General features: G+C 39.0%; 6 protein-coding genes and 9 non-coding genes across 24 annotated transcripts; 13 read left to right on the top strand and 2 right to left on the bottom strand.

Moving 5' to 3' along the window:
- Positions 1-30,705: 30,705 nt before the first annotated feature.
- Positions 30,706-33,608, bottom strand: LOC142379389 (fibroblast growth factor 9-like). The gene is made up of 3 exons (XM_075464539.1): positions 33,012-33,608; positions 32,051-32,154; positions 30,706-31,893 (listed from the first exon to the last, which is right to left on the bottom strand). Exons 1-3 carry the CDS (start codon positions 33,343-33,345, stop codon positions 31,648-31,650), a joined length of 684 nt encoding a protein of 227 aa, XP_075320654.1. The 5' UTR covers positions 33,346-33,608; the 3' UTR covers positions 30,706-31,647.
- Positions 33,609-37,844: 4,236 nt separating this feature from the next.
- On the top strand, positions 37,845-71,910 carry micu3a (mitochondrial calcium uptake family, member 3a). Of its 7 annotated transcripts, XM_075463856.1 has the most exons (15): positions 37,845-38,170; positions 43,299-43,446; positions 45,214-45,245; positions 48,354-48,432; positions 54,734-54,781; positions 56,303-56,385; positions 57,683-57,754; positions 58,856-58,897; positions 61,542-61,637; positions 67,556-67,650; positions 67,750-67,921; positions 69,101-69,209; positions 69,297-69,454; positions 70,327-70,391; positions 70,685-70,776. In XM_075463856.1, exons 1-15 carry the CDS (start codon positions 37,907-37,909, stop codon positions 70,689-70,691), a joined length of 1,470 nt encoding a protein of 489 aa, XP_075319971.1. In that variant the 5' UTR covers positions 37,845-37,906; the 3' UTR covers positions 70,692-70,776. The 7 variants fall into 7 exon arrangements, with proteins under 7 accessions (XP_075319971.1, XP_075319970.1, XP_075319972.1 ...); XM_075463855.1 differs by lacking the exon at positions 70,327-70,391 and having other exon boundaries at positions 70,688-71,910; XM_075463857.1 differs by having other exon boundaries at positions 70,327-70,776.
- A 1,239-nt stretch (positions 71,911-73,149) lies between these two features.
- On the top strand, positions 73,150-73,365 carry LOC142379504 (small nucleolar RNA U3). The gene has a single exon (XR_012769726.1). It is a non-coding gene; the product is annotated as a small nucleolar RNA U3 (small nucleolar RNA).
- A 1,167-nt stretch (positions 73,366-74,532) lies between these two features.
- LOC142379519 (small nucleolar RNA U3) lies at positions 74,533-74,748 on the top strand. The gene has a single exon (XR_012769740.1). It is a non-coding gene; the product is annotated as a small nucleolar RNA U3 (small nucleolar RNA).
- Positions 74,749-75,915: 1,167 nt separating this feature from the next.
- On the top strand, positions 75,916-76,131 carry LOC142379520 (small nucleolar RNA U3). Its single transcript, XR_012769741.1, has one exon. It is a non-coding gene; the product is annotated as a small nucleolar RNA U3 (small nucleolar RNA).
- Positions 76,132-78,293: 2,162 nt separating this feature from the next.
- LOC142379518 (small nucleolar RNA U3) lies at positions 78,294-78,509 on the top strand. Its single transcript, XR_012769739.1, has one exon. It is a non-coding gene; the product is annotated as a small nucleolar RNA U3 (small nucleolar RNA).
- A 2,173-nt stretch (positions 78,510-80,682) lies between these two features.
- On the top strand, positions 80,683-80,898 carry LOC142379516 (small nucleolar RNA U3). The gene has a single exon (XR_012769737.1). It is a non-coding gene; the product is annotated as a small nucleolar RNA U3 (small nucleolar RNA).
- Positions 80,899-83,060: 2,162 nt separating this feature from the next.
- Positions 83,061-83,276, top strand: LOC142379492 (small nucleolar RNA U3). The gene has a single exon (XR_012769714.1). It is a non-coding gene; the product is annotated as a small nucleolar RNA U3 (small nucleolar RNA).
- A 1,204-nt stretch (positions 83,277-84,480) lies between these two features.
- On the top strand, positions 84,481-84,696 carry LOC142379481 (small nucleolar RNA U3). Its single transcript, XR_012769703.1, has one exon. It is a non-coding gene; the product is annotated as a small nucleolar RNA U3 (small nucleolar RNA).
- A 407-nt stretch (positions 84,697-85,103) lies between these two features.
- Positions 85,104-85,320, top strand: LOC142379521 (small nucleolar RNA U3). The gene has a single exon (XR_012769742.1). It is a non-coding gene; the product is annotated as a small nucleolar RNA U3 (small nucleolar RNA).
- A 773-nt stretch (positions 85,321-86,093) lies between these two features.
- On the top strand, positions 86,094-86,302 carry LOC142379522 (small nucleolar RNA U3). Its single transcript, XR_012769743.1, has one exon. It is a non-coding gene; the product is annotated as a small nucleolar RNA U3 (small nucleolar RNA).
- Positions 86,303-86,694: 392 nt separating this feature from the next.
- On the top strand, positions 86,695-98,376 carry vps37a (VPS37A subunit of ESCRT-I). 2 transcript variants are annotated; one of them, XM_075463852.1, is made up of 12 exons: positions 86,695-87,176; positions 89,014-89,088; positions 91,218-91,335; positions 93,011-93,114; positions 93,364-93,592; positions 95,146-95,216; positions 95,384-95,511; positions 95,601-95,659; positions 95,766-95,834; positions 96,563-96,706; positions 96,812-96,900; positions 97,011-98,376. In XM_075463852.1, exons 1-11 carry the CDS (start codon positions 87,067-87,069, stop codon positions 96,890-96,892), a joined length of 1,188 nt encoding a protein of 395 aa, XP_075319967.1. In that variant the 5' UTR covers positions 86,695-87,066; the 3' UTR covers positions 96,893-96,900; positions 97,011-98,376. The 2 variants fall into 2 exon arrangements, with proteins under 2 accessions (XP_075319967.1, XP_075319969.1); XM_075463854.1 differs by having other exon boundaries at positions 86,696-87,176; positions 93,367-93,592.
- Positions 98,377-99,051: 675 nt separating this feature from the next.
- On the top strand, positions 99,052-102,437 carry nsmce1 (NSE1 component of SMC5/6 complex). 2 transcript variants are annotated; one of them, XM_075464537.1, is made up of 8 exons: positions 99,052-99,221; positions 99,739-99,860; positions 100,360-100,481; positions 100,588-100,665; positions 100,841-100,987; positions 101,418-101,534; positions 101,894-102,020; positions 102,288-102,437. In XM_075464537.1, exons 1-8 carry the CDS (start codon positions 99,067-99,069, stop codon positions 102,320-102,322), a joined length of 903 nt encoding a protein of 300 aa, XP_075320652.1. In that variant the 5' UTR covers positions 99,052-99,066; the 3' UTR covers positions 102,323-102,437. The 2 variants fall into 2 exon arrangements, with proteins under 2 accessions (XP_075320652.1, XP_075320653.1); XM_075464538.1 differs by lacking the exon at positions 99,052-99,221 and adding an exon at positions 99,290-99,448.
- A 2,141-nt stretch (positions 102,438-104,578) lies between these two features.
- Positions 104,579-105,571, bottom strand: LOC142379387 (trace amine-associated receptor 13c-like). Its single transcript, XM_075464536.1, has one exon. The coding sequence runs from the start codon at positions 105,569-105,571 to the stop codon at positions 104,579-104,581; it is 993 nt and encodes a 330-aa protein (XP_075320651.1).
- A 9,416-nt stretch (positions 105,572-114,987) lies between these two features.
- On the top strand, positions 114,988-126,310 carry caly (calcyon neuron-specific vesicular protein). Of its 2 annotated transcripts, none has more exons than XM_075464534.1 (5): positions 114,988-115,235; positions 117,928-118,166; positions 118,816-118,935; positions 121,100-121,213; positions 124,552-126,310. In XM_075464534.1, the coding sequence occupies exons 2-5, from the start codon at positions 118,038-118,040 to the stop codon at positions 124,789-124,791; spliced, it is 603 nt and encodes a 200-aa protein (XP_075320649.1). In that variant the 5' UTR covers positions 114,988-115,235; positions 117,928-118,037; the 3' UTR covers positions 124,792-126,310. The 2 variants fall into 2 exon arrangements, with proteins under 2 accessions (XP_075320649.1, XP_075320648.1); XM_075464533.1 differs by having other exon boundaries at positions 115,031-115,235; positions 124,549-126,310.
- The last annotated feature ends 5,336 nt before the right edge of the window (positions 126,311-131,646 follow it).

The raw sequence follows: 131,646 nt of genomic DNA, 5'->3' as shown, positions 1-131,646 counted from the left end.
TGAACTAGTTTGAATTATAGAAGGAAAATTCAAAATAAAGTCTGATGGAGTCACATTTTTGGTATTTCAACACTCCGTGTTCTTTTCGCTTAATAACAATATCCAAATAGCTTGAATAAGATTAACAGAATGATGTCGCATCTTCAAAAGAAAAGTAACAGCCTAAATGCCCTTTGATGCTCAGTCTTACATTGTAAATGTTGCTTTGTGTGATCGTTTTGGACAACAGATGGCAGTACAACATAGGATGAATTCAGGTAATTCTCGGATGGGTTTAACTTCTTCCCCTCATTGTAATGTGTGTCCAACTTACTCGAACACATTAGACCTGTCAGATATTCCGGATATGTTTTCAAAAATCTAACACACATACAGACGAATAAATATGTACATACACGCATATGTGTCTGTGTGTGTTGGTGTGTATGTGAATGAGCAGATCCCTAAACCTTCTTGTGACATCAGCCCCATGAAGTCATGCATTTTCAGTCACATGGCATCCATACTAAACCCATAAACCTTCAGGTAATTTCAGTACTTTAGATGAGCAAGAGCTTAGGTGTCCCATTTCCTAAATGAACCCTTCCTGATCTCATAGTATGTGTCAAAGTGTGTCAATTTCTCTAAGTTGATGCAATTGTGATTCTAATAAAATCTTTGTGAAATCAAAGGACGATATAAAGGAGGTTCTGGAAGTTATTTTTCTGTGCCTCTGCCTAACAAGGGAAGAGGTACCTCGCTCAAGTGTAAATTGTAAAGTTTTGGTGTTAATATGAGCTACATCACTGGAAATTAATGCTGATATCAAAACAGGAAAACAGATTGAAATAAGATAGATCAAACTAGATTTAAGAAAAAAAGAAGAAGTTTCAAGTGAAAAAGTGGCAGAGAGAAATTGTGATGTGATGGATTCTCGTCTTCCTCTGTAATAACCAGGAAGGGCCGAACAATAGCAGCTGAAGCGGAGGTTTCCCCCCTGACCAAATGATAATCACTTCCTCTTGATAACATTCATATAGCGAACACACATGTGACTGTGAGCGCTCAGGCTTTACAACATTACTGTACAAACACATTTGTCCTCTCTGTAGCCTCACCACAGGGAGCCAGAGTGGAGGTTACAACCCTCATCGTGGTGGTCTTCTCTAATGCTCCAACTTGAGCTTTCTCACTCACACCTATAGTAGCCGTCTCTCACACATTCTCGTGCCATATCCACACAAATGTGGATGCATAGAAAAACACATCTGTTTCTGTACTTATATCCATTTTAAGTGTGCTTTTACACCTTAAATCAGCTAATTAAAATGAAAACGGGAGAAATAAACCTGTTGAGACGAATAATTAATGCTACGACTTTTTTCAGCTCGTGGTTATAGTATTGCTGCTCTTCCATACTTTATATATGGCATTAAAAATTTGAAGAGAAGGAATCATTTCACTTGTTTGATCACTCGCTCTGACTGTTTCTGTACCTCTACTGTGTTCTTCTCCTTCCTTTACTACTGGTGACTTCCCTCTGTCAGGCACAGGAAACCAGGGAGGATTAATGGAGATGGATGATATAATTTGTCCTGATGCACCCTAGCTTCTTCTCCTATTATTAGTTCCATAGAGGTCAGAATATTCTTGTTGAACAACCAAAAAGCTAAGCCTTTACCAAATCTGTTTATACTGTGCTTGTCAGTGCTGCTTTATTTATAAAAACAAACAAAAAAGGCTCAGTCTTCACTCTGTATGTTATGACTTGTTCATGATCTCTATAATTTCTAGATAACTTTGTAGGTTGGACGACCTGTTGAAATAGAGTTTTCTGCTCTGTTTGTGAGTTGTGTGCTAGCCTTTTGACCTGGAAGTGCTTACAGTTCCTTAGAGACATCCTGAGGGGTGCGGAGTATTTCTCTCCTGCCACATCGGCTTTGACTCGTTAGACTGAACAATGTAAAGCGATGGGAGGAAATTCCATTGTGCAGGTTCATTGCTTCTCAAACACTCACACATACATGTAAAACCCACATGATCGAGTTTATAAAGCCTGCAACTACCAGTTGAATTTTTTATTTCTTTCAGAAATCCTTCAAAAATGCAAAGCAAACATTTCTGTTACACTGGTGTGCCACCCTCTGCTTTAATGCCAGTGTGCTCTTGAGCTGCATGGATTCCAAAAGTGAGTTCAAAACCATGAGCACCAAAGAGCTTCTTGTGATGTAGAATGTTTGGTTTTTATCTTAGTCCTCGAGTGCCCACATGCATGTTCAGTGGGGATAAGGTCATATGACCGTTGTGGAGAATCATTGGTAGTCAGCTCTCGTTGGTCTTGTCCTGAAGTCATTGTTGCAAAGCTTTGAAGTGTGTTTCGACTCAGTATCCTACTGCAAAATCAATCCTTCTTTGTTCAGATGCAAACCAGAGAATGCTATATGTTTTAGAAGAATCAAGTGCTGCTTTTCTTTCGTTTAGTTTGTGTCCAATCGCTGCAGCAAAGCACCACCAGCCTTGAAGGATCTCACCACCATGATTTACTCTAGATTGGATACATCTTAGATTAGTCACCTTTTATACACACCTTTACTGCTACAGGGTTCCCATCCATCCAGTCAATATACCTGCTTAATCCAACTCAGGGTCGTGGAGCCACAACACCACGTTCATCACAGTGAAATGCTGTCATGTCTTAGCTGAGCTCAGACTCATGGCCTTGTTTTCCTTCCTGAACAGTAGTTTGAATAAGCTACTTATCCTCAGAGACCTTGAATTGATAACTCTCTTTTGTAGCTCAGTCTCACCAGAAAACACCCTGTATGATAGGTATGTTCAAATGTCCAAAATGTTATTATCCATGGTTGTAATTTGTGAGAACACAACGTATTCCTAGGTTGTTGTTTTTAATCAGACAGCATGACATGACATGATGAGAATCTCAGCCTGTATATAGTGGAATATGTAGACTGTAAGGTTGTAGATTTCATTGTCTAACCATGTCTTGTAACACCAAATACATTAATTCATACCATAGCGATTTACTTTTAGCTCTGATCCCAAACATTTGTGTGAGAGCACAGTAGAAAGAAAAGGAAGCAGAAGTGGGAGGGAGGTGGAAAAGTGGAATGACCAGCACCTTTTCCCATCCCCTCCTTTATCCTCATTAGTTTTGGGACACAATGAACATTAGTGTGACATGGAAAGTGGATGTTATTACAAAGGAGCATGTATGAAGACACGGGGTGTTTACATGCTGACGAATCAAAATTTAAGCTACATCTGCGTCAGGAACCGAGTGAGAAAAACTGTGTAACCTTACAATTTTTTAGCCTATACATTTTATTTTTTTCTTTTAGCAAACTATCTATGTTGAAGTTGCTTTTCTATCTCTTAACGAATAATACTTCATGTATTGATCATCCAATGGTCTGGCCACTCTTGGTCAGTTTTGGGTATAACTAAAGAGGTGTTTTTAGAATTTCTTCACAATCTATTACTTATATTTGACTGTTGACCAAACTCCCTTCCATGGCATAACTAGCTGTGAATCTTAATTACTCAGACTTTGTGATTAGTTTCAAGTTAGCATGAGATCATTTCATTATTATTGAGATTTCAAACCAGAAAAATAATGTTCACTTTTTAAGCTGAATGCCAGAAAAGTGCAAAGAAATGTTGACATCAGTACAAAACATGTGCACAGACCAGTTCCCGAGCTCTACTATACAGAGCGGTATCTGAAAACTCTTCTTTTGACACATTAATTTAGCTACATAATTATCTGTATTTGCATGGTTTTGAGAATTTTTGCTATGTCAAGAAGCCACAGCTGTAAGTCAAAACCCACCAACATTGCCAGACTTATTGTTGTTACTTATGAATTAAGTTGATAATAATCAGTGAGTTGTTTGTCAAATTAAAAGGCTTTTTGGCCTACTACGATATGTCATTTTTATTTCTGCATTAGAGTTGTTTAGCTGTAGAGCATCATGATCACAATGTTTACATCTGTTAATATTCCAGCTTTTATCAAAACTGAAACATTTATACCTACATAGACTATTGCTTATGACAGTGTGAGGATTAGTATTTCGATATTGATTTCACTAATTTGACCCATTTACAAAAGAGCAATTAATACTGGTTTGTAACTCATCAATAAAGTATTAATAAGTGATTCATTAACCATACATTATGCAAAACTTTCTTTCCTTTAATCTCTGCATTTGTTTAGTTTCCCTCCCTCCCATCTTCCCCAGTTCTTAGATCAACTTGAGGTGTCTACAGGAAATCATTAGTATAGATTGTTCTGCAGTGCTGCGTCAATACACACACATACAGCCACACTCCCACCACACACACAAAACATGCCCTCTCTGCATCTAATCTAAGCAGAGATGTGCTTCAAACTTCTTTTTTGTTGAAGATGCATTGTTGAGGAAAAGATTCTTGGCAAGGAGTTACTGGGTGTAGGTTAGTGTGTTAGAACGATCCCGGACACAGTCAAACACACATTGATTTAGAAAAAATTTTTTTATGACAAACACTCATGCAGTGTGGAAAAGACAAAGGTGAGCCTTGTCTGTCCACAAAAGTCAGCAGTTCTCAGGTATCAAAGCGGAGGAGAGAACAGAGAACAAGAACCACAACAGGATGTGGGTTGGAGTGACAGAAAGAGAAAGAGGGAGAGATTTTAATGTGAGTGTGTGTGTGATTCTTTGTGAATCAAAGCTGGTGGGAATTTCCATTTAGAAGAGAAAAACTATCAGTCAAAAGATATCAGACATATTTCAGATTCACAGACGTGTATGTGAACGCTTATTTCTAATTTTTTTCTTATCATTTCGATTTTGACCACTTACATTTCAAACATCCCTCTTTTTGTCCTCTTTCTCCTTCTCGCTCTCTGTCAGAGCAGCACTTAGCTCCAGTCTATTAATATTTCATGCTGCCACTCCAATACCTGCCTATCAATAACCGAGACAAGACACACCTCAGGTCCAATCCATCATACTCACCACTGACGAGGCCGCCGAATTGTGTGTGCCTGTGTGTGTTGATGGATCATTTGTTTCTGCTGACAAAGCCATAGTGGTTTAGATAAACGGGCTCAACAGCTGGGAGATCGAAACAACCCATTCATCATTTCCTTTAGAAAAACACATTCACATATTTAGATGTGCACAAAAACTCTGGGACATTCACACAGAGGCACAAACACAGAGACATATACGACACCTTAGGATTAAAAAATCTTTTCATATTATTTGTTATGATTGATAAAAAAAAAAAGCTCAATGAATGCAAGAGTAAAGAAGTTACCGTTGCAATACAATTCATTTATTCGTTGTACTTATTATAATTTAAATGTGCATAGATTTTGGTAAAGCTTTCTATTTGAGCTAAACATGCAATTGTTTTAGTTACCCGAGTGATGAGTCCGAGTGGTGGTAAAGCTTGGGTAACCAGCTCTTCCAGAAATGCATGAAAAAAGCACCAACTCTTGGCAACATGGTGACAATGCCAATAGATTCCTGATTTTTGTCCTGGTGGCCACACAGATTCTCAGTTTGTTGTGGGCACACAGGTTCCCCTGGTCCAGGGAGATTGTAAAAAGATCCACTAGATCCATCTTTTAAGAGAAAAAGATTGTTATAGAGCCAAAGAAAAAGAGAAAAGCAGGACTTTTAATCAGGAAGACTCTGGTTCACTTCAGACTTGATCATTCAGATCATTGTTCTATTTCCCCATTTTTTGGGCTGTTTAGTTAGGTTTAGGGACCAAAATAATATTGCCTAAACTTAAACTAGTGTTTGTAAAATATACCTAAATTTTAACGCATTTCCTGCCTCAACATAAGGCCAGGTTAAGAAGTTGTGCTTGTTTCATGTATTCCTGTGAAACCCGGCAGGAGGTTTGAAATGACTCAAAAGATAAATCTACCAGCACTGTGCATTGTCGTCAGTCAGATCATGACTCAGTGTTGTAAATGTTATAGCCATGTTTCTTAGACCATATCAAACAGCAAATAATCCCCTCAACCACAAAAACTGCCGTTGTCAGTTGGTAGCTTTGTGAAAGCAGACACATGAGGCTCCTGCAGGTGAGGCTGTATAAAGCCTGAAAGGGATGATTTAACAGACAGCTGCAGATCAGTGGTGATGGCACATTTCATACAGTAATCAAGTTACTTGTGACCAAATTTCTAGATCAGCATATCTATCTATCTATATCTATATCTATATCTATAAGCTACCCCTTACAAGCATGTGTGCATGTGGTGGACACATTATAATGGATTACACACAGTGACTTCTTGTTGTTAGTTGTCACAACAATTGTAATTGTGGAGTTTGAGTGCGCATTTTGACCTTGTAAATTACATTTTATGTGTGTTTATGTGTGAGAAAGTACAGGTATTAACAGTGGGATGTCACTGTTAGATTTTAGATTTTCCCCAGGTTAAGGTGTTGCACATGAAAAGTTGGCTTTGTTATCAAATTCTCTCACTGGTAAAGGTGTGTTGTACTGTGCTGTGACCCATTCAAAACCTGATATCAATAAAACAACATTTTAAATATGAATATTTACAAAATATTACAAAACATCTTTGTTTGAATCTGAATAATTCCTCACATATTCTCAGCAACTCATTAGAGGCCCTGCTACTGTGGTGTTAGCTGAGCATTTCCATAAATCCAGGCTTAGAATTACAGCTAAAATGCTTTTCAGGGTTAAGAATAAACTTTAACATTTTGAGCTAAAGTTGACAGGAAATTACTGAAGGAAACAGAAAAGTAAAAAATAAGCCAACATACACTTCCGTGTCAGCTTAATAAAATCCCATCTGCTGGGTAGACTGTGATATGATCCAAGTTTCCCGTGACTGAATAGTGAGATTATGTTGTTAACTGTATCAATACACTTGTAAATGTTTTTCTAATTTTTCAAGTGGCGGTGTCAAAGTCACTTATTTTTTTTTGTATTAATATTCACAAAGGATAAAACTATGAACAAGAATATTCTTGTAAAGTAAAACAGGGGATTGATAAAACAATGTTTTACTCTAAAAAGAAAGATAGCCCACCATCTAGCACTGATGTGTGGTTGTTAACTGCTTTGATGGCTACAGCTGTTTGTGAATGCAGTAAAAGAAAATTAAAAAGGATTCCGTGTAATCCCACTCAGTCAGTCCAGTCAAACTCTCATCAGCATGCAAACGTGAGGCTTGTTTTAATCCACCTGTGTCACCTCAAAGCAACTGTGCTATTTCAGCACATTGGTGACATGCAGTAAAACATGGGAGCAGTTTGTGGAGAAAACAAGCCTCTATTCCCCTGCAAACAAAGCAACTGGGATAATTATTGTCCATCCATCTTCTTCACCCTCGCACATGGCCGTGTTACCACATATTCGTACATTTAAATGTTTGGTGACAAAACTTTGATCACGCTAGATTGATATGGCTCTGTACCTGAACATATATGTTTCTTTTCTCCAGTAATTTTTCCAGTAATATTTAGGCTCGAAGAGACTGAGTGGCATTATCTGTGGATCAGCCAACTCCCTGTAACAAGAAAGGAAATCAAAGCGGTGGGAGAGACAGGGAGGGGTAGCGGGACTGCGGAGATGCATGGTAGAGAACTTCAAAGGTGAACACAGAGTTCACACAGATATGAGGCTCAGACAACAGGCCAGAGCCCTCATAGACTCTACAAAAGAGAGTTGGAGGGCAGAACTGAGAACATACATATAGTATACACACAGTCAACAAAAACATCCTTCATTCTTGTTGTGTGTCTGTCTGTAGAAGCACCAGCTGGCAGGCAGACAATCAGAGTAGGGGACTTCAGGGGTCCAGTTTGGACTTTAGAGGGTGGGTGGATGTTAGTGTGGGGGTGTGAGTTAGGTATCAGGTGTATCTGGGCTGAGAGGCCCCTCGTATGGGCATACTATTCACCTGCCGCCCGGGCCAGGACAAAGACCAGGGCTCTGGGGCTCTGTTGGGCCACAGACAGGCCAGGTAATACTAGAAGGCCTTAATGGCTCCAAGATGAAGGGAAGATGGTTAAAAGAAGATTACAACATGGGAAAATGTTGGGTTAAAATACACAGCTTTCTGCTGGTCTGAGCTGCTGCCATCAATGAGGGGGCTTTTTTCCCACGCAGCCATTCGAACGCCGATTCCCAGAAATCATCTTTACCGCAAAAAACTTATCTGGGGTTTATTTTATCGTTATTCTCAATTTGGCTATCAACCAAGGAGCCAATGACATTATTTACATCCCATCAATGTACAAAATGAAATCAATATTTTCATTATTTTCAGTTACTTTAATTCAAATTTGCAATGGTAATTTACTTTTAAGCACTTCTATTTTTTTAATTATTGCAGTTATCTTGCAAATCACCCAATGTCTTCTAAACCAGTCATCTTTATGTAGACTATATTTATGATATGATATAAAAGTTATACAAAAATGGAATACTACAATGTGTTAATAACATGCATATGATAATATTAGACATAACTCAGCAGTTACTACCTAGTTGACACTCCAACATAGAATGGATAAATAGCAAAAACGTGCTTTTCATCGGATGAAGCTACACACATGACTATCAAACCAAATAACCGATCTTGACTCCCAACGACTGACTTTTTAAGAAAACTTTTGCTTTAAAATGTCCTTTTAGGATTCTTTAGCTGCTTCCTTGTGCTTTCAGTATTTGCAATACAAACTTCTTGGTAAAGGTTTGGTATTAAAAACTGCTTGAGTAAGTTAAGTAAGGTAAGGAGAACATAGCTTGCATTAAAGAAGACACTGTAATAACATGTCCCTGTGGCATCCCTTCAGCTAACACACAATATAATGGTCACATTAACCAGACATCAGACTCAAATATCATGTGTTCATACGCAATACAAACTTTTCTGTTGTCTCCTGATACTGAGCTGCACAAGTAGTCTCTATGTGCTCAGAAAGCTTTGCTCCTCGCAGCCTCCGAGAGAGGTTGCCAAACATTTGAAAGATCAACAGTCAATGTAAAAACAACAATAGTCTCATTTGGCTGATCTTTTTTTTGAGTTGTGCCAGCTAAGATATATTTGCATGCATTTATGTCGGGCACTACACAGAAGAAATGCCAATAGTGTGTTGCATTCATGTCATGTCATGGTTTTCCAGATATCAAAGTCCTAAAATTACATTTTGGCTGATTTTTTTTATTTTTGTTTTGGTTGTTAACATGCAGAAAAATTCTAAGCATTATAGTGAAAAAGAAAATGCAATGACAAATTGTGTCTCAAGGCTGTAAATCAACAAGGTTAGTCGAATTTTACTCTGCAGTAGCCTTGTTTAAATACTTCAAATTCTCACTGATCTTACAATGTCGAGGGGTGGAGGGGTTATGAACATACCAGTAGTTCTACTAATCGCTGTGTGTGTTCTTGTCAGAGATAAGAGAATGTGTTTGAAACTGATCCATAGCGCCAGAGTGTCCTTGTGCCACATCAGCAGTAACATTTCTGAAAGAAAAGACATTTTGATTTCTGCATTGTTCTGAACATTTTGCTGTGGACTCCCCTCTTCTAAGCTGAATCTAAACAGTAATTACCATACCTGCCTGACATATAAACCGGCAGATGTGTGTGTTGTGACTGTGTGCTGATGCTTGCTTTAACTCTTAAACACATTTTTCATCCTTTCTCCTCCTCATCCTGTTCAGGGTCTTGGGGGGCCTGGAGGTGGGAGACGGTGTTCATCACAGCTACAACACACAGAAACCAACAAACATGCATGCACACATGCATTTCAAATCACCAAATAATGGGTTTGTTTTTAGAGTGAAAAAAAATAAAATAATTGAGAAAACTTGAAGAAAGTTTGCACAGACACAGGGCAGAAATGCAAACTCAACCCAGAAAAGCCCAAACAGATGTTCAAACTAGAAAATTTCATGCTGTTAGGCAACAGTGCAAACCACTGTGCCATTATGCCACCCGAGACATTTTCGTTTTTTTCTTTCATTGTTAATTTTACTGTTCATTGAAAGGAAACTAAAAAAATTTCAGGGTTGTTTTACTTGTTAGTTGGCGCTTACATTGTGCATCGTATTTCATCACAGTGTAGAACAAAATCACAATCCACACTGCTTGCGTTGACACTTAATAGAAGGCAGCCATTCATGTTCTGTGTTGAAACATTTTTACTTTTTAGTCTTCACATGAAGAATATATACATTGTTATCAATTAACTCACCCATGAGTTGAGAGTTTTTTTTCTTTTTTTGTCACTTAAAATCAAAGGTAAGGGACTGTAGTACAAAAACCCCAATTTTCATGAGCCAAAGCTGACATTAGATTTTTTTGTAATGTTTTTAAAAGTTGTGACTATGGGAGATGAAATGATGATATAGAAAGGACACCGACTATGGATGGTACTAGAATGGAAAAAGTAGGGACATCAAAGAGCACTGGAAAAGAGAAACAGCTGGTCAGTGCATGTGTGTGTCTGTCTGTGTACATGATCACACCTTCAAAGGAGACCCTGGATGTGCTGGCCCACCTGACTTCAAGCATCAGTGTAGGAACACATGCACTCATGCAACACCCTCACACACACACTACATGCACACTCCACCTGTCATTGACTCTTTGCGTGTGCCTGCATGTGTGTGTTTCAGTGATTAAAACACACACAGTCACACAGAGATAAATCACTGGCTCTGTGGATGTTCAGGGGGCGCACATGTGCTGACATGTCCAGGCTCGATGCACCAGATCGGCCTGGATTTCAGCCTCTCTGAGGCAGATATGGGACATAGAAGGAGAAGCGAACTGATGAAGAATATTTTTCAGTGCATGGATGTTGGTGGATCGTCCTGCACAAACATCACGTGTTTCTGTAAACATCCGTGACATCTTGCATTTGACAAACTTGCATTTGTTCAACCCATTGGTGATTTTACTTAAAAAGTCCAAAACAAATCAGAAGTCTCTCAGTTCAAATGTAAAATCCCGCCAACTACTGGTCAAGATGCACATATAAGATATTTTAGGTACATGTCTTTATATTTCAGTGGAATTGTGTACAGTGCCAAAATGTATCCTCCCGCTGCGGCATGCCTTTGGTGCTGCAGCCCCACAACAATGACTAGTTTGCAACTTGGCTGAATCAGCCAGTCTGAGGGAAATAAATGAACATGTTGCTGGTTATGACTCTACCGACAACCAGAGAGACACCATCTTTCCTTAAGACTGCTACTGAAACCCCTAAAACTTTTTAAGCTTTGTGCGTTAAGCCCTATCCGCTTGGCTTTATGTTTATTTTAACATTTACTTTCACAGATGTAATAGTTAATAAAGCACTTTAAAGGAAATATTGGGTCTGCCATTCCTGTGATTACAGACTATAGAATAGGCTGTGTGAAAAGGCACAAGGGTCGATATTGTCGACTTTATAACCAAAGTGCATGAAATTGCAAAATGTTTATATTTATTAACAGGTTTAATTTTACAGAAAGTAGTCCACTAACATAACTAATTACTTTTTGAAGGCTGTCAGCTGCCAGCTAATCGGTTGCTTTTTTAAAAAGGTTTTTCTGGTGCAAGAGGCCTTTATCTGAAAGTGGGATCACAGGAAAGAGAGGAGAGAGAGTGAGAAAACATGCAGAAAACCTTGACATGCAGTCAAAGTTGCAACAGACAGCAGTCAGTGAGCACTTCTTTTAGAGAATCAGACTGACAACTGAGCAAAAACCAAACTCTGTACAGAGCTGGGCTTGTAAAACAACTCAAATCTAAGAAAAAATTCAAAGTGGTTCAAACGGTTGTTTATTCTTCCTCCAAAGCAGAACATTCATGTTGCAGCATTGCCTGGGATGCGTTCAAGAACAGTCCTTTGATTCTAAATTGACCTTAGGAGTGAGTGAGAGTGTGCATGGTTGTTGCCTTTCGTCAAATGACAGCTGGGATATGTTCCAGCACTGCTGTGACACTGAAAAGGATTAAGCACATATAGAAAATGGAGGGATGATAGGAAGGGAAACAGTAAAAGTGCCCTGTTGTGGTGATAATATTTGAATACCAGAGTTACCTTTAACTGCGATTGTTGTTGTAAGAACAACATCTAAAAAGGTCCTCAGTTATCACGTAAATCTTCATTTTCGCATCAAATTTTTTTTTCTTGTTGACTGATGTAAACACAGGAGATCATTAATTCAATTCAAGTAAAAAAAATGTTGTTTCAGAGAACTCAAGATGAAATCTCTCTGACGTGGCTTGAAAAGAAAAAACGACAACTTTTTTTATTTCAATTAAACTTGCATTAAGAAACTCATATTTGAGATGTTCACGACCTGAAGCACAAAATTGTATTTAAACACCTGAGGTTTTTACATTCAGGTAGGTTAAAGTTCTTTGGTTGTGGTAAGGTATACACACACACACATTCATATACTACTTTAATAGAGATGCAGGCAGGAAAGGAAACTCCCTGGCTTTGAAAGGCAGTGATCACTCATATCCTGATCTTCTGATAACAACATGTGTGTGCGTGTGTTTGCATGTTTAATTCTTACAGTGCAAAGTGCTCTCTATTGCCATAGTTACTGTCTGTATTCATATACTGCTGCAACAGTGTGTATAACACATGCATGTGTTACACACACGGCCATTCGTTCTGCAAGCACACACTTTTTCACACAAACAGATGCTTTTCAAAAATATTGTGTGTCACCTCCACATGTTGTAACTCCTCAGGTATGGATACTGTCATCACATGCAAAAATCTTTCTCTGTCTTTCCCTGCTTCACAACAAAGAAGGAGAGAAAGATGGCCCAACCACAACAAGACTTGATCAAATGCCTCACTCTATTTGTATGTGTGAGGGTGTGCATTTGCACAACAGCTCAACCTGTGAGGCAGCAACATTCCAGTAAGCTTTGCAGGGTCACATGAGAACCATCTTCTCAGGCTCTGTGGTACCAGTTTGTGCCCAAAAAGCAGAAGTTCAGACCAATTTGCATCCTAAACTGATTGTTTTTAGGTGTGACAGGAGTTAGAAATGGCAGCTTCTATTACTCATTGGCCCCACTAGCAGGGCTTTGTTGATCTGATTGGTTGAAGACAGATACTTGCTTGCCATTTTACAAATAGTTCCTACAGAGAACGTCCCATTTGATTCTATGTAAAAAACCATCTGATCTGTCAGGTTACTCAGCAGCAGATACTGCTAAGGAAAAGCCAAGTGAATATTATCATAATCATCTTAATCCATATGAGCACTCGGTGACTTTTTTTTTTTTTTGTCTAATTCCTGTTATAGTTCAATCTGTTGCTGTTGAGTTTACCTATCACTTATACACAAGTCCAGTGTCTCTGTATTTAGGGGGTGATCCTGATGTCTGACTTCTTATGGATGCACCTCAGATGAGTGGCACAACTAATGCAGAATAGAGGACACAATGTCACAGAACCCAAAAAAATCTTAAATTCAAATCTACAAACAAATACCTGCTCCAGCTTTCTGGACATGGCATGCAAAGTTTGGAAATATTTACTAGAACTTTTTATAACAACATATGTCAAAAGTATGACATAAGATAAAATCATTCCACTCTTATGACTCAGAACAGTTTTATTATTCATTTTCAGCATGTCTGTTATTGTATCAGCATGTAATGTAAAGTATTGTTGATTCTGCACGTGTGTAAGAATCAATCCTTCGTGTTTAAACGTACATGTTTATTTTTCAGGAAAGAGAAGCAGACTGGTGACCGAGGAAGGCTGCTGATGTTGTGAAGTCATGTTTTGCTCTGAGAAGCTGGCAAGTCATCAGTCCGACTGCTGTCTACACCTCTCTAAGCTGAGAACACTATCACACACACAAAAACACAGGTACACACGCACACATGCGCTTCACACTTGCTTTGAGGACAGGTTTAATAAAACTTCCCTGTATGTCTTTCATGTGTGAGGCTTAAGAGCTGTCACACTAACAGCAGGAAACCACAGTGCTTTGATAGGCCTTCCACACTGAGCAGAAACCTGCACACGGCATGTTCAAACGTGTCCCTGTGTGTGCATGTGTCTGTGCCTCTGTGTACAGGTCAGGTGCTATTGCCCATTAAGGTTACCTTCCCAGGCAGCTGGATTCTTGTGAGATGCGGGAGGCCATGATCAGCAGAGATCAGCAGACTGCAAGCTATGTGTTTGTGGTTAAGGTACAGTGACTTGGACCAACTGATGTCAGCTTAAGGTGGGTTTTAGTTTGACAGTAGCTACTGAAGAGGTTAGTGTAATGGTTTATAGCATCAGCTATACCACAGTTGAAGATGGCATTTTCATTGAAGAAGAGTAGACGAAGATGACCCTGACTGCTTTTCATGACAGAAAAAATGCTTTTGCTTGAGTTCTGATTAGCTGCAGTGAGAGTTTGATTCCGACTGGCTGGAAGAATACCTGGCTGCAGCCTGCAGAATTGGGGCAATTTTCAGTGTAAAATGTAATCGCACCATCTGCACCTTGACTGGTTTCATTGTCGAATTTGGGTGGGGTTAAATGTGGGTTAGATTTGCTTGGACTCGCGTTTTGCAGAGTTTGAATAAGACGAGGTTATGAAATTAAAGGGACATCATACTTTTCTTGGCAAACAGCGTTGCTACTTTTCTTAAAAAATATTGATATTGATGGGGTGCAACTATCATATATTTACTCAGATAGTGTTTTTAAGTGTCTGCAGAATCCTGCTTGTTTATCTACCAGACAAAATGCCTCTGGTACTTTGAGAGGGCTTGACAACCAATAATTAGTTGAGACCCACATGCAAAAAAATACATCAGCCCATCAAAGTCATGAGTTATGTCAATCAAATCATGTTGGCTGTGAAGTAAGAATTTCAACTCTAAGTAATGACCCGTTCTATAGGCTGTCAGTGATAGACCGTGAAGCAGATTCCACACAGACAACTTCCCACAAAGCTGCCATCCTCTGCATCAGGTGCTAATGAGGTATTTTAACATCTAGTTATTAGATCTTAATATCTGAACTTAGGGGGAACACATGCCATCATAACAGCAATTCACCTCAACTCAGCTCAATACACTTTCTACAACTAAGCTAGAGGAACACTATTCTTCTGAAAGAGATTCCCCAATAAGATCATTTTCATATTTTCACACATTTGTCACGTTCCACCTGAAGTTAGTTATACAAATGTCTGCTGCAAGCCCTGCTATGTTGTCAGAAATGTGTTTTCTTTAGTATCTAATCACTTTGCTTAAAAATTCTTCTTTGAAGATCTGAGGTCAAACATGTAACAACAATAAACCTGGTGTGGCTTTTTTCAGATGGAACTCACTTGTTTTTTTTTTTGTCTTCCACATGTAATATAGGTTCCTGATATAGATGCAGTTTGTTGAACAATTTGTTAGATAGTGGTTCAACAGCATCATAGATGGTTGCTATCTCCAATTTCACCGCTAGATGTCACTAACTGTTACACTTGATAGGAAGTGTACTGGGAATGTATCAACAAAAGGCTGCCAGCGGGTGTAAACACTCATATGATGATTTCAGATTATTTAGAGAGAAAGTTTGAGCGAGAGATTTAAAAAATGTAAGGGCCTGCAAGGTAAATATAACATATTCACAAGAGAAATCAATTCTCAAGACTGGGCTTTGAGACAACTAGTTTTATTTATATACAATTGAATGCAAACACTTGAACAAACATAGGCAAAATAAAACATGTGGAAGTAATGATGAAATTATAAATACAGACCACCACAGAGTCCCCTGATTTTAACATCAGTGAAAATCAATTGATAACTCTTAAAGATACATGTCATATCAAATAAAATTAAGAAATCCACTTTTACAGAGGGAGATGGGTGGGGAGAGGTGGCCAACAGAGAAAGTGGGGGTGAGAGCGCTATATTAGAGCAGAGGCACAGTCCCACAGTGGAAGGCAAATGCATGTAAACCCACTTACAATTGATCACAAATAGGAGATAATCAATTCATCTTCAACTGAATTCTCATCAAGCAGAGGGGACTAAAGACACAGGGGAAATGCATTTCAAAGCACAGCAGAGGCATTCTTCTCCTCCACCATCGATGGTGCGTTTGACACACATTTGTCATGTCAAAACCCTAAAGAAAATTTCTACTGATTATTCAGTAAAAATCCATGGCTTCTACTACCCTGCTGTTAGTGGAAAATCTCAGCTGTCACATTTTTTTTCTCAGGGCTTTGTCCTCTGTGTCATTAATAGTCACCTGGGTTATTGGATTATTATGATGACCATACAGTCCGTGTGGATTGGGCAAACACGTGGAGGCCTCTCCCCACCAACAGACACACAAATGCTGTTCCATTGATCCGCTGATCTAGTAGGGTGGGCAAGTGCAAGACTTTCATTTTCTTAAAACCATTGCTCCTTCTTCAAGATAGAATGATAAAGGGATTTGTAGAGAGAGGACAACACAAAGATTTGAAAAAAACAGAGGGAATAGCACATTAGGTGGCAGAAAAAAGGAGAAAAAAATAATAAATGATTGATGAGGCAGGAGAGAAACGAAACGAAAAGAAAAGCATATATGCCACTTATAATAATGGTTTTCATTAATTCTGCTGCACAAAGTATCGTCTGTCTTTCTGTAACTCTATGCCTGTTTCTGCATATAATTTGCCTCTCTGCCTCTGTCCCACGTCCAGCATCTAACATACTCATGCTCACACTGCAGAGAGGAGGGTATGCAGGAAGAAGTCTTTGCAGCGGTCGATAGTTCTTGGCGAGTGATCTATCGACAGAGTGGGAGCGTGTGAGAGATGAGTTCAATATACTTCAATTTAGCTCCACTTGCTTTAATTACTTCCACCATTTGTGTGTGTGTGTGTGTGTGTGTACACCCCCAGAGACTGGTTGGTGTTACACTGATAATGAAAGTACAGCTTAGGACAATATTGAATTCAGGGTATACAGAATGTTTTGGAGCATCTTCAAAGTTGTGACACCTTATTGTGGGAAGGTGGGAAGCTATTAAAGTTGGTGGGATTTATGCAAATTGAATGTTTTTATTGATTCAAGATCTTTTTTGTTTAACCACAAGATTTCCTCCAATGATTTAGACCAAATATTTCAGTTTGAACTCATCTGCTTTCATGCTGCTGATGAGCACAGAAGGACATATAACAATGCAGAGCTAGACAAACTCAAAGTCTTTATCATAACCTATGACATCCTGCATTGCACTTAAGATTCAATGGGTTTGGTACAACACAATCTCACCCAATTTGTGAAGCTGTCATGAGATTTTATCTATTCATTTGTGTTCATAGACACAACTTGTGCTTTTTTTGTGGATAGAAAATATTTAAATGCAAGAGTCCCACCAGAAGAATTGGGGCGCAGTGTAATTTTGGTAAAACTTATCTAATTAAATTTTTTTTAAAAAGTTGCCTCGCTAAGGAAACCAAGAGATTGCACCGAAGCATCGATCCAATCGCCCATCCTGAGCATGCACGAGGCGACGGTGGTAAGAAAGAAATGCCTTGAAACCTCTGGCAGAGCCAGACTCAGGAGGGCGGCCATCTGCCTCGATCAGCTGGGAGTTGAGAGGACAGGAAACAGGGGACAACAAGTTCCATAACACCAGACTAGAGATACCTGCCTAGAAACATGTTAATGATAACAATAACGTCACGTGTACATGGAGAGTAAAGGGAGCAGAGTGAGGAGAGGTGCATCACGGGTGGTGTCCCAGCAGTCTAAGCCTTATAGGAACGTAACAATGGGATGTTTCAGGGTCACCTGAGCCATACCCAACAATAAGCTTCATCAAAAAGGAAAGTTTTAAGTCAGAGACGGTGTCTGCTTCCCGGACTTATACTAGCAGCTGGTTCCACAAGAAAGAGGCCTGATAACTAAAGGCTCTGTCTCCCGTTCTACTTTAAGAAACACTAGGAACTAGAAGTACACCTGCAGCCAGAGAGCAAAGTGCTCTGTTTGGAAAATATCCAACTATGAGATCTTTAAGATATGATGGCACTTGGTCATTAAGAGCTTGATATGTGAGGAGCAGAAGTTTACATTCTATTCTGGATATAACAGGGAGCCAATTAAGTGAAGCTAAAACTGGAGAAGTATGATCTCTCTTGCTAGTTCTCATCACTCAACTCATCATCTCATCCTTTAACTGAACAAAAAGGAAAGGGCCTCCAGAAGAATACAGCGGTCATGTATTTGTCATTTAAATGACATAACAAGTCATTTAAACCCAAACTGATTTGAGTGAGAAGCTTCTCATTTATTAAACAACCATGTTGAAGACATAATCAATGGATCAAATTATTGGTTTGCATCAAGCAAAGACAACAATTGAAAAAAGATTGTTGAAACTACTGAAACTTGGTCAGGCACTGTTCAATGCATTATCAAAACCTGGGAAGAGTTATGAACCAACATTTTTGAGGGGGTGATGGTCGGAAGAAAATCTTGAATGATCGTGATCAGAGATCACTTAAACATTTGGTGATATCAAATTGAACAAAATTCCCAGTAGAACTAATGGCAATAAATGAGAGCCAAATTAAAAGCATTTCCAAACACATAATACAAATAAATCTTAAGGTATTGGGAGTTAACCGCTTTGTAACCTTAAGAAAACCACTTATTGGTGATTGGTAATTAAAAAGAAAGGCTTCAATTTGCTAAAAAGCATAAAGATTGGGCGCTGGAGCAATTGAAAAAGATCATGTGGTCTGACAAAGCCAGATTTACTCTTTTCCGGAGTGATAAGTGCATCAGGGTAAGAAGAGTGGCGGATGAAGTGGTGCACTCATCATACCTAGTATCTACTTTACAAGCCTGTGGGGCAGCATCATGAGCCAGGGTTGATTCTGTTGTTCAAGGTTCAGCAGTGTTATGTGTCAAAGCATGTGGTCAACAACTGAAAATACTGCATGACCAGGTATGTCTCTGATGGCACAGAAATATTCCAAGATTTCATTTGTGAAAGAGTGGTTCAGGAAACATGAGACATCATTTTCACATCATCACCTACAGACCTTAACCCCAATGAGAATCTTTTGGTTCCTGCGGTGGTCCGATTGTTCCATGAAGATCTTGGTGTCTTGGTGAAAAATGAATGCAGCTGAACAAAAAGTTTGTTTGTTGGCTGCAAAGTTTACCGAGTCTGTTCTACAGAAAAGCTCAAAAAAATTATCTGCTCTGTTAAAGGATCTAAAAGTGGAAACGAGATGTTCATTTACCCAACCACCCAGTTCCAGTTCATCCCTGAAGACTTTTGTCCTGTAATACTTTTCGAATCCCCTTCGAAGAATGACAAAGTGTTATCGTGTTACTTGGCAAATTGCTTTGAAATATGTAATGAGCTCACTGTTTCGCCATTTAGGATTGCAGTTTTCGGCCAGTCTTTAAATATCAGTGGGTGTTAACAGCTTAGTAATGATCCCATTATAGCTCCATGCACCACAGCAAAGTCAAGAAAATGCCACTATCAAAAACAGATTTGGGATCCTATAAAAGGAAAGAAGATGCAGTCCCACTGTTCTTCAAGGTTGCAAAGTGATGCTCAGTTTATACTTATACAGACCGAAAACTGGGATTTATTTAAATAAATATCTAGATACAAGGCTGAATGTAACAACAGCATCATTTTACATTTGTCACTGTCTTCCCTCTTTTATTGTTTTAAACTGCCGCCCTTGAGTGAAGTCATATTTTCACTGGATTGTTGATACTCATATAGCCTGCATTGTGACCACAATCAAGCAACAACGGGTGAGAGTAAGTTTTGATAAAAGTTCTTTCTTCTTTCTAATAATGCACATCATTATTGCAAGAGAAAAGAATCCAGGAATGAAGGCTAACTGCTCAGGCAAACTTTAATCTGGTCAGCAGAAAATTTAAAAGCGAAGCACATCCGCTACCTTAGATTTTCTTTGGGATCCTCCAGGATTGTCTCCCACACAGTCAATAAGTCAGTTCCAGACGGAGCACACAGGTTCAAACTGGCACATACAATTTACTGCTTCTTACCTCTGTTGTTTTTTTTTATATTTCTTTAACAGATCTTAGCTTAACCATGCAAATAAAGCCAAGATGCATTAACTTTTTATTACTTAGAATGGTTCTGTGGTCTTTTGCAGCTGTAATGAAAATTGATTTTCCATAAGAAGCAAATGTTTTTGCAGAATAAACTGAAAACCATCTGTGTGTACCTTTACAAAATACATCATGCGTGGGGCAGTGGGATGACAATACAATTTTTGTCAAATAAATGTTCTGACATATTTAAAATACAGAATAATAGATTCTACATATGCATTATTGTGGGCTGAACTCACAGTCACATTCTCTTCTTCATATCATTTGCGTGAATAATTATCTGCTGCATCTCATTCTCTCAAACGTCCCTTCTGTCTGGATTTTACCTTTTCCTCTTTCTTTCTTAAGCTCCCCTACCTCCCCACAGCCCTCATTGCCCAGTATGTTAATGGATGTTTCCACCCCAAAAGGGAATTTTCCATTAATCCATAGCATTGAGCAAACGTGTCAACCATAAGCTTCATAAATTATTTTAAACCACAAGGGTGGAGAATCATAGGGGAAAAAGTGTCTGCTGTCTTACTTCTAATCCTTTCTTTACTCTCCTGTTAATTTCCCAATAACCTACCCTTTTTTCTCTTTCTGAAGTTTACATTTTCAAAGCTTCACAATGTAATGCTTCAATGTAGAAACACTGATGGTTCAAATGTTGAGACAAACAACGAGTTGTTATTTTTAGTTTTCAGGAAGCGTACACAAATTCTAATCTCATGGGTTAATAACAAAAAGATTACTGGGGATTGTGCTAATACTGACTATCACTGTGTTTAAAAAAATGACAATGTCACACTAAATATTGAGTGTAGTATAAGTATAGAATTGTTTTAACTTGGCCTGACAGTTTTGATGGTTTGGCTGATCCCCTTCTTTGGTCCATGCTGAAAATGTATCAACAGCTAAGGGTAAAATTTGTTGCAAGGACCTGTGTTCCTCCCCAAGTTAATATAATAAGCTTGGCAATCCAAATGACTTTTCATCTCTGATCTTGCACCTTGAATTGAATGCCTGCCAAACTGACACTGCCATCAGGATCAGCTGTACTTTGTATGCTAGCTTAATAACACGCTAAACCAACACAGTGAATATGGTAAACTTTTTCTGAGTTAATACGCATGTTAAATCCTTTATTAACATGTAAGAACAGTCAGAACATTTTGTTTGGAGCACTGCTGTGCTTAAGTAAGGCTTCACAAGTCCAGCTGCAGGATGCACATAGAGAAACAAACATGTCGGTCAGGGATGTTTGTGTGTTTACTTTTATTAAGATGTATAACAGTGGTGCTAGAAAACTTGTTAACCTCTTAGAGTTTTGCTTTTTCTACAAACCTGACTAAAATATCACCAGATTCTCACAATACTCCTAAAAAAAAGCTAAGGAAAACAGATGATCAAATTAATGTTATATTTGGTCATTTACTGGGGTGGCACAGTGGTGCATTGTTTATTACTGTCACCTCATAGCAAAGATTCTTGGTCCCCACCTGTGCTGAGACCTCTCAGGCTATCTTCAGTGGTTCCAGCTTCTTACCATATTCTAAATATATTCATGTTGGGATCATTTCTGATTCTTAATTGACCGTGAGCAATTTATCAGTGCGTTTGTGTTAAATAATGGATTGTCATTTAATTATCATTCATGTTTTGGTTTTGGGTTAAAAATGGGAATTTGCAACATGTTGCAAAGCCATTCTTTTGTACGGGTCAGTGTTAATGCCACATGAGGGGAGCCACCTCCCATGGAAATGAAAGATTGTAACATGTTTTTCTGTTTCTTTTGTCAGACAGATAAGTGGGTCATAAATAGTAACTAAAAATCAGCACATTATGACAACCAGTAAACTCACGGTCACTTAAAGTATTTCCAGACTGTCTCTCTGCTCTGATAAAATCCTGATTTTAAAACCGCAGCTTCATCTGACAAAATCAACATTCAAGGGAAGGACGTCTTTTCACTGAAGTCAGCCATACTTAATGTACAATGAGCTCCAACAGAGAAAATTTGAAAAGCAGCAGGATGACTTCAACATTACCTCATAAAGTCCACATCAATGCAGCGTCGGACATACTTTGATCAATAATTTGATTCCCCTTCAGTGCATGTGTACTGGGACAGGGAGCAGCTGTTGTTTCAACTGCGCTTGAAACTCTACTCAGTGTATGTCACTGGCCATCCTGCAGTCCAAATTGCTTTTTAAAATGTATGGTGCTTTATGAGAAGGAAAATAAAACAACCACGATCTGTTCAGCAGCTGATTCTTGTATTCAGTAAGATTTCAAAACTGTGACAATCCGTATCCTCAACTCCCAAATGAACAGTAAGGGCAATTAAAGCAATACAATGTAACTTCTCAAAAAGCCCACTCTGGAGCTCCCCCTACAGGCTTGGAGGTAATGTACGGTTACACTGTCGTAAATACAACACCCTTTCGCTTTCACGTTTCACGTTTGTTGACGAACCGGCGAGGAGTCAGAAGGTGCAAGCTATGTCGACTGAGAAGGTAAGAGTAATCAAATGTACCTGGGAGCGTGAGAGGGGTCTATTTGTTTTTGCAGTAGGTGTGCCAGAAAGCAAGTCGAAGTACTTCCGCTCAGCTCCCGGGCCGCTACCGGGCCGCTACCGGGCCGGTCCAGCAAAGTTACATAGCGCAGTTTTTCCAACTCAGACCCCCGAAGGGCATAGGAGACAGGCCAATCGTAATATTAAAACTCATTCTAGCCGCACAATTTTTTTCGAGCTGTTATTTTAAGGTAGAAATGTTACATAGTATTACTTTAAGACCAATGTAACACAGTGCTTAACATGTCTTTCTTACAACTTTTTTTTTTCTAAATGTAAAGAAGTCGCTAATTAAAGACACTGAAGATCATTTCTGTCAGATCAAGTTTAAACCGATGAACAAATTACAGATTTAAGTTTTAATTGGATTTTATGAACATTTCCAACTTTCCAGAAATTTATATTTATAAATATAAATATAAAAACACCTAACCCTGTACATTGTTTATCACCATAAACATGTTCTTTTAACTCCCAACCGTGACCAGATACATAAAGTAAAGATTTGGGACTAATGGGAAGTAGAAAAGTGACATGACTGTGGAAAACATCGGGATGCAAGATAAGCATGAGGAGTAACACCACCAGGCGGGCTTCCTCATAAACTACGAAAATCAACAGTGTACAACTTTGTACTTTGTACTTTGTACACTTTGTACACTTTGTACACTTTGTACAACCATGAAGCATGACGTTGTAAGTGAAACACGTGGTCTGGTGAGCAGCTGAGCAAGAACCAAACTGAAAACAGTTTTTTATAGATTTCTTCTCCTATCTCCTTTGTTGATCTTTTTTACTTTAATGTTTCATCTACTATTTGAGGCTTGTCTATAAAACAGGTGTTATAGTTGTATATATATTGGCTGTGAATAGCAAACTGTTTACAAGACGATAAATTATTAAGTTACTTCCGAGGTTTTTAGATAGAGATTTGTGAAAGTAAAAAGAGCTGAATAGTTTTGCAAACTATTTTTCACTTGTTAGTTGTGAGTAGAAGTACTTATTAGTAATGTTGTATAGTCAAGTAAGCTGCATAGAAATTGATTCATTTTTATCCAATGAAATAATTAATTTAGCAGGGAGAATTACCATTAACAATTAACTTCTCATTAAAAGTTTTAGCACCCCTGTTCTGTTTCTAGTCACCCCTGATTACATGCCTGCAAAGAGGAAAATAAGTTAATTTCATAGAGAACATGTGTTTTGTGAAGCTTAAAGGTAATTATTCTGCTTGACCTATTTACCATGATGTGCATTTCATGAAACTTAAGATCAAAAACACTGCCCTTGTTATTTTGCTGTTCGCATGGTCACACATGCAGGTTCACCTGAGTTTGTTGTTCACTTAATGCCTCTTTGTGGTAAGGGTAAATCTACAAAAGACATAATTCAATCACTAATGAAAGTGGAAATTGTTTGCAGTAATAAATCAAGCACTGATTTCACAAACCCTCTCTATACCAATTATGTTGTGTTTATATAACTACATAACTTAATAGATCATTACTTTTTATAGCTGTATGTATTCTCTGACTTTGGAGATCCCAACAATCTTATACCACACACACCATGCTATAAATTAACAGAAATGTTCATGATTTTTGCAGTTTTTTATTTTTTCATTTTTTTATTTTGTAATCTTCAATCTTTCCTCCTTTGCCCAATTTCGTGCATGGCCCGTGTTTTGTGTAATTTGTGGTTTTTGGGTTTGTGGATTTGAGTTGCAGGCAGTGGTTAGATGGGTATTTGACATGAAATCTGCCTTCTGCTCGGCAACATGTTCACTGACTTCTTAAGAAATGTTTGTGATAACAGGGTTGAAAATATGCGCACCAGTGTGAATCTTTCATCTGCATATGTCAGGTAACACTCTTTCATTGAAACAGCGAAAAGAACTGCAGGGTGTGGAGATGCACATCCACACTTGGTTTTTATTTGCTATCCTGTGATGTGGTTTCACTCTGTACTGTGTCTTCTGAAATAATCTGACAATCTGTCCTTCACATTGTTGCCTTTAAAAGTAAAGTACGCAAACCATTTTAATTGAGTATAGATAACTTAAATATATCTGTTATCTTTCAATAAGTAACCTGTACTGACTGACCACATGGTCGAAGTGTAAACACTAAAATGATTCATTCTTATCTTATTGATAAAGATGGAGTGCTTGTTACAAACTCTATTTGTACGTCAGATATAAAGATCAATTTGTGTATTTGGCAATTTGTTCTCACAGAAATTTGTGAAATAAATAAATAAACACAAATTTTCTGCTCAATTTCGGACATGAAGCTTATGGGAAAAATATATATGGTTTGATCACACTCTGGTCAGCCATCAAACTTCATCTGAATCTCCAACCACTTCAGCTCATTGATGTCATCATCACCAACTTGGAGTGGATTGGGACAGATATGAAATGAGCATGACTTCTATAAATGATACAGCCATTGGTTGGGGTGCTTGCTTCTTTCCCTTGTATCAGCATTGTTTGCATCTACCTCATAATGTAGTGGTCTCTTTCTACCAACATCAGTCCAATATACATTCTCCATTTCACTTGCTCTCCACCCATGAGGAAATCATCTGGCTTTTTAGATGCTACATCCTCCACAAGAGGTAAATTCCCAGGGCGGGCTCTGACACCAGGTGCAAGCTTGTGCAAAAACAAGAAATTGAGTTAGTTACAGTTTAATGTAACATTGGATGCCATCTGGCCCTGTGATGGACCGGCAACCTGTCCAGTGTGTACCCTCTCTCTCGCCCGATGGTTGCTGGGATAGACCCTGAATTAGATTAAGCAGGTATAGAGAATAGATGGATGGATGGCATAAGCAATGTACGAGAAGACCTCTAGTGTTGCTGATTTTCACCTTTTTGTCACTGCATTTGTTTTTGTCATCACATCAGGGTCCCACCTGGCAGTTTTACACCTAAAAGTTTTTACCCAAGCGTAAGAACTTTTTCCTCCCTTGAAACCTAGCCTGAAAGTGGTCCTACAGTGTCCTGTGGTCAGTATACACTTCATCCCAAGCTGACCCGAATGTTATTGCAGTGGCAAAATGTTTTCTATCTATGCTCTCCATCTATAACGTTTTCTGCTGGTAGGAACAGTGCTAATGCTGTACATTCCTTTTTGAATCTGGTGAATTACTGTCCGCCTTGGCTGAAAATGGTAAGGAATTAGTGTTGAGTAGTAAAAGTATAATTAGTGTGACTTTAAATAGAAGTGTTAAGAAGAAGTACTGGTGAACAGTTTGGAAGGGGCCTGCGAATGAATATGCTGCTAACAAGAGACCCAAATCACCTTAAAAGGTGGCAATAGGTCAATGCTCTATTCACATCTAATGCTTTACTCCGAGTTTAAGCTGCTTTAGGTTGCACAATGCAAATTTATTGGTGAAGATTTATAAGATACACCCACAAGTGCACACGTCAGAGTTTCAGAGAATAATTAATTTGTTAGTCAAGAGCTGGATGATTTCATAGCTGTTTAATACGTCTAAGAATTTTGGAAGGATGTGTCACTTTTTTCTTTTATGTTTTTTGTCTGAATTCACCACAGCTGAGTCATTCACTGAACCATTAATCTCACACCCGGAGGAGTGATGACAGACAGTGTGCGTACGCCCTCAGAGTGTGTTGACGGCTGAAGGAAGAACACCTGCGTGGCTGCTAGTTGCACCAGCACACTCACTTTGAGATCCATAAAATCATGAAGGGATATGGTCTGAAAAGGGTCTTGAAGGTGCTCACTGCTCATTCCTTGTTTGACATTTTAAATTTTAATATGTTAGTGTTGTCTTCCCCGGAATGTCTTTAATAGGATATTTTTAATTGTTTCAGCAAATACAACCGTTTCTAAATGTTAACTTACTAATGTAAACAAGCTTATTTTTTCATTTGTGGAGTAGGAGACAGACGGAAAAGTTTTAAGGAGGAGGTGACCAAATTTCACCAACTTCTACCCATTTTTTAAACTTTTTTCTATCCCTGCATGGATCAATACCTGCTGGATCCAGCAAACTAACAAGTCAATGGAAAACCCCACAGAGGACAGACAGAGAGAAGGGGGGGGGGGGGGTGGGGGGGTGGAGGTATGGCACTACACACAAACACACACACAGGCCTTCACACATCAGTCAGACAGCCCTCTAGTCAGGAGAACCCCTGGCTCACCTTCACACAGATTCACAGATCACACACACACACACACACACACACACACACACACACACACACACAGAAGTTGTGCTGACATGAATCTATGCAGTCACTTTGACTCACATAAACATGCCTCCCCCTCTGAACAAACACACACACGCTCACACTTCAAAGGAAGATTGTAACCTGACGGGCTGCCAAACACCAAGAACCCACATGGGCTTTTTCAAAATTTTCTTTTCAGAAACCCACCTGTTTCTTACAAACTTTCAACTTATACCTCTGCCTGTCCTAGTTTTAAGATAAGTGTCTGACACACACTCTCAGTCAGTGTCCATATGCTGGTACTCAGGCACTGCTTGTCTGATGATCCCTCTCATCCTACACTGTATACCCCTATCAGAGGATTATACACACTGAAACATCCCCTAACCAGACACAATGTAGCCATGCCCCTTCCTGTGTAACTGGGCCAATATGAACTGAAATGCACTGTAATCTTATCTGCAACATGTTGCCAAACCTATGAGCCTGTATGCTGGCTCCGACCCATACGTGACAATGTCTCCTTCATTTGAAATACAGCTGTATGCACAAATCTCAGAGGTCTATTCTTTCAGGGGTCTCGTCAACTTTGGTCAAATGTTGACGGCTGACAGACAGCACAGAGCTCCCCCTCAGTAAGGTCAGGCTTTGTTGAGCCTTTTTTGTTCCCATCCCAAGTACACAGGGGTCCTTTGGGTGTCACAATGGGGGGTTCAAGCACTGAGTACTCAGATAACCCTACAGATCCTATAAGAGCACTTAGTCTGTGTAAAATAGATTAAAGGTTACCACAAATCCCCAAATCGCACTTCATCTTCAGGTAATTCTAATCCCGTGCGAAAAGGATTTAAGGTGTGCTAACATAATTCTAAAAAGTTACTGTGCTCTTATAACTTAATACTTACCCCAGTTTCACCCTACTTTCAATGTATTGCATTTACCAGATTTCTCATGAATTACTAAACAACCGCTCTGGAACAAACCAACCCGATCTCATGAAATACATCAACATTAGTCTACGGTGCAAATTATTGCAGATTCTTTGTTTTCTTCACTCTGTTCTGCACACAGATGCTGCTCAGGTTTTGATGTGTCAGTACTGTCTGTCAACATCTTACATCTCTATAAATGATCCTACTTGATCACGTCCACTCTCAAACATCAAGGGGTGGATCATCAGACTTTGCCCACGTTCACCTCGACTGGTTTGGGTGAGTGCTATGGGGTTAGTGGGTGTGGCCTCTAAAGTAAAATGATTTACAACTTGGATGTGGTCGGAGTTGGGTGGTCTAACTCCACCTACCTGTAGGTCACAGCGAGAAGCTTCTTAAGTGCATGATTAGGGTTAGAATTAATGTACATGGTTCGGTCTACATGATACAAATTACATGTTTAGGCAGTTACAATATTACATGAGTATGTTAATAAACTATGGAAATGTTGCCATCCCACAGTTTACAACCATGGATTGTCACACAATCATGTTTTTGACGTATGGACTGAAAATATTACAGTTGTGGTGAGACTGAACGGACACTGAAAATGACTTAGTCATAGCTGAAGGAAAAATAGCTGCTCTCCAACTTTTGATCAAAGTGTAAGGTCTTCATCGGTGTTGTTTATTTTGCTTTGCTGATCAAGTTCTCAGCTGCTGCACTGCACATATACATACGGTTTATGGCATTGCTTTATGTTTTAGCAGCATAATCCTATTTTCTCCGACTGGAATGGAAACTGTCACGAGCAAATTTCATTAAAACTAGCCATTATTGCTAATGGAAGCTACGGCAGATATTTGAATGATGGTGCTAGAAAATTCATGACTATATACAAAATAATGTGCAAAAACACTAAGGAAGAGCTATGGAGCAATAAGCAGCAACACCAGGAATGATACTGTTCTTGCTCTTTAAAGTGCCAACAGCTAGAGCCACAGGAGCTAGTTAGTTCCTACAAACAGTACAGAGTAATACACACCATCTGTTAAGCAGATGGTGTTCAAATGGCAACTGAAGATGTTTGCTTTTCAGTTTTTCATCTTCAGTGATCATCATATGATTAAAAGGTCTGGAACTGGTGTTATATGTTTTGACAACAGCCAACTTAAAAGTCACGATGGACAAGAAGAAATTTAATATCAACAGCGTCACAGTCACAGGGGGGGAAAAATGTTTAGGAATATGTGAATCGACTGAAAGCGCTGGAACATCAAGTGACAGGTGACATGCTTTGTTAGGTACTGTTTTTAAACTCAAGAATTAAATCAGCCCACAGTTTCTTTAAAATGTTCTATTACTGCGTCTTCAAATTTCAATTTTGCCCGCACAATTTTTTTTTATACCTGCTTTGTTTCATATTTGTCTGTCTCTGTCTTGCTCCCTTCTTTCAAATGACTTCCAATATATTATAGTGTTTAGGCTGGATTATTCTGCCTGGCTGGAAGCCCGACAAAGAAGCTGGTTGCATTAGCCATACCAGCATGCTTTTTGCCACATAGTATTCTAACCCCTGCACTCTCTTACACCTGTGACATCTGTCCACATTAGTATCAGGTAGTATAAGACCAAGGGATGACTCACACAACATAGGAGGTCAAAGAAGACATGAAGGGGAGGATGATAGAGTGCAGCAGAGCTCTGGATCTGCCAGTCACTTCTTTAATTGCAGTGTCTCTCAGAAGAAAACAAGGCTCCTCTAACAGATGATTTAATGTTATTTTTCTCCTCCTTTCCCATTATTCCCATAACTGTGTCTATATCTTTTAAAATGTTACCCAGTAAAATGTGTTATGGGTACATGTTTCCATATATCCAAAATATAGTGTCACAATCCATGGAAAGAAACTGTGTCTGCTATTTTCAGTCAGATGGCGACCTAACGAGAGCCTGAAACACACGAAGAGTAAAGTAAACCCTAACAATGTAGTTTTGGATTTTATTTCAAACACATAACCATTCACACTATCTTAAAGTCCTAACCCTAAACTTTTGTTTTTGAGAGTAAAGTAGAAAAAACAGAAAAGACCATGGATAACACTGAGTGATTCTCACACTAGAGTCTATTGTGTGCTATAGATTCTAGATACAGAGAGCACTAGTCAGACTGTATAAAATAGTTGTCTTATAGATGGCTTTGGGAGAAGACTTGTTAAGTCTGAAGAATAATACCTGAATGAGTGTGCAATAAATATCTGAGGTCAATTGTGTTGCATCATAAGAACATTTAGGATGCTGTGTTTGTGGCCCTCAAATTAAGATTCTGCTTGTTTCATGCAGAAACAACTTAAATACGCCTTTTCTTTCAAAAGAAAAGAATATACCTTGTCAAAGAAAAATTAAAAAATCATTTGGATGCTGGCTTTGAGGTTATGGGTGATTTTCTTTTCTGGTACAATATCTCTAAATAAGTTTTATGTCAGCAGAAAATAATTAAAATATCTTATCTAATTTTGTCCATGTGCAAATCCAGTCAACTAAGTCAAGCTCAAATAGGTGCAAGATAAACTGACAGAACAATAATTCAGAACTGTGGACTTGTGGTTGGAAAGTTTGCAGTTTCATCACAAACCCAGCTGACTTATTTTGCAAGTTAAATTCTAGAGTTGCAACGCCATTTAACGGTTTCATTCTGTGGATACATGGTCAGGTAAACCCATGAAAAAGCCTCTTTCCATCAGTCATGGGCACACAAAACAGCAGTTTAATAAAAACACAAAAAAATCCCATTGCTTGTTCTGGATATGTTTTTTATTTTATCTCATTCCTGTAAAAATATATTCTTAAAATAAATAAATATATGAAATAAATATATTGTTTGCCCTGGGAAAAAGAAAACATAAATAAGAATAAAATCTGTGAAAATGTTTGTAAAGGTGTCTTTGCAGGTCTCGTGCTCCTTGTTTGGGCTGCAGTCAGATGGACAGCAGCTGAATTCCTTCACTGGGTATCAGTACGAGTCTCTAGCATTTCAACAGAACACAAAGTAATCCACCACAGGAGACCACAATAGAAGTCATTAAGAAACTCCATTAGACCTGTCCTTCTCCTCTTCTTCCTTGAATACTTTGCAGAAGAGTCACAATCTCTGAGCAGCATCTGTTTTCCTATAAGAGCTGTTTCCTAAAACAAGCACGGCTGCTTTCCAGTGCATGAAACTACCTTTTTCTATGTAAACCAGCCACACGTTTTAGTGGAATATGCAGTTTAGTTAACTGTTTACTTAGCAGCCTCCATAATGTTTGAGTGAAATAAAAAGGCATACTAATACTGTAGCAATTTTACAGACAAGACTAAGCAGCCACAGCAGTAAAAAAGCTATAGCAGCCAGAGGTTAATCTCAGCTATCAAGTCCTTATGTTTCCCTTTGAACATGCAGTCTTGACCACCATGTATTTGGGTTTCTTTAGTTAAAACTTAAAGGAAATCCAGATCATCCATTTGGCCACCAGGGCCTTTGCATAGGCCACCAAGGGGGAAATATTTGAAGCCCAAAGTCTCTGTTTCTCTGATGGTCTCTTCATGTCTTCCACAAAAGATTCCTGGCACTGTTCAAACTCCCAGACCTGTCTGCTTTTCACTCCTTTCTCCTTTCCAGAGGTGCAGAGTGTTGACTTGCTTGGTGCAATTTCTATGATCCTGTTTTGTCCAAATAAACAAGATCTTCCACCTCCCTTGAAAAAAAAAAAGGGATGAGATTAGGTGCACTTGATTTGCCTTTTAGCTCAGACCAGCTTTGACAGAGTCAAAGTATTACTCCTTTGCTCTCAGCTCTGGCCCAGTATGTCTCTGTACAGGTCTGGGACTCTATCTGGGTCTACAGGCCTTGGTAGGAAGTGGGTGAACCTCTGATGCCGCCTTGATCTTGTTCCATCCCGGGACGTCCCATCTTTGTTCAGCGCCACAAAATAAAATGCCCCTTTCTCGCCATGCCGATAGATGTTTGAAGAATAGGTGTTATACCAATTTTCCTCAAATTGCTCCCTGAAAACACATTCTGCTGACAGCTTCTCCTGCAAAAAAGCAGATAAAGAAATGTTAGTTTTGTGGTGCACAAAGTGCCACCCACTGGTTGTGAGACTAAATCAGTCAGACTAAAAAGCTTACATCAGTTTCAAATTTATACAGTTAAAAATATGTATGTTGGATGTTCGTTCAGGGTATCCTTACCGATCCGTACAGTTCTCCCTTGCTGTTCATGGCAAGGTAAAGGCCACTGTCCACCCCTCTGATGCTGACCAGTCCCACAGCAAGACTGATGAACTCCAGAATACCTGTGCACACACATTTCATCATATTTAGATAAAAAATACTTTAAACACTTTAAATGATAGATTTAATACTGAATTTGTATTTTTTTAAATTACTTTCACTGCTAATTTCAAAGCAAAATGTATCAAAGTTGAATGTACTGCAGTCAATAACAGCAAAGTACAACTCTACATACTGACGAGAAGACTCTAACATTCAAGACTGGAATGCTCTGTAGCATAAAGTTGCCACCAACACCTTAAATGGATTGAATCGAGAACAAGAAGAGCTATAATGTTCAAGCTGCAGTACTATAAAGAATCTCTAGTCTACTTTTCTTGTGCCACAAGCTGGGGCTGTGTGCCTAGAGATAAATGAGATAAACTGGTAGAAGCTTCTAATCTAATTTTAACGAGGAAATGTAGATAGGTGCAAACATGAAATTTGCAATAATATCACTGAAATATTATATAAAAAATAACTCCATCTGGAGAGATTTAAATTTGAATAAATGACTTGTATGTTTTTGCGCTAAAGTGTTAATGCAGTAGCAGCCTTCATGGGAGCCTGTATGGCTTGAGTGGCTTTGATAGTCATCATGGTTGTATTGAGTGTACTCCAAGGGATGGGAGTGATGCAGATATTTACTGTGAGTTAGAATCCCACGACTTACTTTTTTTTCACTTTTTTGTCATGAATTACTTTGAAATAATCTATTGACCTCTAGATAACATTGATTTTTTTTCTCGTTTTGGGTTCACGTACGCGTATTTGCCAGTGCCTCTTCCTCCAAAAATATAAGTGCAACTATTACAGGACTAAAACATTTACACTAGTTATAACACTCATAATAATACCCTAATTGTGAATGGGTCTGTACCAAATCTGCTGTGGTCTTTCCTGGTGCCCTGCACGGTGCCGTCAGGATGGATCTCCAGGTGGAAGCCGGTCCTGCAGTAAAGCTGCCTCCGCCTCAGAATCCCTTTCAGATGGCTGAGGTCCGCCAGGCTTCTGGACAGCCTCTCTGCGGACACCAGGTGCTCCTGCTGCTGCCCCTGTCCTCCCATCATCAGCCCCGTCGCGGAGTTGTAGTCTACAGCCCCGGCTGGAGTGAGAACAAAATGTGAGCCTACGGGACCCGGAGCTGCACCCGCGGCACCAAAGCTGTCCAAAAATCCGTTGGCGAAGCTCCCAACCTCGGCCGCTGCCCCCATCACAGATTAGATACCCTGTCCTGTTTTACAGCACAGAAGATCCAAGTAGAGGTCCAAGTGATGAGCAAAGAGCCTCTGTATGAGCTTGCGAGGGTGAGCCCGTGAAGCGATCGAAAAGAAAAGTTGAATGTGCTAGCAGACAAAATCCCCAGTGAGTGAGTATGGCGCACCGTAATTAGATTGTCATAATTGCCATTAAACTCCTGCGTTATTATGATGCATGTGCGCTGTATCCCCGTGTGCAGCAGTCCGTCTCCCTTCCTCTCCTCTCCTCTCCTCTCCTCTTCTATTTATCCCTCTCTCTTCTCTCCCTGTCCGCTCCCTTTATCTCCTCCTCACCTCGGGATACTCCCCCTTTGCTCCGATCAGGGTTTGCTCTCGGCTAACTGCTGCTAAATTAACTTCAACCCTTTATTTCTGCTGAACTATCACCGCTCCAGCAGCAGCAGCAGAAGTGTAAAGACAACTGCACCTCACTCCACGAGCATATAACGCATTGCTTCATATTCACCCCGAGTTGGCTTTTTATGCAAATGCACCCCAATCCCCTCCTTTTATGGCTCAGTTCTGCTCCCCTTCATCCCTCCGCTCGTTGCTCTGCTGTCTCACCTTTGATGTTCAGTCTCAGCGCAGAGAGCGCGGGGACTTGGAAACGAAATTAAAAACTAGTAAAAATGAGACTTACAGGCTTATTTTCCCGCACTCCCCCATTAGCTACACAACTGCTACCCCGACGCTCAAATAGATTCAGAATCACAGCGCTCATGGGCACTTTAGCAATGCAAATAGATTAACAGTGCGCTCGTTTTAGGGTCGCGAGGGCAGTGCGCAACTCAACAACTTGTGTGTGGAATAAACAGACGTGGAGAGAAAGAAAATGTGTATATAGTCTGTGTCAAACAGCAGGAAAGTGGCATCGCCACCATCCTAAACACTTTACAACCCTATGGCCCAATTTCGAAATGACTCAGGTGCAGCGAGAAACAGAGGAAAGCCCCCATTTGCGTAATTTTCGCACCGGGCTGTTGATTTATTGCTCTCGTTTTATGTAACTACGCACGTTTTACAGCGCCCGCACAGACACAAACACTGGCTCTTGTCTACACACACAATCGTACACATGCACCCACACACACCTGTGCAAACGACATCACTTGACTGTCAATCCCCTCATTGATCTTTCCATGATGCTTTGAACAGCGCAGGAGCCCATATATCCTTAATTGTGGTCTTAAAAGACGAATCAAAGACACTGAGGCTTCAAAGCGCGGGGATCTTGTAAGGGGATCAGGTAATAACAACCAGAATATACCTGTTTGAACTGCAAACTTAGAAAATACCCCGACACATGACACTTGGAGGACTTCTGGAAAGAAAAGTGTATGTGGGGCTTTTTAATTTTTGTAAATAACTGACTTTGATACACATATCCATATTCTGATCTGACTACAATGCAGCCCTGGCAACTTACATGCAAATAAAGCAGTTTGAAGCAATTACAATTGACAGGGCTGCATGTGAAAATTGTGTGTTTGATTATCCGACTAATAAGAGACATTGCAAGATCGTAGGTCCGTAAAGGACTATGCATTATCATTCAAAATATCACGTCTCTCCAAATATAAAGACTTGTAGCATTCATGTTTTTTTTTTTTTTTTTTTTTTTTACTGTTCATTCATGCTTGACTGTGGGAATTAAGCCAAATTATAGGTGTGTGATTAAGGCTGTAGTTTTATCAAACCTTGAGCACGGGGTCCCTATATGGCATTGATTTTGCCAGCTATAGGCTACAGATACACTCTCGTGCACACAAGCACACGCGCCCACGCAGCTCCCCCACCATCCCTCTCCTGGGAGTACCGTTGATGAATGAGTTGCAAGCGCAGAGGTGTGAGTACGTGCGTCGATTTCTGTATTATGACAAAAAGACAATCTAATATGCCTCGACTTGTTTGTGCCCGCGGTCTGTGCACGCGTATGCTTGGCAAACAAACTGAACTGAACGGGCGTGAGGCCTTCTCCATCCCCCTCTGTTCATTTGTATTTGACCAACACACACAAATAACTTTTTTAAAAGAGACTGGATCGATCGGAATTGCCTCGGGCTGATCAGATGTATTGGGTATCGACCTGGCCTCAATGAAGACGTCAACGCCACATCCTCACACTCACTCACAAAGTGAGCTGCTCCCAGGATCACGTGATTTGCTTTAAATTATAGTTTCTGTTTTCTGCTCTCGTGGCTTCAGAGTGAAGTCAAGCATGTAGCGGCCACAGCATGAGGAGGAGGGCGATGATGATGATGAGGTGGGGACCCTCGGGGTTATACCCCCGCCCCCACCCATAAACACACACAAAGAAATCCCAGTTTATAATCGAATGCCTGGTAATGGAATAACTGGAAAAAGTAGCCTAGAGGTTATTAATGCAAGTGGTCTCCAAACTGGGGTCTGGGAAACTCCAGGGGTCCTCATCGGCAGAATTCAGAGGGCCCCTATTGAAATGAGACGTTAATTTAACCATTTAAATACATAAGCATCTGAGATTACATTCTAACATACCTTTTATTTTCCCTAAAATGTCCTAACACATTTAACTGTTATCAGATGAGAGTGTGCAACGATCTATCTTTTTTTTTTTAGATGTAGCCACTCAGCATCTTCCATAGATCCTAATTTCACATGAGCTTTTACTCTATTCAGAAAATGCTATTATTACAGCAACCATGCTGCTGTGATATACTTCAGGTTATGAGCAAAAGATACCAAAGTAACAAATGAAGGGTTTAATAGCCATACTCAACCTTTAAATAGTTTAATTCAACCAAGAGGTGTTGATAGTAATTGTTTGATCTGTTTTCAACTGAACAGTAAAGTGATCCACTTTGCTTCATGTGTGAACAGGTGACAGGCCCCTCCTTCAGACTTCTCCCCTTTATTCTATCAGCATCAAAGTCACCAGAAAAGCCCCATCAGGTTAGCATTAGTCCCACAAGTGAAGACTTAAATGAAGTGTTCATCTTTGATATTTGTTTGATATCTGCTCCCCATTGGCTGCTTTGAACCTCACTTACCAGGAAATCTCATACCACTGACCTTCAATGAAAAGTGAAGACTGACAAATGTTGAAGTCATTGACCGGTCATTTGACTAAATATATATATATATATTTTCATGTGTATTTCTGAAGGTCTTTTAAAGCTTTTCTTTCGTCATTGCACCTGACAGTCATTCATAGTAATGTGTTTTGTTTATTGTTAAGCCACTTATCACTGACCTAATCATTCAAACTTAAAAAAGGCCCCTAACTCAAGAGTGAGCCATTGTTGTGTCAGCACTTAACAAAGGGCCAAGCAGTCTGTCACAAAGACACAAAGTTTTTTCCCATTTCTTTAATTAGATCTACCAAAGATATCACTTTCACAGACATAAAATAGTATTTTTTGCTCCACCAAGGTGATTAACTAAGAGCTGTTAACCAAAAACTTGTTGTTTCAAAGGAGAAACTGAACAAGTGGAGAACAAAAGAAGCAGACTCATAAGAAATGATGTACAGCAGACAAACAGCATCTGTAAATAATGTATTTAGAAATTTTTAAAAAAAATCCAGCAAAGAACTGACACAGGACCATCTACTGATGACCGAAGCCTAATCAGAAAATAGAAATTCAACTGTCAAGTTTCTTAAGGATGGGAAACAGGCTGAGGTATACCAAAATACACAAGAACTGGGCTGAAAATCAGTGGCAACAGGTCTTGTGACCTGTGGATTTCAGCATTTTCAACAAGGTACACTGTGTAGATTATAAATGCAAAAAAAATGCAACAAATTTTAAATTATTTAGAAAATGTAATTAGTGGGCAATGGTATCAAGACTATAAATTAAATGTTAAATATTCTCATTTTGAATTTGATGGGAGGAACATGAGTCGGACAGTGGCATGTTTTATCACCGTGTTACACCACCTCTTCTTCTTCTAGTGATGTTAAGATTTGTAAAGGTTACCATGCAGGCAGATTAAGAAATGTCCAAATCAAGTCCACGTAGGCGAACATGACTCTTACATTTTTGATCTGTTAATCCACAGTGCCTTTCACAGAGAAACTCGAACCCCTTCAGTACTTCTGAAAGAGCTTTTAAAACTCTATCACTTTGCTGACCTGTTTCCATGTAAGTATGAGACATCTGAACTACACTAGCCTATGCAACTTTTACAGTCTTGTGTCTTCCCTGTTCTTGTCTTTTTAAAACTTGTTCTTGGCTTCAGTTTTAAACTGCTACATTTCTGTGTCTGTGTTGTATGTTTAACACAGTAGTTTTTGCTTAAAGTCCACATATTTTCCAAAAAAAACCCCAACAGGTCAGTCAGTTTAGCTGTGAGTCAGATGAATCACTTTCTCTTGGTAAAACAACACATCTTCCCTCTTAGGGACTTTGCTCTCACCACCAACATTGTGGCTGGCCGCACATCTCGCGATGAAATCGGTTAAAACGCGATAGTTTTGAGCTGCCCTTAAACTTACAATTACAGCAGCACAGCAGCAGCACCAACGGCAGCAATGGCCGCTTTCCGCAGAGTGGCAGCACTGGCCGGAAAGCTAAATCTGTGGTCGGCGACAAGAAGCGATCTGATCTGTGGTCAGACGGTGCATGGAGCAAGGAGACGGAGCTGCCTGGCAGTCGGGATGTGCGTTGCAGCGGGAGGGGCCGTGGCGCTTTACTTCTACAATGACACGACAAGCGGCGCAGGCAGGAAAAGGATGAAGAGGCACAGCATCAACGGCTTGCTTCCGTCCATCCCGACTGTTGAAGCCAAGGAGAAGGTGAGTGGCTAACATGAAAAGCTGCCTTGCTTTAGTGACACGTAAGGAGTGTATCGTTGGCCAAGAATGTTTCTTGTTGACATAGGGGCCTCTGGTGAGAAAACGACGGACACCTGAGGAAAAAAAGGCAGACAGCGTTGAGTTTTTGTCGCATTTCTTCACCAAAATCAGACCAACATAGGAGAGTCCACGTCTCTTCTGTAGCCAAGCTGTGGCTGGCATTTTTGTTTTTCTCCCGTGCGGAAAAACTGTGCCACTCGTTTCCAGCACGCCCTGTGGAAACAGTTTGCTCACTGTTTGGCTGCGGGACGGTGTGCGCGCGCAGATGCAGGGATGGCGCTTTCCGCTCGCGCTGGTGCTGAAAAGGACACACGCTGTCACTCAGACAGATGTGTGCAGGGACAGCTCAGACTGCACAGCTGCGCACATCTGTCCATGCAATGTTTAATAACTGAAATATAGGACTCGCATGCCTGTTTCTGTTTGTAAAACCATGTATTCATTGTTGTCTGTACACAGTAAATGATGCTGTCCATGTCATCTTATTTATCAAGTACAGTGTCAGTGATCACTATGACTTCAATAAGAAGAAGCGGCTCAACTGGTGAAAATGTTGATTTACGTTAACTCACTTTGCATCAGTTGGTAGATCAAAGTTATCCGACAGGCAGGTTTGCTGTTAACCATTAAAATCAACGATGAATGTCTATGTGAAACACACATTATGTGTTCTGTAAACTTTATTTATGGTCATTTTAAAAAAAACATCTGTGTGTGTTTGAATGCGCTTACAACAAGTCCAACGAGTGTCTCATGGCAAGCAGGTCACGAGAATGCATACACACCACACCAGACGTGTACTGACTGCAGTTGCTTCAATGTTTTGAAACATGCAAAGAAACGTCCTCTGTTCCAGTGACAAACAGGGATTTATTACATAGTACAGTTTATTTCCAGGCACACTCAACAACTCATTGGCTCCCTTCAAGTCACCAACACCTGAGTCAAGTAACCCCCTGATTATAATGGCTCTGACTGATAATTGATTTAAGCACTACTCCCTCAAGCAGTGGAATGCTTATCATTTAAAAATGGGCTCTCAAAGCTTGTAATGCTCGTTTATAAAGCAGACAGTGAAGTGTGGAAGCATTGGACCGAAATGCATAAAATGTGTAAAATGAGACAAAATGCAAGACTTTTCATACAAAGTAGACATGAGCACAGTGACATCACCTATTGGTTTGTGAAGTAATATTTGGTTGTTTGAATTCAGTTGGTTACCCTTCCTATTTTTTAGCCAAAATTGAGTGACAAAATTTAAATGAAATATTATTTTAAGCTTGGAATATTTTTCATCAGGCTCATCAGCACACTGATCTAAATGTCATGACTTGATATTTAATCAGTGAAGGTGATGCTTTTTTAATCAGGATATTCTGTATTTAATTGAATAATACTTTATTAAGCTTTAAAAGAAAATTATATTGTTGCCACACAAATTATTTAGGAAAAATAGATGAATAAAACAAAAAAAATGAATTGTTGGGAAGTTGAAAATGTAGCAGGTAGAGAGCTGTGGTTGAAATCTTTTAATTTGGGTGTTGTGTTTGTTGCTTAGTAACAACTCAGCTGATGATGTCACATGCAGGGCATGCAGGTAACTGCTGGTGAACTCTCAGTAGACAACATGGAGGGAAACTTACAGCCAACAGTTCAGTATCTGGGTTGCAGAGATGCTCCTTCACTGTCACACATCCAGGATTACACCATCAGTTCTTAACAAGCAGTACAATCCTTCCTCTTTTTCTCTTACCACCCTGTCTGCAGTCTCTGTCTGCCAGTAAAGTTGAGCAGACAGAGTAGAGAGGCGTTGGAGTCTGTAATATGTTCTCACAGCCATATTTGGTGAATCACATAATACTACGTTCCCAATATTCCCAGTGTTCTAAGCTTGTCCATCATCTGCTAACGATTTCACTCATCATGTTGATCGAGGTAAGAAATGGTTCAAACTTCTTCCTCATGTCGCTCCATTTTGTTCTTGCCCTACTTCCACACCATCTGTTTAGGTTAACTCTTCCTAACAGTTGTTAAAACATGCTAGATATAACAGAAATCTCTTAAGCACCACGGTATCCAAGCCAGTGTTGAACCTTTTAAAAATCAGTGTTCTCATGAAAATGGAATGGAAAGATACAAAGAAAGACACCATTTTACCAGGACTACTGCAAAAGACTGTCACTAGTGGCATATAAAGTCCATGCCAATGATATGTCCATAAGTCCCCCAAGCATGCTGGTAAACTTTTCATATCTGCAATGATGGCACTGAAAACCTTATTTTTTATGCTATATGCTACATCTGGACATTGTTGTGTGTTTTTCACATTTATGTTTGTGATTTTATTCTCATGTTCACAACTGTATATTAAGAATTATTATAGGATGTGCTCAGGAATGTCTTTTTTGCGTGGTAATGATAATCACTCAATAGGTTACCTTCTTTAGATCTTTCTGACCTTTTCAAAGTATATGTGTAGTATACTTCCAACTCAGTCAGATCTACCGATTGTTAGGGCTGGTACACATGGGAGCCTTTGCAGTCATAGCCCCTAAATTATGGAACCTATTGCCCCTGTTTTCAGTCACTGCTTATTTTTTAGTCCCCTCTATAAACACTTTTTTATTTCTTGGCTTTCAAGGAAGTTATTTGTGTATTTTTTCTTACCTTGTTGTTATTTTGTTGGTTTTATTTTAATTTTCTAAAGCTTTTACATTTTTTTTATATTGATTAATGGCGTTTGTTACTTTGAATCTACAACACTTTGACCAACAGCAGTTGAATGGTTATTTCATGAAACTAAGACAGCAAGTTGTTCTGAGTGCACTGCCAGTGCTTTCCTTGCTACAGAAAGCACAATGAAGCCCTTTTTGCCCTAATTTAGAATGCTTTCTTTCGCTTTCAACCACCAAAGCACCTGCACCAGGTCAGGAAAACATGTGCTGCAGTGTACTAATTCTTTGCTGGTCCTCCATGATAAAGAGCCACTTACATCAGGCACTCGGTTTGGGGACATGGTGACCAAGAAGACCAACTAATGTGTGACCACCATGTTTCAAAACCCGATGCAGTGTGTAATCTGCATAATTCAAGAGAGAACTAATAAAAACTGAGCTACGACATCAACATGGAGTGGAAGATTAGCGGAAGAAAATGAGCTCATTGCTCCTCTGGCTGTTCTCATCTTCCTTTGTGAATGATCTCCAATGTGTCCCATTGAGCGGCATTTGCTATTATCACGTTGAAACTGATTTTATAAACAGCATTTGCAACTACAATTACATCCATTGTTGGGTGTTTTAATAACACCAGCTAATGGTTGCAGATTCTGCTTAAATCAATGTGGAGAAATCATGTTAGTAGCAGTGTTCGTAAATACTGGTCTGCGTTTGGGAATGCCAGTTGGATTTTTCAAGAGCGTTCACAAACATGACTGTTGTTTACAACAGTGTATAGAAACTAGAATGGTGTTCGATTGGCAGGGGAAATGGGACAAACACTGTGATCTGTGTCGGTAAACTGTATCCCTGCTCTCTGGTCCTCTACAGAGATTCAGAATACAGTGGAAGGATGTTTAAACAATATATTGGAAAGTGTTTAAAGTGATGTAATGACATAGCGTTGTGGTGGTTGTCTCTGGCTGTGGAAAACTTGACCAGTTCTTTGGATGCTCTAAAGTATAACTAGCTCTAAAATGGCTCTTATGCCAGTCCAGCATCAGCAGCTGATTGAAGAGGGGTGACCGAAAACAAAAATGCTAATGTCTAGTTTTATGTTGCCCAGCAACCACGTAAATGAACTGCAATTTCTGAGTGCTCCGATTTAAGAACTGATTTACGATTGCTTGGATATTAGCCAGCTAGATCTATTAACTGAACTGAAATAGCTCAAGTTAAGTGGAGAGTTTAAAAAAGGCTAAAAAAGCTGCAGCTGCGAAGAGAAAACACCAGATTGTCTAAGGGGAAAACACCTGGAGCATCTGCTGCGCAGAGAACCAAGGCAAGGCAACAGAACCAGTCCAGTTAAGGATACATGACCACTACACAAGAACACAGTGTACTACACAGACTCTACTTGATACTCCCTGTCATTAAATTATTCTTTGTTTTATTCACCTCTCTTGTTCTAAGGGAATGAAATACTTTTTATATATTGTTGCGCTGTGTGGTATGGGAACCTTGCCGTCTTTGCAGAACTTTACAAACTTCATTCATTAGTGAGAGTCAAACCCATGGGTGTGACTGCTCTTCAGCTTGATTACAGCGCCTTCCCATGAAGCCTCAGCATTCATCTCCCATCCGTGCCTGCCAGAGCTCCCTTGGTAAAGGCAGCATCAAAGCTTTATCAATGAACTTGCATGCTCATTAGCATGTTCGCTGAGCTGAGCAGGAACCTCTGTGAGCTGGGGCCTGCAGCCAAACAGGTTTAAATTTGGAAACCTCTCTTGCTAATTACACAGCTTCATGCAGCACAATCTGTTGGTACAGCAGTACTCCTACACTGCAACTAATCAAGTTGAAATCCTAGCTCCTCACAGAGAGGGAGAGAGGAAGGCTAATCAAGTAGAAAGTAGTGTTGGTGTGTGTCATTGTGCATTTGTGTGTGCCCCTGTTCTTCTGTTTCCCTGTGCCAGAAGTGTTGACTCTATTTATAATCTCAGAGAGCTAAATGGAGAGAGTTGATGCCAAGAATAGATGGATATTCTCATTATTTAGGAGTTCAAAAGTAATGAGGAGGCGCATGCTGCTTGGATTCTGCAGTATGCACGAGACGCAGTAAAGCTGTGGAAATCACATTCAAAGCATGACCGCTGTGGGAAATAAATGTACTAAAACTGCATGAAAGTCAAATCTGATGGTTGGATAATAAAAGTTTTTGTTTACATATAGTCATAATCTGGGATACTTTTCACAGATCAGTGGTGTTAGAATATTTAAATAACCACCTTGTCAAAATTTGGTATGACTTTTGCTTACATTCTGACTGATGGCCTATTCATCACACTAATCACGCAGGGCACAGACTAACTGTCTGTTCTGTTTTTTTTGTTTTGGATTCTTGTCTGCAGGCACGTCCGTTTGACTTTGAGGACGGAGATGTGTACATGTCTTCTCATGAATATCGTTTCCGCATGTTCAGCTCTGTGGAGTATGATGGACAGCTGTACATGACGCCGCAGAACTTCATCGAGTCGGTTACCATGAGCGAACCAAGAAGTAAGTATCAGTCATAGAGGTAAGCCTCGGATACAAAGTTTGCCATATGTCAAACCTTTTTTTTTGTTTTTATACATTTTATTCATGTTTCGTATGGCCTATATTTGCTTTGAAATAAAAGAAAATTATTTTTCTTAACTAAGCTTTAATTCTATTTACAGTAAGCCCAACCTTTGTATTCATTTGTGTCATTTCAAGGTTTTCTGTGCAGCATCATCACAGAGATACTCATCCTGGTTTGTCTGTTAGAGCCATGCCTCAAAGCAGAGCTTTCAGTGCAGTAAACTGCATAAACTGACAAAAACAATGGCTGGAAATTGGAGGTGAAACATTTGGGGGTAATTGCATCCTTTTGTTAAGAACAGAAGAAGATTGTAAATCCACGCAGTTAAAAGACCAGATTCGGGTCCTCGTTTTTTTTAACGTACGCCTGTGCTCTTGTGGCTACATTGATCCAGGTGTTTGTTTCTCCTACAGTTCTGCCTAGTGTTTGAAGGTCACAAACATCCAACGAAAGTTTCTTTTCTGGGGCTCAACTTACTGAGATTTTTCCAGAGACCCTCACAATAGTTTGGAGAGTAGCAACATTTTTGAAAATATTTTTGAATCTCTGACAGTGTTGGCAGAAAGTGCTGAGTCACCCCACATCAATAGAGCTTGGAAAGAGTGAGCCTTTGACTCCTTTTATGCCCAATGCTGACACCCTTAGCTGTCTCCCAACTTTTTACAGTCTGTTTTGCTGACATCAAAATTGAAGTTTTTTCATATTTTCTCATGAGATTGGTCAATGAAGACATTGAACATTTCTTTAAACTTTTGTTTGAGTTATTTCATTACTTCGACAACACATTTTGAGCAACGATACAAATCTATTTACTGAAGGAGTTTATTGCAATCTTGTTTAAAATGGATGAATGGTGAAAGTTTGTTGAGCTTCATCTCTGATCTGCATTTGTTTTCTCTGTGTGGACGTTACTGTTTGTTATGAGAGATTTTTTATTTTACCACGTCTTGAAACACTTAAAAATGATGAATTTAAGCATATATCTGCAGTTTCTGTCAGCTTACTGCCAGTTGTAACAGATTAGCCCCAGCCAGCCAGCCAGCCTCAAAGCAGATGGCTTTACAGCTATTGTTTAGTCTGAGGTCAATGTTAGTCAGACACACACAGACTGACATTCCATTTGCTCTCATGTACCCTCTCTTATCCTGTAAATATCTAAACTGGGCAATAAACTGAAATTACTCCTGTATGACCACTGGTCTAAAAATGTCAGTACACATTGAGGTTACCACAAACAAAGAAAAGATGTTTCTCTTTTTCAGTGGGCATTTGATTGAATTGCGTGCAAACTGTGCACCTGTATGTGTGTGTGTTTACATCTACTCTTGGCTCGCTGTCATACGATACAGCCGCTCGTACCCTCTCGGCAGCCGACATACTCTAATGCCCCCTTTGAAGTTGAATTAGATGAACTTTGTTGTATAAAACAGAACAAAAGTAGTATGTGCTTTTACTGGGACATTCCACAAACTACAAAGGCAAGCACGGTACACTTTAGACAGTACAAATGGGCCTGTGATGATGAGTATATATAAAGTGAGTGTGCCTGTGTGTGTATGTTTGTGTGTGTGTATGTTGTGACTGTACTCTGCACATTAAGACCCATTTCTAGATCATACAGATGCTATCTGACCGAGCCCACCCAAACTCTCTTCTCCTCTTTCCCTTCTTTTTCTCTCCTCTTTTGTCTTGATCCCTGGCAGACAAGAAGCCCTGGAGGTCCCTGACCAAACAGGTGGGAGACACACTTTAAATCCTTCTTTCTACCGCTCCCTCCATGATGCAGTCAGACATCTGTTGCATGTTACATCTGCTACTTTTTATTCACTGCAGAGTCTAAATACAATTTTTGACTATGGTTTAGGTAAAGGTCTTTTATGTAGAATTATTTAAAATGTATTATAGGTATTGTTAGTGAATGTATAGAACAGACAAGGTGGGATATACAGTGCCTTGAGAAAGTATTCGGCCCCCTTGAACTTTTCAACCTTTTGCCACATTTCAGGCTTCAAACATAACTATATAAAATTTAAATTTTTTGTGAAGAATCAACAACAAGTGGGACACAATCGTGAAGTGGAATGAAATTTATTGGCTATGTCAAACTTTTTTAACAAATAAAAAACTGAAAAGTGGGGCGTGCAATATTATTCGGCCCCTTTACTTTCAGTGCAGCAAACAAAAAGATTTCCCAAGCTTTAAACATCACAAGGAGCACTGTGCAAGCAATCATATTGAAATGGAAGGAGTATCAGACCACTGCAAATCTACCAAGACCCGGCCGTCCCTCTAAACTTTCATCTCGAACAAGGAGAAGACTGATCAGAGATGCAGCCAAGAGGCCCATGATCACTCTGGATGAACTGCAGAGATCTACAGCTGAGTCTGTCCATAGGACAACAATCAGTCGTACACTGCACAAGTCTAGCCTTTATGGAAGAGTGGCAAGAAGAAAGCAATTTCTCAAAGATATCCATAAAAAGTCTTGTTTAAAGTTTGCCACAAGCCACCTGGGAGACACACCAAACATGTGGAAGAAGGTGTTCTGGTCAGATGAAACCAAAATCGAACTGTTTGGCCACAATGCAAAACGATATGTTTGGCGTAAAAGCAACACAGCTCATCACCCTGAACACACCATCCCCACACTGTCAAACATGGTGGTGGCAGCATCATGATTCGGGGCTGCTTTTCGTCAGCAGGGACAGCGAAGATGGTCAAAATTGATGGGAAGATGGATGGGGCCAAGTACAGGACCATTCTGGAAGAAAACCTGTTGGAGTCTGCAAGAGACCTGAGACTGGGACGGAGATTTATCTTCCAACAAGACAATGATCCAAAACATAAAGCCAAATCTACAATGGAATGGTTCACAAATAAACGTATCCAGGTGTTGGAATGGCCAAGTCAAAGTCCAGACCTGAATCCAATCGAATCTGTGGAAAGAGCTGAAGACTGCTGTTCACAAACGCTCTGCATCCAACCTCACTGAGCTCGAGCTGTTTTGCAAGGTGGAATGGGCAAGAATTTCAGTCTCTCGATGTGCAAAACTGATAAAGACATAGCGACTTGCAGCTGTAATTGCAGCAAAAGGCGGCGCTACAAAGTATTAACGCAAGGGGGCCGAATAATATTGCACGCCCCACTTTTCAGTTTTTTATTTGTTAAAGTTTGACACATCCAATAAATTTCATTCCACTTCACAATTGTGTCCCACTTATTGTTGATTCTTCACAAAAAATTCAAATTATGTATCTTTATGATTGAAGCCTGAAATGTGGCAAAAGGTTGAAAAGTTCAAGGGGGCCGAATACTTTCGCAAGGCACTGTACTTGTGGTCTGCTGTTGAGATGTAACACTCTACTGCCAGGCCTGAAATCCTCTAGGAAACAAGAAAGTGGTACCATGCAGCATAAATACTGTCAACATGTTAACATTTGGAATAATATTGATACACTGCTTGTCCAGAAAAAAAAAGTCAAGCTTATGCAATATCGTAACATTTATTTGCACCTAGAGTTGCATTTATTTTCCCCCATGATTGATGATGGGAAAGATTTTCAGTGGGGTTAAGATCTATGCTCTGAGGTAGCCAGTCCATGATTGAAAATGATATGTTATGCTCCCTGAGCCAGATTACTCCTGGCATTGTTATCTCGTATCGATGGAAAATCCTTGTCATTCAGCTGACTTCATTTTTAGAACATGTTAAGTTGCTGAACCTAGATCCGACCAACTGAAGCAACCCCAGGTCATTTACATATGTAAATCCAGGTGGTGACATGTTGTTTTTGACCAAATAGTGTATATCTGATCCATTGTTCCTGTATAAGTCAGGAGCTTAGTTTTAGTCATACTCATGGTAGTTTTGTTGCAGTAGCACTGATCTTGGACAGATTTGTTCATTATATATGAAAGTGTTGCCACTGGCACTAAAATTGAAGGAAACTAGCATAGTAATTTTTCCAAAATCTAGCAAGAACACATGTAAATGTAATCCCAAGAGGTCATTTTGTACTTCCTTGTAATACTACTTGTTTTAACCACTGACAAACAGAGATGCTCTGTGACCAAAAGTGGCAGTTTGGCCATTTTGACAACTCAATCTGAGGCAATGAGCTGTTGCAATTCATCATAAATTTGTGATCTACACACCACACTTTGCTGACAGGCTGTGGTGGATTTTCTGAAACGTTCAATTTGTGGGTTGAGCCTGTTCAGTTCAAACTGGTGATCGCACATAAGGAGCCAAATCAAAGTGAAGATAAGACAAAGAATGGAGCTAAACACAGAAAGACAACAGGATTGCCCTGGTAACAGTATTACAAGTCATTCTGCATTTCCCAGCAGCATAATATACATTTTAAATGCAATCTCATTTTAGATGCATAAGCCCTTATGTTCTTTTATTCATTGCCAGTTTATTACTTTGACCAATCTAAGCAAGATACAGAAGTCATTAAAACCCACAAAAATATTGCTTCATAGCACCACATGTGCTCAAAATCTCCACATTGTGCTTCTACTGTAATAGTGTTTTGTTGTTAACATTTTCTCATACCTGGTGGTAATTTAAATATAACTAGATAGATTATAGTCAGTGTACTCACCTTAGTCATTGCTTTCCTTAAAATTCAGGTTTTCTCTGCTTGAATGCTCAAAAATCAACATTTCAGTTGCAACGTCAAAATAAAACCCTGCCAATATTTTTCCATTTTTCTTAGCATGCTCATCTGTCTTTCTAGCTTTCTATCTGTTTCTATGTAGAAGCTTAAGTTGGAAGGTGGAAGTTTGTGTTTTTACAGTGTAATTTTGATCATGTGTTTTTGCATGTATGTGTCAGGAGCTGGAAAAGATCCTCTCGGACACTCCCCCAGTATGGAGAGGATCCTCTAAACTGTTCCGCAACCTGAGAGAACGAGGTCAGAGAGTACACACACTCACACACACATAAACGCAGACACTTCCTTGTTTGTCTCGGTGGCCTCTTGTCATTCACATAATGTAGTCTCCTGTCTCTAAACCTTTACAACTCTGTTTCTAACCCCAACCTTTTCCTAATTCACACGCCAACTATGAAACAGTTTGGACCCTCAAAACTCTGAACCGCTAAAAAAACAGTAAAACATGCACTAAACCTGAAAAAAAAAATCTGAAGTACTTTTGGATCCACCAAAGCATATGCACATGTGCACTTAAAGGCTTATAAACACTGTTTTTCAAACGTCAATGCGAAGATTCTCATTAACAAGTGACATGGTTCCAATAAGGAGGGTGGAGCAGAACAAAAAAACTCAACTTAAAGGCCAACTTTTGCTGGAAACCACTTTTGTGTCACTCATTTTAAAATGTGGTAGGTCACAACAAGTCATATGAGTATGCGCCGCGCCAAAGTGTAATTCGATCTACTTGGGATGCACTGGTCATTGAAGGGTCAACCCACTTAGAGACACAGACAAATGAGCACGTGAGAGAAGGTGAAACTTTGATTCGTCACTCGGTCGTAAGCCTCGCCCATAGCCTTGTATGGCATGGCCACAGCTAATCTAATGGACAGGCGCTCCGCGAATACATGAAGACATGAAGACATGATTTTATTCGCCAACTTTCACAAATTCACAGCAATGATTGCCAATCGTTGCAGTGCAGCAAGAAACTCCAGGCACAGTTCAAACATAGCGCGCTGCGGGCTGGCAGTGGCACAGCTCAGCTGGGGTCTAGGGGGTTGTGCCCTGTAACGTTTTTTTTTTAGAAACCAATCAGAGGTGCCTTATTGTCACGTCGCGGATATTCATGAGGAAAACCGGAAAAGCCAGTCGTTTGCCACACAGGCCAATTCTAGCTCACACAAAACAGCTTGAAACAAGGAGACAACGACGATATTTTTGACAGAAACGATGCACAATGCATTCAATCATAGTGGTGACCACAGTAATATGTATATTTGTAAATGAAATAACGATGGAAGTGGATCTTTAAGTTCAAGAAGACGATTCTTAATTGATTTCATTGGTTTCGGTCTTTTCTTTCAGTGTCACTCGCTGTTTTACTTGCTCTGTCTTTAGGTTTAGCCAACACAACTATTTGGTTAGAATCCAAAAAGGTCACGTTTGGCCTTAAAGAGAGAATGTTGAAGTCTTATTACAGAATACCATTTTAGAGGTTGCTTTGGTGATATTTCAGAAAAGATTTCCACACAAGGACTACAGGTTGCTTATTTTTGTAACATTAATACGGTGTTCTCTTTCTCCAGAGTAAATAAGTAACAGTCAGATGAAAATATGTATCAAGTTCATTGAATGTGGACTGACAAAGATTTGGAGCTTTCAGCTTCATAGATAAGTTTAATACGTGCATAATTTCACTACAGCTTATGTACAGTTTGATTTTCTCACGATAGGTGAGACATATGAAGACAAGACTGCAAAGTTTAGTAAGTTTATTGCAGAATTATGACATGACTTTTACAGGCTTTTCTGTACTGTGCTTATGTGCCGACTACCACGGCCTACCTTTTGATTTTTTATTAAATAATGCTGGTGAATATCTGTGTCACTGTGGGTGTCTCTAATCCGGTATTGGTGTCATGCTGTCCCTGCTTGCCGCCAAACAACCTGCTGAAAAAAAATCTCTTCTTTTTCTCTTGTGTCTTTTTTCTCTTCTCTCTCTCTCTCTCTCTCTCTCTCTCTCTCTCTCTCTCTCTCTCTCTCTCTCTCTCTCTCTCTCTCTCTCTCTCTCTGTCCTCTCCTCTCCTCTTTAAAACCATCCCAATTTATACTTCTCTAAAGAGAGAAAGAGGAGATGAGCTTACCTTGATTAAGCATTTGCTTCAGGAATATGTAACTGAGGAATCACACAGTCAGGGACTGAGTCCCCATAGTGATAATTACGCTGATCAACACACACACACACACACACACACTGGGGGATGCTAAATATAGCACACCATGTGTGATACATCCCCTCTCTCATATTAACAGAAGTATATTCACCGTGCTACTTGAATAAGTCTGTAGGGACAAGTATCCAGGTGGACTGCCTTCTTTCCTCTTTTTATCTGGGAGATGGAGAGGGAAAAGAAGAGTTTAATGAGTCAGGAAGTTAAAAAAAAAAGAGAGAAACAACACAAGTGGTGGAATGTAGAGAAATACAAGAATGGATAGATTGTAAAAGATTTATGTAAAAGACAAGACTGAGTAGTCAGAAAGAGATACTCGTATTTATACTCATGTATTACTTCTAAAACACGTATTTGTTACTTCAACTATATGTAATTTAGTGCTTTTCCAAGAGTATCTTGTGTGTAAGCCCTGTGTGTCAGTACAGGCTTGCTTCTTCATGCCATAATGAGCGAGGACAGTTGAAATTGTTTGAATGCCTTTGGATTTTTGACAGTGACAGAATTGTGTCTCAGACAGAGGAATGCAGAGTGTTACCTGAACACCGCTCACTGTTCTGTGCGTGTTTATGTTGTTGGGATCTGCTGCTTGTTTGTAATTTACACAGTTATTTTGTTACTTGGCTTCAGAAAATGTACAGTGGTATGATTATTGATACTATACAAGGCTGTGCCATAACAGATATTTCCGGTACAAAGTAGATCCATATGTCAGCTAACAGACACATCCGGTGGTCTGAATGTAGTTTCAGTTTTAACTTATGCCTTTGTTAAATAATGTACTGTATTACTTATTCCAAGAAAAAGCCAAAATGTAGGTGCGTCCAAACCATTTAACATTCGTCTCTATTTGTTGTTGTGTTTTGATGCAAAAATGCTAAAGATGTTATTGCACATTAACACATGTCATTCTTGTACCTCTGAGAATAATGGTTTGTTACCATTTTTGGATAATAAATCACATGTACCTGCGGTTTAGTGTTATATATAACCAAAATGTCTTTTGGTTTGATCATATGTCTTATTATTTGGGATTTGAGAAGGTTTTAAAATTCCCCTTGTCTTCTTTTAGATCTTTATCTAAGTCATTATCCGGTATTGAAATAGACCTGAAAAGTAATACACCATTAAACAAAAAACTCGGCTTAGCTATTTATGAGAAGTACATGCAGAATTTTTTCTAGCCTATCAGATTTACCAGATATCTCTGGTTACGGAATTACCATTTTCAGGTCTGTTATTTACCATTTTTTCCATCTGCATTTATTTTTCTTAAACTAGATGAGATGTTATCACACTGATGCACGTGCCAACTATGCACACCTATTGCATATTCACCTTTATAGTCTTATTTTACCCTAAATTGTATTGTTATTTGCAAAACACATTGTTTTTTTTAAAAAAAGACTTGAAACTAGTTACTCAGAACAAAAAGTTATTAGGAATATTTTGCTGATGTAATGCATAAAGTGTAAAATGGGCTAATTTCCTTGTAGACTTTTATACAAAACATCACCATTTTCCATCCCCCTGCTGACAATTAGAAGGAGCTCACCACTTCTCACTGCTTCTTCTTCTTCTTCTTCTTCTTCTTCTTCTTCTTCTTCTTTCGGCCTCTCCCTTTTATTAGGGGTCGCCATAGCGAGTCAATCTCCTCTTCATCGATTTGGCGCATGTTTTACGCTGGATGCCCTTCCTTCACCATTTCTCACTTGGGGCAGCTTATTGTTGCAAGTAGGCATCTGTCTGCATTGATCACACCCCATGCAGAGTGAAGAATTTCGGGTACTCAATCCATGCGGAAAAGATTGCATGCATTCTTCTCAAAACTTAACGCATAGCCATCAGAGATGATGACAGACATAGGTCTAATGCTGATTGAAAGTTAGTGATAAAGAGCAAAGAAGCACAGGTGACAAGCAGACAATAGCTGCACTGCACAATCATCATTATTTTGACAGTTTCCAACATAAAGCAGCTTTTTCTCCACAAGAGAGCAAAGCTAAAGGACCAACAAAGATCGCTCAAATTCAACCAAGAGGAGCAAGCCTCAGAGTGTATTTTCTGCCCCCAAGTGGAAGCAAAAGGTTATAACATGGAGACATTAAAATCCTCTGTGTAACTTCTGCTTCATATCGTGGATAATACTGATTAGGCAAGGCAAGGCAAGGCAATTTTATTTATAGAGCACAATTCATACACAGGGCAATTCAAAGTGCTTTACAGCTACATAAAATCACAAGAAGGCAATAAAACCATTAAAAAGAAATAAAAAAAATAAAAGAAAGAAATTAAAAAAGAAAGAAATTTAAAACCCATTAAAATAATCATTAAGTAATTAAAAAGTGAAGAGTGCAGATAAAATACTTTCAGGTGTCATATGCACAGCTAAATAGAACTGTTTTCAGCCTGGATTTAAACATTGTCAGAGTTGAGGCCTGTCTGACATCTTCTGGAAGGCTGTTCCAGATTTTAGGAGCATAAAACTGAAACGCAGCCTCACCTTGTTTAGTCCTGACTCTGGGCACCAGCAGGAGACCCCTCCCTGAGGTTCTCAGAGCCCGAGTTGGTTCATATGGCTCTAACATGTCAGAGATGTACTTTGGCGCTTGACCGTGAAGAGACTTGTACACAAGCAGAGCTGTTTTAAAGTCTATTCTCTGAGCGACAGGAAGCCAGTGCAGAGACCTGAGCACTGGACTAATGTGGTCGTATTTCCTGGTTCTAGTCAGGACTCGAGCAGCAGCGTTCTGGATGTACTGCAGCTGTCTTACAGCCCGTTTAGAGAGCCCAGTGAGCAGGCCGTTACAGTAGTCTAACCTGCTGGAGACAAACGCATGGATCAGTCTCTCTAAGTCTGGTTTAGACACTATTCCTTTGATTCTGGCAATGTTTTTTAGATGGTAAAAAGCTGCTGCTGTTACAGATTTAATGTGGCTGTTAAAGTTCAGGTCTGAGTCCAATATTATCCCGAGATTTCTAACTTGATAGTTAGGTTTTAGAGAGAGAGTCTCAAGGTGACTGATAACACTTTCTCTTTGTTTCTGTGGGCCACAGACAATGATTTCAGTTTTGTCTGAGTTTAGCTGGAGGAAATTGTTTTGCATCCACACACTGATCTGTTCGATGCAGCGACACAGTGTATCTATAGGCCCGTGTTCTCCTGCCGTCAGTGACACGTAGATCTGAGTGTCATCTGCATAATTGTGGTAGGACACATTATAGCTGCGTATTAGCTGGCCTAGTGGAAGCATGTACAGATTGAACAATACGGGTCCCAGGATTGACCCCTGGGGAACCCCACAGGTCATAGCCATTTGGTCTGAGACACAGTTACCAATTTCAACAAAATATTTCCTGTCCTCCAGATAGGACTTGAACCAGTTTAAAGCACGACCAGAGATTCGCACACTTTAAGTCTGACAAAAACAAAAATGCTTAAATGTCAAAACTCAGAGGTAGTGGAATGGTTTTTGATAGTTTTAAATGAGAAAATCGACATTGTAAATTAATGTTCTTCATTCTCAGTTTTTTCCCCTTGATAACTACCACCTGAAAATCAACATTCACCCGCCTTACATTCATTAAAAAGTCACTGAAAGCATGGGAGTATAAACACACAGACTGTATGAAGAAACCTGAGCAGATTTAGAGTGTATGTTCTGGTCTTTGCAGAGCTCAGGCTACATTGGGAAAAGAGAATTCAGTTCCAAACCAGCTCCCCAACACAAAGCAGTCAAGCATTAGCAAAACACAAGGCTCACAGTGGCTCCAACTGGTGTCATGTTCACCTTCACACACACTCATGCATACATACACACCAAAGGGAGAGCAGTCTTCCATAACACTCAGGCGAGTCACCCTGAACTATCTAAGCTATCAGACAGAAAGTGAAAAAAGAAAAAAGGACAGAGAGCTGACATGGATCGACAAAGATTCTAAATGTGCCAGAGGCAAGAAAGGCCCTCCTCCTAAAACATTTTTCACTTGCTTATCCAAACACTCACACACACACACACACACACACACACACACACACACACACACACACACACACACACACACACACACTAACCTGCGTCTTCACCCTGGACACTTCTGGTATAGAGAAAGAGACGGTGTGTGGGGCCAAATGGCCGTTGGCAGCTCAGCTTGGAGAAGACACATTTTAAGATGCTATCTTCATGAAAGGGAGGATTATGTGTGTTATTGTGTTTGACTGTGTGTGCGGCTCAAGAGGCCCAAGGGCTTTGAACATCTGTAAACACTGCAGGACTGTCTTGAATGTGACCTTTTTTAACTCCCTGTCTTGATCTCATCACCAGGCATCATCTCATACACAGAGTACCTGTTCCTGCTCTGCATCCTGACAAGTGAGTCAGTTCAGTCTTAACACATCCTCTTTTCTCTTAACTTGTGCTTCACTTTTTCATCCGATCTTGATCCCGATTTATTTTAGTTCAATTGTGCTCTCACTTCAAGAGTAAAGTGTTCATTTTGGAAAGGAATTTAAAATGTGGTCAGAACATGACACAATGCGAGCGTCTAAAAGGGAACGTATATTTACAGATTAAATTAAGCTGACAAGCCAAAACTTGAAATAATCTGTATGCGATAAAATGTACGTCAAAATAAATGTTGAACGTGTGTCACGAGTCCTCCGTCACATGCAAACTCTTGACTTCACTGTTGCTCCATTCCTCTGTGTTTTGTTTAACGTTTCAAGAACTGTTGCTCTTATGGCAAATATATATTTCCCCAGTGTTTGTTTTCAAAAATGGTTGTTACTGGACTTGTACATATGGTGCATTCAGTGACTAAAGACAAGTCTGGATTTCAAACTTACAACAGGTAAAACAGGTCAAATTTCCATGGTAGGATGTAAAGCATTACACACAGTAGGCTACTGGTAGAGCATTGATAGCTCTACGTTTTCCTATATTAAGTGAACCTTGTAGCTCATGATGAGATTTGATGTTAATAGTGGAGATACAGAAGAAGGAGGATGGATAACATTGTAAAATGATCCCAGCACAATCTGAACAGCTCACTAAATATAACATTTTCATAGTTATAAGAAGCCAAAAAACAAAATGTCAGTTGGTAGTGATACCCAAATATATGCTCTCAAACACAGAAAAAAAGTGATTGTTTTCCTTAATATGTCCCCTTTAAAAGAAGCCTGATCATTCATTTGTTTCATTTGTTAAACTCACTTGTTGTCCAGGATGCTTAGCATGGAGCCGGTGAGGACAACCAAGTAACAGTCTTGTTACAGAGCAATCTTCTGCTCAGGAAACCTGCATCCTAGCTATCACAAATGAATTTGTGGCTAATGTCCCAGTACCAGACACTCCACAACACCTTGAAATTATCTTTTTCACCCTGACGCCCAGAACAGTTTTGGTGGCATGACGAGGAACTCTTGAAAATTAAGCAAGTAATTGATTAATAAGAAAGCGTGCTAGATGGGTTGGGAGGAAAGAAAGCTCAACTTCTTGCTATTTTGTCAGGAGCTGACAGCAAGTGCAAGAGAAATATCACAAAAAAGGAAAAAAACTGAAGTGTGCAAACCTGCTCCTTGCATGGAAAAAAGTCCATGTAATGTCTTATTAACCTTAATGTAATGTCTTATATTGAGGATAAATGTTAAATGATGCAAAGCTTTATTTGATTTTGCAGATCAACATTTGTGTTTGATCACTTACAGGAGTGCCAGATAATAATCTGAGATTTAATTGTAGCTTACAGTCCACATGGATTTGTTGTCTCATTCCTTCTCTCCTATCTATGCTATGTGCCACTTCTTCTCTTGCTATTTATAGCTTTAAAATAGCCTTTAATAAACACAAGCACACACTCACACCCTATGTGTTCTCCTATCTGTTCTGCAGAGCCTCATGCTGGCTTTAAGATTGCTTTCAATATGTTTGATGCGGACGGCAACCAGATGGTGGACAAGAGGGAGTTCTTGGTGGTGAGTTGCTGATACTGAGAGAGAAACCATCTGAATTTGCATAATAATATTAATAGCCCTCTCTGCTCCTATCACAGCTAAGACATGTTGTTTAGGACATTAAATGTATTAAGAGCCAGTGTGAGGTGAGTATCTGTGATTATAATGGGACAAAAGACAAAAGCATCCATTTGAAAATTTCATTTATTCAATATTTGGTAGTAAAACGTTTGAGATCTGAGATCCCACGATCTTAATATGGAATATCATTGTCATAATGATCAGGAATAAGGTAATTTTTATTTTTGAAATTTGGAAATAAAAAGGGCTGATATTAAAGGCTCTATCCATGCATGTATTTTGCATTTTTATGATAATTTCATTTAAATGTTAGTTTTATCAAAAGTGCTTTCTCTTGTCCATATTTTAGAAATGAATGCAGACAATTTGTGGTGTCCAATATCTGATTTTCCTGCCTAAAAAAATCTGGTTAACTTAATTTTTCCTTTTGTTTTTTTTTAGTTTTTTTCCATGTGAAAGTCAGATTATGGCTCCCCCTTGTTAAACAGCTGAGTAGCGTAATTGTAGCATTTCTTGAGGGCTTTACATGTGCTACTTTCTCTGTAGGATGGGAAGGACAGATTTTCAGCTAAAAACACTGCTGCAGGCAGGAAGGGATCAGAATCTGTGTGGAGGTGGGTGGGAGTGGGATGGCACATCAGCAGGAGGGAGTGGTAATGGCTTTAAATCCTGTGGGAGGCAGGCAGGTGTTGGACAGAAAAAGAATTCCCACATTGAGTCTTTGGTAATGATCACTGACTTCTCTGCTCTCCAAACAAGTGGCAGTGATCGTCAGATGAAGGAAATGTTTTATTAAGATAAACTCCAAACAAATATTACTGTAATTTGTTGGCATGTTTTTTTGATTTAGTAAAGTTAAACATTGTGACACGTACAGAAAATGAAAACGGCTGATGTTTTCGTATGACCAGTTCACTGAAAATGAACCACCAAGCAACGATCGCTTGCCTGATACTGGTTGCTTTGCAGCTGCAGCTTTCTGTCACGTTGACTTGGAGTCAGTGTTCATCTGCCCTTTGATATCTGTGAACATAAATCACTGTGTCAAACTAAAAAAACCACCGTTCTTTATCGTCTTGCCAGAGGACCGTCATTCGAATCACATCACAGACCTGCATGAAAGACCACCTGCTTGAATGACCTTGTGAACTCAGAGAATGTTTGTACATGTGAGCATTTAAGGTTCCAGCAACACTTGGGTTTGTTAATGAAATCCTCATCCCTTGTCTCATTTCAGCTTCAGGAGATCTTCCGGAAGAAAAATGAGAAGAAAGGAAGGAAGGGAGATGCTGAGAAGTCTGCCCAGTTGGTAAGAAAGTGGGTTACAGATGTGTATGGGCTTTTGTTTAGACGGAAACTGCTAATTACCTTCACACAACCAACAGTGAAACAGCCATGTCTGTATGGATGTGGTCTTTAATAATGCTGCTTTCACTGATGGGGTAAACTTGAGATACAAATGTCCTAAATGTTCTGGTTTTATTGAGGTTACTTTAACAATAACAGTTAATCATTATTATAAAGGGATTTCCCCCCCAAAGGATCATTTTACTATATCCATGAGTGAGAAATGCTTCAACATTTCCTTTTAAAATATCTGAAAGCGAAGTGTTGAGTCAAACTCTGCATGTGGATGTGTTGAAAATGACACAAGTTCCCACAAATTTGTGGCGAAGCAAGAATGAAAGTTAACTAAATCTTTTATGCGACTAGTTTTGACTGCATGCTAGTTTTTGACTACGTGCTAACTCGTCTGTTATTACTGTGACAGTTAACCATACTGTGTACATGATAAGTTTGATGAGCTGTAAAATGTCTTTCTGATCACTTCTGTGATTGAAGTTTTGAAACAACTGTTCACCTTGCTTTACTACACTGCTTCTGTCGCTCATATCTCTACTTGTCAGGCTTGATGGCTGCTAAAGTGCAGCTTTTAGCCACTTCATAATCCATCACGCTGACATTTTTTTTAATAGAGCCACCTATATATTAGCAGTGGATCAGTATCAGCTTATCACTGATATGTTTTTGCTGTTTTACCAATGTGATGCTTTTGTTTACTTTTTATACATCCACAGTAAGATGATTTTTTTTTCAACTGTAAGCATTATAAAGTCATCACAGTGACAACTTATAAAACCTTGTAGTTTAAACCTACTATAAAGTGAAAGGATCTTGATAATTGTTTCCCTCACATACATCATCTCATAAATCCTCTCTGTGAGGTGCAGTATTGTAAATGCAAAGTGTGCTTTCTAAAATGTAATTGCAGATGTGTAGTACATGGCACATCCTCTTTTCTTGCATGTACTAACATGTCTTTTACCTTCTCTCCTCCTTTTCCTCCTCCTCTCTGACTACATTCTCTGACCTCTTCTTTCTCTTCCTCGTTTCTCTCTCTGTGTGTTAGAGTATGCAGCTGTATGGATATCAGGTTGCCCCCATGAACAGCGTATGTATCCAAAACCATGACACCTTAGTTTCCTTTCCTGTTCTGTAGAAAGATGAAGAATTAGATGGTGCAATGGGCAGCAGGGCAGAAAAGTGGATGTGTCTGTCAGCGTGGTTTACAGTTTAACTCGGTTATGAACCAGGACAGCAAACACATGGGGGATTATAACCTGAAAGTATTTACAGACGCCTCAGAATATTTCCAACTGAATACAAGTCTTTTTGTTTTCATTAATGGGATATTTTCATTGTGGCTTTTTTGAGACTCTTTCTTGAGAAGAGTTAGCTGAGAGGACTAATCCCATTATCTGTTTGCTAAACATGAGATTACACCCAGCAATCAGTTATGAGAGGGACAACAAGCCTCACACAGAGGATCAGGGTGACTGGACCTTTGAAGTTCACAAGTTGATGAAGTGTATATGTGTGTGTATTCCATGCGGAGACTCTAGTTTGGAGGACTTTAGTTTTCCCCTTTCTTTCAGAGTTTTAAATATCTTTTTTATGCGTTTAAAAGGTCTGCAAAGACACCAGAAGTCCACACCAAAGGCTTTTCTTTTCTGATCTGTCTATATCATAAAACATGAATAAAAAATTGCATTATAGTGTTTGTTGATTAGTTTGGCATACTGCAAACTAAATTGTGAGATCTGAGGGTAAGCATGAGCTGTGGGAGACTTCGTAGGTGGAGTATAAAATGACTACAATCATATTGGACATGTTTTAGTAACTTGAATGAGTTTGCAGAAGTGCCTGATCTCACAGGAATATCTGTTAGAACAGGCGTGAGAGTACTATAAAGTAATTTAGCCACGAAAGAGAAAATAAGACTTTCAATGTCGGTCAAACAAATTTTTAAAAAGTCCTAAAATTTTATTTTAAAAAGGATTTAGCTTATGTTGAATAGATGTCAGCAAAATTAGTGTTTAAATGCCCCTGTCGTCCACTGACCCGCTCTTTCAAAAAGCCTTAACCCTCACACAGTCCACCTGATCCTCTGTGATCACTGAAAACATACTCTGTTGGCTCCTTGAAAGGATGAATGTAAAGAGAGAGCGACAGAGAAAGATTTGAGATTGGGTGTCCATCTGTCAGGTCAGCCGATTGATTTATCGAAGGACGGTGGAGGCTGTGGGATGAATGGACAGAAGAATGGCAGAAAAAGAGTAATAGATTTAAGGGGTCAGCAGAGATGAACTCTCACAAAAAGAGAGAGATGTGATTTAGAACGACCTGAGGTGCTCTAAAGCTTTAAACACAATCAGACTCTGGCCATTTTAGACCGTTTTAGGACTTGTGCTGTTTGTTTGGAAATGTGTGAGTGTTCCTTTCGGGGGCCATTTGTTAATACTTAGAGAGCAGATGATTTTCTTATGGATCAGCCTGAGCTACAGACTGAAACTTGTTCCTAATATCTGAAGATATTCACAGTATAACAAAAACAAAGTTACATATGTCTGATTTGTGGCATCCAAAATGAGATAGATAGCTTATGTTTCATATTTACTTCCAAATACATTCTTGATCGTTACATTTTAAAGGAAGAGAGAGGGTCTTTTACACTACTGACCATCTAAAACCAGCCAAATGATGATAACAGATGAGATTTGAATACTTAATGCATTACTCAATGCTGTACAAATGTTCTTTATGCCACTTGAGATATAGTTATTGCCACAGATGACTGCCTACTTTCAATAGGAATTAATATTTCTGATCAAGTGAAAATGTTAGGAGATGTGTGCGGTCCAGTAATTGTAAGCTACCAGCCACAAGTCTTCTTCTGGACTTACTTTGTTTCTCTTGCTCTCTGTCTTTAACACACACACACACACACACACACACTTACACACTCCCTGCCCTGTCAGCATTGTGATGGATAGCTGCATTGTCACTGGGAAGTTAAAAGCGGTGCAGGGTCATGTTAAAATGGCTGCCACTGCATTCTCCCTGGAGAGAAAAGGCAAGGTGGGTGGTCAGGAGCTCAACGCTGGGGTTTGCTTTTATTCCAACAGAATATGTTGTAACTGAAGCAGCTGTTTTCTCCTGTTATAAGTAAGAGCTGTTATAATAGTATAGCTTTACCAGAGGAATTCCTCAGTTAAGAAAATGTATATTTGTTTAAGAGATTCCTTAAAAAAAAAAACAGTTTTTTCATTAACTGATAACCTTTCATGAGGTAAATCGAGTTTTTGTGTGTAATGTCACTCTTCCTTTCTCAAATGTCACCATCTTTGATGCTTATATTTTTTGTGGCTGGTGTAAGCTAAGTAAAAGTTATAAATTGATATTGGAATTTTGATCGGATGACAACTGTTTCGGGCATTTTTTACGGAGGAAAAATGCTTCCAGCCCCATTTGTTGTTCCTTTTTCTGACTCAGCAGAATTAATGGGGTTTTATATGTTGGTGAGAGGAGTGAGTGCCAGATGTTACGAGAATTATGTAAAGACCCATTTTTCACTCATGAATGCTTTTGTATGTTACACCGTTTAAGAATATCCAAAGATATTTACGCTTTGAATGTAGATTCAGAAATATAACATTGTGAACATGTTTGCATACAATAAAAAATCGACACTATAAACTTTTACTTTGGTTGAATTAGGATGAACTGACCCTGGCCCTGCTTGACCACTCCCACAGGTGCTAAAAAAAGACAGTGGGGAGTTTGTGGCGCGGAGTTACTGGGACGTTTTGAGGCGAAGTGCCACTCAAGTCCTCTTTTCTGACCTGGCTGAGGTACACAGAACCAGTTGTCCCTTCATTCCTCCATTCTTCATTCATTCTTTGTCTTTCTTTAGTTCTTCATCAAAGGTTCAGAGTGATGTTTCTACCTTGCACTTGTCCAAAATAACTAAATTCCTTCATCAAAACAGAAACAAGTGTAACACACACACATACACATATATGTATATATACATATATATATACATATTTATATGTTTGTCATTATTTCTTGGTCATTCTCAGCTTGATATTGATGATAGACTCACACATCATCTCCTCTCTTTCTTTCCTGTCCTAACATTTCCTAAATGTTCAGACATACCTCCTATTCCTCGCCAGATTTGCTCTTTTGTCCCATATCATTATGCTTTGTACCTTTCCTTATCAGTTTAGATAAATTACAGTCTCTTAGTTAAGTGTTCAAACTACAATCATTCGACTCCTCTTTTCCTTTGCTTGGCGTGAAATCATTTCTGTTTAGATGAGCTCCAAAAATCTCTGTAATCATCTGAATACACACATGCTGTTTGTCTTAAATCACATTCAATTTGTGGGAAATTATTTTTGCCTTTGTTTGACAAGCTAAGAAATAATCTAAGCCTCCTCCAAATTTTTGATTTAAAAAAAATATAATGTCAGTCTTTTAATAACGTCTTCTATTTCTCACTTGCTACCTATCAGCTGGTCTCTTCATTCTGCTTTGTATGTGTATCTGTGCTGTGTTGTGGCAAGTTTTGTAGCTTTGGTGTCAGATCATTGTCACGTTACACCAAAAATGATTAGAATTATAGAATTCCACTGGCACAATGATGAAAAACTTGACTTCAGAGCACATACAAAGTGCCCGAACATTACAGCATTACATCCTCATATTGAATCATGCAGATTTTATAAAAACTTACAAAATTTTACATCTCAAATGTTATTTTTACACAATTAAGTATATTTGATTGAAAAATTTGCTTTTCAAGCAAATTGGAAGCACACTTTTGAAATGCTGTTGAGGGCACGTCTCCAAGACCTTGTTTGGAGTCAAGGCTGAATTGAGTTGTCAGAAGGTGGTGGAGTAGTTTATGTTTCACATGGCATTAATAAAGTCATTGATAAACATAAACTAAACCTCAAACTCTTTTTCAACTTTTTGAGTGTTGTTTTTCCAAAAGGGGCAAACCACCTAAAGTGAGCTTAAAGGATTTTTCTTGAGTTTTAATGATGGCATTTTTCTTTCTTTGACATCAAATTGTTCTAATGCACAACTTCAAAATGCACATAGAAAAGCTGACTGAATCCAATCTGAGGATAGTGCTAACATGTTGATATTTGGAAGGTATTTTCCAATGTTTACAGGTACTAGATCTAAAGGTATAAAACCGAAGTTATTACAGTTGATTTTGTGATGATTAGGAATATCTATTCCCACATGTCACCCATTCAGGTGTGGCTGAAATGTCTCACAAAAAAAAATTAAATGCCTACTTTATGGTGGCGCTAGAAAAGCTGGCCCTTGGGATTGAAAGGTTACAGTCAGTCTAGAGTACTAGCAATCAGAATATATCAGTCTATTTCAGCCAAAGTGGTGGGCAGATGTTTTCAAGATGAATAAAATCTGTGGAAAACTAAAAGACAAACAGGGCAGAAATCAAATCACGATTAGCAAAGCTGTTGTTCTTCAAAAACTAACTTAACTCAAATCATAACTCTGACAACAAATGGTGACTGGTAATGATTAATAACAGCTAACACAGAGCTAACAGGTTAGCTCACTAATGACAGGCTGGGTGCTGTGGTAGCTGCGGAAGCTAAGGCTGGAGGTAATGATAGTGCAGCAAAATGGGGCCGAACTTGTATTTACACCAAGCACTCTTTCATCTGCCGGGATGGACAGAACAGATGAATCAGACAGAGGGGAAGGGGCTGTCAGGAAAACAAAGAAAGATATCCGAATTGCAAAGGATTACAAATTACATGACTGAATTAATTAATTAATTAATTAAAATGGTGAAACAAAGCAGGAAATGTGTACAAATGAAAAAGTTGCAAGAAACCCATAAGAATATGATCTGATAAGAGGAAAACCTGAGGGTGAGAAAAAAAATAGGAAGAGATATAATCAGAGCGTCAACAAACAGATGAGAGAGGCCAGAAGAAGATGACACAGGTCAGGAGACAGAACAAATGTCGAGGAACAAAGTGGGTGAGAAGAAAAGAGGTTTGGGAAGTACATTTAGGAGAAAAGAAAGAAGCAGGTTGTTTTTAAAGAAAGATGTGTTTACTCAACAGATTAGTCACCATTATACCTCTTTGCTTTTGTCTGGAGAAGGAGGGACTGACTGACAGGCAGAGAGGGAGGGAGGATAAGAAAAAGCAAATCCCTTCTATGTTTGTCAGGTGAAGGAGGTCCTGACGGGTAGTGTGAGGAGAAGGGAAATCAGAGTAGTCAGAGCAGGGGCAGCAGAAGAAAACAGAGAAGTGATAAGGGAGGGAAAGAAAAAAAAAGTGAGGGTGGGAGACAGAGGTGCATGTAGGAAAACTGGGTATGCCGTGAGAGGGGGAAGATGGGTGAGATGTGTTTTCGGCTGGACGGTTTGACTGACTGACTTGACTAAAGACCGACAATGAGCTCTTCCTCTGGAACATTACTCACAGATAGGGAGGGTGAGGAAGAACGTTTAGCGTTTACATCAGTAATTACTGTTTTTACCCTCTGCTTCGTGATCAAAGACAGTCTAAGCTCACAAGCACACACAGATGGACAAATAGACACATGCATACACCAGGTGTTGGCTCGTGCCTCATAGGCGTGGTAACCATTACGTTGTCACAGGGATGATGAGCTCACGCCACTGCTGCTGCACTTCCAGGAATGATAAGCTTGTTGTGAGTTTACATCTGAGAAAGGAAAAAAATAAAACTATAAAGTAACAAAGAGAGTGCAGAGTTCAGTTCTAGCACAGCAAAATGAAACTTTTGCCTTCGGTTTGACACAAGATAGAACCGATATCTTTTTCTTAGTTTAGTTAGGAAGTCCGTGTGTTTGCTGTCAAAGGCATGTTTCTGAATTGATGACATCATTTGTGAGTCGTAAATTAAGTCTAACAGAAGTGGGAAGTCAGAAGTTTAAAAGCATGTAATGTTTAACCTCGGTGTGTTACATGCACAAATTTAGTTTTGAAAAGAGTTTAAATGATTGCCTCCTTAACTGAACAAACGTGAGCTACATTAAATGTATTTTGTCTAATCTTTTATTAGATCAAGGGCAATAACTGTGCAAGCTGCCCTCGTGAGGAATGATGATGCTGGATTTGGGAACATATTGGGTTTAGAAACAAAATCCAATTTCTTGTGACATGTTCTTAGTCAGACATGAGAAATTATGAGTTGCCAATTGCCATCAATTACATCATTAGAGTCTGAACTGTGATATCAGCTTTCCCTAAACCCTAACCCACAGAACAGGATTAAACCCCCAAAATGAGCCCAAGCCATCCATTTGTGGGATGGATCCATTTGTGCCTTCCCTTCTGTTCTACTTTCACTTTAAAAACACCAAAGTTGTTACTATGCAGACCCATTTTATATTCAAGAAATATCCTGACCATTTTTCAGTTACTCTGCTCAAACTGTGGATTTGTTTGTGTAACAGCCCGGTGATAAGAACTTCATCCATTATGAATTCCTTGATCCCCATTTTACTGTATGTAAGCTAATGACTTACATTATAACAATAACAACATTAAAAAAAATTCAAATGAGAGACATGAGAGGAGGGGAAGCCACATATGAGGGAAAAGAAGCGGAGACGTGACACCTGGATGCTGTCTAGTTGTCTGAACAGCTCATGTGTCATAAAGACATCAGTAATGTGTCAGTTTAAAGATAAAAGAGAAAAAGTAATTTTGTGCTGGTTGTCCGTAATCAGAGGCTTAATAAAAAGATTCCTGGGTAACTGAGACAGGGAAAACAAGACACTGAAATGATAAGTCTGAGTGATCTTTGTGTTCCTTGTGTTTATATGAAGGAAGTCTTCCGTTGTTCGTGGTCAGAGACAGTGAGATTGGACCGTAAAGAGAATCAGAAACAACTAAATGTTTGGAGCTGATGTTCCAATACAAACGTTTACTTTGGATGTTCTTGCACAGAGGACATTTTTATTTACAGTTAATAATCTGCTTTGATAATAAGTACTCCAAGTTTTTGTGAAAACATCTTGTATTGGACATTTTTTATGCAAGTTATGAGACAGTGTTCCTCGTAGAACTATTTATATAATCTTTCAGCAGAGGTTGTTCTCATCCATATCACTCGTTTTCTTTCCATAAGCTCAGTCACAGATATTTGCTCATTTCTAACTGAATGCTCACACACTTCGTCACAGCAAACAAGCACAACAGAAACTATGTTTTGACTTCTTTCCATATATAAATCTTTGTCATGTTGTTTGACATTTTCTTCTTGTCCCACATTGGACTTTAGGATTTTACCCTTGAGGTAGATCCACGAATGGCATCGTGTTGATGATGATTTTTTTTGATGATGATGATGATGATGGAAATGGCCTAAACGCTCCTCCTCCTGAGAATGACATGAGATTTCAGTCAATCTGATGTCTGCATACTTCCCAGCATGGCCAAGGATTTGACACTGGGGTTGGCTTGGTGGGGCATGGCGGGCAGCGAGAGAAAAAACAAATTGGGCTTTTAAAGTCCTCTCTTTTTGCCCTGATGCTAAAAAGCCCAATCACCTTTTTCTGAGGTACTTACATGTTAACCAGCATAAATAATTAATAATGTACTTAGGCACAGGTTTCTTAAAGGCTAAAAAAAACCTGCTCCTGTCACCTTGTTGTTGAAAGGGATTTGGGAAATGTTAATCAGCAGATAACAAAGCGAGCAAACAGAAGTTACAGCCTGAAGCCCTTTGGATGGGTTTCAAATGATCAGGATCACTGAGTGAACACAAACTCCAAACACTTGAGGAGGGAGAAAAGACAAAAAAAAAAAAAAACTCTTCAAAGCTGCAAAGGTGACAGCCGAGATCCTCATCACGTCACGGAAAAAGGTGGAAGAAAAAAGAATTCCTGCATCTGTGCTTGTGTGGGTTTTGTATAGTGTTGCTATTTGCAGAGTGATCTTCTTTTCAGGTGTCTCTGTGTGGCATTTGCAAAGAAATGCATGGAATGTGGTGGCCTTAATGTGTCTGTGTGTGTTTCCCAGCTCTTTGTTATGTAGCAGAGTCACTCTTAGTAGTTCCTCCATAAGTTTGTTTAGCATACTCTACATGTTTTCCGTGCTGACCTTCTTCATCCTTACCCTTCCACTGACTCGATGGTTGTAGGCATGACTGTGTTTTACATTGTTTCTCTGTGTCTTCATTTGGGGCTGTTACCCGAGCACTCGTCTTGTGTTCATCAGTCAGTCACTCTCATGCTGCTAAAGCACAACCTCACCAGTCTCGACTGCACAGATAAAGATTTGCACCATATCACTTATTTGATTCCCCTGCTTTGCTTTTTAAAAGACAAAGTATGACAATAATCTTGATTGTTAGAACTAAAAGAGACAGAAAACCTTCTTGTTTTTACCTCTTAACTTTAGTTTCCTCCTCCATTTATTTCTGAACATACTTTATCATGCTTTATCTTGTTAAATAGTTACTTCACATTACATTTTGCTGCCCAGACTGGTTAGTTTGGTGTCATGATGGCTTCTGACTGTTTGGTCAGATGACTTTTATTGACATTTTGCTGTTGCTCTTTTCGACGCATGTTATGCACATGTACAGCAGAATCCTGCTTCCTGCTCGCCTGGCACAGCGGTGGCCATGTTGGATAAGTGATGGACTCGTCCTGCCCACTGCTGCTCCTCCAACCACAGTGTTTGTGATTTTTGATTAATCATTGATCATCTCTCTCATTCCTCCATATCCCATAGCGATCAGATGAGAACATCACAATTGACACCACGCTGTTGGTCCATTTCTTTGGAAAGAAAGGAAAGGCAGAACTTACCTTTGATGACTTCTACAGGTGCTTGAATTGATTTGTAGTGCATGGCACAATTTCAACCCCATACTAGTCTTTTCTTTTTTATTCCTACCTCACTTTCTCCTCCTTTCCTCATCTCAGGTTTATGGATAACCTCCAGACAGAGCTGTTGGAAATAGAGTTTCTGACCTACTCCAAGGGGATGACCACCATCAGCGAGGAAGACTTTGCCAAAATCCTGCTGCGCTTCACCAATGTGGAAAACATCAGTGCCTACCTGGAGAACGTGCGCCAGTGTATTCCTGATGAAAAGGTGCAGCGCATACGTGCACACAGTTTTTTTTACTTGGTATAGAACATGGAGACAGCACTTGAGATGGTTATTCTGGCGATAACATGAGATATATTTCCTGATCTTCACCCATCTGTGAAATTTCTTTTCTGCTCCTCAATGAGTGATCCTGCCTTCCAGCAATCTACAGCACCTATAATTTTCCACTGTTGACTCCACCTGTGGCTGTTGTGGCTCTCCACACTTCAGCGCAGCTTCGCTTCACTTGACCTCACACAAACATTCACACAAACACACACTTGACTGCCTTTTCAGCTACATTTGAACGTTTGTTGGTGTGTTTGCTGTTACTCTATGTATCTTTGTAGCAACTGTCAAGCTATGCTAGCAAGCTAGCTATTCTTTGGCATGTCATCCTTGTGTCCGGATGCAACCCAACTCTATTTCTGTCCCTCCTCTCTTTTCATGCTGTGGAAGAAGCAGGAGGTTTGTCTCTGCCTCATAGAAATACACAACCTGCAATCTGTCAGTTTTTCCTTTTCTTTTTTTTTTTCTTTAGGTAAATTCATTGTCATCTTCGTCTTTATCTGCATTTCCTCATGTGAATTCACTGTACTGCTTTTCTTTATTTGCTTAAATGTGTTTATTGGAATTTCTTAATTAAATTATTTGTTACAGGTTTGAGCTGTTCACATCAAAAAGCATGTGGTGCAACGGACATCCTTTATAAGCTTTAAGTTTGGTCACATGAGCTCCGTCATTCATTTTAATATCATATCGAGGAGATAATTATCAGGTCTCGCTCTTTTCCTTTATCTACAATGTGCAACCACAAGACATCTGAACCCATTTTCAATTCGTAAAAGTTGGTTGCTGTTTAACTTATTTCATTTTATGCATGCAACCCTGTCATTAATGACATATTCTGTCATTAATGGGACTAGTTCATGGAATCACTTGGTTACGGACTGATAGCATGAGTTTTTCCTTTTTTTCCCGACAACAGGACAAATGTGCCACAAGGAATGTTTTATGCACAAATGGTCCCTTTGATACTGGCTAAAAAAGTCTGCAACAGCCTAAAAAAGTCATTATTCTCATTTTCAAGCTTCTTCCTCCAGAGGATGACATGTTCTTCGGTACTCTTCTCTCTCTGGCATTGTATGGTTGGTTCACGTGTGGTTTATTTTCATGTTTCAGGGAATCACATTTGATGAGTTCAGATCATTCTTCCAATTTCTCAACAACCTGGAAGACTTTGCCATTGCCATGCAGATGTACAACTTTGCTTCACGTTCCATTGGACAAGGTAGTAAAAACTGGTTGAATCTGCAGGTGCTGAAAGTTTCTGTAAAGTAAGAGCCAAAGTAATGGTTTTAACCTTCTGTCCTGCTAGATGAGTTTGCAAGAGCAGTGTATGTGGCCACGGGCCTCAAGCTGACACGTCACCTCGTGAACACCATCTACAAGATCTTTGACGTTGATCACGATGACCAGCTGTCCTACAAGGAGTTCATCGGCATCATGAAGGACCGGCTGCACAGGGGAGCCAGGGTGAGGAATTTTCAGCTTGTTTAGAAAAAAGTACTCGTGGGCCTTTTTGAAAAAGATCAAATCATAGCCACAGCAATGATAAAATGAGGAAATAGTGAGAGTCTTTTTGAGACTCAGAGGTCAAGCAAGCAACAGAAAACACAAAACAAATATTGATTCAATATATTTTAAAAGGACTAAAACAAAAAAAGCTGCTCTCTCCCTTGCCTCTGCAAATAGGATCAGGTCATTGTGGCAAATGAGTTATTTGGTTAACAAAAAAATGTTTTATTGTGAAAGTATAGTCAACCTGTTCTAAATCTAGACTGTGTAGAGGGAAATCTATCAATTAAAAGTCACAAAAACTGTAGTCTGATAAACAACTGGTAGTTTAAACTAAATATTTACAATATTGCCGATTATTTCTAATTAAACATAATGTCTGAGCTATATAGAGCAACAGTCCTCACTGGTTCCTCCTTCAGTGAATCACTTGAAATGATAAAAACTCCAAACACGAAGTCACGCTGATTAACTTCTTGGTGTTATTCTTAAACCTCACACTGCCACCCAGTGGTGTGTTTTGATACTGCAGCTCGGATCCCTACACGCTGCAGAGCTTAACATTAAGCCCAGCAGTAGCTCTGTTTATGGTGTTATGGCGTTCTTTTAATGCTTTTTAATGCTTACTTGGCCTCACAGTCTTGGCTTTTTAATAATGTTCTAATTTTCAATTTCTTTCCTTCTCTGTCTTTGCTTTGGCTGAGTACTGAATTTCCTTTTTAAGTCAAACTTTCTCCTCAACCCCCCCCTCTCCGTCCTTCTATATCTGTTTTTGTTTTCTTGCTCCACTATTTTTTCTCTGTCATGACAACCATCTACTGACATCTCAGGGCTATAAGTCAGTGGAGCGAGCCATCTCCTTTAGATCCTGCCTGAAGAAGGAGCTGGCGAGCAGATAAGTATCTCTTACAACTACAGCCATTAACAAAAAGTGTTTACAGAATTGGTTGAATTGAATTTTTTTAAAGTTTCAACATGCTTCTTAAAAATCTATTATAATCCAGGTAAAGAAGTTTACTTTTAATTTAGAGGTGGTTCTTGACTTCTCTAACATGTCACATTAACCTGTAGCATGTTGAGATTGTTGAGGTAACATGCCACACATCTGATGGTGTCCTATCCTAATCAACAGAATGGATCAGGATTTGTTCATCACGTCTTACACTCACAGTAGAAATTTGTGTTCACCAGGTGAAGGGCCAACACTACGACTCCTTCTCCAGCTGTGTCCGCGCTGAAGCCAGAAGACATGTGCACAAGCTGTGGAAGAGGTTCAAGGAGAAGCCATAGAGGACGGAATATATCTATCCGAGCTCTGACTTTGATCCGTCAGGAACCTCAGTTAGCAGCAGTGCGTTTTCATGAGGAAATCTCCAGCTAACCTCCGAACCAGATCATCATCAGAAGCATAACCGCACTGACTGATCCTCTCTGTGCTGTTTATAAGCCTCTTTCCTTATCATTCCTCTTTTAGTTCCTATTTTCTCAGCCTGCATCTTGATTTGATGCTAATCATCGCACACATTATTTATGGCGTATAAAGCCTGTATCAGCCTGTGTATCAACGTCAAGCAATGAGAATTACCATTTCAATGCCTCACTTATTCTGACAGTGTAACAACACAACATCTTTGAGCTGTTGAAGTTCCACCATCAACTGATGTTATCTTTTTCCTACCAATAGTTAGACTGCTGCACGATAACACTGTGACAACTGAAAGAGCACAAGAGTAATCGGATACATTCTGTATGATAACGGTTACATCATCCATGTAAAGTTTAGAACGGTAATGTACAACAAAAACTGCACAATGCTAAAACTGCTAAATTTAATTATGCAACTTGAGTGCTTAAACACTGCTGCTACAGTCGGGAATACTTCATTAATCTTCTATTAAAATAACATTTGGGATGTCTTTGACCTGGATTTGACATTTGACTACATGACAAGGAAAAACATCAATGTTTTATCCATATTTTATCCTTTAGTTTCTTGACCTGTTTTGTTTTGTGTTTTAGTCTGAGCTGCATGTATGGAAGCAATAGGTGCCTTCTTACCATTCCTCTTTTCATATGAAAAGTCTCACGTAGAAACCCAGACTTCTACAGCATTTTACTCAATGAGTTGCTGTCACTAGTAAAGTAACTGTGACGACATATAACAAAACAGTGCAAAGATTGCTTTATTTGTATTAAATGTGATTCATACCATCTGTAATATTTGCTACATGTCACTTGGAAGTCTTGTGATAAATAAGATAAGTTTAAGATGAAGAAATTGGGAAAAAGAAATCGGATGTAAGGAATGCAATATTTGTCATGGTGTTAAGAACTCTCATGTTTGTAATACTCGTGTGTTCGTCTAATTCTTCGATTTGGTGAATGAATTTTCATGCATGAATAAACAATTTTACAACGTGCAGAGTCCGTGGTGTCCATTGAGCATGCGCAACACCATCGCTCGTTCAACCGCTTACCAGTTGGAAGGACCCTGCCGCTCACTTACTTATTTGTAAAAAATTAAAATGCAACACAGAGACATAAAAATGTACCAACCCCTGTTACTGGTAACTGGTAAGTTTTATCTACTCTGTCAAGAATAAAAAGCAAGTTGACATCGACGTTTAACGACTATTTGAAGCTTTGTGAGTGAAAATGACGTCGTTAGCCGATTTTAGCAAGCTAACATAGAGAGCGGCGGTAACATTGTGGAAAACGTGTCTCGTGTTTTAATTTGTTTTCTTCCGTGTTTTTATCCGTTTAATGAATACTGAATGAGAACAATAAGCGAATAAACTGTCAGAATTGAGATGAAAGCTGTAGGAACTTTATGTTAATTAGGCTTTCTTTATAGTTCAGCAGGTAATTGTTGTTATTGCTTGTCAAATGTTTTAAAAGTAATAATACAACTTGGTGTGAATTTTTAAAAAAAGAATATATAAAAGATCAGCAGCTTTTGTTCATTTAACATTATTATTTTATTTATTTTATTTTTAGCTAAAGAAATGCCGCCATCGTGTGTTACACCAGGGAAACTGCTGCTACTTAATCCTGTAAAATTTAGAACAGATCTGGTAATGCTGTGTTTGAAGATTGTGAGCAATTTTCAACGTTATGTATTCAGGATTTTGTGCGCCTTCAATGATATAGTTTTTAGTCAACGTTTAAACCAAACTATTTAATTGTCCTGTATTGTACTGGGTTATATGTATATAACCGGAACGCTTATTCTTTACCAGCTTGCTTTCAGGAGCATTAAAAAAACGACGCACCGTGTAAGCGTGTGTTTGGTGTATAATCAAAATAACTATTACTCCTGTTATCTAAAAAATGTGTCTTCAGTTTATTTGAATAATAACTTGGTAAAGATTAGCGCCATGGCTCGTATGAAGTTTAAAAATATTACTGAATTGTTTAAATGTCTAAATGTAAGTCACAGTTCCCGCAAAGCATTCTGGGTACCTCGAAATTACATTACAGTATCAAATAAGTTAGATTCAAAACAGTCCAAAGTGAAGCTGTATTATAGAAGGATTGTAGGTTGTTAAACTCTCTTGAACTGGTTGTTTAGGGCATGGTTGACAAAATAATTGTACCCGTACTGAAAGTGGTTGTGCTGTGAATAAGACCCTCTCTCTGTCAAAGAGAAAGTTAAGACTATACTTTCAGGGATCATTTCTATAGTTTCTTACTTGTGGAATGTGTTTCTAAAGTGTATGGTCTCGCTAACCACGATGAAGAGATGCGATATTTCCTTCTGAGCGCGAAGCGGGCAGAGAATAATGATTCAGTTCATATGTTTTCTGTCATTGATGACCGTTCTTTACTCCCTTGTGGAGTATTGAGGAAGGGAATATGATCAGAGTGGTTTTTATTTCATGTTGAAAAAGATAAATACTATCTAAAATTGGGAGATTCTCACGACTTATCTTGATGAAGAAATACTGGAAAATCGGACATTTTCTTTCCGTCACTCAAATATTTAAAGTCAGAGCCAGGGTGGATATGATCATTTTCTAAGAACCTTTTTCTCAGTGTCTGAATGAAAGATTAAATTAACTTGACGCTTTGAAATCTGTGGTGAACATGACATCACTGACAATAAGCTACACATTTGATCATTTCCTGTGATACAAGACTGCTTCACAAGGTTTATCGTTCACCGTTGAATGGGCTGATGTTACAGCTGTTTACTAACACAATATACAACATCAGCACAGCTCAACTTCATGTTAATCAGACTTTCTTTATAATTCAGCAGCTAATTCTTATTGCTTGTCAAATGTTTTAAAAGTCATAATACAACTCAGTGGGAATTTTTGAAAAAGAATACATAAAAGATCAGCAGCTTTTGTTCAGTTAACATGATTAATTTATTTATATTTTTAGCTAAAGAAATTTGTGTTACACCAGGGAAACTGCTGCTACTTAATCCTGTAAAATTTAGAACAGATCTGGTAATGCTGTGGTTAGAAGATTGTGAGCAGTTTTCAACGTCATGTATTCAGGATTTTGTGCGCCTTCAATGGTATAGTTTTTAGTCAACGTTTAAACCAAACTATTTAATTGTCCTGTATTGTACTGGGTTATATGTATATAACCGGAACACTTCTTCTTTACCAGCTTGCTTTCAGGAGCATTAAAAACGACGCACCGTGTAAGCGTGTGTTTGGTGTATAATCAAAATAACTATTACTCCTGTTATCTAAAGAAATGTGTCTTCAGTTTATTTGAATAATAACTTGGTAAAGATTAGCGCCATGGCTCGTATGAAGTTGGAAAACATTACTGAATTGTTTAAATGACTAAATGTAAGTCACAGTTCCCGCAAAGCATTCTGGGTACCTCGAAATTACATTACAGTATCAAATAAGTTAGATTCAAAACAGTCCAAAGTGAAGCTGTATTATAGAAGGGTTGTAGGTTGTTAATCTCTCTTGAACTGGTTGTTTAGGGCATGGTTGACAAAATAATTGTACCCGTACTGAAAGTGGTTGTGCTGTGAATAAGACCCTCTCTCTGTCAAAGAGAAAGTTAAGACTATACTTTCAGGGATCATTTCTATAGTTTCTTACTTGTGGAATGTGTTTTTAAAGTGTATGGTCTCGCTAACCATGATGAAGAGATGCGCTATTTCCTTCTGAGCGTGATGCGGGCAGAGAATAATGATTCAGTTCATATGTTTTCTGTCATTGATGACCGTTCTTTACTCCCTTGTGGAGTATTGAGGAAGGGAATATGATCAGAGTGGTTTTTGTTTCATGTTGAAAAAGATAAATGCTATCTAAAATTGGGAGATGCTCACGACTTATCTTGATGAAGAAATACTGAAAAATCGGACATTTTCTTTCCGTCACTCAAATATTTAAAGTCAGAGCCAGGGTGGATATGATCATTTTCTAAGAACCTTTTTCTCAGTGTCTGAATGAAAGATTAAATTAACTTGACGTTTTGAAATCTGTGGTGAACATGACATCACTGACAATAAGCTACACATTTGATCATTTCCTGTGATACAAGACTGCTTCACAAGGTTTATCGTTCACCGTTTAATGGGCTGATGTTACAGCTGTTTACTAACACAATATACAACATCAGCACAGCTCAACTTCATGTTAATCAGACTTTCTTTATAATTCAGCAGCTAATTCTTATTGCTTGTCAAATGTTTTAAAAGTCATAATACAACTCAGTGGGAATTTTTGAAAAAGAATACATAAAAGATCAGCAGCTTTTGTTCAGTTAACATGATTAATTTATTTATATTTTTAGCTAAAGAAATTTGTGTTACACCAGGGAAACTGCTGCTACTTAATCCTGTAAAATTTAGAACAGATCTGGTAATGCTGTGGTTAGAAGATTGTGAGCAGTTTTCAACGTCATGTATTCAGGATTTTGTGCGCCTTCAATGATATAGTTTTTATTCAACGTTTAAACCAAACTATTTAATTGTCCTGTATTGTACTGGGTTATATGTATATAACCGGAACGCTTCTTCTTTACCAGCTTGCTTTCAGGAGCATTAAAAATGACGCACCGTGTAAGCGTGTGTTTGGTGTATAATCAAAATAACTATTACTCCTGTTATCTAAAGAAATGTGTCTTCAGTTTATTTGAATAATAACTTGGTAAAGATTAGCGCCATGGCTCGTATGAAGTTGGAAAACATTACTGAATTGTTTAAATGACTAAATGTAAGTCACAGTTCCCGCAAAGCATTCTGGGTACCTCGAAATTACATTACAGTATCAAATAAGTTAGATTCAAAACAGTCCAAAGTGAAGCTGTATTATAGAAGGATTGTAGGTTGTTAATCTCTCTTGAACTGGTTGTTTAGGGCATGGTTGACAAAATAATTGTACCCGTACTGAAAGTGGTTGTGCTGTGAATAAGACCCTCTCTCTGTCAAAGAGAAAGTTAAGACTATACTTTCAGGGATCATTTCAATAGTTTCTTACTTGTGGAATGTGTTTTTAAAGTGTATGGTCTCGCTAACCATGATGAAGAGATGCGCTATTTCCTTCTGAGCGTGATGCGGGCAGAGAATAATGATTCAGTTCATATGTTTTCTGTCATTGATGACCGTTCTTTACTCCCTTGTGGAGTATTGAGGAAGGGAATATGATCAGAGTGGTTTTTGTTTCATGTTGAAAAAGATAAATGCTATCTAAAATTGGGAGATGCTCACGACTTATCTTGATGAAGAAATACTGAAAAATCGGACATTTTCTTTCCGTCACTCAAATATTTAAAGTCAGAGCCAGGGTGGATATGATCATTTTCTAAGAACCTTTTTCTCAGTGTCTGAATGAAAGATTAAATTAACTTGACGTTTTGAAATCTGTGGTGAACATGACATCACTGACAATAAGCTACACATTTGATCATTTCCTGTGATACAAGACTGCTTCACAAGGTTTATCGTTCACCGTTTAATGGGCTGATGTTACAGCTGTTTACTAACACAATATACAACATCAGCACAGCTCAACTTCATGTTAATCAGACTTTCTTTATAATTCAGCAGCTAATTCTTATTGCTTGTCAAATGTTTTAAAAGTCATAATACAACTCAGTGGGAATTTTTGAAAAAGAATACATAAAAGATCAGCAGCTTTTGTTCAGTTAACATGATTAATTTATTTATATTTTTAGCTAAAGAAATTTGTGTTACACCAGGGAAACTGCTGCTACTTAATCCTGTAAAATTTAGAACAGATCTGGTAATGCTGTGGTTAGAAGATTGTGAGCAGTTTTCAACGTCATGTATTCAGGATTTTGTGCGCCTTCAATGATATAGTTTTTAGTCAACGTTTAAACCAAACTATTTAATTGTCCTGTATTGTACTGGGTTATTAGCCTGGCTGACGCGTCCACAATCTCGATGAGATGGTGGTCTGGGAACTAGGTGTGCGTTTTCTCGTATTTGAGGCGTGGTTTACGAATGCCTAGAGCCGTTTATTGGGCGCTACGAATGTCTATCAAATGACGTCAGGTTCTTCCCATGCTGCTTTGCGCGCGATTCATAGCCAATTGTATCACTTATACCAGATGACGACAGAAATTCGACGAGGAAGAAGAAAAAAATGGAAAATAAAAGTAAACTTGCGCTCTAAGCTACTTAAATTTAACAAAGTAGGCCTATATGCTATATTCTACATGAATTTTTATGTTGTAGAGTTGTGAATTTATTTTAATAATGGAGAAATTGAGCAGCCTTGCTTTGTTGTCTACAGTAGTAGATCAACCCTCATCTTACTTTGAAGCTCCCAGCTCCCAGAAGTGACGTTAACGAAGCTTTAGCAGCAGAAAAGCTATCAGGCTTGTGTTGATGATAATAATAAACTCCTGAACTATGTACAAACTTCCAAATGCATCGTTTTGTGAGTACAGACCATATTTGTACAACTGTAGAAGTTTGGTGTCATGACATGTGATTCTAGTGTGGTAATTTTGGAGATACTGCCAGGGTCCGTTAGCGCTTGTACTAAGCTATTTGGGATAACTCGGTAACTCAGCTGATGTTCAGCCAATATCGGAAAAACTTCGGGTGGGCTACTTGGCTGGATGTCACGGTTCAAATGACCCTAGGGTGAATCTACTCCGAAACACTTTCTAAGGCTGCATTGAACGGTAACGTTGTGTCCGCTGTCATGTTGGATTAACGCTCTACAAGCTTCGGTGTAGCGCATAGACGTCGTCATCGTCTTGCTGCGCCGCGCCCCCCCCCCCCGTTCTGTGATTGGTTCCCAAACTCTAGCAAAAATAAGGGCGGTGATTTCCAGGCTGACTTTGCAGTGAGAATGAAATCGAGCGCAAAGCAGCATGGGAATTCCCAGGCTACTGGGTTATATGTATATAACCGGAACGCTTCTTCTTTACCAGCTTGCTTTCAGGAGCATTAAAAATGACGCACCGTGTAAGCGTGTGTTTGGTGTATAATCAAAATAACTATTACTCCTGTTATCTAAAAAATGTGTCTTCAGTTTATTTGAATAATAACTTGGTAAAGATTAGCGCCATGGCTCGTATGAAGTTTAAAAATATTACTGAATTGTTTAAATGTCTAAATGTAAGTCACAGTTCCCGCAAAGCATTCTGGGTACCTCGAAATTACATTACAGTATCAAATAAGTTAGATTCAAAACAGTCCAAAGTGAAGCTGTATTATAGAAGGATTGTAGGTTGTTAAACTCTCTTGAACTGGTTGTTTAGGGCATGGTTGACAAAATAATTGTACCCGTACTGAAAGTGGTTGTGCTGTGAATAAGACCCTCTCTCTGTCAAAGAGAAAGTTAAGACTATACTTTCAGGGATCATTTCTATAGTTTCTTACTTGTGGAATGTGTTTTTAAAGTGTATGGTCTCGCTAACCATGATGAAGAGATGCGCTATTTCCTTCTGAGCGTGATGCGGGCAGAGAATAATGATTCAGTTCATATGTTTTCTGTCATTGATGACCGTTCTTTACTCCCTTGTGGAGTATTGAGGAAGGGAATATGATCAGAGTGGTTTCTGTTTCATGTTGAAAAAGATAAATGCTATCTAAAATTGGGAGATGCTCACGACTTATCTTGATGAAGAAATACTGAAAAATCGGACATTTTCTTTCCGTCACTCAAATATTTAAAGTCAGAGCCAGGGTGGATATGATCATTTTCTAAGAACCTTTTTCTCAGTGTCTGAATGAAAGATTAAATTAACTTGACGTTTTGAAATCTGTGGTGAACATGACATCACTGACAATAAGCTACACATTTGATCATTTCCTGTGATACAAGACTGCTTCACAAGGTTTATCGTTCACCGTTTAATGGGCTGATGTTACAGCTGTTTACTAACACAATATACAACATCAGCACAGCTCAACTTCATGTTAATCAGACTTTCTTTATAATTCAGCAGCTAATTCTTATTGCTTGTCAAATGTTTTAAAAGTCATAATACAACTCAGTGGGAATTTTTGAAAAAGAATACATAAAAGATCAGCAGCTTTTGTTCAGTTAACATGATTAATTTATTTATATTTTTAGCTAAAGAAATTTGTGTTACACCAGGGAAACTGCTGCTACTTAATCCTGTAAAATTTAGAACAGATCTGGTAATGCTGTGGTTAGAAGATTGTGAGCAGTTTTCAACGTCATGTATTCAGGATTTTGTGCGCCTTCAATGATATAGTTTTTAGTCAACGTTTAAACCAAACTATTTAATTGTCCTGTATTGTACTGGGTTATTAGCCTGGCTGACGCGTCCACAATCTCGATGAGATGGTGGTCTGGGAACTAGGTGTGCGTTTTCTCGTATTTGAGGCGTGGTTTACGAATGCCTAGAGCCGTTTATTGGGCGCTACGAATGTCTATCAAATGACGTCAGGTTCTTCCCATGCTGCTTTGCGCGCGATTCATAGCCAATTGTATCACTTATACCAGATGACGACAGAAATTCGACGAGGAAGAAGAAAAAAATGGAAAATAAAAGTAAACTTGCGCTCTAAGCTACTTAAATTTAACAAAGTAGGCCTATATGCTATATTCTACATGAATTTTTATGTTGTAGAGTTGTGAATTTATTTTAATAATGGAGAAATTGAGCAGCCTTGCTTTGTTGTCTACAGTAGTAGATCAACCCTCATCTTACTTTGAAGCTCCCAGCTCCCAGAAGTGACGTTAACGAAGCTTTAGCAGCAGAAAAGCTATCAGGCTTGTGTTGATGATAATAATAAACTCCTGAACTATGTACAAACTTCCAAATGCATCGTTTTGTGAGTACAGACCATATTTGTACAACTGTAGAAGTTTGGTGTCATGACATGTGATTCTAGTGTGGTAATTTTGGAGATACTGCCAGGGTCCGTTAGCGCTTGTACTAAGCTATTTGGGATAACTCGGTAACTCAGCTGATGTTCAGCCAATATCGGAAAAACTTCGGGTGGGCTACTTGGCTGGATGTCACGGTTCAAATGACCCTAGGGTGAATCTACTCCGAAACACTTTCTAAGGCTGCATTGAACGGTAACGTTGTGTCCGCTGTCATGTTGGATTAACGCTCTACAAGCTTCGGTGTAGCGCATAGACGTCGTCATCGTCTTGCTGCGCCGCGCCCCCCCCCCCCCCCCCCCCCCCGTTCTGTGATTGGTTCCCAAACTCTAGCAAAAATAAGGGCGGTGATTTCCAGGCTGACTTTGCAGTGAGAATGAAATCGAGCGCAAAGCAGCATGGGAATTCCCAGGCTACTGGGTTATATGTATATAACCGGAACGCTTCTTCTTTACCAGCTTGCTTTCAGGAGCATTAAAAATGACGCACCGTGTAAGCGTGTGTTTGGTGTATAATCAAAATAACTATTACTCCTGTTATCTAAAAAATGTGTCTTCAGTTTATTTGAATAATAACTTGGTAAAGATTAGCGCCATGGCTCGTATGAAGTTTAAAAATATTACTGAATTGTTTAAATGTCTAAATGTAAGTCACAGTTCCCGCAAAGCATTCTGGGTACCTCGAAATTACATTACAGTATCAAATAAGTTAGATTCAAAACAGTCCAAAGTGAAGCTGTATTATAGAAGGATTGTAGGTTGTTAAACTCTCTTGAACTGGTTGTTTAGGGCATGGTTGACAAAATAATTGTACCCGTACTGAAAGTGGTTGTGCTGTGAATAAGACCCTCTCTCTGTCAAAGAGAAAGTTAAGACTATACTTTCAGGGATCATTTCTATAGTTTCTTACTTGTGGAATGTGTTTTTAAAGTGTATGGTCTCGCTAACCATGATGAAGAGATGCGCTATTTCCTTCTGAGCGTGATGCGGGCAGAGAATAATGATTCAGTTCATATGTTTTCTGTCATTGATGACCGTTCTTTACTCCCTTGTGGAGTATTGAGGAAGGGAATATGATCAGAGTGGTTTCTGTTTCATGTTGAAAAAGATAAATGCTATCTAAAATTGGGAGATGCTCACGACTTATCTTGATGAAGAAATACTGAAAAATCGGACATTTTCTTTCCGTCACTCAAATATTTAAAGTCAGAGCCAGGGTGGATATGATCATTTTCTAAGAACCTTTTTCTCAGTGTCTGAATGAAAGATTAAATTAACTTGACGTTTTGAAATCTGTGGTGAACATGACATCACTGACAATAAGCTACACATTTGATCATTTCCTGTGATACAAGACTGCTTCACAAGGTTTATCGTTCACCGTTTAATGGGCTGATGTTACAGCTGTTTACTAACACAATATACAACATCAGCACAGCTCAACTTCATGTTAATCAGACTTTCTTTATAATTCAGCAGCTAATTCTTATTGCTTGTCAAATGTTTTAAAAGTCATAATACAACTCAGTGGGAATTTTTGAAAAAGAATACATAAAAGATCAGCAGCTTTTGTTCAGTTAACATGATTAATTTATTTATATTTTTAGCTAAAGAAATTTGTGTTACACCAGGGAAACTGCTGCTACTTAATCCTGTAAAATTTAGAACAGATCTGGTAATGCTGTGGTTAGAAGATTGTGAGCAGTTTTCAACGTCATGTATTCAGGATTTTGTGCGCCTTCAATGATATAGTTTTTAGTCAACGTTTAAACCAAACTATTTAATTGTCCTGTATTGTACTGGGTTATTAGCCTGGCTGACGCGTCCACAATCTCGATGAGATGGTGGTCTGGGAACTAGGTGTGCGTTTTCTCGTATTTGAGGCGTGGTTTACGAATGCCTAGAGCCGTTTATTGGGCGCTACGAATGTCTATCAAATGACGTCAGGTTCTTCCCATGCTGCTTTGCGCGCGATTCATAGCCAATTGTATCACTTATACCAGATGACGACAGAAATTCGACGAGGAAGAAGAAAAAAATGGAAAATAAAAGTAAACTTGCGCTCTAAGCTACTTAAATTTAACAAAGTAGGCCTATATGCTATATTCTACATGAATTTTTATGTTGTAGAGTTGTGAATTTATTTTAATAATGGAGAAATTGAGCAGCCTTGCTTTGTTGTCTACAGTAGTAGATCAACCCTCATCTTACTTTGAAGCTCCCAGCTCCCAGAAGTGACGTTAACGAAGCTTTAGCAGCAGAAAAGCTATCAGGCTTGTGTTGATGATAATAATAAACTCCTGAACTATGTACAAACTTCCAAATGCATCGTTTTGTGAGTACAGACCATATTTGTACAACTGTAGAAGTTTGGTGTCATGACATGTGATTCTAGTGTGGTAATTTTGGAGATACTGCCAGGGTCCGTTAGCGCTTGTACTAAGCTATTTGGGATAACTCGGTAACTCAGCTGATGTTCAGCCAATATCGGAAAAACTTCGGGTGGGCTACTTGGCTGGATGTCACGGTTCAAATGACCCTAGGGTGAATCTACTCCGAAACACTTTCTAAGGCTGCATTGAACGGTAACGTTGTGTCCGCTGTCATGTTGGATTAACGCTCTACAAGCTTCGGTGTAGCGCATAGACGTCGTCATCGTCTTGCTGCGCCGCGCCCCCCCCCCCCGTTCTGTGATTGGTTCCCAAACTCTAGCAAAAATAAGGGCGGTGATTTCCAGGCTGACTTTGCAGTGAGAATGAAATCGAGCGCAAAGCAGCATGGGAATTCCCAGGCTACTGGGTTATATGTATATAACCGGAACGCTTCTTCTTTACCAGCTTGCTTTCAGGAGCATTAAAAATGACGCACCGTGTAAGCGTGTGTTTGGTGTATAATCAAAATAACTATTACTCCTGTTATCTAAAAAATGTGTCTTCAGTTTATTTGAATAATAACTTGGTAAAGATTAGCGCCATGGCTCGTATGAAGTTTAAAAATATTACTGAATTGTTTAAATGTCTAAATGTAAGTCACAGTTCCCGCAAAGCATTCTGGGTACCTCGAAATTACATTACAGTATCAAATAAGTTAGATTCAAAACAGTCCAAAGTGAAGCTGTATTATAGAAGGATTGTAGGTTGTTAAACTCTCTTGAACTGGTTGTTTAGGGCATGGTTGACAAAATAATTGTACCCGTACTGAAAGTGGTTGTGCTGTGAATAAGACCCTCTCTCTGTCAAAGAGAAAGTTAAGACTATACTTTCAGGGATCATTTCTATAGTTTCTTACTTGTGGAATGTGTTTCTAAAGTGTATGGTCTCGCTAACCACGATGAAGAGATGCGATATTTCCTTCTGAGCGCGAAGCGGGCAGAGAATAATGATTCAGTTCATATGTTTTCTGTCATTGATGACCGTTCTTTACTCCCTTGTGGAGTATTGAGGAAGGGAATATGATCAGAGTGGTTTTTATTTCATGTTGAAAAAGATAAATACTATCTAAAATTGGGAGATGCTCACGACTTATCTTGATGAAGAAATACTGAAAAATCGGACATTTTCTTTCCGTCACTCAAATATTTAAAGTCAGAGCCAGGGTGGATATGATCATTTTCTATTCATTTATTATTATTTCATTTTTCATCTATTATTTCATTTTCTTTTTCTCAGTGTCTGAATGAAAGATTAAATTAACTTGACGTTTTGAAATCTGTGGTGAACATGACATCACTGACAATAAGCTACACATTTGATCATTTCCTGTGATACAAGACTGCTTCACAAGGTTTATCGTTCACCGTTTAATGGGCTGATGTTACAGCTGTTTACTAACACAATATACAACATCAGCACAGCTCAACTTCATGTTAATCAGACTTTCTTTATAATTCAGCAGCTAATTCTTATTGCTTGTCAAATGTTTTAAAAGTCATAATACAACTCAGTGGGAATTTTTGAAAAAGAATACATAAAAGATCAGCAGCTTTTGTTCAGTTAACATGATTAATTTATTTATATTTTTAGCTAAAGAAATTTGTGTTACACCAGGGAAACTGCTGCTACTTAATCCTGTAAAATTTAGAACAGATCTGGTAATGCTGTGGTTAGAAGATTGTGAGCAGTTTTCAACGTCATGTATTCAGGATTTTGTGCGCCTTCAATGGTATAGTTTTTAGTCAACGTTTAAACCAAACTATTTAATTGTCCTGTATTGTACTGGGTTATATGTATATAACCGGAACACTTCTTCTTTACCAGCTTGCTTTCAGGAGCATTAAAAACGACGCACCGTGTAAGCGTGTGTTTGGCGTATAATCAAAATAACTATTACTCCTGTTATCTAAAGAAATGTGTCTTCAGTTTATTTGAATAATAACTTGGTAAAGATTAGCGCCATGGCTCGTATGAAGTTGGAAAACATTACTGAATTGTTTAAATGTCTAAATGTAAGTCACAGTTCCCGCAAAGCATTCTGGGTACCTCGAAATTACATTACAGTTTAAAATAAGTTAGATTCAAAACAGTCCAAAGTGAAGCTGTATTATCGAAGGGTTGTAGGTTGTTAAACTCTCTTGAACTGGTTGTTTAGGGCATGGTTGACAAAATAATTGTACCCGTACTGAAAGTGGTTGTGCTGTGAATAAGACCCTCTCTCTGTCAAAGAGAAAGTTAAGACTATACTTTCAGGGATCATTTCTATAGTTTCTTACTTGTGGAATGTGTTTCTAAAGTGTATGGTCTCGCTAACCACGATGAAGAGATGCGATATTTCCTTCTGAGCGTGAAGCGGGCAGAGAATAATGATTCAGTTCATATGTTTTCTGTCATTGATGACCGTTCTTTACTCCCTTGTGGAGTATTGAGGAAGGGAATATGATCAGAGTGGTTTTTATTTCATGTTGAAAACAATAAATTATAACTAAATTTGGAGATGATCACAATTCATCTTGATGAAGCAATATTGAAAAATCGGACATTTTGCTTTGAGTCAATCAAATATTTAAAGTCAGTGGCACTTGGAATGGGACGGGGGCTGTTAGAGCAATAACGAAGCTGTTTAAGAGCTGTAACACTTTTTTATTTACATTATTAACTATTTACATTAACAACCAGTAGGTGTCGCAATTCAATGTTATCAATGCTGTCTTTTAATGTCTGAGCCTGGCAAAGCATTATTACTTCGGTTTAAAAAAAAAAAAATTTTTTTTTTTTTTTTGGGAACGTTGGCAAGGCGGCAGTGCGAGTTTGCTAAGGCGGCCGCCTTGACTATAATGCGCTGCGTGAAACACTGCGTAAGACTGTACTTTCAGGGATAATTTTTTGTAGTTTATAACTTGAGAAATGTGTTTCCAAAGTGTGTTGTCTCGCTAACCACGATGAAGAGATGTGATATTCTTTTCTGAGCAGGAATCTGGCAGAAAATAATGATTCATGTCATATATTTTCTGTCATCGATGATTGTTCTTTACTTCTTTATGGAGTTTTGAAGAAGGGAGTATGATCAGAGTGGTTATTTTTTCATGTTGGAAAGAAATAACTAATTTCTAGAATTCAAGTTACAGATAATGCATGTTCATGAAGCTTTGTTGAGTCATCTGACACCTGTCTGAGTCAAATAAATACTGAAAGTCAGATCCAGTTAGACATCATAGTCAAAACCTTTTTGTCTGTGTCTCAATGAAGGATTAGCTCATGACATTTTGAAATCTTTGTTGAACATGACATTAGTGACAAGGTACAGATTTGCCCATTTCTGCTTCACAAGGTTTATGTTTCATCGTTTAATGTGCTGATGTTACAGCTGTTTACTAACACAATATACAACATCAGCACAGCTCACTGCTATACAAGTTAGAAAAAATGGTGTCCTTCCAGATTGGATTACCTGGCTGTTTTGTGAACAAACCCTATAGCACAAAGTTGTGAAAATACTCTGACAGCTGTGTGGTGCTAAACATTAAAACAGGCCGAGGAACCGAACCTCGGGCAGCTGAGAGCACTCACACGCACTGAAACTCTAAAGAAGCCACTGGACTCTGATTACAAGCTGCCAACAGCATTTAAACTAAACTGAAAAGTGTATCGCTGACATAAGGGTGTTTTAAAACTGGCCTGAAGGAAACCTGTTGCTGCTGAATACAGTTTTTAACTGGAGGAGAAATGTGTTGGATTTAGTTGGAAAGCCCTTCCATCTGAAGCAGGTAATATTACCCCGTCTGTCCGAACCCTGAGTAAGGTTCACAGTGCTGTGAGTGAGATGCATTTTTGACCCAGTTTTTTCATTAAGACTTTACTTTAAGGGGTCATTTCTATAGTTTATAACATAAGAAATGTGTTTCCAAAGTGTATTGTTTTGCCAGTCATGATTTAGAGATGTGATATTCCTTTCTGAGCAGGAATCTGACAGAAAATAATGATTAATTTCATGTTTTCTGTCATTGATGATTGCTCTTTACTTCTTTACAAAGTATTGAGGAAGGGAATATTTGTGGTTATCACTACATGTAAAAAGAGAGAATTCACATTAAATTTGAGAGTTTTTTACAGTGCATGTCAATAAAACCTTGTTATGTAATTGTAGTTTTTCATGTTAAGTATGCTAATTTACTTAAAAATGAAAAGGATTCAGGTTCTACTGATATTTGTTCATTCACACTAGTAGTGAAGTCTACATTTTTGTATTTTTGAGACAAATAGATACTGAAAATCAGAACCAGTTAGACGTCATAGTTTTCCTATACACGTTTTGTGTACCATTTATATATGTATATAAAAACAATTATATATTTATACATAATATAAATATGTTTGTGTGTATAAAAAGTCTGAGACGTCTCAATTTTTCTTTACTTTGAAAAGGCTGACGAGAACCGGAAGTTACGTAGGACGTAACTTTTTGTGTGACGTGATACGTAAATAAGTTGACCAAGCTGTTTTTAGCTCGGGTGCTGTCTTTAGCTATCATCTCTTGCTTCAGTAATACTAATGACGGGTCAGAAATAAGATACAAGCTGTCTGAAATAGAACGGAACTAAGCCTTTACCCAACTTCAAAGGATATACTTCCAACTTTGTAATGTAAAACAGCGTACGCTTCATGTGGACAGCAAACCGAGTCTTTAGACGACCAGCTAACAGGGGTTAGCACCACAAATCTCCACACCTTGTGCTGCTCATGCTAACTTTTTCCACCATTTCTTCTTCGTTGGCCTTCACACTTTGTCCACCAAGTTCAACCAGTGGTTTTCCCCGGAGAGAATGAACTGGTTTTTCCCCCTGTCCAAAGGCTCCGGACCTCTCCCTCCTCTCAATAGCCTACAACAACAGAGACAGCGGCAGATTGAGTCGCTCAAAGCCGCTCACCCCAGGTAAACATGAACAAGGGTCAGTCACTCAAAGTCCAGCTCTGACGATGGAGATGAGCTTGTAAACATTGAAGTTGTTTTTATCAAATAACACGATTACCGCGTTGCTTCATAGCCGCTTTGCCAATTGAATCATAGACAGGAAACGTTCATTTAACTCCCGCTAGCCACCTGGCTCACATCTAAGCTAAAATTAAATGACGCTTCTATATCACTGCTTCTGAATTGTCCCTGCTGTTCTATGTATGTGTCAAAATTATGCCACGCGATTTTACCTTGTTTCACTGTCATTGCGTTAGAGCCACATGTGTAGTTTTTGACGGTTGTGTTTGCTAATCAGCTAGCTGATTCTCTTAGGTTCTGTGTTAGCTCCATAGCTAATCAAACCAGTTGGCACAGTTGCGGTGTCTATTTTTAGTGCTGATTACACAAGTTGTAGCTGGCTGGTCGTGTCCTGTGATCACTCCACTGTTTGTCGCGCGTGTAGTTTTAGGATGAGCTTGTTACCTGGGAGATTAAAGTATTAACCTTTGTTTACTAGGAGTGTAGGTACCTCAGTTACCTTTTATTGTGGCAATCCGGTACACATCAACTTATAAACACACTCTTAATGTAGTCTTTATTTTGACAGCTGCGTGTACAGAGTTCTTGGTACTCAAGTATGTTGAATTTGTGGAATTTAGTTTCACCGTTTTAGTGAGGACACCATGTATTTCAAGTGGAGTTCATTGGATTTCATACACTAATGTGAAACTTGTGATTCTGTGGGAAGGATGTTAATGAAAGAAGTAGCTTGGGGGGCAAAATAGTACAAATTATTCAGCTCTTGTAAAGTTTAATGGTATTTTTTTTTATTAGATGGGGAGAACCTATTTTAAAATCTCATACCAACTTCAGGGCTAGTGAAGCATTACTTACATTTGCAGTCAAATCTTTATAGCAATTAGCGGTCTTTAAGAAACCTGTGTTACTGGAGATATGGATAGAATGAAGACTTGATGAGCAAAAACATTGCAGTGGCATAGGAGGATGTAATGATGACTTACTTGGGTCTTTAATCAGACTGTATTTAATGACGTGTGCAGGAATATGAATTGAACATCTTATCTGCAACTCATCTTAATGCCATCATTGAAATAGTGTCGTATTACGATTGGATCAATAATAGGACAATTGCTGTACATGTACAGATTACCAGTGAAGAGCATTATTTGGGTATCAGATATTTGTGAGTACTGGAGTATGATTGCATCGTATAAACCACATATAAACATTTTGGTTGAAAAATCTTTGCCATCAGGTGGTTTTACGAGGCGATAAAATTCAGCTTGATGTTTGGCACGGTGAAGTAGTGGTTAGCACCGTCGCCTCACAGCAAGAGTGTCCCAGGTTCGATTCCTGGTTGGGGCCTTTTGTGTGGAGTTTGCATGTTCTCCCCATGCATGCGTGGGTTCTCTCCGGGTTCTCCAGCTTCCTCCCACCACCCAAAAACATGCATGTTAGGTTCATTGGTGACTCTAAATTGTCCCTTGTAGTGAGTGTGTGTCTCGTTTCTCTCTGTGTGGCCCTGTGATGGACTAGCAACCTGTCCAGGGTGTACCCCGCCTCTTGTCCAATGACAGCTGGGATAGGCTCTAGACGCCCCCCCTAAATTTGATTTAGTGGGTATAGGAAATGGATGGAATATCTTTTAAGCTGCAGCAACTGGATTGATGCACTGCATAGTCAGCTCTGCCACTTTCCCTGTCTCTTGTTTCTAATATATTTTTCTGAATGCTGAATATGACCAATGATTCAAGACTGGAGATGCTGACATTTCTCTGTTTGTGTCTGTCCACAGCCTCGCTGAAATCCAGAAGGATGTGGAGTACAGAATACCATTCACAATCAACAACTCCACCATTAATGTTAACATGTGAGTACATCTTATAACATAGAGTAAGATTTTAAGGTAGTCAACAACAGATGTGGTTCAACCTAGGTTCAGGGTGGCCGCGGGTCCTTAAAAAGTCTTAAAAAGTCGTAAATCAATTTTCCTGAAAATAAGACCTTAAAAAGTATTAAATTGTCTTAAATTCAGATTACATGGGTCTTAAATATTTGTGTATTTTTCTTTTTGCTCTAAAGGAACAGTATTTTTTATTTTTTTTTTATATATTTACTTGATTTTATAAGCATTTGTTCATGGGACTTAAATGTTCTGAAAATATTGTAATAAATTTAATTTAGGACAGTGATGACACTTTTGTGATCTTTTCGCATGACACACCAGTGTTTCCCACACATAGACTAATTTGTGGCGGTGCGCCACAGATTCAACACCGGCCGCCACATTGCGTTTCGTTATTTTTTTATTTTTTTACTCGTATTCGTTCAGCTGCATTTCCTTAACCTGCTCTCCCTCAGTCTCTCTGTCCCTCGCGTCTCTCTCGCATAGCCTACACACACACACAGCCCCTCCCCTCTGCGCTTCCCTGGAAGCTTGCTAGCTTCAGCGTCGCATTAGATTAGCTCTATAGCTCTGGCTCAACCGAAAGAAGACGGCTGGCGAAATTCACGAAAGGATGGTATCATGTGCACCTTTATAAAATCACACATTAAAAAGTCCTATAAAATATTTTATATTTTGAATACAATGTTGTCCCGTCCCGTCCCGTCCCATAGCAAACACGCGATTACGCCTTCTTTATAAAGTTAACTAGTCGAAAGTTTGTCGTAAAAAAAAAAATGTAGTTGGGTTGTCGAGGTCTAAACACTAGCAGCTGTGAATCAAATAAAGTAGTTTTTTTAAACTCTTACACTGAATGTTTGCTGCTTCAATCCAGATGAGTATTGAAAAATATTTGCCGCGATTGAAAAAGAGACGTGCGTGTTGAGGATGAGGACCAGCCTGAACCCGAGGTATCAGTCTGAAACAGCTGAACAGTCCGACCAGTGTAATTAGCTATGTTATTCATTTGTTTACAATGAAGATGTGAAAATCTGCAGATAAGCCGCACCTTTGTCACCCATTGTGACACAGGTGTCACACATCCTTACATCCCCCATAATTTTCCTTGATGGAGAAATTATCCAGGTTCTTAAGTCCCAATGTGACATATATGTCACATTACAGATCTCTGACTGGGGGGGTGGTATTCTGGAAAAAAAAATTCTGAAATTGGTTCTATGTGGTCTATTTAGTCTGTGTTATAACCCCTTTAATTTTCATTTAAGTAGAAATGGGTCTGGGCTCTTATGTGTTAATACAATAAAGTTCTGTGTGACCAATTATTAACGAAGGAATTACCCCCCCCCCCCCCCCGTGGCCCACCACCACACATTGCCTTCACATCTGTGGGAAACACTGCACACATTTAGCCGATGTTCTTAAACTCAATTGTCATTTGTCATTTTACCATACTGTCAGTGTTTACTTGGAAATACTTGGTATTTCCATCGTACGTTTGGTCTTAAATTTCATTTAGAAGTGGTATTAAAAGATCTTAAAAAGTCTTAAATTTAACTTGTTTATACCTGTATACACCCTGTAGGTTACAAATCTTTTCTTACATTAAACAGAACTCAAAAGACTGCTTAGCTTAACACCAAAAAAAAAAAAAAGCAAGAAAATAAATAGTAGTGAACAACTCAAACATCCTTTTTGCTTACAAAAGATTCTAGTGAAAGTATTTATTACATTCTCCCACTGGTGAAAAGACTGACATTTTCTTAACCTTTGAAGAGTATAAGGTTGTGCCGAGTTTCAGAGGATTAGTTCCGGTGCAGAAAGGATCACATCTACAATACTGCTATTTAAATATAATTAGTTTCTTTGTTTATCAGTGTTTTCATTTGCTTGGTATGACATTTTTTTCCCTTCATCCAACCATCCATGATAAAAAATACTCGCTTTTGTGTTGAGTCACCACTTTGTTGCTGTGTTAAGTTGTGTTTTAGTTTCTTCCTATTACTTGTTTTGAAACATCAGTTATATTTGCAGTTATAACGTCTTAATACAGTGCTTGTAACACATAGACCCCTCTTTATTTCTCATCCTTTCAGTTTGCTGCCTCCTCAGTTCCCTCAGGAGAAGCCGGTGGTTAGTGTCTATCCTCCTGTTGGTCATCATTTAGTTGACAGCAATAATGGCACCATGATCACAAGCCCCCTCATCACTAATGTAAGTAACTGCCGTAGTTCAAGGGTGAGTTCTTTCCAATCTAAGACATGAAGCATTTAAGTAAAACTTGGGTAAATTTATCGGCTGAATAAAGGGTTACCGTGCAGCTGATAGAAGAATCAGGACACAAAGTGAGGTTTTTTTTTCAATTTAGATCAATCTGACAACCCTAACGTTAACAGAAGTGACTGCTGTCGCTCTGACATAACCTCATTTGCTTTGAGTTTATTGCCTGGTTAATAATAACGCAGCTTGATTAACACAATATTTATTCTCCATGGAAAGTATTATTAGAACTCCAATAAGTACATAAAGCTTAAGATTAAGTGAAGGATCTTTACTCATAGTAGTATCCAAAGTAATGAAATCTGTCATCTGTCTAAAACTGAAACTGAAATTAGTCAGTTAAAAAAAGGTGATTTCCATGATTTGATAGTGGGTTTATACAAGGTTGAGTCACATGTGAACAGAAAATTAAAACTGTTTGTGGTCTCCTGCTGCATGCTCAGTGCAAATGACCTAACTTTGTAGTTCTGACCAAAAATACGTCTATGATGTTCCTGCGTGTTTAATTTGGACTAACAGTCGTGTCCAAGTATGTCTATTAAAGCAATACTATGTAACATTTCTACCTTAAAATAACAGCTTGAAAAAAATTGTGCGGCTAGAATGAGTTTTAATATTACGATTGGCCTGTCTCCTATGCCCTTCGGGCGTCTGAGTTGGAAAAACTACGCTATGTAACTTTGCTGGACCGGCCCAGGAGCTGAGTGGAAGTACTTCGACTTGCTTTCTGGCACACCTACCGCAAAAACAAATAGACCCCTCTCACGCTCCCAGGTATAAGGCTAAGCTACCGCAACATTGTCAGTACGATCATCATGGCAGAGACACCGAAGAAACAGAAGAAGACGTTGACTGATGAAGCAAGGAAGAGAAAGAGAGAGGCCGACAAAGCAAGAGACCGGACTAGAGTTGCTCTCGGAACAGCCTGTAGGGGGAGCTCCATAATGGGCTTTTTGAGAAGTTACATAGTATTCCTTTAAGTATGTCTATCATTTGCATTTGTCAGGTTTTTGTTTGATCTCTCAGCATTCAAACCCCTGCCTTTGTTTTCTTAACCAAACCCTAGATACGGTCTTATCCTCTTTTCTAAAATCATGGTACATTGTTTGCACAAGCAAAAGCTTAAAAAGCACCATTGTAACATTGATCAGAGATGCTAAATTGCATGTAAATACATTGATTGAATAGAATAGCATGTGTCAGATATCCCACTCTGATACAACCACTCAAGCAGCATTCAAACACATTGGACTCATTTGGATGCCCTCCATTTTAGAGGACACTCCTCCCCATCTGTCATCATTTCTTCTGACTGGTTTACATGCTGATAATAATAAAATGTACAGACCCAGTTATCTAATTGCTGAGCAGTAACGTAAACATGACCTTTACAAACTAAGAGAATGTCCTCTCCAGATTTCTCCCAGTGTTGTGCAAACTTGATAATAATCAGCTGAGGAAAGAACTTTTCTTGTTTTTCTGTTTCTTGCTTTGCTTCTTTCTTTTGTAATGAGAAAATATATCCATTGCATTACAATTTAAATGCCCATCCATGGTTTATTCTAACTTTCATGTAAGTGTTTAGTTTTTCTTATTGTGTGTGTTCTAGTTTGGGATGCACTCAGACCTGGGTAAGGTGATTCAGAGTCTACTGGACGAGTTCTGGAAAAGTCCTCCCGCCCTAATGTCTTCTGGCTCTGCTGGCTTTCCATAGTGAGTTTCCCATTTTCATTCCCTGAAATGGTCAGACACTTTTTCATGGGAGGTTCAGGTGATCTGCAAGCTTGGTCTTATGTAAATATGTGTGCTGTATTGCTTTTTATTGTGAAATGCATCAAGTACCCCTTCAAAGCAGTTTGACGTTTATAATGGGAATTTTGGAATGTTCTCTTTTTTTACTCCCAGAAACTGTTTCCTGGGGTCTTTGATATGTTTTTTTTCTTCTTCCCAAATTTGCTGCAGCAGCATGTACAAGCCATCAGGCATTGCTCCTTACCCCAGCCAGCCTTTTCATTATGGTTCCCGCCACGTGGGACCCAGTCAGACACCACCCCCTGGTCCAGGTCCAGCTCCATCACCAGCCCCCATGCTTCACCCAGGGGTGGATATCTCTCATGGGCCCCCTCGAGTTCCAGCCCCTTATGGACTGATAACTGACCTACCACTGCCTGTACCAACTGGAGACTCACAGGTACACAGCTGATCTATAACATAATGAAGTGGGTTGGTAGCATACATTTTTGCATGAATTTTTGTAGTTCTGTCATTGTTAAAGTCCTCGGCTCTGAAAACAAAGAATTTGATTCTCCAAACCAAGTAGAAACGTCTTCTGAAAGCAAACGGTAAAGCTAGAGTCTCCCAAGCACTGACCAAGTTTCCCATCCCTGTCAAGAATTTGTTTAAGGAGAAAGGCTGAGTCAACAGTTTCAGGCAAATATATTTTCCAATTTAAGCAGAACTTTGTAAACCTGAGAAGGTAGTAAATTCAGCTTAAATGTCCCTCTCTGCAGCTCAATCAGATGCCATTTCAGTAAGGGTGTTGTGCTTGAGGCTATAGTAATGGGCACAGTTTACGTTTTCTTTATAGAAACACATTTACCAACCAAAACGGCTCACATGAAGGCTTTCAAACTCACAGCAAATACTGTCAGTCAAAAAGAGAGAACATTTTTCCATACTTCCCTGACTGGATGACAGCCGGCAACTCACTATCAGTCCTGCTGCGTGGGCTGATGGTTGCGGTCCAGTCAAAAATATTAGTCAAACAAGTCATGCTTACTGCAAATCATGGTCCAACATTACCTCCAGAAGGCAGTGTAACGCCATCCCTTGATGCTGCCGTAGTTTACAGGCTTCAAGGTAAACGCCTCTGCTACTGGCAACGGGGAAAGGATGTTATTAGCTTGTTATAGTGGCTATAACCCCTTTATCTTATTTTACTGCTTTAGTCTTTCAGTTTTTAGCTTCAGTGTTTCCTAATGGGGGCCTACCACACCGGGAGCTGCTTTTGGTCCGGTGATGGGGGTGCTGTCCTGTGGACTGTTCTGGCCCGGGTGGCTGGAGGGCTCTGCACCTTGGTGTGGGGCCTCTTGTCTGCCCGGTCGGGGCTGTCTCTGTGGGGTGCTCCCTGTAGTCGTGGGCCGGGAGCCCTCTTAGTGTGGTCGGCCCCCAAGGGTGGCTTTTTCCTTGCCTTAGGTCTCAGTGCCCGGCCATGTCTCTGTCTAATAGGTGCTCTAATGAGCTTGTGTGTTGAGACGTCTGTGTGTGTCTCTGGGTATTTATGGGGGTGGGAAGGTTTTTTTTGTTTTGTCATTGTTGTTTTTAGCCTCTGTGAGGCACTTTGTGTTGCTTTTTAAGTATGAAAGGTGCCATATAATAAAGTTTGATTTGATTTGATAACCGTGTTTAAAAATGTGTAAATATGCTACTTAGGGTGTAAAGATTGTATTACCGCTCCTTTGCAATCAGGTATGTGGATTCTTGCAAATCACATTAGAAACTCTGGGAGGAGGCAGATAAACCATGTTGTTTCCCCAGATTTTCTGTAACAGAGCACCCATAGAAAAGTGATTTTAGATCAAGAGTTTTACTTTCCTGGCAAAAAAAAAAAGTAACTGTCCGAGCATAGTGACAGTTTTGGGAAATTTGAAAAAAAGGTTATTTTTAATATTAATTAAAGTGTTTCACTTTAAACTAAATTAAATGAGTAATGTATGATGTTTATATTATTGCTGTTTCTTTCAGGCTGGACTGAATGGGCACATGTACAAGATGCCTGAAATTCCTGAGTCTTTCCCTGAAGTCTGTGATATGAAGTAAAGTATCCCAGTCTATTAACTCAACATGTTTTTAATCATTTATTATTGAGACACAGTTTAAGCAAGTTATGATGAACTTTAGAGAAAACAGTTTTAAACCCATATCTGATGTATTGGTATGTCCGCTGTTATATGTGTCCAACTTTTGCTTCACCCTATCCAAGCCTTACCCAGCTGTCGGAGATGTCTGAAAACGAGGATGTTTTACTGGAGTTCTTTGTGAGTTTGCCACAACTCAAACAGATCACCAGTGATAAAGAAGAGCTAGTCACCAGTATAGTGGAGATGGCTAGTAAGTTCCTCTCCTGTCTGGACAGAAGATGATGAAGGTGCTTTAATTGAGTGTAGCTTCATAAAGACTTATTTTTTTCTTACTTGCAGAGAAAAACCTTCACATGGAGCCACAGCTGGAAGGAAAAAGACAAGAGATGCTCTACAAGGTTAGTTCTTAATCCATTTCTTTCATACACATACATGCACAGCGAACACATTCACACCTTTGTTGCGCTGCTCATGACGTGTGTTTGCTCTCTATTGTGTGGACAGTATGAACAGCTGACTCAGATGAAGGCAGCCTTTGAGACAAAGACGCAGAGACAGCATGAGCTCAGTGAGGTAACTCATCACATCCTGGTTTCATTGAAAACAAACTTTTTGAGCTGATGCAAATTTCTGATTGAAGCCTCTGATAATTTGATGTGCTTTTTCCAATTTTATTTTCTCATTTTTAGTTACTCAAGCTGACAGTTCTTGGTTGATCATTTGATTGTAGGAGCCAAAGAGTAGAGTTGTAGTACTTTTGATTTAAGCTAAGCATGATTGACAGATAAGTGTCAGTGAGACCAGGAACTACTGAAGAGCACAAGAAGAAAAGCTTTCATAAAAGCATCTCTTACTACTCATAGTCACTTGAAATTTGAGAAGCTTTCCTTCTGGTTTTATTCAAATAGATTCCCACTACTAGTTAGCCATCCTTTCTTTGGTAAATAAAGAAGTTTAAGGGCCCATTTATACTGAGCATGTGGTCAAATGCTTGATAGTTGTCCCTATAATATGGTCAGCTTTGAGGACCTCATTCCAGTAGATCAGCATTTATAGAAAGCGGCATTTCACACATGTGCACTCAGAATCAAGTCAGCAGACAACTCTGCAGGATCACAACAAATTGCCCCAACAGCCCCTAATGACAACATTTAAGTACCACTGACCCCACGGTAGCCTGTGACCACGTCAAATTTTTTTAAAGATCTAATGTGACAAATTTTGAAGAGATTGTCTTTTTTTTAAAACTATCCACTGAAATTGTATCTTCTCTTATTTTTGTGTATTTTATCCCCAACTAGAGTTGCAGTTTAAGCACTCTACAGGCTCGGTTAAAAGTTGCAGCCCACCAGGCTGAGGAGGAGTCGGAGGAGACGGCCGAAAACTTTCTGGAGGGACGCACTGACATTGATGAGTTCCTGACCAACTTCATGGAAAAGAGAACAGTGAGAGAAGATTGTCATCATCAAGCCTGAATGCTGTAAGGAGTACGATGTATCACATTGGAGGAAGAAAGATGCTTTAATGCTGTTGTTTTTGTTGTTTTGCAGCTTTGCCACAGCAGAAGGGCCAAAGAGGAGAAGTTGCAACAGTCTATAAACATACATGGACAGTTTCCTACCGGCCACTAGAACACAAGGTAAAAAGACCACTACCACTACATGGACAGCCAGTCAGAAAAACACACACAGTCACATGACGATTGTTATCTTTTCATTCTGTTCTTTACATCAAATCTTTGGTCCTCAGGTTTTGCTGTTTTCTCACCCCAACTGCTGCCAACTGAATAAAAAAAACAAAAAAACAAAAAGACTTTACCCGGGGCCAAAAGCACACCGAGTCAACAATTGGCACTTTGGAGAAATAAGAAGATGGTGATGGAAATGCTGCGCTAAAATACGTAAGCCCATCTAAAATGTAAAACGTCACCACATGCGGGAGCCACACATGCTAGGATTGATCACCTTATGGATAACTTTCTTGGTGCTTTCTGTTTATCCAGATTTTATTTGGCATTGATGACCAAGAGTCTTGTTTCCTTTTGGGATTGATGTCCCTTTGCTCAGTGAAGAACACCCGCACTTGATCAAACTGTTTGATGTGAATACATTTTTTAAAAAGTACAAATTGCTTAACACACTATTCCCAGGCATATGTTTGTCGATGCAGTGGGAAAAGATATATCGTGAAATGCTATTGGCATTTGTACTGCCCCCCTGTAAGAGCGTTATCCATTTCTTGCTTTATGATTGATGAAAGGCCTCCTTTTCTACAAAGATGCTGTGCAGTCAGTCACTGCATGGTAAGGATCCTGTTTACATCGGAAAGGCTGTTCTTAACATACACATGGGTTGTACATCTGGGAGTTTAATATTAACAAGGAAGTTTGTCCAAGGCATGCCTGGTTGCAATTTAACAAAGCCAATTTTGATTTTAACAATAATGGACAGGGAACATTCACTGTGCATTATAACTGCGGAAAGTGGTTTATTCTTTATGTAGTTGTTTGGTTTGACACTGAGCAGAAACTGTACGCTGTGTGTATATCAGCGTGTTTGCATAGACCGTGATCATTTGATTTAACATATTAAGGCAGTACTCTGACAACCCTGCAACAATTTACCAACTGTACATTTAAATAAATCTGTTTAAAAATCAAAATAAGCCAAATAGCAGACCCAAATATCACACAGCAGTTGTCTCTGGTTGTTTTTAGAGGTTTCCTGCTGCTTAATGAACACTTTCACAGCATTACTTATCTAAACTCAAAGAAGAATTCTCTGAAACAATTTTGTGACACCATTACCCTCATATTGTTGCCTTAATAGTTATTTGCGTGGATGCAAACACACTGATCACTATTTTGCCCTGATATGCACAGTTATGATAGCTCAACTGTTTTCTGACACATTTTGAACTTGAACTTGGTGATAAAAAGCCTCAAAGGAAATGATCTAATGTTGAGGAATATTAGGCTAAATGCTGCAGTAAAGCTTGATGACATCTGATACTGTATTTAAATGTTGATAATAGGCTATATTATAATCAAAAACTCAGACACCTTGTATCATATGTTCTTATTTAATTTGTTAGAGAAATAAAGCATTTAGAATAAGTCTTGTTGTTTGATTAATGCAACCTGATACAACACCCAACAGGATATTTTCGGTCCTTGCAGCAGATGTTTTATCAGTTTGCTACTCTGAGCACTCAGATATGTGTTACAATGCCAAGGAGGAAAGACATCAGCAATGATCTTCGAGAATCAAATGTTGCTGCCCATCAATCTGGGAAGGTTTTTCAGGCCATTTTCAAACTATTTGGAGTTCATCAGTCTATAGAGGAAGAAAACATTCAAGGAAGTTGCTAATCTTCAAAAGAGCAGACATTTCAGACTGGAACCAAGAGCTACATCTGGAGAGATGGTTGGCAATAATCCACAGCACCGTGATAAATAAAAAACTAAATACAGAATATCATTGTAAACACCTCATAACTGTCAAGCACGGTGGAGGAGGGCTGATGGTTTGGGCTTGTTTTGCAGCCACAGGACCTGGACACCTTGCAGCCAGTCCACCATGAAATCCTCTGTAAGTATCTGATATATCTTTAAGGGGTGTACTTTGTCACATGGCTGTACTGTATAACTACAGTTCTCATGTCCTAAGAGCAAACTGCTGACACTATTACACACTCAAACTCTTAATAGTTAACAGCATTGTTTTCAAAACAGTTTCTTATTTTATCCCACGTATGGTAAAAAGGTATTAACTAATGACTAACTAGTACCCCTGGTTGTAAAATAATGATAGACAGCAAAATAGGTGCAAATCCCAACCACCACGTGCATGTTGTAGAATGCGCCGGAGCCTCCGCAGCAGCAGGGGGCAGTAACACACCTCATATACCAAGAAAAGAAAACCAAACACGGAAGGCGCGCCGTGGGAAGGAGGGGAGAAGGTAAACTTACTTTACACTCAGGTGTTAAGAAGCTCTTTTTGCATTAATTGTAAAACGAGGGCAATTTAATCAGGAAAAAATTAATGATCCACCAGTACTTTTCAAATCTGTGCGTTGTGACAGCCGTTAAAAACCGTTAACAGTCAACAGACGTTAGGACTGTATCCTCAGTTTTCACTATCGCATTAAATTAAGGGAGATGAGGAAACGTTAGCTTCTATTTTAAGGTCCATGAACTTTCTGTCATTTCAATAAAATATTCGATGGATCTGTATCTTCATTTAGAATCATGCAGGAGGAATAATTTTGGAGATTTGCTAATCTTTTTCCAAACTCATTTTACACAGCGTGGCGACTTTTTCTACCAAATGTCATCTCGCCGTGAACGCTGCAGATCCACATTAATCTCCTTAATGAATAAATATATATATATATATATATATATATATATATATATAATATCGAAGAAAGACAACCTTCTTCCTGTATAATACAGCCACTATTTCTTTTTGTCCAGAGTCATGTCACGACAGATGGGAGACAGCCATCGAAGGTTTCTCCAGACCATGATGAGCTGTGGCGTCACTGATGAGCCAGGAGCATCGGCCCTCTATCAATATTGTTGTGAAACACACAAAGGTGAGTGATTTATTTTATTTTTAAAGTTTAACGTGTCCAGTATTTCACAGTCAGTGAATTAAAGAGCAGCGTTACTTCTCCATCCAGAAGTCCAAAATGTTCATATTGGCTGAATGTTGGCACTGTATGGAAATACCAGGAATATTTAGACTCCTGTACTGCAATTTGCTTTCAGGTTGACTCCAACTATTTTAAATTAGCATTACGCTGAAATCTCAATGATTTAGGATCTGATAACACTTGTTGTGAAAAGCATAAGTAAAAAATATTGCAGGTAGATTCAGGCTTATTCTCTATATTTATTCCACTGCCTATCATCCCATGACTAATTCATCGGGCATCAGGTTAGTGGCGTTATTAAACTCTTGTATTCATAAGGCTTTGCAGGGCTGATAATGTTTAACTTTAGGAAAAAGTGCCAAGAGCTACAAATACGTTTTGGATATAATCAAACATAGTTCTTTTTTTGTGTGTGTCTCTTTCTCCCTTTTATTTGCAGCACATTATGTTCCTGACAAACTGGATGACTTCATCGATACCATCAATTCAAAGCTGCAGCCAATGTTCATGCAAATTAGAAAAGGGATGTCTGAGGACAATGGTCAGCAGTACTACGCATTGGTTCGTGGCCTTTGCTCAACTTGCAAAGATTTGTTGTTGCTCGATGTGTGTTTGTGTGGATCATTGAGCGGGGTTAACTTGGTTAATAATAGTTAATCTCGTCCAGGTGAACACAGCTGAAACTGATGTGACCAGGATGACGTCAGATTATGCTGACAATGAACTCGAGCTGTTCAGGAAAACGGTGAGTTGGGCTTACACCCTTCTGCCGGACAGTTTTCTCAGAAATTGTGTAAATGCTTTTTGTAAAGACTGTGAAAGAGGTGATTACATTCAAACACACACGGGATATTACCTGTGGATTTCCACCGACAGATTTTTCTAGATATTTCTGTAAGCGTGGTGTAATATTTGATTAGGTGGACCTGATTGTGAGCTCTGAGAATGGCAAGGCCTCCTCCACAGAGATCCTGAACAGCACCGACTCCATGACCTCCAAAAAGCTGAAGAAGAGTGAAACGGAGCATCTTTTGACCCGACTCGTGAATGATAAATGGTTCTGTGAGGTAAAAAACACTGCGTGTGCACCAGGGGTTCACAACATGACTGGATTGTGTGTCAGAGTCATTTTAAAACTAGGACTTATCAACTGTGGCCTCTTTTTAACTCTGTTCATCCATTCGTTCATTTTCCGTACACGCTTCATCCTATTCAGGGTTGTGGGGGGCTGGAACCTATAACAGCTGCCATAAGGCGGCAGGCAGGGTACGCAGTCACATGAACTAAGAATATATCTTTTAAGTAGTTTATTTCAGCTCGACACAATGACAACGCTTTTTGGACTACATTTTATTTTCAAAGCAGCTTGAATAACATTTCACGTATCGCCTGAAATTGGAGCAGTTTCCACTCGCCTTCCTGTGTTTTCCAGAACTTTTTGCTCCCACTGGGTTCATGCGTCTCTAGTGTGTGACTGGGTGCTTTTTATGAACTCAGAAACAGGGGGAGTACACTCTGTCCGTCCGATGTATCATAGAGATGGAGCCGTACATTCGTGCAATGTACCAAGACCAGGTCAAGGTGTGCCACATCTGTCACAACATCGCCTTCCAGGTAAATGCCTCCCTGCTTTATGTCGCACCCCTTCCTTATACTGTTACGCTTGCACCCGTTTGACATCTACATGAATAAATTCAGGTGCTCGTTTAATCTTATAACGACTGTAAAGTAGGAAGATGCTGACATTTTTGGGCTTTAAGAGTTGAAAAGATTTTGATGCGCCGTTTGAAGCTGCCCGGCTACATCTGAGCAGTGTGTTTAGTTTAGAATTAGTTAAAAATGACCTAGAATTGTCAGCAATCCAGATAGATTAAGTAAGATTCAAACTTCATGTACTTTTTTTGTTTTTTTTTCCTGTGTAATGTTAGCTCACAGTATTCATCTGATCTGAGACTCTCTCTTCTGTCCCCCAGTGCCAAATTTGTGAGAATCCCACTTGTGGCATAAAAATACACAACCCATGTGTGGCCAGATACTTCAAAGGAAGAACAGAGCCACGATGTCCAGCTTGCGATGACTTTTGGCCACATGAAATCCCCGGTCGGTATATTTCTTTACTGCATGCTATCTGTGCACACATTACAAGTAAAATAATATTATTTAGATATTCCTTCATATTCGGTGATTAACTCTCACTTTGCAGATTTTTGTGTCACAGAAGTAAATTATACATTTGGAAATCAGTGGTGTAATATATAAATAAGCTCCTGCGTTTGTATGAATAGCAGAGATGGGGATAGATGCATGAAAGCAGATATAAACATTTGCTACTGTTTATCGTCATTATCTTTGTTCTCTTCTTTGCAGAAGTCAGACGACCTCATTCCAAGTCCAAGAGATGAGGACTTCAGCATTTGCTGTGTTTATTCTTTTTTTAAACCGTTTGTAATAAACCAAATTTTAAGCTTAAATATTTTGCCAGTTTTTACACAAATAAACCTTTTTTTGTTTCTTTCATTTTGCTTCTTTATTACATCTATTCACACACGTTCATTAAAAACAAAGCCAGCAGCTTTTTATTTGCACATTCTGTCATAATTGCGGTTCTCTTCCCCCACACGAAACTTTCCCTCACACATCACCCCACCTCAGGATCTCTTATTTAGATCACGAGGAGTCTCTTTCCAACCATCATCAGTAATTTAATCAACTAAAATGTCTTTTTCACTATTAAGAGGAGAGGATTTGGGCCAAGAGTTTTACTAAATTATTTCATGCATTTGTCACTCCGAAACTCCACTATCCAGAGGCTTTAAATATTCTCTGGTGTTGCTTTTCTTTTGTTGAAACATTGAGAAATATCTTTTTCTTGTACATGTAACTCAAGCTTTTACCACTGCAGATGAATCCACCTTGTAGGTAAAAGTACAAAGTGCTTATCTTATCTTATTTTTTTTGCAAGAATACGAATTGAAATAAATCATCAGCCTTTTTAAATAAATACTGATGAAAATGTCCATCACTTTCAGTGTTTTTGTTTTTCCTTTTTCATTTTGGATGAACTAAAATTGGAAGAGATTACGTTTACTGATGGAGTAAATGTTGAAAATCAAAGTCACCTTCACATCAGGTTGCAGGTTAGTTCTTGAGTTCTAAACCGCTACAGATTATATTAGAAAGCAGTGGCGGCTCCATAGGGGCGATTTGTGCGACGCACTACCAAACACGGAGTTTTTTTTCTTTTTTTTTATCTAGTTGCTAAGGTGGGACTGATCTGCTGTAGGCAAACTGGTTGTATATGTCATTGTCCAATCAGATTAAGGTCGCGCCTGGTGTTGCTACGCCCATTTTGTGCGATTTCTGTCAGGATCGAATTTGCACCAGGAAGCTCCCATTGACATGAATGGGACCTCGGTTTTTTTCAAAAATCCTGCTCCCAATACATTTTCTATGAGGGTTTATGTGCTCGAACAAACGACGCACAACGTGCTTTCGTCATATGTCTGTTGCGCGGGACCATGAACATTCTACTTGTTGTTGTAACATTGTGGTTTTGAATAAATAAAAAAAAAAAAAAAAACATTCTATGAAGAAGGTGGCGGGTGTCGAGTGCAACAATACGGTGGTGTTTCTGACAGAAGTACCCTTTAGTCGTCGTCGTACTAATGCAGAGAAGGAAGTTTGGAAGAATTTTGCAGGATTTTCGGGCTCGCCTTGCGAGGCAAAGATGAAACCCAGGGCTCCACCAACCCTGCTATTTTTCCAGGTAGTATTTGATGTAGCTAAATAACTTACCCTTTTGTGCTCAATCATTGACTTGTAATGATTTAAATCTTTTATATAATGTTGACAATGGTAGCAGAATGTATAATGACACATTCATTGTTAATGGTGCAGTATTATATTTAAAAAAGAGAAAAATCTCACATAAGTAAGCTGCACTTAACCATGTTTGACAACTGGTTATGCTTTTCTAAGTCATATTTTCCAAAACTTCAATAAACACTTGACTTGGATTTATATGCTGTCATTTTAATTACATTCTTTAGAATGAAAATTGAATGAATCTTATCATTAAGAGCTTATGTGTTTACTTATTTCATAGAATCCTGGAACAATATGAGGAAAATAAATAAATAATGGTTAAGGTGTAATATTAACTGATTGGCAAATTATGCAAAAAATAACAAAAAATTATTACAATAAATTATGCTACCTAGACAAATATACCTCAGTCCTATGGACTTTTATGGTACTTATGGACATAACGGGGGAAATTGCAGTCACTTTGGTTATTTGGAAGACCAAATAACCCCTCGACTCTGCGTTGTGTTTATTTAAGGAAGACAAGGAGTTTCTGGACGATTGGACATTTTATTTCCTGTGTGGGAGCATAACAGGTTTGCATCAGTGCAATCGGTTCAGCTTCGCACAGCACACTCTGATGCAGCTTTCACAGACTGGAAATTGCACTACCTAAAAAAAAATGTCAGTGTTAGAAAGGAGTCCTTATTCTGACAGGCTTAACAGGCTGGAAGGTACAAATGTAAACTGTCAGTAGCTCAAACAGCATAAACCACCGGCTGCCCCATCAGTTTAAGTATAAACCACCTTTTTTTTGCCAGGTTGTTTGTTCAGACTAAATATGTTTTGTGACTTTAAAGTATATTCACCTGAGAGGAGTCCTGCTTTAGTATTTTCAGGGTGATGATTAAAGAGATCGCTTTTCTAAACCAGGCATAGAAAAAAGCATATATCAGTGGGTTCAAACAGGAATTTAAATATAGCAGCCAGGACACACTTGCCCAAGATGAAGCATTGTTTGAGATGTCCTGTCCTGCTAGAGATGGATAGTAATATGGACAGAAAGTTAACAAGAACACCAATATCTCGATACCAAGAGTCCTGGCTGCTTTTCTTTCTGATTTCTTTGCTGGGACTTTGGCTGTACCAGCTGCAGCAGCTGTGATGTGAAACTGCGCGGCACGAGCCTGAGACACAGCCACAACAAATACTCTCATATACAGAATCAGGATGACTGAGCAAGGCACAAAGAAAGTGAACATGAGGTCGACAGTTCCAGAAACAAAGCTGATCACCACTAAACACTCCCCGTAGCAGGAGGTGTATCTGTCTGGCCCTCTGAGATAGTCCTTTAAGATGAGCCCGTTGTAGATGAGAGAAAAGGCCCAGCAGAGACTCACTGACACCTCTGCTCTGCTGTGAGTGATTTTTACAGAGTATTGCAGAGGAAAACAAATTGCTACATAACAATCAATCGATATGAGCACCATGTTCCCCACAGAGGCTGAGGTGAGAATGAAGCTGTTGATGCACGAGAGCGCACACATGAGTTCACCCAGCAGCCAGCAGGGCTCAATGAGTCGCACCGTTTCCACCGGCATCACCAGCAACCCAACAAGGAGGTCTGCGACGGCCAGGGAGAGCATCAGCACATTGGTGGGTGTGTGGAGCTGTCTGAAGTAGGAGATGGACATGATAACCAGCAAGTTAAGAACAACTGTGAGCACAGAGATGGAGGAGAACAGTGCATAGAGGAGGACAGCCTCGGAGCGAGGACGCATCAAACCTCTGCAGGACAAACTCAGGAGCTGAAGGTAGCAGAGTTCAGCTCTGTCCAGGCTGTCCATCTTTCAGGGCTGAAGAGAGGCCGACCTGCTGGGTTCACACAGCTCAGTGATCCCTACAAGACTCGCTGAGCTCATTTATCGCTGATGACACACCCCACTTCTCATCACTGCTCACTAAGCTCCTTTTCTGTCTGCCAAATCTGTTCCCTCCTACTTTTGTCTCCTCTTTTTCAGAACTCTTTTTTTTTTTTCTTTCATCTCTCCTCCTCTTTCTCACTTTTTGTGCCCCCTTAGATAACTCTGATGTGGAAGTATAACTTGTTATTGCTTTTCTGTCTTTCTTCTCTAAAGACCGGTCCAAAAGTGACGTAATAGTCAATAAACTTGGAAATAATCATCTAATTTGCAAATCTTTTTAAACATTTCATCCCATATGAAGTTAAACATACACAATGAGAAGGACGTACTTCAGAGTCTACACTCTTCAATTATATATATAAGTATAACTGAAGAGTATAATAATGGCAACCATCACATTCTTTGTACGAAAGGTCACATTTCCTTGAGTATAAGATGACAGTCGGTTATGTTTGATCTGCTCATAAGAGGCTTGTTTTAGTTATCAACCTGCAAGTTTCCAGCAGAGCATTACTGACTGAGAAGCTCCGTGATTTTGGGAGACGTGACATCAGACTTCCGTTATGTTAACAAAACAGTACACTCTCTGTGACTTCTAAGGATTTATGTATGAGGACATTATAAAATCGTCTGGTCTATGCCAGGTCTTAAAATCAGGTAATTACAACCTCAGATGAACAACATATGACAAATTGAATCATGTCAGGTTTTTTTATTTTTTTTATTTAACAAAAACAAAGCTCAAATTCTTCACAGTGAGAGAGATTATTTACAAGTAGAAAACATTTACAAATCACAACTTATTCTTGCTGTCTGTTCCCTGACTCTTTAGTCCCTGACTGCTTAGTTAGATGCTGGCTTTACAAAGAATCAACTTCAGAACTGCTTCAGATTAAAGAAGATGATTTTATTAAGGAATTTAAAATAGATTAAAGTGACTTAGAGACAAAAACTTAAAAATTAACCAGTTTTTGACTGGTCATTCTTATGTTTTTTGTTTTTTTTTTCAGTTCAGAACTGAAGAAGCCTTTTCAAGATCCACAAACAAGTCCAGTTGCCTTTATTCAAGCTCTTATGATTACCATGAACTGGATGACAGAATCTTCATCAACATATTTTGATGTCAGTTAAACAATACAAATATGCATCACGAAAGATAAAAAATGGAACAACTAGTTAATTAAATGAACGCAAAAGTATTAACCAACCTTCAGTGCAAACCGTCACATGAATACAATCCTTTAGGTGAAAAAGAACAGTTTCAAAAGCCATTTTAACCTGTTAAAGTGTTACTTCCTCACTTGTACTCAATTAGCCAAACAAAATGTTCTTATGAAAAAAAAATTGCCTGCTATGGAATTAGACTTATTTGTCACTTATTGGGTTTTTGCTGAGTCTGCAGCTGCAGGCTAATCCTGTTTGTTTCTGAGCAGGGTCAGTAAAACATCAGATAAACATCAGCTACTCCCAACGGTTCGTGTTTTCCTTTTTTGCCGACAGGTCAACAAGCTGAATATCGGCTGATACCAGAATTAGGCCGATATATCAGTACATTCCTAAAAGTTACATCTAAACCAACCACAAGACTTCTGGGACAATGTCCGTTAGACAGACAAGATCAAAGCAGAGCCAATTCAGAGCACCATGTTGGGAGAAAACCAAACACAGCATATCAGCACAAACACCTCATACCAACTGTCAAGCATGGGGGTGGAGAGCTGATGATTTGGGCTTGTTCTGCAGCCACTGGACCTGGGCCGCTCGTGTTGTATCTTTGGGCAGAACCGCGTCCTGGAGCCCACAACCAACAACACAAAAGAAAAGTAAAGTTTAGAAGAAAGTTATAGTGTTATAAAGGCTAGCAATTAAATGAAGACAAAACTGAGATCATTCTGTTTGGGAGCAAAGAGAAGAGGGTCAGCGTTGGTAAATATCTTGAGACTCGGGACCTTACAATCACTGACCAGGTTCGTAACCTCGGAGTGTTGATAGACTCAGATCTGACTTTCAGCAGCCACATCAAAGCTGTTACCAAGGCAGCTTTTTACCATCTCAGAAACATCAACAGAATTAAAGGTTTCCTCTCCCAAAAAGACCAGGAGAAACTCATCCATGCATTCATCTCCAGCAGACTCGATTACTGTAACGCTCTTTTAACTGGACTTCCCAAAAAGAGCATTAAACATCTGCAGCTCATCCAGAACGCTGCTGCTAGAGTTTTAACCCGGACTAAGAGATCTGAACACATCACACCAGTTTTAAAATCTTTACACTGGCTTCCAGTCAGTCACAGAATAGATTTTAAAAGCCTGCTGATGGTTTACAAATCCCAGAACGGTTTAGGCCCAAAATACATCCAGTGTTTCCCGCAGCGCATTATAGTCAAGGCGGCCGCCTTAGCACACTCGCACTGCCGCCTTGCCAACGTTCGCAAAAAAAAATTTATTTATTTTTTTTTAAACCGAAGTAATAATGCTTTGCCAGGCTCAGACATTAAAAGACAGCATTGATAACATTGAATTGCGACACCTACTGGTTGTTAATGTAAATAGTTAATAATGTAAATAAAAAAAAAAAAAGTGTTACAGCTCTTAAACAGCTTCGTTATTGCTCTAACAGCCCCCCCCCCCCCCGTTCCATGTAACCCCCTAGCCCATTCCAAGTACACTCCCCCCCCCCAGCCCATTCCAAGTACACCCCCCCCCCCCCCCCCGGCCAACGACTCACCACCTTGACTAAGCAATTTCCTGCGGGAAACACTGACATCTGTGATATGTTCAGAGAATATAAACCCAGCAGAGCTCTTAGATCCAAGGACTCAGGTCAGCTGGTCCAGTCCAGAGTCCAGACTAAACATGGAGAAGCAGCATTTAGCTGTTATGCTGCAAATAAGTGGAACAAACTGCCAGTGGAGATTAAACTTTCACCAAATGTAGACATTTTTAAATCCAGGTTAAAGACATTTCTGTTCTGACGTGTCATGAAATCTGCATGCTATCTTTTAACTTATCTGGACTGTTGCTTGTTTTTAAATTCATTTAAGGGATTTTATTTGTTTCTCTTTATATTCTTTTATGTATTTTTAATACTTCTTATACTCCCTGTTGCAATGCTTTTATTTTATGTGAAGCACTTTGAATTGTTTTGTACATGGAATGTGCTATATAAATAAATTTGATTTGATTTGATTTGATTAGCAATACAGAGAGCAGAAACCTGCTTTTGTAAAAAATATTTCCACAAACTCAAAAGATTTTGAACACAGAGCAGGGGAACATTTGAGTCCTTATTTTTTTATAAATGTACAGTGCATTCATGTGGAATATGATTGCATCATGTGTTGTTGTGAAAGTGTGTTTATTCACACTTTTAACAGTTATTCACTTGTGGTTTAATGTGTTGTGTTTTCAGACATTATTACATGGTGTAAACATCTCCCTCTGGTGCACAATGGTTGTTTTTCCTTTGTTAATGTATCATTAAGGCCCTGCCAAGTTTATGTTTGTCATCAGACAATCTGTGTAGTAGTTTGTAGTAGTATAGTTTAATGTTCTTTAATAGTTAGAAATACTAGTTTTGTGTTAACCTTCATGCATCATTATGGACAATTTTGTCCTTAAACGACTTAAGAGAGTAGTACATTTTAAATAGGATGCTACACAAAAGACTAATAATCCATCAAAGTCAGTTCTTTGGCTAATCCTTGACATATCCAAGACTGATTAAAAAATAATCCCCCAGCCCCCCAACATTTGTTAGATGGAAAATAACTTTTTTTTTGTGCTGGGGTTTGTAAAACATTTTAGCATCATGTAACCAAACTGGCATTTAAAGGATTAAAATCCTGATAATTATTCAATATTATAAGTTAGTTTGGATCAAGACTGAAGTTGATTGAAAGATTTAATCCAAAAAAGCTGGAAAAATAACCCAACATTTGTTAAATGGAAAATAACTTGTCACAACAGTGACATTAAGTAATCAATTCGGGGATTAAACGGTTAAAATCCTCAAAATCTTTAAATGTTTGGTGGTTTTGAGCAGAGCTGAAGTTGTTGAAAAGATTTATGCAGAAAAAAGCAGCAAAGGATATCAATCTGTGAAGTTTGTATAGCAGTTTTTATGGAAGTGGACATTTTTGTCCTGAATGACTTAAGAGGGTTTTAAATTAAAGTGAAGCCTACAGGTTAAAATAATCACCATCAAAAGCATTTAAATAAACTATTGCAACCTTTTCATCCAACTGTTTGTGTTTTAATGCTTGAATACACTAAACGTTAGCTCAGGGTTTTTTACATTTTTTTTTGGAAACTGGATGTGTTTGTCAATACATAAAAAAGTATTTTAACTTTACCGATTGTTACTCTGATCCTGACTGAATGGATTTTGCTGCCAAAATCTCAAAAAATCTCAAAATCTCAGACTCAGGAATGAGAGACATCCGGTTGTATCAGGATTTCAGGATTCAAGACGCCAAAGCTCTTCAAGTGCAGAAAACCTTTCATAGACAAATTACTCTATATATGTTCATTGATACCTTTCCAAACTCTCCTCATCCACATGAAAACCCAGTAAAATCATTTTTAAAGTGATTTATGAGCAAATCTGGTGGGACTGGCTTATAGTTCTTTAGTTTATAATGGACGAGTTTATTATTGCCTAGTTTGTCCGTATAAATCTGACTGTTTAGCAAATTGGGTCATTGTTAGGTATTCTGTTGCACCTTTGTCTTTTCATTCTTGCTTTACTTTAAGGCTTTGTGTTTACTTGTGCTAACCTGGGAAAACCATGTACAAAACTAGTTTATGTAATCCACTGAGATTTAAAATCAACTAATCAGTCACTTCAAGTGGATGAATTTTCTCAGACATGGTGGGAAATTCTAAAGACAAAATGATCTGAAAAGAACACACAAAAATCCATAACGATTTTGTATTTTTTACTGGACAACTAAGATGACAAAGTATGACATGAAGCACTGAGAGGGGGCGATGAAAGTCAGATCACTGATGTGCTGCCGCCACCTGCTGATGAGTAACTCAAACTGATCCAATTATCTATCACAGTGTAGATCGGCTCGCCTCAACAAATAGATCTGCAATAACAAATTCATTGTCTCTGATGTTGGCCTTTCCCTCTGCTGAAGTGGTTATGTGATGGCTCAGACACTAGAGGGCGCTGTTGGTAAAACATAGCACAGCTCTGAACCACTTAATCAGCTTACATTAAAAGAAAAACGCTTTCCTTTTCTTTTTAAAGACAAAACTCCACGTATCACTGCTCTTACAACACTAAGTGTGAATGGGTCTTTTACAAGCAATCTTGTTTTTTTCATGTTTAGATGGTCAGTACTATGTGTTTTATTTGTATCTTTTGTATGAGCTTTCCAATCAAATAACAGTTTCATATATTGCTTCAAATATATAGAGTATATTAAAGCCGTAACTTCTGCTTATTTGAATACAACTTCTGAATAAATGAGGACTTTTACATTTAGATTCTGTTCTGGGGAAAAAAAATTAAAACAAATTCTCTAATTAAATTGTAAATTATAGAATATATGAAACCATTTTGATACTTGTAGTAGACGGTCCGGTCATGTTACTTAACTTAACTTAACTCTCATATTTACGTTGTTTTTCTCCATGTACATCATGTTCAGGCATTTAACCAATGCTCTCATCCATATTTGTGTCTTCACTGCTGCAAAAACTCACTTTCCCCCCAAAAAATAACGCAGAAAAGCAGTTGGTCTGTTTTCTTTCAGCTTGGATGCTCCTTCACCTACTGCGGAGGAGGAGACAGAAAAAGCTTGTAACAGATGGATCGGTTATTTTTTTAGAGAGAAAGGACAGGTTAAGTGATTCTGTGGGAAGAGGTTTGTGTAGAAGGTGAGTTTTCAAAAGGTTGGACATGAACTGTCAGAGAGGAGAGCCGAGCTGTGTGAACATCTGAGTCTTATGGATTCTGCTGAACCGGCTTAAACGCAGATCTTCATTTAAGGGTGAGAAACAGACCAAAAAAGATTTCATCCAGCACAAGCTGCCTGGAAATGATAGTCTTTAGTTTTGTTTTCTGTCTCTGAGCTTTCCCTGAATGATGAGGCCATGAGCTGTGTTTATTTTGATAATGCTGACATTACAATCAATAAATCAGATTTCTCTCAAAAAAAGAAAAAAACACTTTTAGAAAATGAATGGCGTGTTTTCCATCGAATGTCTTGTGGTGAAAACTTAGGAGCATTTTATCCTTTCATCAAACCTAACTAAGAAGCATCAACAAATTATATCCTCATGTTAGACATGAATGATTTGTGGTAACACGGGGAAGCACTTGCCTCATAATATTTATGGTGAACACTAAAATCTGTTCTTCTTCATCTCACAGTCAATAGTGTCAGTTACTGTGTAGAAGAAACACATAATCACACTCATAACTACAACGACACTATGATAGAAAACAATAATGTGATTTGTGACAGCAAAATTGTATTAATTTGATTTTTGAGTGACAAAAGTTGAACACAAAGTAATTTAATTTAGTGTTTTAGGGGGAAAACTTTGACCTCCATTGTTGAATTAATTTGTTAGTTAGACCTTTTTTAATGCTTTAAAGTAGCCTATTTGTGGTACTTTTGGTAAAAGGTATGTATTTATAAATCAGCACAAAAACACGAGTTTGGTCATAGCTCCTGAAATCACCATTAATTGTGTTACATTTTTATTTCATATCTCTATCTGTATATACATATATATCTATAGAGATATAGATATATCTATATCTCTATAGATATATGTTTATATCTATATGTAAATGTATATATTTGAAATAATAAGACTTAACGTAATTATTTCAAAGAAAGAGATAATAAAGCATACATAACAAGCCATCAGGCTGTCAGAAAGGCTTCTACACACACAAACAAGTAAACACCCTTCCATCCTTCCATGAACTCCTGCTTCAATGATTCTCACTTTAATTATGTTCACCCAGTCTCTCTTCTTCACAGGCAACAAAACCGGCGCAGGCTGGCAGTCTGACTCTCACACTGTGAGAATGACACCTCCGTCTTCTTACAGAAGACCAAGTCGAGAATTCACTTTGATGTCACCCCCTCCTCTCAAAGGAAAGGTCAAAATAATAAATGTAGGCCCAATGTAGGAGGGAGGGGGTAAGCGTCGATTTTTGGACGAGTGAGCCCCAAAAGACATAATAAATTCTTACAGTGAGACGTGGCCAAAGAGGAAAACAGCATGAGTCCTCTTTGCATGAAAAGGTTGATCTAAATCTGCAGACAAGCCCGGCTCCTTCCCTCATTCAATAACACGCCGCTTTCCTCTTTCTCTTTCAAACACAGGCTAACGCATGGGTTTGAATATCTTTTGCATCTTTGGCAATTCAGTAAGCTGCTCCAGCTACCTCTTCCTCACAGCAAGACATCTTTGATTCAAGAGTAAATAACCAAGATAACAACAGTGCTTAAATGTGTATTTGAAGAGTCATCAGGTCAGAAAATATGTGTTAGTGGGTCGAAGGAAACTGAGCGGCACCATACACACCAGTCATCATGTCAGCAAAATAAAGTCAGTCGCAAGATATTAATATTTATCAACTTGATGCTGTTGGGAGGCTTAATCTATACTATTTATTTGAGTTATGTTTTGCATATAAAATCTATAACCCTTCCTATTCAGCTTATATCAATCCACACAGACATGTAATCAATGGTTTAATACAGACTTGTGGCTAGTTGATACAGCACCTCCTGTGAGCACCTATTAGCCAGTGTGATACAAACCTCATTTCCAAGAAAAGTGGGAACATTTTGAAAATCAAATTTTCAATCTGTAATGTATTAATCCATTTGAACCTTTATTGAACAAACACGTCCAGTTAAATGATTTTCAGTGTTTTTACTGAGTAACTTAATTGTATTTAGAAATTGTAAACAAATTCAAAATTTGATTTCAGCGACACAAAGGCTTCATTTTTCCAGGCATGATATCAGGATTGTTGCTCATCACTTTATGCAAAACTTGGCCAAAGAGTCATCAGTGAGTTCCAAAGCAATATTCATCAGTGCAAGATTTAAAATATGACTTTGTTCTTTCAATATTTACAGAACATATTGTGAAAAAGATTCTGTCAGTCTGGGTAAATCTGAGTGTTTAAAGGCCAAGGGCAGAATCTACTGTAGGATGCAGGTAAACCTTTGAGTCCTTCGGCGGCACTGCATGTGAAACCATCACGGCGACGTGATCAACACTGGAAAACCACTGCATCATGAAGTGTATCCTGAAACTGTCTTACACAGTGAGGATATATGTATCAGATCGTTACAGAAACACCTCAAAGTTCTCTGAGCTCCAGCTCATCTAAGATGAACGGAAAGACAGTGGACACCTGTTCTCTAGTCAGATTAGTCGACAGCAAAGTTCTACTCGCCAAAGACGAGAAACACCATCAATGTTGTTTCCATAGGTACATAAAGTCCAAAACCCATACAAGAAAGATGATTGTATGAGTTTGAATCAGTGACCATAGCGTGCAAATGTGTGACATAACCATTGAAGAAGAGGCATATGTTGAGATTTTTGAGCTTCAACCAAGCCACGTCTTTTCTGGTTATTTCAGCAGGACAATGTCAGACTTCAGGGTGTGTTACACTCCAGATTTTCTTCCAGCTGAAATCTTGTATTCTGCAAAAATGAACACATTCCTTTTGCCAAAACTCCAACAATTAATATCCTCAGTTACCAAACAATTAAAAAGTGTCATTTAAAGGAAGAGTGACGTAACGCAATGGTAAAAAATACCTTCCTCAAAATTTGTTTGAAGTCGCTGGCATCAAATTTGAAATTTCTTTATATTTTCTAAATTCAATTGAATTTGTCTTTGAGGACACCGAAAATTATTTCTTTAGACTTGTGTCTGTTAAATTAAGGCTGGAATTAATGATCAATTTACGGATTTAGGTTTTGATAGCATTTCGTCTTTGATTAGGTTTTGTGATATAAAATCTTAACCTTATTGAAATTCGTCATTTGAATTTCTATCAAATACTCACATTGTTATAGAAAATACTTTAATACATACGTGTTTGTCAGAAGAATGAACGTAGGCCCTACAACCTACAATTCTTTCATTCAGAAGTATTAACCAACCTTTAGTACAAAAATAACAGTTTCAAAAGCCATTATAACCTGTTAAAGTGTTATCTACTCAATTACTTTACAGTACTTGATTGGCCAAACTAAATGCTCTAAACTTCACGAGTACTTTGTGCTCCCATTCGCAGACAAACCAGCCCGTTGGATCACCTTTGAGAATGACAAACACTCACACCAACGATAAGTTCATTTGCCACACGCAGACGTAATTTCCTGTGCAGCCACAGTCTCCTCGAGCCGCCCTGAGACGCATATTCACACCGAGCTGCCAGTTTCCGCCGGAGCCGCTCCAGGCTCCATTACATGCGCAGTCCTGCCCTGAATCACACATCACCACGGCAACCGGCGTTCACACCGTCCCCGTCAGCATCCGAGAGACCCATCCGCAGGCGACCGGAGATCCCGCAAAAACCACAGTAAGTTTTTATTCCTTCTTATGCAGCAGTGTTTGAGGGGCAGCAGCGGGTTATTGGTGGGATTTGAGGGATGTGGGATCCCGCCACCACTGCGGGACTAGTCGCAGAATTAACAAATGTAATGATTTGGTGCAGATAGCTTTTGTCTCGTAAGGTGAATGAATGGACAAGCATCAAACCTTTAATCGGGACATTTTCTGTGCCCGTGTCTCTGTGACAGTTTGAAGCGCGCTGTAATTTGCGCTATGCCTCTACGTTATATAAGATGTCCATGTTTCGATTGACCGCAGAGCTTAAGGATATCAATTAAGTCTGCAATTAATCATAATCGTGTAGAAAATGTACAGCATGAGAGTGAAGATGACGCAACTTTACAGGAAGCTACGGAAATCATTCAAACTCACAACAAAAATGCTTATAAAAGGTGTTTTTGTCAGCCTATCCCTGCACTCTGATTGTTGGTTACACAGCTTCTATGTCGCAGCAGTCCTTAGTGCAGCAAGTTCAGATATGCATGACCAGTGAACCCTGAAGAACTTGACAGAAGATGGCAAACACTCTGCTCTCACCTATTCACTGCCCAGCATGCATTCTCCTTTAGCTTCCCTGGCCCTTAATGTAGGCCAGATTTATGTGAGGAATCAAACTATGAAATGATTATTATTCTTCATAAGAAGATTAAAGGCAAGAAATAACAGCAGCTGGCCTAAAAAAGATGTCATTTGTTGGGCTTGTTTCCTGCCACAGTGTGGGAGCGCTGAGTGTTTGACAGCAGTGCTCAGCTCATTTGTTAATAACACATTCAGGATGATTCATCATACCCACACTTCACTCCAACTGTGGGGATGAAAAATGGTGGTCAGCACAGATGACCACTTTAACCACCCACTTATCAAGGCTACCATCGACTTTAGTCTTGAGTTCTATATTAATATCCTCCCATTTTCTAGTGGGCAGAATTCATTTTATCGTCTTAAATTTAGAATAATTTAAGGAGAGCTAGTAGTAGAGTTGAAAACATTGAATATTCTATGTTTTCCACATGGTGACAGCGTGTACTTCCTTCTCTATCAGATCATTTATTCACAGTTTGTTTGTGTTGAGTCTTCAGTAAATGTTCCTGCATCTCTTATCAAAAACACATTTCCTGTGCATCAGGGATTTCTCCAGCTCTGAAAAAGCTGTGGCTCTTTGCCTCCTGGTCTGTGTATCATCATTGTGAGTCATTGGCGTCAGCGGGCCAGTGGGGTCTTTGGCCGGAGGAAGGTGTTGTGTTGCACTGTGTGAATGAGACAAGTGGCTCCTCATCTCTTCCCACCACAATTAGATGATCATTTGATGGAGGAGAGAAAACTGAATGGGGAAGCATTCATTGAATTTGATTTAGATGTCAGCTCTAAACATTAAAGGCAAAAAGAGTATATACTGTATATCATGAATCACATGAAACATGTTTAAACAGACAGGGAACGGGCTGTGTTATCTAAATATGTCTCCAAGCTCCATGACTAATTACCATAACCGAACTGAATTATTAAGAAAGCAGATGCTAAAGGAATAGCTTTTAATTTGAGAAATGGTTTTTCTTTCTTTTTTCGAGTTATATGGGAAGGTGAATCATTTGCACTGTCAAAATGTTGCTGGAGCGAGAAGTAATTCCTACGTTCCTAAGGTCCCATGTTTCACAGTTTTAGTTCTCCCAGCAACACATTCCCACTCTCATCTCATCATTAGCATACTTTTTTGTAAAAAAATGTTGAGAACTGATTTCTTGTGCACATGCATCTTGTCCGGTGTCTCTAACACAGATAATGCAACTGGCCCCACTGTTCGTAAACAGCAAAAGCAACATTGTAAACATCAAATTATGGTATTTACTTATTAATAAACATTAAGGAGCTCACAGGGAGGATGAAGGTTAGATGGAGATGAGACAGTAAACCAGTAAACATGGGTCCCATGTTCAAAATTAGCCTTGCTTTGAATTGCTGCTTGCTAGGATTCAGGTATTAAAAGAACTTGGTAGGTTTTTCCTACATTTCTAAACTATAAACCAGTTCAGAGGTGCTTTAGATTAAATTCAAGTAAATCAGATCAGTTGTATCTTTTAGTGCCAAATCACAACGAATGTCATTTCAAGGCACTTGACATGATATTATGATATTATTACGGAGGATGTTTTTGGCCACAATAAATGTGTAGTGAAAATCACATCTTCACAGCTATACTCCCAACCCCCAATCATTTTTTTCCTCAGTTTAAGTTAACAAGCTTCAGCTATGATGTTGGGCTCATAATGAGAAAGCAAACATGCTTTTTTTTCTAGAAGGTATAATCTATCATGTTTATCCACTCAGTTAAGTATAGTAGCACACCAACGTAACAAATGCCAGTGGACACAGTGTAGCTATGAATGATCATCATCAGTTTTACAGTTTTTTTTTTATTCATAACCTTTAGTGACCTGGTGATAAGACTTGATAAAAGTGACTAGAATTCATCCTCAGGTAGACATGAATGTAAAATATGTGTTATCCACATTCACAAATATAGCATAGCTGTAATATGATGTCTAGCAGCATCGGAAATTCTTTTTTATTTTCTTCTTTCATTGTTTTTCATATTACTCTTGCGCGTTGTTGTCTATTTTGATCATGCTGTTATCTTCTCTACCTTCTTCATGTCCTGGCAGGACCCACTATCACCTTTGGGGACAGAACACACGGCTTGAGTCAATCTGATCTGAGCTCTCTGTCCCTGATTCCAAGATTTGTCCAGGCATTTTCAGGCAGCCAAACAGCTATGGTGAAGCTGGGCAGTAATCTGTCTGATAAGCTGGAGAAGCAGCCATCTGCGGATGACGGCTTTGATAACATCCCCCTCATCACACCCCTGGAGGTCAACCAGCTCCAGCAGTCATTTGCAGACAGGGTAAGTAAGTAAGTTTTGCTTGAAATGTGTTTCGGTGACTCCCCACGTATGTTTGGTTTTCTCTAAAGCATTGTGACTCCAAGTTGGCCACCACAAACACATTCATTACAGCCTTAAAGAGATCTCCAACAGATTAGGGCTCACTGCAGAACTCGTGGGACAAACCCCATTAAAATTCATGTGGGCGCACTTACTTTCCTCTCATAAGCTGTAATGCTGAGCCTGCTGTATTTACCTTTACTCACCCACCATTCCAGGTTAAAACTTTAGCATCAGGCCACACAACACAAGCACCTCTGTGAATAAATAATACAAGAAGAAACCCTACAGAATATATATACATTTTTTGGGTTGAATGACGCTTTTAGCAGCACAGGATGTTCCACGAGCTGTGTAACTGGTAGTGAAACATTAACATAAAAATGATTTATAGTCGCCAGTTGTCTGTTTAAGGAATTAAAAAAAAATCTGACTCCTTTTGCAAATGAGCTGCATTTGTTTGTAGAGATGCGAAAGAGGGTTTTCCATGACTATAGTGGATTTAGGATCACTGAACTTAAAGCTAAACCCAGAAGGCAAAAACATCTGTCAACTTTAATCAATACTTTTGGAGCATTTTTCCACTGAAAGTGCGTTGTCTCTCCAACAGGTCATCGTCAAGACATCGACGCAGTATCAGCTGCAGCCGCAGAAGAAGAACAGGCTCTATGTTCCCAACATAAAGAAGCTGAATATCAACTTCTATAATGATGTCTCAGATAGAGCCAAGGTATGCACAGATTCTTTCAAATGCAGAGGATAAGTCTGACCATCAGGTCAGAGTGCGCACTCAGTGTGTCCTGGGTTCCTTTATACCTGTACATTGAGCTGCTACTTGTGCGTGGATCATCCACGGCGCATGTTAACACCAGGTATAAACAGCCCCATGTAGACAGTGTAGGAAAATTAGGATCTATTGAGAGCAGACAGGCGCCTGTATGAAACGTCTTCTACTGCGACTGTGAATGATAATGAGAACAATCTGTAATTAGGCCATAAAATGGTTGAAGACCTAAACAAAAGCATAGAGGTGATACCAGTCGATTTTAATTGTAGTACTTAAGTATAAGTTCTGATTTAGCAGAAAACTAGTATTTGTCTGGTCTTTTCTGCATTAAGACGGTAACCAGTGGACATCCAATGCTAGACACGCTTACTCTCACAGCTGGTTGCAAAGTCTCATTTCAAGATTCAGCAATTGCTGAATTTTGCAAAGAGTGATGGATGGTGGTCTGGTTGATGAGAAATCATATTGGAAATATTGCCTCCTCTTGCAGCTGCTGATTAAAAACATGTTTTGCATGTCAGATTTTACTCCTCTTCTAAGCCGTGGTTTGTCTGTGTTTTCGGTTGCAAAAAAACACATCCAGAAGACGTTGACTGATCGGACATGCTGGCTCGTACTTGTAGTCTCTCTCAGATAAATGGCCAGAATAGCGTCACACTTCATAAATACTTTAGCTAAAAAACCCAAACATGGGTCAAATTTGTGAAACGGCTCTCTGAAAAATGAAGACTGCAGACCTTTGTCCTCTTTGGTATCATTGATGGAACACTTCAGTTGCTCCAATGAACTGAATACACTTCTGATGTAGTTTAAGTACTTTGGACAAAGACATGTAGGCTTAAAGAATCAGGTTTTGCTGCCACAGCATGTCACATCTGCCACAATGAGAGGAAGACACACAAGCTTACTTCTCCATCTCGCTTGTGGTAGCTTCTCCTGTATCTTGCTAGAGCCTGATCCAGCTTGTAGTCAGGATTGGTTGCCACAATCTTGCTTGAGTCTACAGAATATTCAGACCGGCTAACCTTGTCCTTCTGAGGCTAAGATTTTCAGATTCAAAGCAGAATTGTCAGACATGGCACGATAGCTGATTTTGCTTGTGCCATGTGTCATGTAATACACAAAAAAACTGCAATGTGAACATGTTAACGAGGTGAAAATATAGATTTTTTTTATTCAATTTTATCCATTTTAAATAGGGCTGGGCAACGATTAAAAATTTTAATCTAATTAATCACATGATTTCCCTGATTAATCACGATTAATCACATTGGTACGCAAAAACCAAAAATTAATTCAAAATAGTGTATAGCTTTATGTTTTAGCATTTAGTTTTATTTTAAATGTGCTGCCATATGAATGAAAGTGCCATAACATTTGTTGTGCAAACACACTTTTAACATCAGCATTTTTATGTAGTTTTTCTGTAGAAGCCTCGCTCCACTGTCTGTTTCCTTGAATGACTTACTGGTATCAATTGTGTGTTTTGCCTTTAAGTGATATTTTAGACTGGAACTACTACGGTGATAAGACAATTCAACTTGGCAGTGTTTACAGATGACTTTGGTTCTGTTGACTCCGCCGTCTGGAAGAACTTTAAAATTAAAATGGCCGAGTAAAAGTTCCGTACCCTTCTCCATGTTTGGTGGATCCGCCAATTACTTTCTTTTCCGGTTCCACAGCAGGCAGCAACAGACTTACAAAATAAAAGCCTATAAAATAGGGGTGGTTTGTGGCGTAGTGGGTTGAGAAGGCACCTCATGTACAAGAGGCTATAGTCCTCACTGCAGCTGGCCCCGGTTCAAGTCCCACATCAAGCAGCCCTGTGCTGCATGTCATTCCCCCTCTCTCTGCCCCCTGCTTCCTGTCTCTCCAAACTTTCCTATCCATTAAAGGCACAAAAGCCCCCTCAAAAATTTTTTAAAAAAACACGCGTTAATGCGCGATAAAATAATCAATGCGTTAACGCGATAATAAGGAGTTAACTTGCCCAGCCCTAATTTTAAAACTTCTTATTGAAATGATCAATCTTCTGTGTGTGTGTGTGTGTGTGTGTGTGTGTGTGTGTGTGTGTGTGTGTGTGTGTGTGTGTGTGTGTGTTGTTCAGATCACAGGTCTGATCCTCATCACTTTGGCTTTCTTGACCAGCCTGCTCCTTCTGCTCATGTACAAAGCCATGTGGTACGACCAGCTTATCTGCCCAGAGGGTTTTGTTTTAAAGGTGAGAAACATGTATATACACATGAACACACACAGAACATGTCAAATCAAACACGCAGTCTAAAACATTAAAAGTAGCTGCAGACCGTGCGATTTAAGCTATTCCTTTATTTGTTTCCATGCTAGATCTTTCTTTGCACGGTCTTAGCCGAGACACACATCATGCAGGCAAGGCTTCTGCTGTTGTAGTTCAACCATTAACATGTCACTCCATACTACGCCCGTATTGCTTAGGTAGTGGGCTTAGGTTGTGGCAGCAGACAGACTGCAGGATAATCCTCTAAATATCTGACACGGTCACAAATTCGACTCTGTCTTTGGTCATAAGACTGTCGCACTGATGACCTTTGAAACTAACATATAGTCCAATGTAGCACTACCATTTTAAGCCTCAATCAAAGACATCCCAAACGCCGCAATGTTAATGTTTCATCTGGGACAACCGAGAATAACACAGTTTGTACTGGATATAAGACATTGCTAGACATGTGAAATTTGGGGAGTTTTTTATCCTTAATTTTTATTTTGATGTGCTCTATTCTTGCAGAATAGTGTGCATAAACACATACCTCCAAGCCATGTGTAAACACATGCCCCCATCAGGCGCCTTAATTTCCTGGAACCTTACCCTAACATGGCTATTGTAAATCTAATCCTCAGCCAAACCTCAATCTAAATCTAACTTTAAACCATGTCCTTTACCAAATGTCTAATGATTTACATCACAAGGTCTTACTTTCAGAGAGGGGAGGCATAAGCCCACGGTGTGGCTTTGGGAACAGACTTATGACACCACAAGTACACGCAGATGTCTAAACATGGATTTTTGTTGTAAAGGGAAACGGGGATGCTGGATATTTTGGCAGATTAATGATCTGATCTTCCTGCAGCACAGCACAGATCAGCAGAAAAAGTTAAAAAGTCTTGAAATTTATCACTGCTGAAATAGACTGTGCAGCACCTACTCAAAGGGCAGTTGCACAGTTCACAATGCACCTCATCTGGTGGCTTGTCTCTCGTCACACCTTCACAACAGTCACTTTAGGGGGATTCTTTGAAAACTGGGGCTGTAAACCCAAACTCATTATCTCCCAGCGACACCTTGGAGGCATCGTGTACTGAGCCAGCGCTGCCACGCATGTTAGTTAAAGAGCCTCTCTCGCAGAGGAAAACCAGAGGGTGGGATAGACAGAGATGGGGGGGTGGGAAAAAAGGGGTGATGGATCCCGCTTTCCGGTCAGGCAGAGATTGGGATGCCCGCCTGTGAATCAGAGGGGTCTTTAATTAGGACTCAGCGTGACTAAACTGTGATTAAAGGCTTAACAGTGAGGGGGAAAGCAAGGAAGGAACGGAATGGGGGAGGGGGGGGGGGGGACCTTCCGGCAACGCTTTTGAAGTGTTTGCAGGTTACAGTTTTAACATTTTTTCCTGCTATTGTGTTGTCAGAGATATAAAAACAGAATGGAGGGTGGCATTGTTGTACCCTCTTTTCTCCTCACTCTGGTGCATTGTGGTGATTTTTTTTTAGATCCTAGCACACTTTTTGGAAGTTATTCTTGGCTTTAGTAGCAGCCAAACAGCAAATTTAAAACTCAGGTGACTGTGTGTAACATTACATTCTGCAAGGTTTTGCCATGTGATTGTCTTAAATGTCAGCATATAAGATGTTAACAAGCTGAATCTTACCACAGAAGGCTTCTTCTCATGGAATCAATATGAATTACTTTCACAACGGCATTAATAAGAATGCATAATGTTAGATTAAAACATTTTCAAAAAAGTTTTGACGCCTTGTAAAATGTGATAAGAAAAAATAAATAAATAAAATGACCAATTATTTGATCATCTCTTTTTAAACAACTGTGGGGGCATTTGGGAACTGAGGAGAGAAACTCTTGCTGTTTTGAAAGTGAAGCATTTTCCCGTTCGCATCACGTTTCAGCTTCACAAAGGTTGGGGCCTCCTTCATCATGGTTTTTCATTTCGCAATGCTCCACATGCTTTAAGTTGGTGACAGGTCTGTACTGCAGGCAGTCTAGTTTGGACTCTCACTACAGAGACATGCTTTTGTAATACATGCAGAATGTGGTTTGGCATTGTTTTTTCTAGCGAGTAAGGCCCTTTTTGAAGAAGATGATGTCTGGTCGTTCCAAATCCTGTACATATTAGACTCAGCATTAAGCGAGACCCTTTTTCATAGATTTAAAAAAAAAGAAAAGATTTTTCACTTTTTGCTGATTTTTAACTATTGAATCGTTTTTTTACCAGAGACCATGGCCATTCAGGCATTTTGTGCTCCCACTGTTTTTGAAACAAGTTACCAGCATCATAACATAATAACAAGAATATATATGTGTGTGTGCATTTTTTAGAATGTACGTCATATAAATATAAACGTCATATAAATATAAACATCATATAAATATAAACATCATATAAATGCTGGACATAAAAATGTACTTTAAAAATGTCATTGTACTCTTTTCAATCAAATAGTGTGAATGATTTTTTTTAACAATGGCATTCTGTCTTTTTTAACATTTCAGCAAGACTTCATAACTTTTTTGTAAATAAGGTGTTAATTTTAAGAAGGACAATGGGATATCTGACTAAATGGGGGTGGTCGGTGGCGTAGTGGGTTAAGCAGCCGCCCCATGCACAGAGGCTTAGTCCTCGATGCAGCGGGCCCCGGTTCAACTCCCACACGAGTGGCCCTTTGCTGCATGTCTTCCCCATCTCTCTGCCCCCTGCTTCCTATCTCTCTCTCACACTGTCCTATCATTAAAGGCATAAAAAGCCCCAAAAAATACTTAAAAAAAAATATCTGACTAAATGAAAAACAACAGAATTCAGATCCATGGATTACACTTTCTAATTGATAAAACTGACTCTGTCTTAGAGCTTGAATATTATACCTAAGAGCTTGAATAGAAGCTCTGCTTCTCTTGGCTCTTGAAGAAGTTTTATCTCATACAGAAAGCTTCTTTAATTCTAACTGACTGGTGGTGAGAAGTGAAGAAGCCCTGTGAACCCAGTGACTCTTCTGATGTCCCATTTAAAGCTTATAAACCTGAAACTCCCCACCAGCTTGTCAGAACTGAAGAAGCCTTTTGGATGAGAAATTAAATGTTTTCAAGAGCCAAGTAAAGAAGTCCAGTTGCCTTCTATTCAAACTGATTATTACTATGACCTCAATGATTGAGAATTTACATCAACACACTAAAAAAAGATGGAAAATCAGAAGTCTGTGTGTACTCTTAATGGCTCTGTGTTGTTGATCTGTGAATCACTAAAACTGAAACCAACAAAGCTGTTGTTTTGTTTCTGCTGTAACAGCAGAAGCACTGCACCCCTGCAGCTCTGGAGATGTACTACACGGAGCAGCAGCAGCAGGAGCCGGGCATCAACAGCAACACCAATACCGGGCTGTACGCCGCTCTCAGCCACCTCAATGAGGTCAAGAGGACTAGGCCAGAGCTGCCATCACCATGGTTACCAGTCATCAGCGCACTGAAGGAGGCCGAGGAGGCCAAAGAAGGCAGCGAGCCACTGACAGGAGTGCTGGATGAAGAGAAGTGAATGGTGCTGTTAAAATGAAGGTGGAAGCAGAAAATGATGATGAGACGTTGTGTCACTTTTGTATGTATGTGTTTAAGATTTTATTTTTCTCCCACCAGACAGTCAGATGAATTGCTCACTAATACTGAACTCCAAAACTTTAAAGCTCGACGGAGACTTTGCATCAGCAGTGCAGGGTACTGTATGTGTGCGTGTGTGTGTGTGTGTGCGTGTGTGTGTGTGTGTGTGTGTGTGTGAGTGTGTGGTGAGTTGTTGCGGTTAGAGGCAGGAATGTGCCTGACTTTTACAGTGTTACTGAGACATGACTAAAGCCTGCCATCTGCATCCTGTGTGTGCTCTCGCTTATATATATCTATACACGCATACATACATGGGCACATATATAGCGTACGCATGTTTTCTGTCGTGTGCTGCGTGTCCACAAACTCAGCGCACTTTATAACGTGCACTTGTCTGAGTAAGTTGGAGGTGAAAGAAGAGAGGCGAGAACCCAAAGTGAGAAGTGAAGATAGCAACTTTTTAATGAGATTTCTGTGAGTTCCTCTTCATCAGTCAGCCTTGTTATTATGTAGCGTTCCCCTCATTAGTCTTGGAGCTGAAACAAATGTACTCAAATGTATCTTAATTATTAAGATATTTCCCTTTTAGCTTAAGTGAGTTGATGTCACATCCTCTTATCTGCAGTCTTGTACAGTTAAAGTCATAAGAGAGAGTGTTTTTACAGAGTTAGTCTGGATATTTTTTTCTGGTAAACAGTGTTTGTGGTATTTAGAATCAATTGGCAGAAAAGTTCATTTAATCAGTGTTAAGTCAAATCTATAATCTAACTGACCGTGCATTGTATAAATTGGCCTGGAGACATTCTGAATCCACCTTATAACTCCTTGTTTGGCCATTCTGATGTTGTATTATAATGTGAGCTATTTACTGTAACTATGGGAGGAACATTTCATGTATTATAGACAAAATCTAGACTTGAACTATTCTGTATCTCCAAGTATGTAAAGTAATTGTAAACACTAATCAGTTCTGCTCCATCCTTGTTTTTGACGTTGTTTTCGCCAATTTAGCCTTCTGTAATACCCTCATCAGTGTGCAGTAATCACAGGGATGTCTCATCGTGATCCTTGAATGTATAAAGGAGCTGCTTTTATCATGCGGTAGATGTAATTAGAGCTTATAATGTATGACCTTTAAGCCCATTAGGTGTTTTCTGTATTTATTTATCCTGTGAATGGAGAAGCTTTGTCTGAAAATCTAAAACTATCATAGAGGAGAGAAAATCATATGTTGCCTTTCAAAAGAGATGCAACTGTTGTTTTTTTACAACTAAAAATAACCCACGATTCTCTTAAAATCTGTGCAATCTGTTTGCCTTATTGTTTGAATTACCTTGAGCTCTTCTTCCCACTTATTTCAGTGACAAATTTCTTAAAGTGAGCAAGACAAATCTGAGATCACCACTTAGATCTACTCTGATGTCACTCATTAAACAGAAATAAAGAACTGTAGCATTGTACTATTTACAACCAGCTCGGCCCTTTATATTCACCACTCTAATGATTTAACGATTTTCCAGGAATGTTCAAACATTGAATGTTGAATTTCACAGAAACCATCATGTATTTTTATCCAACACTATTTTAATTAAACAATTCATTTCATAAATGTAGCTACAATAAGTTAATTTATGCCATACATCAACCCGTTGTCATCTCCAGCTGCTTTCCTCCTGACACCTTTGTTGCCTAGTTAGCTTTGATTGGTCAAAATGGTCACAATTTGGACTTGTGGAGAGATGGAGACAGAAAAAGAGGAGAAACGGACCTTGGCGAGTGAAACTGAATCACACAGAAAAGGAACAAGATGAACAACATTAATTTTTCTACTGGATTACTACACCTTGTGCACTGGGTGGAAGCAGTGTGCATGATTATAAAAGTTACAAATTTAAGGAGGATCCTGGAACACCCAGTGACTGCAACTCTATGAAATGAATATGTGGTTGGATGCATTTGAAAGTGCAATAATGGATTTGGGCCAGAAAATTCAGGGTGGATTTTACAGGAAGTCATATTTTGGCACAAGATCAGTTTCTTAATTAGCAAATCTTACAGTAACTGCAAAGAGTCCATGTATATAAGAAGCCTTGGTGTTAGCAGGATCCTTACAATATAGCACACAAACAATTCCAAATGCCCACAATTCAACAGGAAGTGATGTCACTCTCACATTCTCTAATGGACTGAAGTGTGCTTCTTTTTAATGTGTGCTTGCGTTATTGCTTTCAGGATATAAAACCATACTCTCCTTGCTCTTGACGCCATATGGAATGGGCCTAGTATTTACTTTCCTTTTTTCTTTTTCTTTTTAAATGGCTCCATTTGCATCGTATAGTTAAAATCTACATCAGAAAGATGAATAAGATGCATCAGACACAGTGTGAAAGCTTGCTGTGTGTAGAGTCCTCTCAAATGAAGGATTAAAAAGAAAACAGGATGTATGGTATATAGTATGTTTGATATAAAGCTGACATGTTTACTCAAGTTAAATTTTAATGCTCATTGCAACGAAGACTATCCATAAATGTGCACATTTTTTCTTTCTAATTGAAACACGTGAATGCTTCTTTGACACAAGTCCCTACTCTTTAAGCTGAAAAATAACTAAGGACAAGTAACTCCATGCATATGTTTCTGTTGAAGATTTGCCTGTTAAAAAAATGAAGAAAAATGTGCAGCTCCTTCCACACTCTGTTGCTCAGTATGCATAGAATTCAAAATATGATTCCTTCCACCTCTTCAAACTGTAGTTTAGCAATTCAAAACTAAGCCACATCCTCTGCTTCTCTCTGCTTTCTGGGTTCACTACTGTGAGCCTGTCTGCATCTCATTTGCACTCACATATTTTCACACCATTGCTGTAAACCCAGGGATGTGTGGCTTCAAGTTTATGTGTGTGTGTGTGTGTGTGTGTCACTATGAAATCATTAACTTAAAACTATGTGTGCTAAAGTTAATGTGTGTCTTGTGTGTCTTGATGTGTGTGAGCCCATGCTTAGACTGCTAATTAAATCTACATTATGCCCTGTTTAGCCATAAGGTTTTTTTCTCCTCACCATTACTTGGTGACATGCTTTAGATACTTTTGGCCAAGAGCATGGAATTAAATAAAGTGTTGAAAAATATTTATTAGGGTATTTACAGATCCCATGCTTGGTCAAGGCATTGCAAGTTGTGCCAAAAACGCTTAGATTCAAGGCCGCAGGAAAATCATGTAAAATCAGCCAAGTAGTCACGTAAAAGCCGCCAAGCCCGATTTTCTGCTTTACAGCATCAACAGATCTGAGCAATAAAATAGCAGGTTGGCGTTTTATTTGTCCTGACTGTTTGGAGTTCGGAGTCCTCCCTTCCCCTGTGTTCCCCCTGACGATTGTGAGCAACATTATGCCAAGAGTCATTTAGTCATTTAGCTGTTAGCATCCCACCAGAATCACATTCCTCTGAGACCTGATCTCACTGAAATGCAGGAGAGCAGGAGGATTTCATGGTGACGTAAGTACAGTCTTTGTCTCTTTGTTTTTCCTTTGTATTTTAGCCGGGATGGGCGGTTTTCATTTAAAAGAAAGGGATATAGAAAGTTGAAGGGACAGAATTATTCAAAAGCTGAAAGTTACATTTTGCACTCATTTAAAAAGAAGGGGGAAATTTATATAGATTTTTGGAAATAGCTAAGTGAGAGAGTCAATCTAATGCCTGTAGAGTAAATATGAAGGTTTTTTTCTAAATAAAAGCTAGGTAAGCTTAATTACCAAAAAAAATAAAAAAATATAAACTTGGAGCCTTCATCAGATAATTTATTCAGTGTCAAAAACTATAAAGGCAAACTCAGTTTTATGTGAACATTTAAATTCTGCTCCTCGTGAGACTCTTTTTCTTATCTGTGCTGATGCAACAGTTTCATCTATGTTTGAACAACTGTCACGACATCTTTATCCAAAGAAATTACTTCTTCATATACGTGGACAGTCGCATAGCTTTTTGTGAAACTATGACAAAAGAGTGTTCACTTGTGTTAAAAGGCCTACATTTCCTTATTACGACGCTGGCGGGGTACAGTGAAGTAACAGGCATGACTGTCAAATGAGAGACCTGAGTTCATCTCCTGTCCGACGCAACACTTTCTGTACCAACTTTTTTCGGCTTAACGCCGGAATAACCTCTCAGTTTAGACACTTGCTATGGACGTTGCTGGCATCAGTTACAGGAGTTTGACCCCACAGTTAAACTGCTTCTTCAACAATACCAAAATACAAGGACAACTAGTTTCCTCAGATCACCAATTCCTGTCACGTTTAAGTATCCATGTTCCTCCTCAAGGGAGGAAAAACAGTTTCTGTCTTTTTAGGTTTAACACATGGGGTTCTTCAATCGTCCAGAGTAAAAAAGCTATACGAAATGACTGCTGATAATCTGAGGACAATCACATTTTTTTTTATTTAAATAATGTCTACAATCCAGCTAGATTAACTTTATTTTCATCATTTTTAACTTTTTTTTTTTTGCTAAAATTTCAGAGGAGACAATACCTTCTTTTTGATGGGGCCGCTGCACTTTGCACATCCTCTTAAATCAACTGTGTATCCACACGTACACAAGCAATAAGGAGGTAATAGAGATTAATGGCAAAAGTCACTGTGTATCCAACATGCTTGAGTTAGGGGAAATCTACATTACCACATTCTCTGCCAGAAGCAGATACTAACCTCCTTCTGTGTCTCTGTATTCACCGTTTAGATCTTGCACATCTAGTTAGTTTTGGTGTAGTATTCAGGCAAGTATGTGAACAATTGGGCTGGCATGAGCACAAATTTAAAAATTAAATTCAAGCATTAAGAAGTTATTGGAAAGTAAGTACCCTGGCAGTGATGATGATCAGCGAGGAAGGACAAAACTTTGCTGGTTGACACCTGCTCTTTAAATGGTGTGCACACTCAACCTACTCAGCATACTCTATTATTGGTATTGGTGCAGAGACAGTATATTGAAGAGGGCAAGGGCTTTTATACCATTAAGGATACTTAAAAAACAGATACCTGATGCTGGTGTGTACACGACCTAAAGTGCAAGAAATATAAAATACTTAAGAATAAGATAAAAAAAAAATCCAAAGGTCTCTATTTTTATTAAGCATTAGCATTAGAAAGGATTCATTGCAGGGGACATTTTTGTCTGTGATTGAATATTCCTGCTTCAAGCTCACATTATTAATCACACGAGTGTGTCTTCTAAAAGTTGCTCGCACACTTGGTCGAAGTGTCTTGACAATTGTTTTGTTGTTCACACTCAGTAAGGAAGCGTTTCCCTATAAAGTAAGTTGGGAAATGAGGAGGGGGAAAAAAGGACATGAGAGAAATGGAAGGAGATGAAGAAGAGAGAGAAGAGCAGAAGAAAGACGGCCGGCCCTGGGAAGTGAAGGTGGGGGGTGAGGGTTTGTGCAGAAGAAGAGGAGGCAGTGGAGGCCAAGAGGCACAGAGAAGGTGGAGGAGGAGGAGGGTGTATCCAAGCTGACCCCTGTGTCTGTGTGTGTTGTTGTGTGTCTCAGTGGGTTTCCTCTGCGCTGGCGCCAGCTGGAAATGCCTCCACTAAGCAGAGGGAGTACACACATCATCCTCCATTCACCAACGTTCAGCCTCTTTTGATGAGAGTAACACTATACATGCTCAGCAACCCTCACAGATCCTATCAAGCTGCTGTTTAAAGGGCATGGAGTAGAGCTGGGGCAGCTGATCATAACTTATCGAGAACATTATGGTGCTGTCATCTAGTTTCTTTGCCCTGCAGAGCAACTAAAAGAAAGCACAACTGAGAAGGTTTTGTAGTTGGAATGATGGACTTACAGGGGTGAGGGTTTCATGAGGTACACTGCCACCTAGGGGTAATGTCCCGCTCCTGCAGAGAGAAATGTATCTTCTCTACATATTTTGTACCACCGGTTCTCAAAAACTCCAATTATTAAAAAATGTTTGGTCTTACTGCACCTCTTTTCTTAACTTTACAGGGTAATTTACAAGGATGATTTTATCTCGTAGGTTACACCTTGAATACTTGCTGTCGTGTTAGCCACAGTTGCTGTTTGAAGTTGATCTTCGAGATGGTCTTTTTCAAATGACTCAATAGCCATGAAATTACTCATTACTCTGTTATCCTGCCGTGCTGTTGCCCTCGTTTAACAAAAACCTCGCCAGTAAACAATTATCCAACCAGCATGGCCTAAAGCTGCAGCCCAGACATGCGGTGAGGAGGAAAAACAACCGTCTTTGCTTAGCTTAGCTGTAGTTTGCTTTGTTCTGGCTATTACGGAGTCGAAATATTGTCATTACTCATAGACCAAATCATTTTATGACATCCTGCGATTAAACTTTCAGCGAAAAGGTTAATGAGACAAATGAAGTTTGAAGGCTGAGAGTTGGTTTCTATTAGTGATGCCATTTCAGGGAGAAGCGCAATGTTGCTTTGCACACACACTCTCTCATGCAAACACAAACAGAGAACAGACTGGTTTGATTTAGGTTTTGTGGTCCCCTCCCAGTGCAGCCAGACAGGCAGAGAGGATCAGAGAGCAGTGAACTCCAGTTCAGCCTGGGTCTGACTGTCTCTGCTCAGCTTCAAGTTGAAACCCTCCAAATTGGGTTTAATCTGTGTTTTGCCTTGCCAATTATCGACCCGCAGAGCTGGATGGCAAATAGGGATGAATGAGCTTTAGATGGGCCTGGTTGAGAGGAAGGTCACAGTGTGATTAATGATGATCCGTTGAATCCCTGACTCGGTAGGATGAGATGAGTTTATCAGCAAA

This window comes from Odontesthes bonariensis, chromosome 4 (genome assembly GCF_027942865.1).
Source record: "Odontesthes bonariensis isolate fOdoBon6 chromosome 4, fOdoBon6.hap1, whole genome shotgun sequence".
In the NCBI taxonomy this organism is placed as follows: Eukaryota; Metazoa; Chordata; class Actinopteri; order Atheriniformes; family Atherinopsidae; genus Odontesthes; species Odontesthes bonariensis.
The sequence above is the reverse complement of the archived record's forward strand: the minus strand, read 5'-3'. Positions and strand labels throughout refer to the sequence as shown.

Excerpts from the sequence above, each read along its gene's own strand:
- LOC142379387 (XM_075464536.1), bottom strand. The coding sequence starts at position 105,571 with ATGGACAGCCTGGACAGAGCTGAACTCTGCTACCTTCAGCTCCTGAGT.
- vps37a (XM_075463852.1), top strand. The coding sequence starts at position 87,067 with ATGAACTGGTTTTTCCCCCTGTCCAAAGGCTCCGGACCTCTCCCTCCT. Across the intron at positions 95,835-96,562 it reads GACAGCATGAGCTCAGTGAG|AGTTGCAGTTTAAGCACTCT; the intron begins GTAACTCATCAC and ends ATCCCCAACTAG. Across the intron at positions 96,707-96,811 it reads ACTTCATGGAAAAGAGAACA|CTTTGCCACAGCAGAAGGGC; the intron begins GTGAGAGAAGAT and ends GTTGTTTTGCAG.
- nsmce1 (XM_075464537.1), top strand. The coding sequence starts at position 99,067 with ATGATAGACAGCAAAATAGGTGCAAATCCCAACCACCACGTGCATGTT. Across the intron at positions 99,222-99,738 it reads CGTGGGAAGGAGGGGAGAAG|AGTCATGTCACGACAGATGG; the intron begins GTAAACTTACTT and ends CTTTTTGTCCAG. Across the intron at positions 100,666-100,840 it reads TCGAGCTGTTCAGGAAAACG|GTGGACCTGATTGTGAGCTC; the intron begins GTGAGTTGGGCT and ends ATATTTGATTAG.
- micu3a (XM_075463855.1), top strand. The coding sequence starts at position 37,907 with ATGGCCGCTTTCCGCAGAGTGGCAGCACTGGCCGGAAAGCTAAATCTG. Across the intron at positions 61,638-67,555 it reads TCTTTTCTGACCTGGCTGAG|CGATCAGATGAGAACATCAC; the intron begins GTACACAGAACC and ends CATATCCCATAG. Across the intron at positions 67,651-67,749 it reads ACCTTTGATGACTTCTACAG|GTTTATGGATAACCTCCAGA; the intron begins GTGCTTGAATTG and ends TCCTCATCTCAG.
- caly (XM_075464533.1), top strand. The coding sequence starts at position 118,038 with ATGGTGAAGCTGGGCAGTAATCTGTCTGATAAGCTGGAGAAGCAGCCA. Across the intron at positions 118,167-118,815 it reads AGCAGTCATTTGCAGACAGG|GTCATCGTCAAGACATCGAC; the intron begins GTAAGTAAGTAA and ends TCTCTCCAACAG. Across the intron at positions 118,936-121,099 it reads ATGTCTCAGATAGAGCCAAG|ATCACAGGTCTGATCCTCAT; the intron begins GTATGCACAGAT and ends TGTGTTGTTCAG.
- LOC142379389 (XM_075464539.1), bottom strand. The coding sequence starts at position 33,345 with ATGGGGGCAGCGGCCGAGGTTGGGAGCTTCGCCAACGGATTTTTGGAC. Across the intron at positions 32,155-33,011 it reads GAAAGACCACAGCAGATTTG|GTATTCTGGAGTTCATCAGT; the intron begins GTACAGACCCAT and ends GTGTGTGCACAG. Across the intron at positions 31,894-32,050 it reads AGGGAGAACTGTACGGATCG|GAGAAGCTGTCAGCAGAATG; the intron begins GTAAGGATACCC and ends GCTTTTTTGCAG.